At 36.5% G+C, this 144,179-nt stretch overlaps 7 protein-coding genes and 1 long non-coding RNA gene across 9 annotated transcripts in view; 4 read left to right on the top strand and 4 right to left on the bottom strand.

Annotated features, from left to right (window-relative positions):
- Window positions 1-33,977: 33,977 nt before the first annotated feature.
- Window positions 33,978-84,738, bottom strand: LOC105201749. The gene is made up of 3 exons (XR_003268806.2): window positions 84,594-84,738; window positions 75,018-75,058; window positions 33,978-36,258 (listed from the first exon to the last, which is right to left on the bottom strand). It is a non-coding gene; the product is annotated as an uncharacterized LOC105201749 (long non-coding RNA).
- LOC105201748 lies at window positions 42,268-45,794 on the bottom strand. Its single transcript, XM_011169919.3, is given in 3 exon segments — window positions 42,268-44,022; window positions 44,024-44,451; window positions 45,202-45,794. Coding segments are annotated over 2 exon segments (1,356 nt in total). The 5' UTR covers window positions 44,429-44,451; window positions 45,202-45,794; the 3' UTR covers window positions 42,268-43,071.
- Window positions 84,739-85,146: 408 nt separating the features above from the next.
- Window positions 85,147-89,483, top strand: LOC105201746 (reticulocalbin-2). Its single transcript, XM_011169916.3, has 5 exons — window positions 85,147-85,279; window positions 86,139-86,398; window positions 86,794-86,941; window positions 87,015-87,470; window positions 88,364-89,483. The coding sequence occupies exons 2-5, from the start codon at window positions 86,182-86,184 to the stop codon at window positions 88,533-88,535; spliced, it is 993 nt and encodes a 330-aa protein (XP_011168218.1). The 5' UTR covers window positions 85,147-85,279; window positions 86,139-86,181; the 3' UTR covers window positions 88,536-89,483.
- Window positions 89,484-92,359: 2,876 nt separating this feature from the next.
- LOC120359283 lies at window positions 92,360-96,225 on the top strand. Its single transcript, XM_039456251.1, has 2 exons — window positions 92,360-95,185; window positions 95,303-96,225. The coding sequence occupies exons 1-2, from the start codon at window positions 94,914-94,916 to the stop codon at window positions 95,748-95,750; spliced, it is 720 nt and encodes a 239-aa protein (XP_039312185.1). The 5' UTR covers window positions 92,360-94,913; the 3' UTR covers window positions 95,751-96,225.
- Window positions 96,226-110,091: 13,866 nt separating this feature from the next.
- LOC120359102 lies at window positions 110,092-110,974 on the bottom strand. Its single transcript, XM_039455421.1, has 2 exons — window positions 110,962-110,974; window positions 110,092-110,915 (listed from the first exon to the last, which is right to left on the bottom strand). The coding sequence occupies exons 1-2, from the start codon at window positions 110,972-110,974 to the stop codon at window positions 110,092-110,094; spliced, it is 837 nt and encodes a 278-aa protein (XP_039311355.1).
- Window positions 110,975-138,194: 27,220 nt separating this feature from the next.
- On the top strand, window positions 138,195-140,888 carry LOC105196940 (DNA-directed RNA polymerase II subunit RPB3). 2 transcript variants are annotated; one of them, XM_039456274.1, is made up of 5 exons: window positions 138,195-138,465; window positions 138,544-138,676; window positions 138,835-139,042; window positions 139,984-140,190; window positions 140,625-140,888. In XM_039456274.1, exons 1-5 carry the CDS (start codon window positions 138,380-138,382, stop codon window positions 140,807-140,809), a joined length of 819 nt encoding a protein of 272 aa, XP_039312208.1. In that variant the 5' UTR covers window positions 138,195-138,379; the 3' UTR covers window positions 140,810-140,888. The 2 variants fall into 2 exon arrangements, with proteins under 2 accessions (XP_039312208.1, XP_011161410.1); XM_011163108.3 differs by having other exon boundaries at window positions 138,197-138,465; window positions 138,532-138,676.
- Window positions 140,889-140,989: 101 nt separating this feature from the next.
- Window positions 140,990-142,870, top strand: LOC105196939 (MRG/MORF4L-binding protein). The gene is made up of 4 exons (XM_011163107.3): window positions 140,990-141,367; window positions 141,736-141,857; window positions 142,061-142,421; window positions 142,516-142,870. Exons 1-4 carry the CDS (start codon window positions 141,265-141,267, stop codon window positions 142,668-142,670), a joined length of 741 nt encoding a protein of 246 aa, XP_011161409.1. The 5' UTR covers window positions 140,990-141,264; the 3' UTR covers window positions 142,671-142,870.
- A 656-nt stretch (window positions 142,871-143,526) lies between these two features.
- The window catches only part of LOC105196938 (40S ribosomal protein S28), a 744-nt gene continuing 91 nt past the window's right edge, over window positions 143,527-144,179 (bottom strand). The window contains exon 1 of the mRNA XM_011163106.3: window positions 143,527-144,179. This exon is cut by the window's right edge and continues 91 nt beyond it. Within this exon, the coding sequence (XP_011161408.1) occupies window positions 143,999-144,179 (181 nt within the window). The 3' untranslated portion in view covers window positions 143,527-143,998.

The following is a 144,179-nucleotide window of genomic DNA, read 5'->3' as shown; positions in this document are numbered from 1 at the left end:
GGTCTAGGTATAGCGCGGCTAGAATGGGCAACGTGAACAAGAGGGAGGAAGGAGCGATCGTGCCGCCGAATCGGCCAGAAGAGGACGAAGATAGATCGAGTGGGGAAAGAGAGTGTGAGGGAAGCGAAGGCGTGAGAGCACGATGGGTCCCATAATGCCACGATGTTCGATGTGGGAACCATAACCCCGCTCGAACGGCGATTAGTCCTGGGCCACCGCGTTGTTTACTCTGGACAGGTCCTGCCTGCCACCTAGTTTACGTTATTATATATGTCCGTCCGAAACGGGCCCGTGCGCGGCCACCGACCGCCGGCGTGGATTTTAGCCCACCGCCGTAAGGCCCTTTTAAATCGCATTCTCGGGGGGTCTAATGATTTCGCGGAGATCTCGTGTGGACCTGGTTGACTGAGATGTATATGGATGTACGTGTGTGTGTGTGTGTGTGTGTGTGTGTGTGTGTGTGTGTGTGTGTGTGTTTTTCTATAAGACCTATTCGTGTCCTATCCATCGCGCATCGAACAGCTCTATTACAACACATTGTCATTTTTCGAAGTACACGGAAAAAGTTGATTGGGTGATTCAGCTAAACTATAGCTTGCTGCGCGAGTTCTACATCTCTGTAACTAAAGAGATTTGACGGTTTAACAAAGAAATTGTCTCTGAAAACAATGCATGAATTGTTAGAGCAATTAGTTCTTTGCTACAATGAAAATTGCTAACGTAGCAAGATTTCTTCATTACAGCAGCAAAAGTGTGCATCTAGCTAGTAGGAGTGACACTTGTAAACATTTTATTCCGTATATTCGATTGATTGTCACAGAAGGTTGTCTCGCTGTATTAACAAATTTCCTGTGCTATTTAAAAAATTATGATTAATTATAATAACTAACTTTATTCAACTGTAAAACTTTGCTACTTTAACATGGAGAACTAGCTGTCTGTACATTACGGCTATGGATCTGCTGAATCAGTAAAGTTCTTAATTGTTTTAATAAATCTTTCTTTCTGTGTAAAGATATGTGTGATTAATGAAAAAATGTTTAGGGCTATATAATCATTTATACTGTTAAATATTAAAGAATCGTTAAATCGCCGAGTTAAATAACATTTTGTTATTTTTGTATAATTTCCATATATATTGAAATTTGTTATTTTAACATAAAATGTGTAATTAAAGAAACAATTTTATGTAAGTAATTAATCCATTTTTGTGATTAAATTGCTTAATTTCAAAATAAATAGCGCCTATAATGTATGCGTTAGTAAATAATACATTAAATTTGATGTTTTTTAGTTAAATTATTTAACTTTATTGTTTTAGTTAAATTAACGACGTATTGAATGAATAAGAGCAATGGCTGTCTATAGAAATGATTAAAAATGATAACTCAAATTGGGTATAAATCGATACTACGAATGTTTAACTATGTATCATATAATACACACGGGAAAAGTTTCAAGAGCGCAATATCTAAATAAATGTAGATTTTACTTTTATGTAACAAAAAAACAAGTATATTAAAACGTAGCGTACTTATTTCTCTCCACATAATTTTCGAACAAGTTTATTATAAATATTTATGTAAAAGGGAGGAAGTACATCTCTTTAGTGATAACGTGAAGCGTAGCAAGCAAGCGGACAGCCGAGCTTGCTAGATTAAGGCTTGAATTATCATATTATAAATTATTCTTACAACGCAAGATGTTATCGCGTTCCCTTCTGTAGGGAAACTTTAGAAGCACAGTTTCGAGTTGTCTAATCTCTGTCGCGTAAAAAACGTCAGAGTATGTATCTTTAATGCGAAATACGACAGTATACATAAGTCTTGTCAAATATCGTGATGTAATTTTCCATGAAAAAAAAAAGGGGGAAATGTTCAAAGAAACGCAAGTGAATATGTAGGAAAAACTTCAAGAAGCGACTCGCAGCCACGTAACCTCGATATGCCACGGCATAGCGAGTAAACGAACGTTCGTAAAATCGTGTAATGCAAGGAAAATGTCGGATGAGAAGAAATTTGTTCTTTCGGAGTCGTAAGCGTTCCCGTTAGCGAAGTACGGAAACGCAATTCTCTCCGTACCCCGTCGTCTGATTGGAGTTTGAATAATAAATCGATAAATGAACGCCGACCTTCCACCACCTTTAAAGCTACGAGCCAACGCGCGCCCGGTAGACACTCTCTTTTGCGACGTTCAATCGTCTTTTCGATTTTATCGCGCGCCACAGTCGTGTCGAAATTCGTGTCAACTTTTCCCGATATCAAAATTCCCGATTGAAAAGCTTGTTTCCAAAAGAGACTAAATCAATTTCTTATCTTGAAAAATGGACAAAATTATATCTGTTAATACGTAATCCAGGTCAGACAACAGTGAAGAATAGTCGCGGTATTCATGGCATTAGTCATGGCATTAGTTTAGTGAACACGTCGATATTTCAATCTGCGATAATGTTGCGACCGATTTATATAAAATGCAAGCGAGCAAGTTCATACGTAAAGGTTTCCTTTGGTTAAATGATGAGATGATTATTCTGGTTTCTTCTTAAATTAGTGACGTCAGGTTTCGTTTCGGTAAAATTTAACTGAAAAGTGGAGACCGGCACATATGTATGCATGTTGTATATATATGTATATATGTATGCGTGCGCGATCTTTTTTTTCGGTCCTCTGCGTTTTTCCCATTACAGCTGCGGCACTGTATTATTCTACCTCCTATCTTCTCTGGCTTACTTTATATGCATTATTCTTTGTAAATACGTATCCTTCCATTGTGCCATGCATTTAAAAAGATTTCCTAGGCGGCGGCGAATCTTATCGCTCGACGGTTCGCATATGACTTTCATCTCATGATGACGATCTTGTGGACCTTGATATCGCACTGTCGGTCGGCTGAATATATTTTATAAAATATACATGGAACGTCCAATATAATTTATACTATGTCGATGCTATAAATGTTTGATAGATTGCAATTTTTATATATTGATTTGTATTAGAACAGTAATTTTGATAAAGTTATAAAAATCATTAATACGTGATCTCCGTACATTTATAATATATATTTAAAAATTAACAATAATATTTTTCTTATGATATAAGCTTTATAATACAACAAGGAAGAATTGCTAAATGCGTGACCATTTTAAGTTACTTTTTATTATATTTTCTATTTAATCCTAATTCATATGCAAATAAACGTTTTAAAATTGGATGATTACATTATTATCAGCTACAAAAATCAACATCAGTTGTATCCGATTTCTTACACTGTTGTCAACACGTAGAAAACAAGATGTAATTTGTTAAATTGTTTATATTATATATATTTCTCACTTCATATTTTATCTTCATTAAATACTGCTTACATTAAGTAAATATAAAAATATAAAAGATATAAAATATTGATAAGAGTTACACTTTAAGTTGTCTATACGCATTCAGCAAAATTCTCCTCTACGTCTTACTAATGGGTTCACGATTAGTCATGGCAAAATCTGTAGAGCTTATCTTTCTCCAATTAAGAATGGCTAAAGCTTTTTTATATGATTCTCTCTCACAATATTATCTTAAATTTTTTGAAACGCCGCGCTTTAAGAAAGATAAGCAAACTCTCGAAGAGGAGAAGAAAGAAAGAAAGAAAGAAAGAGAGTAGAAGCAGGAGTGTGTGTCGTTCAAGAATGCAGAATTCGTAGGGAAGACGATGGTCCGCGCGACAACACCTTCCGACCTCCTCCGTGAGTTCGGAAGCTTTGGATCGACGCATACACATGCAAGGTGGCTTCAAGTAGGTCTTGAATTTCTCACGTCCCTGCGGGAACGAGCCGGCAGCATTTGATCGTAGTGTGCACGAGCGATGTTTGCCCAAATAATTCCCGAATTAGTGGGGATGTTTGAGCAAGAGTGAGAGCCTCACGAGAGCGTGAACGTCACCGTTAAGCGATTCCGAGCGGAATGCCCGTTCTCCCAGGAAAATCTTCCGAAGATGCAACGCGCGAGATGTACGAGATGCATTTTTATTGTGTTATTCAAATATATTATTAATATTTTGCTAAAAAAGTAATTTCGATTTGCTTTTGTTTTCTCACTTTTGATTCATGCGATTATCGTTTCTAACGATTCAACCCGAACAACAAAAATATAATTATTTGAAACGCGTAGTGAAATGAATACATTTGTTATTGCTACTATAAAATTTTATTCAAACAAATTCAAATTTGGTTATTATAATATTTGATTGGTTTTTGATAACACACCTTTTTATTAATACAAGCATACGTTACAAATTCAATTAATAAAATGGTTCAACTAGAAAAAATTGGTTTTATTCAACCAAATGAGTCTTCCAGTGTGGATGCTAGCAAAAAATATTCAATTTTGAACACTAGTCTGTTTCCGGCCTCGATTTCATTCGTACCATTCAGTGCAGTTTAATTAACCAACAGTCTATCATCTGTCATATTCGTAAATGACTAAATGTGAAACGTTCGACTAGCGACTTTTTTTCGAAGAAACCGAAGGAACGAACAAAAAAATTAGTGCAACTTACGGACGATATTGATGCCAATTCTCTCGGGTGGAGAATCGAAAACAAGAGGACACAGACTCCTCTCCTCTCCTCCTTCCTCCGGTAATATCGTCGGCGCGGTAAACTCGATAAGAACACTACCGTAAAAAGTTACGGTAGCTTTATTTTATTACGAAAAGAACCGGTGCAAAATCCGAGCGGATACGTTCGGGGATGGATCGATTTATATGGGGTGATTCGAGAACCGCAATACCTGAAAAACGTATCTAGGGAATAAAAGTAAAGAGAAAAGTCTCGATAAATTTAGATTCCAACGTCCGCTGTGTAAAAAAAGTAGAGCGTGTTAATAATAAAACATAGAATCAATTTTCAGAAAAACAAACCTGGCAGAAAGACATTTGTTTTAACACAACTCATTTAATTAAATTTATTAGAAAAACTAGATTGTTTTTAGGAATAATCATCAATTTAAGTGTCTTCACACGTTCATTAAATCCTAAATATATTTTATCAGAAAGGACGCGAAAAAAGTTAATAACACATGCTATTTAAAGAATAACAAGTTAGATGTTTTTTAATCCTGTTTTTAATCCTGTTTTATCAGGGCACATTTTAGAACTTTGATATCAAAAATTTAGTTTTAATTCAAGTAGAATACGTACGTATCTTAAATAGTCATGATAATAATATTTATCTAATAATTTGATATTTAGTACTTATAAATAACAGGAGACAGGTGACTTATTTTAATGCAAAATTTTATATTTATAATATTGAAATATATTCCAACGCTTTACGTATTTTTATTTTAACCTTTACAGATACATTTTAATCTTTCTCAGATATACCGTAACTCGTTCCCGAAAATAATTTCTTTCCGTGCGTCATCTTGTATAAGATTCATTCGCTATGTTGCGATTCGACTCAGCACCGCCAATCGTGCGACCTCGCACCTCTTGCTGGTGGCTCTTACTGTCTTTGGGAGCATCAATCTTACTGAAGCGAATGCACTGTCTTCGGTCGCGTGAAAAGTGCTCCTCGTCGCCATATCACCCGCTGAAAAAGCTTCGACACTGAGAACGGATTTTGTGCCTTAAAAGCTTAAAACACCGACGGAATGAGAACAGTCAGTTTGACAGACGAGAGAATGAGTTCATGCCGAATTATTATGTAAGAGATATCTCCGTACGTGTGCACAAAGCTCTCTTTGATGTTTTAATTTTATATACCTGATTTCATATTAATTGACTCAATTTAACGAGTGAATAGCATACAGTCAAATTTCTCTAGCATCTAAAATCCATTTAATCAAGATGTTCGTCTTTTGGTCTGATGAGTAAACCTTTCTTTATATGTTTGTTGAATTTATTAAAACTCGGTATACTTCTAGGATAGTAAAATATAATAGACACATATTTTTTTTAACAACAATCAAACATGTTTGAGAGGTGAAATTAATTTTCAAAAATCGGCTGAATTTTTGGCTGTAAAAACATGAGATTTTGTACAAGCAGAGTTTGCGAAATCTTGTGCATTTAGGAAATTATACTAACATGTACTTTATTCAAAAATTCAAAAAACGAAAATTCAGCCAATTTTATCTCAACACATACACACGTTCGATTGCAGAAAAGAATATTTATTATAATATTTTTCGTGTTTTTGACTATTCTACGGGTTTATTGAGTTTAAATATAAAATTGGCGCGTAACATAAAGATAGGTTTACTTATGAGACACATGCTGACAATTATGCGCAACACGTTGATAAGACAAAGACTTTCTTTACGCCGAATTTCGTTAACGACCAAAAGATGATTGTCGCGAAATCATCGTCCACGAAGCATCTTTTTTCGGCCCCGATTGATCACGTTCTACTCAAGGCTATCGCTATACGTTTCCCGGAAATTTTGTAGGAGGTAGAGCTCGAAAGATCTCAGACAAAGGCCTGCGATCTGACGCCTTCTAAGGTGTACCGCGGTATGCATGCGTGCCAGAAACGGAGACACGAAGCCACCTGGACGCCGCGCCGATGAGGCCACCACGGCATCGGTCACGAGAAAGAACTTCCTACCTTTTAGGGATTTAGAAATATGTGCTCGCCAGCTGTCAAATCTCATCGCATAATTTTTTTCCCATGATCTTTGTGCACATTCGATCTCTGTCGATTGTCATTTTCAATGACTACGAGACTTAAGAAAAATATGAATATTCCGTAGACTAACGGTTTTTACTAAATTCCTTGTAGAAAAATGAATTTTATTAGAATCAGTATGAATCAAATTCAAAAAGTAGTAGCATATTTAGAGTTTACGGGATTTTAAGCAGAAGGCACACATAATTTGAATTGCTCTTTTCTATTCTTACGACATTATTTTTTACTCTACTGCGGAAAAATTTTACATTATAGTGATAATAATAAATACACTATTAAAAATATAATTAAGATATTCTGTAGAATTTTTTTTACTTCAATAGTTGTGATTATCGAATCTAAAATACTCTTGTTCAGAACCTTATCAGTAAATCCGAAACAGAAACTTTTGGTGATTGAATTATTTCAACAAGAGTTTGAAACGAAGATTATGGAACAGGAGAACATCGTCAAGAAGAGGAGAGAGAAAAGGAGAAGAGAGAGAGAGAGAAAGAGAGAGAAGCGGTTTTTCAAGTAATATACCATAAACAGCCGAAGACAAGGCTGACTCTAAATGGCCGCGGACGGGAATCGCAATGCCACGTGTACGCTCATGCTCATAAGTCCCGACATAGTCCGCGCCAGGCTATCTTTTCGACGAATCATCCTTTTTTACGTCTCTACGCCGCTGAAACTAGCTGCACTCTTCGCGGCGAACGAGCAGATGCCACGCGAGAAAGGAGACAGTAAAATGAACATGTACACGTATATCGCGGCCTTCATCGTACGTTAAACGAATGCACATTTACGAGAAAAATTCGGACACGACGCGACTGAACGCGAGGTCACGCAATCCCGTGTCATGATCTATTCATCGTCAATGACGATCTCTGACGATCGTGAAATTCGAAAGATTCACGAAAAAAATGAAACGTAAAAGTAATTTTTAATTGCAGAGACGAATTATCGCTAATATTGCCGTCTTCAATAGTGATATAATGAATTTTACATTACGAAGAATGTATTACAGTATTAAATGAAAATTTTAATAATTAATCAAGACTGATTGATTAAAAAGAAAATATATGTTTTAATCTCCAACTGAAAAAGTCACAGTTATTAAAAGTTGATTTCCCAGAAATCATAATTAATCCTTTGGTCGTACAAGTCTGGTAATAGAATTGCGCTGATTGTGCGCGAGTTTTGATGCGATAGCGTAAATATACACGAGTGATAACTCAATACTCAAATATGGAAATACAGAAACGTAGTAGATAGGGAACGTAGTAATATTTGTGTACTAAAGCGCAAATTTCACGTTTGGAGCAATTAAACCAATAAAATATAGCCTACAGCGCGGAGAGTGCGACGTTAGATTGTGTAAATTTACTTCTTCCATGGACGAAAGTTACAAGGTACGAGTGGTGTTGTTTAAATCGCGCGCGCACGTTGGGAAAGAATTATTTTTAAACGTGACGCTACATTGACATTGCTTCGAAATAAAGTATCGATATCTACAATGGAACAACTTTCAATTTAAAAAAAGCAATTTCACAAATCCATTGATTTGTTGACCAATGAAAGTATTATCTTGATTCATGCAAATTATGAAAGATTGGAACTATTTCTCTTCATCTATTAATAACGTTTGAGATAATTTTTTTCACGTAAAAATAATGTTGACATTTAAAACGGTCGTAACGTGACATCGGATGGAAAGTTGGCCTCATTACTTAACACACATTCGAGAAATAGAATTCGCAATTGATTTTTTCAAATATAAATATGTAAAAGATGTAAACGGGCAATGTGCACGTGAGCGTCGAGCGATCGCCACGGCCTTCCTGCATATTTGATCATCCGGAAATGCTTCGTTACGCTAATGCCATCAATATCGGCATTTAGTGCGGAACGTGAAACTGCCATTGCGACGGAGCTGAAATTGCACGTCATCGATTACGCAGCATAACTATTGGATAATTATTAAACGCGCTGTGTATTATTTATTGAAAACAGCCGTCGGAATATAGGCGCGCATTCAATGTCGCTTCGCTCTTCCGCCGATTTCGGAACGCGACTGAGACGCGTTCATATGTGGAGACGTATACACGGGAGGCTCTATCTCTGAAGACGTATCGCGTTCCGCTTTGAAGGGATGTAATCAGGTCCAACACGTCCGGAAGTGCAGTGCCGACGCAAGCTCGTAAGGAACACCTTTGTATCTGAGATACGCAAACCGGATGCACAACCGCCTCTTCCGTGTTCTTCCCGCCGCGCCGTTTGCCCAGCTGTACTACGCGAGACGCGGAAATCACGTTAAGAACAAACAACCAATCCATAAATAATTAAACGCAAAATAAAAATTGACCATTTAAAGCACATTTTTTTATGCTTATAAACATTTGTAAACTGACCAAAATTTTCTTTGGCAATTAATTTGAATATTTACATTAAATTAAAACTGGTGTTTCTCAAATAAAAATTAATAAAACACAATATAATAATGGAACACTATAAAAAGATCCCATGTGCGTTTCCATATGAATGCTCTGTACACAGTTTAACGGTAATTGAATATCGAGTATTTTTACACATAATTGTTATACAACCAACCATGGAGTATAAACTACAGCATTTGAACATATCCCTTTAATTATATAGAAATATAAAATATATACGGTATCAATAAAAATTCTATTATAATAGCACTTTCTAAATTTTTTGAAGCGATGCAAATACGTAAGTTATTACATAATTACACATATAATTATTAGCAACTATATGATAAATGAAATTATATATTTAAGATAAAGCAAGTCATCAAAAATAGCGTAAAGTATAAATAAATCTTTTCTACGAAATCCTCTTTTTTAAAAGTTTTTATACAAGTGTATATAAAATTTATATATTTTATATACACTTGTATAACAGTATTTTTATTATTATATGAATTTATTTTTTATTAATTCAAATCACAATTTTTTTATAGAAAAATTATTAAACCATAATGAAATAATCTCGATGAACAGTGTCTATATTTTAGAAAAATTATAAACGATACTTTTCTAAATAATAAAATATCGAGAAACATCCCGTGATAGACGCATCAACAATAGACAATAAATGTAAAAAAAAAAAATCATTTGAGTAATGCGATTTTTTTGAACACGTAAAAACCAACCTTGGTGCACTATGAGCCACCTTCATCTCTAACCCTTTCAACCTTCTTGCCACAATATCTCACACGGATATTGAATGGTCCGGTGATTCGTGTTGATAGGCAATTTGCCAATTTCCACTTCATTCCACCTCCAACTTCGTTCCAGATTGTAGCAGCATGTGGTCTCTCCGATTCCTTTTCTCACTTCCTCGAGTCGAGTACACTTTTCATTTAGATCCGCAAACGTTCCATTCATACTCACGTGGAGCTTCTTACGATTGAAAGCATACACGAGACAACAATGCTTCATACAAAATATTTCATCATTATCATTGTCTCCCATTAATTTTTATAGTTTCACTTTTTTGTAAATATTACAAATAGAATAATTCATTAATTTTTAAAATAAATTAGTCAGCTTACAAGGTTTAATACGAATGAAAATAAATCGTCAAGAAATATGCTTTAATTTCCTATTTTCTCTTTTAAATTCTACATAGATCATTTAACAAATTATATTTTTCTGTCAAAAAAAACACGTTTTGCATCAAGCAAAATTATTTCACTTTTTCAATCATGAAGATGAATATTACGCACCACTATAATTTACACACACGTTGCAGTCATTCGCTCAAGTATTTATCTTCCTTTTGTAATTGATAATAAGTTAAAAATTAAGCAGAAAAGTATTCATTACTAACAATACTTTTATAATTGATGATTGTTAAATTTTTATCTCATTCTCATTCAAAATCCTTTCATATGATATACGTATAATTCGTGTCACGATTCAAAATCGAATTGCTCATATTTTATAATTCCATATATCGTGTATCTGTACATATAAAATTCATTTAAATGATAGGTTAGTTGGTGAATATTGGCGAATATTTGTAATAAGCGCACTGTATGAAAATACCTTTAGTCGAAAATTGTGTCAACTACGCGATAAGCCGTGCTTGTTATCTGTTACTATACTATACGCGTCGATCGCGCGGCTTTTGCTCCATATCCATTTAAAATATCTGATATTCACCGCGTTACCAAATTTTGCCTGAGTGGTCACTGCGCCGTTGTAATTTGCGGATTAAAGTCAGTAGTCTCTAATTATCGTATTAGCCCGATCGCCCTTGATTAATTTGTTTAATCATCGATTCATGCCTTCACTTTGCCCTATTATACCTTGACGAATTAGGGAATCCGACAAATTCATTGAGATTGATGATATTTTGGTTTCTAGCATATCTGTTTAATACTGCAGTATTACGAGATCTTTTTTTTCGGGATTAATTAATATCGGCGTGTGGAAAGCACAGTTTATTTTCAGCCTCATCAAACGCGATCATAATTTCGCGCGATGAAAATATTATTGCACGTGCTGTGATGTTTATTTTAAATTCATGAAAGCTCCGTTATCAAAGTAAATGGATTGCAACATTTTACAGCGAAATTATTTTTACAATATTTTATCGTAACACATTTCAAAAGTTATGTACTTTCTATTAAAAACACTGAATATAATACGTAAATATCTAATTTTAACGTAAAATTTATCAGTTTTCTTAAATAAAATAAAGAATATTTTAATAAATTGTATTGTAAACATATAACATTTTGTGCGTGTAATGTAAAACAATTTCTTGCTCCTTGCTAAATATTTTCAATGTATAATATTAAAGTCCAACTGTTAACAAAAGGGATGACATGCTGACATCTACTGGAGTCACGAAGGCAACCAACCCTTCAAAATATCAATCAGCATGAAAGGAAAAAGTTGGTATACAATGACATGTGATTTAATTTCTTTTATAAAAAATAACAAATTAATTTTTCTCGATTAAATTAACTTCTTTGAAAAATTAAATTAAGTCTTTTGTATTTAACTCTTCGATTGTGGGCAGTCTTATTATTAGAGAATCTCTTTCACGTAACTAACTGCGGATAAGGTAGAAATTCTGTGCGAGAAATTTCTGCATCAACATCCTCTCTGCAATTGTATTGATCCAACTGTAGTTCGGTTACTGATGCTCGGTGTGTGCCCTACGGTCGAATATTTCTTCTAAAAATTTGTGTCTGTATCCGATAAGGAATAACAAAACTTTCCAGCAAGCTTTATCATCGACAACTGATGTAAACTTGTATAATAATTAACATTTTGGTACCTGTCTCGTGATAAAATGATAATGATCTCACATTCCCTTATCTTTCGTAATATCCTCCCTTTCAACAATAATCGATATTATTATTCGCCAAACAATTTCGCGGAGTTTCCTTGAAAACAACGAATACCAAGGCCCTCATCAGGCAATCAGGCAATCATTCCCGCGTAAGAAAGGAATCGACGGCGGGGGATGAAAATACGGCGAGAGTGAAGGGCGGTCTCTACGGCGTGACACACGATTTCGTGCGCCGCGGAAACGCGTTATTCAAATTTTATATTCGATTATGCAAATTAATATGAGACGCATAAAACTGTCTCTGGAATTCGTCGGACGGCGAGGAAAGAGAAGAGTGGGTGGGGAAGGGGGGGCATTCGGGGGAAACGATTTTTATGTTTCTTCGGAAACAAAAGTCTGCCGGCGCCAATCTATCTCTTTCTCTCTTTGGTCTCATCCCTCGAATCCTCTCCGTTTCCTTGCCGTTCTTTGGCTCGCTGATGCCGTAACTTCTGGCGATATGCCCCTATTTCACAAAGGGATGGGAGTATGCAAAAGGGGGTAACGTCGGTTCTGTTCGACACGTCGTGCATATGTCTTCCGGAAACGGGAAATATTGCGTCGGGAATGTCGCAAGGCGTGTTTCCAACTTTGCGACTTTCATTGTGCTGCTAAGTATTCTTCTCTCTCTCTCTCTCTCTCTCTCTCTTTTTCTCTCTCGCTCTCGTTCCTAGTTACAGAATGACAGCTGGCACAAGCACATAATTATTCCTAATCTGTCGTAAGCACGAATTTAGACAGAATTTTAAATATAATAATTTAATAGAAATTTAAATAGTGTCTTTAAGGATGGGTAATATCCCCAAAACAAAATTATCAATAATATAAAAATTTCATAGAATATTCTAGTATTACGCTTGAGCATCTGTGTAAAATTTCAGCACAATATTCACTTATTGATTTAAAAGTTATTTAATTTTTTGTTTGCTTTTGATTCTTAAGATCGCGTTTTGCAGTACTTATTTGCAAATTTGATGGAGAAGTAGCATTATCAATTAAATCAAAATGTTCACATACACTAATAAAACTCTGATAAATATTTGTGCAAAAATTTATTTAGATCCACTTACTCGTTTAAAAGTTACTTATTTAAAAGTACGGCAAAATATAGTAAGTTTTGCTGCAAAAATTATTATAAATCAAAATTTCTTCTTTGCGGCTAGTTTCAGGGCCAAAATTCGGGCATTCACAACCAAAGTTTTTGTTGTGGATTAGGAAAAAAAGAATAAACTTAAAAAAGCTTTCCGTTTTTAAATTTTGATAACTTTTAGCTCGTATTGTATAGCCAAAATAATTTAATTGGCCATAGTTATGCAAGAAACGTCCAATCACATGAAGTACGTTTCAAGAAAAATGTAAATAAAAATTATTTTTTATTAATTTTAGACACATATTAGGTTTGGATCTTTTTTGTTTAATGTAGAAAAACGTACGGACTATCTTCACTGATTACAATAATTAAAATATAATTTTGTGAGTTGGACGTTTCTTGCATAATTATGGCACTTGCAACACACACACACGACGGCGCATCCTATTTCTATTAAATCGATATTAAAACAGAGGTTGTGATAAATAATAAAACTCACATCTCATTTCACTTTTTCGAAAGAGGAACGTATTCTAAATTCGTTAAAGAATTCGTAGCAAAAGCGCGTTATCGCGAAGACGTTTACTGCACCCGATGTTCCGCCGAATTTTCCGCGACCGAAAGTATTGAGGATATCTTGACGTTTTGCACGTCGCCGATGGATTTCGACGGCGTCAGGATATCCAATTTCAACAACGCCGGCTAGAATAAAGCGTGATATCGCCCCGCACGAACGTGATGGATGCATTTAGATTGCGCTCGGTAAATCGAGTTCAACGTAGACGCTACCGCGGCGTTCTGCGGTGAGAGAACGAGAGAGAGCGACAGAGGGAGAGGGAGAAAGAGAGAGAATGGAGGGATTTTAACGAAATCGTGGTGATGCCATGCAAATGGCCCGGTAACAGCTTCCGCGCCTGTATTCTCCGCGCGACGGACACGCCGACTGTGTTGTGCACGGCGCGGCTTAACTCAATTCCATACATATTTTAACACCGGCAAAACCGTAAGAAAATTGCGTGATATGCATAAACGACTTCGCAAACTCGGTTACAAAACGGGGATTGCGCGCCCGTGTCACGCGCGCGCGACCCCTCTATGCAAAATCATTTCGAGCGGAGTTGTTACCGGAAGCCTTTTCCCGTTTTGCCCCGTAATAGCCGATGAATACCCACGTTTCTTTCTGTTTCAGCGATCTATTGCCAACATAAATAGGAGGAATCCACTGTGATAACTTTGAACGCAGCGGCAATCCAAAATTGAAGAAATTTAATGGAGTTTAAATGTGGTTTTTATTAATTTAGAATGGGGAAGAGAAATCTTATTATGCCTCTTAGTATCAATATTATTAAATTGCTCGTCAATTTAATTTGTGATATTACGTATCCCGACTTTATGTAATGACTGTGTTTTAAGCTCGACGAATATGCATCGCGCAGTTTATGTAGGGTGGAGATTGTAAAAAATTTATACAAAACTATTAGACGCCGCTGCAGATCAGTATAGGTTTTCTCATCTTTATACGATATTTCATTCAGAATGCTTAGCTAAGCCTGACTTTCCTTAAAAGCTAGATGTAAGGAAAAGTTGCCAAAATCGCATCATTATTTAAAAATTTATTCGCTACACTTGTGCAGTTTGAGATTATTTGAGAACTGTATAGTAATTCCATTCTTTCCCAATTGAGAGACGTTAGGCACAAAAAGAATTTTATTATTTATATTCAGAGAAAAATTGTAAGATGATTGTTAAAGCTTCTTGATTGTTTATTAATATTTATAATTTTGTGATAATCACAATACTATTATAATTAGATTAATATGGTTAAAGTTTTTCTTTTACTCTAGATTAGATAAACAAATTCTTACGAAATGCTATAGTCCCCTAAATCGCACCACACATCCCTTAGATCGCGATTTTGGCTGCTGTGATATAAGTGATTGTTCTTTTACAGCGGATAAAAAATGGTCAAAAAAGGATACAGAAAGTGGTATCCTGTGTATCGAGCTTTCAAAGAGTTTCAAAACAGTAAAATAAGATTTGATAAAATAGAAACAAAAAAACGGTATTTCTGTAAAAAAAAAATTTTACGACATTATCGGAGTGAAGCTTGAATAAGACAAGCTAGTGTAGACTCCGTGTACGATAGAAAACCACCGCGATTTTGGCAACATGTGGTGCAAATTAGGGGAGACGCATTTCCTAATTCGCATTATTCGAAAGCTTATCAAAATACCTTAATTTAAAAAATTATAATAATGCAAAAAATTATTTTAAAAATTACATAAGAAAGGACAAATATCATGTTCTATTATATTGAAAAGAACTTCAAAATATTTTTTATAATTTCTGAATTATAAATCTATATGAAAAATGGTATGATTTCTCTATATATTTATTTCTCTCTTATATAGATTACCATTTCACAATTGTGAATATCTTAAATTACAATCGTAAATTACTAGTTTATTATTACACAAACTTTTTAATGCTACACGTAAAGAATAATTTTGCTAAAGTACTTAAAAATTTAGTTACATACAAATTCGAAAATAATTATGTTGGACCGTCAAAATAATTATGATAGATGTTCAAGCGTGGATTAGCAATGCTCCGAAAAGTTTTAACACTCCAGCCACCAGTTTGACCAGAATAATTATTTAATGGCCTAACAACATTATTTTCAGATCTACATTCGGCTAAATTTCAGATACTTCAGCAAAGCCGTTCTTTTCCGTGTACGCTAGTCCGTGTTACCGAGCGCTCTGATAATATGACGAGGCTCGCAGTACTAAAATAAATTCCCGCTCATGCCACGCTACAATAAAATTCGTATATGCACGCTTTGCATTGTTATGTGTCACGCGTGTACATGTGCGCACCGAGAATGAAAGAACGTTGAGCTCGATAACGATCCGACCTACGACCGTCCAGCTCCAGTCGCATCCGGAGGATGAATCGGCCTGGCGCGGCACAGAAGAGCAACGTGCCGCGGCCACATTAAATTATCTATCGCGCAATTATTCATTTATGCTTATTCGCCTTGATACACCCGCGGATCTTGAATTATTACCGGCTTAACCGGACTTTTAATTCTAACGTATTACCATACTTATCGTAGCGTACGAGCGATTCGCGTCTCGCCGAGCCGCGCCAGGCCGATCCAACCGTTTCTATGATATGTTTTTCGCTAAAATCTCTATAAAAAATAAAAAATTTTTTAACGTAATAATGTCAAAAAGAAACATTGTTTCTTGATGTAGAGAAGCAAAGCTTCTTGTCAGTTATATATGCGCGACTAGATTATTTTATTTTTGTTTGACATTTAATATCGATTTGTAATGAGATCCATAAAAAAATTTTTTTTTATTAATAATAACTTTGTTACAAAATATTGTTAGAGAAAGAAAGTATAAGAATTTAACAAATGGTGCTAACGAATTACAGTACGATATTATATATAAATACATCATATGTATATAAATCAATTCAATAGCACTCGAAAAAAAATCACTGAAAAAATTTGTTATAAATTTTTACCGTTAAAATATGAAAATTTCAACAAATTGCGTGAAATTTAAAAAATATCATCCCTTCGAAAATCGTAATTCCAAGAAGGATCCAGTCTACGCCGGGAACTCAGCAAGGAGAAGTTGGGTCCCTCTTGTGCACAGCATCCACGGTGGTTGGTTGCAAGGAAGGCATATTTAGTACATAAATCAAAGCCCGAGTGGCCCTTGCTGGAGGCTAGGAGTTTATATGCTAATATAAGGTGGAGCACACTGTACGCCGGTCGCCATCTTGACCGCAATGTAACGTCTTGGAAATTTACAGCGCAAAATGTTCCGAAATTATCAATACGGCTATTTATTTATTTCTCAAAACCAAAAAAAATACTTTTTAAATATTTTGGAATATCGATTTTATTTTTTAAATCTCTATATGCGCAATTTTTAACAAAAGAACGAAAGCATTCTTTACTTAAAACGCAGTTCGATAAAGACTTCATATCGAGTTTTATAAAAAAAAAAACACTTTATATAAAGAAATACATAATACGTAAAAATAATAAAGGGTTATATACGATACGAAGAGAGATTGAACGGTCAATCCGTTTGGATGAGAAGAGAATACATGGAATTTTTTTCAAATTGCGAACATTCGAACTACCTCCGCGTCGCGGTCATAAAAATGAAAAACGGTTCCTCGAGTCCGGCGTGTTTTGTATGCTAACGCAAAATTGAGCACGCTGTACGGACTCCGCCATCTTGACTGCGATAGCGTCTTGTCGACTCCGGGGGCAAGAGGTGGCAGAAATATTCTCCGTGCCCGAGATTACCAATATGCCTGCGACACGGCGAGTCCATTCTTTCTCGGTGAACGAACAGAGTTACCGTCTAGATATTTCCGAAACTTGGCGCACAGACATGATGCTGAGAGATACATCACCTTTGTGTACCAAAAAGTTTTGATGTCGAAATTGTCAACGGAGAACTACATGTGTCTTTATTTTTTACAAATCTATCAAGTAGAAAAAAATAATCGTTCTTCTTATAGTCGTTCGTTTGGGAAAATATGCTTGCTCACACAGAGAGAAAAAGATTTCTTCAGTTTTAGTATTCGTTAGGTTTAGTATTTATTTGATTGAAAGTTGCTAAAGTTGTTTTATTGAAACAACATATGCTTCTACGAAACATTACTTGTGTGAATAAAAGTTTTATTATTTAATTCAAAAAACTTTTATTATTTGGCGAAAGCAACTCTATTAAACTCTTGGTCATACTTATTGATTCAAACATTGGTTTGTTTGGCTCATTTCAAATAAATTTGTTTGCATACAATAAAATTTATTAAATTTAAAGAAATCGTTTTTTCTCCGTGTATGTACAAATAGGGTGCTTGACGGATTTCCGATTTTTTGTGATTTCATGCAATTTCAATGTGATTTTAAAGTGATTTCGATTTTTTATAAATTCGAAATAATTTTTCAACGATTTCGTGTGATTTCAAGTGATTTTACGTTTAACTACGTGATTTCAATTTGATTTCTGATTTTAAATTAATTTCAGTTATGAGTGCTTGACTGCTTTCGTGAATGAGTAACTCCTTGCGCGTTACAAAATCAGTAATTCATTTTAAATATCTCCGTTCCTCTATCCAAATTTCGTTGGTTACTTTACAGAATTTGCAACGCTCTAAAAGAGTCCGATCTATACAATTATAAAATCGAGCGATTGCTGGTCCATTGATATCGATAACGTCGCAAAGCACGCAATCTCGCGTTGTAAAGCGAGCGAGAGGCGGCGCTATTCCAGGCTCAACCCTAAAACTCGGAGATCCAGACGTGCTTTTTCTTCGGCAACCTTTAATAGGCGGCGTTATGGCAAACATTTAATTAAACTTGTAACGCGTCGCTCCACCCCACCCCCTTGTTGCCCCTTGCTCGCGGCTAAAGGGCTCTTTCTCCGTTGTTATGCGCGGGGCGTAGAGAAATCCGACCCCCCCGTGTCACAGCGTCGTAAAGGCGATTGCCCGTTTGCTGCGCCGTGTTTCGTAATGCGGGCATCTTCGTGTTCGTGTTACGACCCGTCGTTTTCTTATCTCGACCCGGACGAACGTGTCATCTGCTCTCCGGCTCTTTCCGCTCCCGCCAATGCCTTTGTCCGACCGCTGCCTTCCGGTAAGCAACGAAAGGCTTGGAACATTTCCTTGTGCGACCGCCCAACCCACAAAATTTTTGCCAATATTAAAATTGCAATTGATCCCTGCAAAATGTTTTAGTGTCTATTAGACAAAAGACGAGACTAATCTCGCTCGCAATCAATTAAAAGTTCTGAATTGAGCATTTACGATCTTATCAGCTTATCGGCTCATTTAATTCTTCTTTTGTCTCCGACAAAATGAGTTTATTAGGTGCTTCGTAGAATTCAAATTATAATTATTTTCTAAAATTACAGTGTAGCTGTATTTAATTAATTAATTTACACATTTAATAATTTAATTGTTAATTATACAAATAGAAATAGTATTTCCGCACACGCGTAATGTTTTTGCATAATCCAGGTTTCCCGCAGAACAAAAATAATATACCCATTCAAGAAATCTGCTGTTCAGATAAAAACAAAAGAAAAACATTTCTTTTTAACAATAAGATATACAAGTGGGGTAACTCGAAAGGTACTTTCTTCCATGCAAAAGCTTTAATCTCGTAAGGATTTCCGGTTAGGCGGCGACAAGTATATTTAGCTTCCGCTTGCACACCGCCCGAGGAAAAAATTCTTTAGCCGCTTAAATATAAACGACGTCGACGGGAAGACCGACGGGTTTGCTATTTCCATTTTTCATCAGGATCCCTGTAATACGGGGGTAGAGGTGCCACGGCGGCCGCAGGGCGGGGAGGAAGGCGGAAAGGGAAGGCGGAAAGAGGGCGGCTTTGGAAAGGGCGGGAACGGGTGTTGTATAAAACCGCTCGCGACATTACCTCCAATATTCGCAAAACGGATTCTCCGGCAGCCGCCTCATCCAGAGCGCACCCGCCTGTCCCCCTCCGACCCCCCTCCCCCCAAACTCCCGCAACCTCCACGGTCCGCCGTGGTAATGAGGTGGTTTCAATTCTGGCCTCGGGGCGCACCACCCCGACCGACGGTGTAGGTGCACCAGCTATTGCCATGTAAATGTCCAAGCGAGAGGGAACGATTGCGCGAGATTGATAGGAGGGGAGGATGGGGAGAAAGAGAGGAGCGAGAAGGGGCAGATGAGACTTCCACGATCCATCCACGAGTCATCGCACCTGCACGAATCTCCCGAGAATCTTTCCGAGGTAGCGGAAGATAACTGCGGAAAGTGATAGCAAATGCGCAACAGTGTGATGAGCGTATATAGTTTGTCGCACTGCCGTAAGAAGAAACCAACCTAAATACGCTGTTTCAGCGACACTCGTTCCAAAATATTTGAAAGCGCTTCTTTCTTCCTAATAACCAGGCCACTCGAAAGTTACTCAGTCCTTAAGATTATACTTTTATTTTCATAGAATTTTGTTGTTGAATTTAATAATTATAGTCAACATCAAATATTATAAAATGTATAAAATGTAAAGTAACAACATTTTCTAAAATTTTCTTCCGTTAAAATTAAATTCAATGTCAATAAGAAAAACATACTACATATATGTGCGTGTGAATTATCGCATAGGTACGCACACAAATATGTATACTTAAAAAATTTCTCTTTCTTTAATGTGTCGTTTAAATAATCGAACATAGAATTGCCAATCAAGTAACTGAGAATAATTTACATTTATATTATCTTTATTTATATTGAAAATAAAAATCTAAATATTGATAGTTGACGTAGTCCTATCGTATAATTTATACCGAGCCAGCAATGAGGCTAATGACCTATTACAATAGTCGTTAATCAGGGATCACGGACGACACGCAATGCCCGTGATTCCATGTAGCGGCAACAAATATCAGCAATCTCAATTTTTGATCCAAACACCCCGCCTCGCACCCTCCCCCTCCCTCCTCTTTCCCCTCCCGATCGTCGAACGCCAGCATAAAGCAGCCCGCCTCGCGCTTTATTGTCACGGGCCAATAGAAAACCGTATCACATAATCTTCGAACACTTTCAAACTTTTCACCCTGTTATCGTCGCCGTACCGTCGTCTCCCGGAACTTCCACAAAGAAAGTTTGCCGTTAAGCAGTACGTTGTCGCAGCGGAGAGAGGTGGGAGTGGGAAATAGAGGAATCGGTAGGAGTAGGTACTGAAACGAGCGACTCGCCTCGAAAGAAATAAAGTACTCGACGTCACCAGTCGCGGAGTTGCGAGTACTCAAGGTTTCGTACTGCGGCGACTGCGGGGAGGGTGAGAGAAGGATGGTGGACGACCGTCCTTTAAAAATATATCGCGAAGGCGCCGCGGCTCGTAATTTAAACTAGCGCAGTTTCGGTAACTAGTTTCTCCCCCTTTCGGGGAAGCAGACCAGAGAGAACGACGAGATCGGTCGAGTGTAGGAGGAGGAAGAGATGGTTACTGCAGGGGAGGTAGAAATAGGTGCCGCTATAACCGATGGTTATAAAGCGATTCACGGTAAACCGACGAATGAGTTTATTGCGCTCATTGACCGCCCAACCCTCGACGTGTCAAGCAGAAGCGTGGGCGAGTTAAAACCGAGCTGGATGCGATTCGCGGTGACTTGGAACCGTTTGGTTACACCATTACACCGACGAATATGGAACTACCATCGACGGTAGTTACTCGATTCGCGATTGCCTTGCCAGAGTCGGGGCTTTAAATCTTTTAATTCTGAATAGAAAATATCATTGCAAATTTGAACACATTGTAATAGCTTCGTTAACTTATTAGTATTTTTCCTGTATATTTACAAATCTGCAATATAATGTATTAATTAAAATAATTTCCAAATCCTGAATTATAAGAGTTTCTAAAAAAATACGGATTTCAATATGTTAAAAAATAAGAATATTATTTCTATTTTTATTATATTTATATAGATTTTTTACGTAGAGGATTTGAACAGAAATATCGCGACAGAGTAATAAGAAGCATGTAATTTTTTTAAATAAAAATTTTGAAAGAAGAACAAGGAAAGAGAAATTATTTACATACTTATATCTAAAAATATAGTTAAACTAAGAAGATAGTAACTCTGAAGAATTTATGAACTATTTATTAATATAAGAGGTAATTCGTAGTAAATTATTACGTTACATGTTCATAAAGCGACATTGGTCATCGAATTCTCACTTGGAGGACACTCGCTCGCGTCACCATCGAAGGACCTTTTAGCGATTGAAGCCATGTATCTGTCTGAGTTATCACGCTGTAGTTCTAGACGGTTCTCCAAGTAATTGAAACAAAACTTTCCGCCTTCGTACTAGGTGCCGATAGCGCGACTACGTCGTGAGGAGCAAAGAAAAGGCAACGACGGCAAGTGTGTCCGACGGAAGTTGGCGACGCGACCTGATCCAGGACACTTTTATTATCCTGGCTCCCGTAATCTTCGATCCCGAATCGGCCGGCCGTTCGTGGCCGATCGTTCCCCATTACCGCGCGCGAATCGCCCGATAATTGAATAACCCGTTATCACGGCCTTCTACGTGATTGCATCGAGCGCGCGGCGGCGAATCGCTCGCATTTATCTGCCTCGGCAAGAACTTCGCGATCGAAGAGCAACGGCGAAGTGCCGTCCGAAAACCGCCGCTTTTTAGCCAATCTCTGGCGTGTAGTTTGAGTATTCGACTTAATCGAGCCTGAGTTACGGCCGATCTCACAGTTGGCATTATACGCCGTGTCGCAGATAAGAGTAACCGACCAAATACTTTGGCAATTCGAGGATTTATTTCCGCTAGTCGAATTAACGCGTTGCGATTGGACGTGATAGATGCTCTAAGGAAGCTTCGTACTTTTATGTTCGACATGAAGGTGCATGATTTATATCATTAGAAATTTGGATATATTAGGATTAGTCCTGACAAAAAAAAATTACTAAAATGTTAATTTACTCGATGATTATTTCTTCAAGAAATGTGTTCATAGTTAAAGGAAATAAATGACACTCGTATTAATACACGAAGCAGATCTTTTTCCCGCGGAAATGACAAACCTGTACCTTAACTTGATTTTCTAAATTGAAGTGAAAATACCTTTAAGGAAAATAAAAATTTATTTAATTTTAAGAAACAACGTTGGCTTGTTTAAAATAAACTTTTTTAAAATAAATAAATTATTTGTTTAATTTAAACAACTAATTTTTTAATTGAAAGGAAGTACTGATAAAAATATAAGAAATAATTATCCTTTGTTTTATTTTGTTTGAGAAATAATTTAGTTTCTCTGGTTTTAAAACTATATTTCTTTTATTTAAAAAAAGATTTGCATTGCAAACAACCAAACTGCACAACCAGAATAATCAAAAAAATCTTCAAATCAAAGAAACTTTTCTTTAACCCTTAAACACATATTGAAAATTCCCCTAGATTTTCGATCGCTTACTATGTAAACACGGATTGAGAAAAAAGATTTGGGCTAAGTGGAAAAAAAGTTTGAAGTCTCCTCTACGAACTGCTACAATTGACTAACTTCATTGCTTAACCTAACCTAACCTAAAATAAAATGGCACAAAAGTAAAGTTTTTTCGGGAAGGTCTCCCAGACCCATTTATGTGTTTAAGGGTTAACTGTATAGCAATGCATAAATTTCTTTATCTCAAACAATTATTTTTTGACTCAAAGAAAATTTCTTCTGGATCTAGACTTACAATTAGTAAGAACACTGCGTATACTCATATTTACACATCTCATGTAGCCCTGTATTCACATTTTTTTAAATAATAGTACAGTAAACAGTTTGATAACAGTTAGAAACAAGATGCGATTTAACTTATGAATAAAAAGAAAAATGAAAAAAGAAATGATAAGAATAAGAACAAAGCAAGTATGTATGTATATTTTAAATAGATAAAAACTTGTTTTTTACATGAAAAGAATGATTTTGTTAAAGTGTCTAAAAATTTAGCTGGATAAAGTTGTGAAAATAATTTGTTATTAGACTAAAAAAATTATGTAAGATATTTTACATAATGTTTTAGACATTTTTACAAAATCATTTCCGTTTAAATAACAAGCTTTTATCTATGTAAAACACATTTGCCTTGTTCTCTGATGCTAAAACTAATTGTTAAAATGTCAAAATATCCTTAGCATTGCTAATCGCGCTTGAACGTTTTTCATAAATATTTCAAGAGCGCAAAGTTATTTTCAAATCTGTATTTAGTTAAATTTTTAAATTTTTCTGCAAAATTATTTTTTTCCGTGCACTTGTATTTCTTGATAAGAAACAGCGGATTATTTTGCAAACGTTTTTTGAGCAAAAAAAGAATAGACACAAATAAGCTTCCCTCCGTTTATGAATCTGTCATCGCAAAGTGCGTTTTCTCCGTTGAGTAGCGACGTTCCATATTTTCGCCACGAACGCTGCGAGGGACGACGGCGGATCCATAAGTATTTTCTCAGATTGAAAAGCTTTCGGTATGAAATATGGGTCAGAGATATGGGCGCGCAACCCTTCCTCGCTTTAATGGAATTAGTATTTAATACTCGAGGGGCCGGTGGACGCGAGAGGGTATTCTCTAAAAACTAAGTGGGTCTGTCCGGGTTGGGTCGACGGCGGCGCGGGCACGATCTCGTTTATCGGTATTGCCTTGCAGAAAATTTACTACTCGCTACAACCTTCGAATTACAAGCCGTGCCGGAAAAATAACAGCCGAAGAAAAAAATTACCGGCTACTGCGGCGGCCGTACCATCACGGCGACAAATCTTTGCTTCCACCGGCAAGTCAGAAGAGAGAAATTGACGGCGGGATATCGAAAACAAGCTCCCCGAAGAGTTACGATTTAACTATTTGCTGTTGCGTGTCGTCTGTTTATACAATCACGTGCCGAACGATTTATTACGATGTTACTCGAAATTAAATCAAAACAAAGGCTATTAATCCATATATTTCCTTAATTACGATTACGATGAGTTTCCATGTAACAAAAATGTAACACTGGTATGTCATGTCTTTTCTTATCATTTAAGCATTAAAATTCTTTTTGAAATGTATCAGACAATTTTTTCCGCAAAAATTAATTATATCAAAATTCTGATAAATAGAATGCTAATGTTACAGATACGAATTCTTCACAGTATGACCGCAATGATTCCAAACAATGATGATACCGGACACGCTCGCGTGTCAGGAATATCTGAGCCGACCGCTAACGACAGCCCTGAGAATCGAGCACAAAGTCCATCGTGCCCCGTGCGCGACGAGTATTGTGCTCACGACCCCCTGAGACAACGGGGTTCGCACCCTATTGCCTCCGACACGGACGTCTCAATTAAATGTATACGAGGCAAGTGGGGTTGATAGAGCGTTCGGTCATAAATATGAATTATCCGCGGTAAACGCTCCCTCGAGGGTAGACGAGAATCGGAAGGAGACGGAAAGACGGCTGTGATTTTATTCGAAGACGTCACTGGCTATCGAGCCATCGACAGATTTCGGTACTTAATAACGCGGAACACGTGGAGCCCCCGAAACAGTGAATAAAAAATATTAACACATTTAGCTTAATTAACATGATATTAATGAGATGAATTATTAAAATGTACGATTATAAAAGTGATATATTTTCCCATAGAATTACGAAATCTAATAACACAATTTATTATAGCGCGAGTTATCAAATTAACGCATCGTTACTAAATTTAATAATGCAAGTTATTAAATATATGATCGCGGATTTACCGAATTTAATAAAGCGAGTTGTTGTAACACGGAGTTATTAAATTTATTAATGCGGCATTAACCGCTTTTCAATTGCAGTTGCTATTTGACATTATAAAATTTTAGTATTTTATTTCGAATTAGATGAAGTACAATGAATAATTGTTCATGAATTTTAGACTGTAGGCATTTTCTAATTAATAAAATAATAGTATTTATATTATATTTTATATTTTATGAAATATATTTATTACATTTTATATTTTATGAAAAATTCTTTTTCTAGATCCAGTGTGCTAAACACGTAACTAAACATATCTTGAAAACATATTTCTTCAAATTTAATATGTTTCTTTAATTAGTAAATTCGCATTTTATGCAAAGAGAATTTGATGTATTGGATGATTGCAAATTTTTATATGTTATTGTACGATTCGCAATGATGATAATGTAAATACTAGAATAACATTTGATGATTCAAATAGAAAAATTTGTATCATCACTATGCTCATTTATCTAAATATACCTAAAAATTTAACTAGATACTAACAGATCTGAAAAGTTTTGTTAGCTCAACAAAATAATTATATGAGACCCTCAGCATTATGACAAATGCAAAAAGTTTTGTCATTCTAGTAACCAGTTGGAGCTATATAATTATTTTGAGAGTCCAATAAAATTATTTTCAGATCCGTATGTAACTAAATTTTTCGATACTTCAGTAAAATTTTCTTTGCGATGACGAATTGAAATATTAGTTAAATAGTTCGGAATATGAATATGAGCATCGCACGTGGAATACAATCGATTCTACGGCGGTTTGATTCAATCACTCTAATAGAAAAGTAATGTCAACCCTCTTCGTCTCCTGGATTGTAATATGCCTTACGGCTCGCAGGGGTGTTTATGAAGTATGGCGATGCGTTTTAGCAGATTGGTGACGATAGCAACGGCCAATCGTAATAACGTGGACCGAGCGAATCTTTTCGAATAAGAAAGAAGGTCTCATTTCGAGAAAATCTGCGCAATAATTCTCTGTGAGTCATGCGAAGATTTATTAGTACCGGCAACACGATAATGCATAGAACAATAATTGTTATTGGTGCACTTAATTACAATATTAGTAATTAGATATATTCGAAATAGATATAAGGATTATCTTTTACAGGTTTGTAACATGAAAATTATTTTTAATAACAATTAAAATTAAATTTAATAACAATTTCAATTTCTGATTAATTCCCATAAAGAGACCTTCAACATTTTTAATTAACTTTTAACCAATTTGGGAGAATTGCTTCGCGAGTGACGAGGCGAAGACGAATAAGAACTTAACTCGTGCGCTCGCGAAATCCGTAATTCACCAAATTTTCGACGTCGCGTAAAATCTCCGGTGCGGAGCGTTCCGACGTTCCGAAGGGCGGGAAGGAAGGGAAGGGAGCGACGGGAAGTGTCGAGGAGGGGCAGAAGGACGCGAGTAAATTCGTAGGTTCGAGGCGGCGGGCTCTCTACCCTTGCGCTGAGATTAGCATAAATATGGCGTCTTAGAGCGGGGCAGTTTGTCATCGTTAGCAAAGCACACGCTTCCTGGGACTCGCCCAGTCACACTCCTGTGAATCGTCGAGCTGGTATGTATTCCCCGCGGGACACCGCAGGCGGGAGTCCCGCAGGAAGGAAACCGCCGATGTAGGTTGGTAGATACACGAAGCCGAGGGCACCGAGAAAACCACCCCGGGATCCTCCCTTCCTCGAGTCATGAGACAGGTACTTCGGTACACAAACTTCTCGAACGCAGATTCCTCTGCGGATGTCGCGCTGAATGGATACCGTGATTTAATTGCAATGAGTTTCCTCGATGAAATTAATCGCTTTTTATGACTTATTAGTCACAGTTTTTTTTTAAATAATTTTATAGAATGACTGGAATTGAGATATGATCGCCGTGACACGATTCATCATTTGTCGTGTCCGATATTATTAATTACTGAATGAGAGATAATGAATGAAATAATCTTAATATAAAATGCTCTGGATATTAGTTTCTGCTGCACATTATTTTTCCGCCGTATATATCTTTTATTGTTGTGGATTAATATAAACATAAATTTTATAAAAATATTGTAAACATGTATGAGTATCCATAGTCATTTTCTATCATAATTACTTTGTAATTAAACATAAAATATACATATTATACATTATGTATAATCTCGTTAATTAAATTTATAATGTAATTAAAATAATAATCTGACGGAAAATGAATATGGATATTCATATGGGCTTGCAATATTCCCCATTTTCATAATGATTTATATTTATTTAAAGGAGAAGACTATCCGAAGCATTGATAAAGCTAAAATGGTACTTGTGCTTAAAGCACAAGACTCCTTTAGTCTAAATTGTAATTGACTTGTTAGCTTTGATTGCGATTTTCCACTTGCAAGGAAAGCTCCCAAACTTGGAAATTTAAAAAATTATGAAATTTTGGCATTATATCGAAGATATCCTGACATGTAATAAACAATTTTTTATGTTACCCGAATTCTCTGAAGGAATAAAGTCAATCTCTGAAGATTACCTTATTTTTTGTTTTTATTTTATTATTATTCATCAATAAAAGAAGATAGAACAAAATTTTGAAGAAAACTTATTTTTTTTAATAAGCTTTATCGATTAGGAAATTTATCAATTGTTTAAAAGTTATAATAATTTATTGAAAAAAATATCAAAATATTGAGAATATATTGTTCCTGTTTCTGTTTATATATTTTGTGTAATTTTCTTTTAAGTTTCCTAATTGATAAATTTTATTAAAAAAGAAATAAATTTTCTTTCTAAATTTTCCAGCTCTTTTTGTTCATAAATAAAATAAAAATAAAACATAAGCTAATCTTCAGAGGTTGAATTTACCTCTTCAGAGCAGTAAAAAGAATTGTTTACTACACGTCAGGATATACCATATTTTATATACTGTTAAAGTTTCATGATTTTTTGAATTTCCGAGTTGGGGGCCTTTTCTTATTAGTATTGATCAAATATATATGTATATATATACATAATAATATTTATTTGAATTATAAAAGATAAGAAAGATAGTTTTCTACATGTATTTTATTATAACATATAGATCTATGTATTTATAATCTTATTTGAAGTAGGATTTGTATAAACATTTTAGTAACCTTTATCTTTGAAAACACTAATAATAATGCGTAAGAGAACATTATAAATCTCTATAAATAAAAATATATTATCTTTCTGTGTGCGTGTGTGTGTGTGTGCACCGCGAGTCTTATATAGTAAATCAAAGCATATATAATCGAGAAAACATTAATGACGTAAATTCGCATTTGATATCTCAATAGCGCCTGATCGTTTAAATTTAATCATTGTAATGAAGCCTTGGCGATTGCATTTTGAGGGAAAAATTACCCTTGTCTCTCGCGGTAAACAAAGAAACGGGCCTACTTATACCGGCATTTGCACGACACGATCCGAATGCGACAGGAACCGTGCGTCTACCTCCGCGCGCGGCTTCTTGTCGTGCCACGAGCATGTTTTGCCGCTCGCCCATTCTGCCCCATCCCGGGCGGGAACCACTTTTGCCCCCCCCCTCCTCCCTCCCTCAACCCCCGACGGTCCTCTCGCCGTCGCGCTTTCGGAGAATATGGATCGGCCCTGACAATATTGCCGTCGGAACCACCCCGCGTCTCCACGGGCATGATATACGCGGCCGCATTTCATATATTCCATTGTTTCCAAGTTTTCGGATCCATTTGTAAGATTAAATTTGTAATGCGGGAACACTCCTCCCTCCCTCTCGCTCCGCGCGTCACCCGCCGCCGCCCTCGCACCCCGTCGTCGCCACCTTTTGCTGCGCGCACGAGAGTCGACGCATATGGCCGACCGGTCAATTTCCTCGCTTGCTGAAACACGGAAACCGGATGTAGTGAGAAGATTCTCGCCTGATACTCGCGAAAACTCGGTTTTTTTCTCCCGGAGAACGCTAGAATCTCTTCTAAGATAGATGAGTCGAATTTGAATCATGCAATCATTAAAAAAAATTAGTCAAAGTCGGAAAATTTTTAATTCAATTTTTCAGAGAAGATCAGTTCTATTAATAATAATAATAACAATTTTCTTCACAACGTGTATATATTTGTTTTATTAAAAATACGCATACGTCCCGCTATTTTAAATCGTTTTCAAATCGAAATTTATTTGAAATCGAAATTCGTGGAAAAAAACACGACAGAGAAAGGGAGCTGAATCTATTTTTTTTTCTCAGCGAAATTGAAACGTTATCGTTTTCCCAGAAAGAGAAAGAACGTAGAAATTCATGAGCGGTAATACTCATTTCCCTCAGTGGTTTCCATGGCTCGTGATCGAAGACACGATGATCACGTACGCGTACACGCGCATGTGTATACGCGCGCGCAACGTATGGCACATAAGCTGTTTGCGTTAACCGGCCACTTTCAGATTGGATAGCGCGCTTTTTGGCATATGGATTTGTCGCGGACTGACCCGCGGTTTCCATCCCCTAATGGGAAATTCATGTCTATGATTGCCCGCCGCGGAGTAGCCGCCACCGAGATTACTCCGCGACTTTTGGTCTCCCGTGTAAATAGAGACGAATCGTCGCGTCGTCGCGATTACGTGAGCTTGAATGAAATCGCCCTGATTAAAGCTCACTCTATTTTACGCTTGTTATCGGTTTGTATGTGAATCGATTCTAAATGAAATATAGAAATTGCGTAATAGAGTAACTTCGGTATATGTGCCGCATCGATCGAAAACTTAATTAATCAAGTATTATTTATTACGTTTAAAAAACTTAATTGTACCAATAAGAACTTCGTACTGTCTACTGCTATAAAAAGATTAGAATTGCAAAATATTTATTTTTGTATATTTGTGTGGAAAAAAATCTTTAAAAATCTTTTGCCGTATATCAAAAATGATGGTATTTATGAGTGAGACAATCAAATTGGACAAAGAATACAAGAGCTAAGCACTCGTATTTTCGTGGACTCCATCCTTTACTGTCTCTCTACACTTGTATCATGAAATAATAAATCTTTTACACTCCCTACAGAGAGAAAGAGAGAAAGAGAAAGAGAGTAATCATTTTACGTAAATCGTGATATATTGTTGCGCCACTTACAACATTGACGGCTTGATTCAACTAACAATGGTTTTGTTAACATTAAGAGTACAAAATAAAACTAAAATTGCAACTAATATAACATATAATAGAGTGGTTGGAAACAAGTTACCTCCACTCCATTTGTCCTTTCTAACTTTTGCAGCTTAAATCCTCGCGCGGCGTAAATACTAGAGTTATCCTAGTTTGTGAATTCCACAAAACTAATTTAAAAAATTATTTACAATAAATAGAAAAATTATATTGTAAATAAATCGTATAACTAATATATCAATTTCATCGTATAACTAATATATCAATTTCACGAAAAAAAAATTTCGGAGAATATTTCAGGTAGATTCGAATTCCGCATTATATAAATTAATTTTGATAGATTCATGTGTTTGAAATACGCATTATTTGATAAATCTTTAAGAATATAAAAATTAATCTAAAATGCATGTGGATAATAAGCATGCAATTCTATTATAATGAATATTTAACTTAAAAAATAATTTGTACGAGACAATTTTCCGCATCTCAAGTAATTCCTTTATTATAAATCAGATGTGAATATTAATTTCGCGTGGTATTATATAACATGTATAAACTATAAAGGTGATCATATTCTTTTTAAGAGAATCTAAACCTGTGAAATATAATAATTAATATCATTAAACTAAATTATGTATCGAGAGATAATTATATTTTTTACGTACTAATTTGACACATCTGTATTTCAGATATTGCAAATATCTCGAATGTCAAAAATTTTCCCTTTGAAAAAATCCGCGAGCACCCTTCAGTCGGATGACTCTTCCTCACTTTGACATAACACCAGTGTAGAAACGAGCGGAACATGTTCCCGGCGACGATGCTCGTATGAGCGGACACCTAGCGCACGTTCTGCCGTACGCGCGCGACCGGCAGAATCTCTCTCTTTCTCTTTCTCCGTCTCTCTCATCGACAATTGTCCACCACGAGAGCGCTGGAAACTTTCATAAATTTCGTCACAGAGCGAGCAAATGGCTTCCGGTCCAGCGGTCGGACATTGTCGATAACAGGCACGTCGCCAGGGGGCGAATTCAATATCGCATTCGCACTGTCGAACCCTCCCCCCTCGCTTCCTCCGCCTCCAGTGGCACCGTCGGTACCCTCCGCAGCCACCTCTGTGTGCCCGGGTGCCCCTCTGTCACCCCCGCCGACACACACCCCCCTCCGGCATTGTCCCTCGCATTGTCCCAAAAGTTTTCGGCGAGCCGGCATAGCGGCTGAGCCGCGTGAATTACCATATGAATTAAAGTAATGTGATATACGATCACGGGGCACGTCCAGCGCGGCTACATTTGAAGAAGACACTTGCGGATCCAAGAAACGCGAAAAGCGGAAAAGGCGCCGGTGAGGCGGAATCGCGAGTCACGAAAGCCTGGAGCTTTCAAGAATCGTCGCCGGGAATAAAATTCTACTTCCGGTTAAAGAAGAATGCGGATTTCTAAACATTAAAGATATATCTCCTATATACCTAGAGAAAAATTATGTTTAAATTGATGAAATTATTTCTTTAATTGGGTTTTTTTTAAGTAAAATATCTTTATGGAAAATAAGAATTTATTTGGTGTCAAGAAATGACGTTATTAGCCATTTTTAAAGTAAATAAAACATCTGTGTAAATTATTTTAATTTAAATTTTTAATTCAAATAAAGTACTGACAGAAATGTAAGAAATAATTTAGTTGGTTTGATTTTAAAAATATATTTCTTTCACTTAAAAAAGATTTTTGTTGCTATCCAAATTTTTCTTTAACCAAATAACAGTGCACAAATTTCTTTGATTCAAACAAATTTTTTTTTTACTCGAAGAAACTTTTCTTGGGAAGAATCAATCAAAGTTTTTGACGCGAGTATGAAACTCGCTCAATTTCTCCACATACAGTTTTTTAATCATAGGAACAAATAATCAACAAATAATCATATCTTTTTAAATCGTAACATTTAACTACAACATTGACAGAAAGCTCAAATTAGTTGATACAATTGATGGTTGTACACGTTAACTTACAAATTCATATTTGTGAGATTCATTTTAGATTCAGAATCATTAAAATAAAGTTTCGAGTATAAGAGATACATCCTATATTTTATTTTGCTGTCGACAGGCATTCTTATGTTCGATAATCCCTCAAAAAAATTCAAGGGATCGTCAATTTTACATTCATTGACTAGCTTGAATGAGTCCGCTGACGATCAGCGATCCGTCCGACATCCTTCAGACAGTTTTTGGGCTTTTGTATTGTGTGGGTATTCGCCAGCGTGCGCCAGCGCGGGACGCAAATTTGTCGCGGCAGAAAATCTGCCGAAGACAAATCGCTCGCAGCCCTGGGGAGACGCTGCACGTGCCGCGCTCCTCGATACCGCGATAGCGTCTCCCCGTTTTAAAAACGGACGCCCGTGATCTCCCCTCGATGTCTCGCTGCCGCCTCGCCGCCCGCCCGACCTCATTTCGGGCGATTTGGGGCCAGTTTGAAGCCGCTCACAATGGACCGACCATCGCGGGCATTACCGCGGCCGGCTGGCTATCGGCTCGACGGCGCGCGCGTAGCACGCGACTCCGCTTTCTGGCCGGTGCGATATCTCGATCGCAATAAATTCACATTAAACTATCTGCTCCGCTATGGTTCCGGCCGCAGCTTTAATACATCCCGTCCCCGCCCGCGACCCCGCCGTGGTCCCCCGTGCCCTCTCGTGCAAAACCACCCCCGCCGCTTCGAACGACGGATGGTCCGGCCAGCTTCGTTGTCGGCGCCGATTTTAATTTTCTGATTTTACGATCTTCTCCGTGTCACTGTTGCACTTTCTCTTTTTCAATCGCACTTTTTCATCAATTCTCAATTACAAAGAGATGCTACAATAACGGACTTGCAAAGTATTAAATAACTCTATCTTTCAGTTAAATGAAGATTTAATTTTTATTGATTAGATATTGTATGCTTTTCATCGAATAAATATACTACTTTCGATATATTATTTTCGATAATTTTAACCCTTAACAATCATACTTCAGTAAAGTATCGGATACATGGGGTTCAAATAACCCCAAAACTGACTTTTTTGAACGATTGTTGCGCTCAAACTCATTGTTTCAAGTTAAAAAAAATTACTGAACATTTTTCAAATAGTGTAAAATATGAATTAATTTCATATGTTAAATTTTAAATAAACATAGCAAACATAGCAAAAAATTATTAAACTAAAAGAAACATAAAGAATGACTTTTTATCAAAAAATCACAATTTCTTAAATTTTTAATATTTTTTCAAAAAAATTTTAAGGTATATTCTTCAGATATGGCACTTTAAGAAAAAAATTAGTATCATAATGCAAGTTACAAAAAAAGATTTTTGAGGTATAAGGGCAGCACCTAAACTTAAAACTGTCGATACATAAGCGATAGAAGTTCAATATTAAAATAATAACATAGAGAAAATTTAGCTAAAACTTTTATTCGAGTCACACAGATCTCCAGTGACCGTTAAGAATTAATATCGAAAAATAATGTTAATAAATTAGTTGAATGTACGGAGATCATTATAGAACCGACAGTTGTTCTTGTGTATAAAAAACATGTAATTATTCAGAAATTAACATAAACGTTTCGATCCTCGTTCGGATCATCTTCAGCACAATAATTTCTGCACTTTAATTATTTAACAAATTAATATTTTCGATTATTTTACTAAGTAATCTATTATAGAAGAATCGTTATTTATGTGTCTCCGTTTATTTATACCAAATGGGATTATTCCGTTCTGTTTAGAACATGTTCAGATTTCTAGCTACGTAACTAAGAGGCTTGAACCGCATGATCCATTTCTGTACTTTCTTCCTTTCTTTCTTTCTCTATTTTACCGGCGCACTTCATTCTTCCGTTGTGTGTGGCGAGTAGAGGTAATTAATACAAGCGAGCCTCGCTAATCTGGTGTTAGAATCGTGGCGATTACCGCCCCTAACGCAGGTAAATACGAGGTCGCTTAAACTCGACCGCCGGTTAAACTCGCGCGCCGTTCGCTTACAATGGGCGGTATGTGTAAGGCTGCCGCATTAATTTCTAGTAATTATCAGAGGTGTATTTCATCCGGGGTGGGTCGCGGGTCGTGTCCGGGGTCGGCCACTGCGTGTTAACGCCGTTGTTATGCCCCATTATATTGTCCTACCAACACACGCCAACGCACGGAGGGAAAGGCAATTGCGTGTAGAGATGGGCGTCACGGCCCGCGAAAAGGCTCGTCGTACGGTCCGTTTTGAAAAATTAAACGTGTGTCCCTTCCCCCCACACACACTCTCTCTCTCTCTCCCGTTTTCCTCTTCCAGCGACCTTTTTCTCGCACGATGCATTTTTTCCGATTCTACTAAAGACACGGCATGTTGGCGATATTGTACTTTAAATATGTAAACTGTGAGTTGTCGTGGCATTTTCCGGTTTAGATGTAAATTATCCATTACACGTACCTCTCGCGCATGTACAACAAAGAAAAAAAATGCGGTCTTTAAAATGTGATTCTTTGAAACGTTGCAAGAAACTCTTTTAATATTTAATGGAATACGTCAGGGCAACCAGCGATTCTATTGTGCCATTTTTTGCCATCTTTGGTCGCAACGGTAACAATGCGGTCACCCTAAACACTTTTCAGACACCGTGATTCATCGTTGCGTAACGCGCGAAAACACGCGATCAAAACGAGATTTTCAATGGAGAATGGCGTTGCATCACGCCGCGTAACGAATCGCAGTGAAAATTGATAAAATACTATTTAATCCGCCCCCTCCTCCTCCCTTCATCCTCAGTTCTATGTCTCCGCGGAGCAGGAGATAGCATTACTAATTTATTTAAATGGACTTATCTTGCCGAAGCCCCCCGATAGGAATGTAAATTGGAACCCTCCGAATCAAGGGGGTAATGGCACGAGTAAGATAAAGATATTTTATTGCTTTGCGGTCGGACATATTTAAGCAGGGTCGAAAGTCTTTTTTCCATTGTCGAATGATCCGATGGCAGAAAGAGAAAGAGAGAGAGAGAGACGGGGAGAGGAGATGCGGTTCTCTTTATTAACTTTCCGTCGTTAGATCGCGAAAATGGATCTTCGCAGATTAGGAATTCGTGCCACGCCAGCTGCTGATTAAACGCGAATATATACGCTTCGTTATAAAAAGGAAAATGACGCAAAAGTTAAACATGGATCTTCTACGTGTAATGTTGATATCTTTCCAAGATTATGTGATTATGCGATTATACAATTATATCTTTTTATATGATTCCAATAACGTACTAATGTGTATGTATGCACTAATACATGACTGATTCTTCAAAATCCTTTCTCACCTTCATTATACGTAACAGTGAGAATTTAACACATCGAACAGAAAAAGATTGCAACTTGTTTTTTCAAAAAGTCTCGATTAATACAAAAAATTATTTCAAATTAAGATTAAATAAGGAGAACTTAAAAATGGAAAAGGAATACAGTGATTCGTAGAATGCAACTGATTTTCTAAAAATTATTAAAATGAAGGACAAGAGATAATGCAACTCACCAAAAAGAAATTAAAGATTGAAAACATGCGCTTCTTACAGCAATCGTTTGTTTCAACATTTAATGTTTTCAGACGGGAGCTCGCAGTCGCGGAAAATATTCGTGTACCTGTAACATAAAAATAATTTTGTTATTATTTCATAACTAGAATGTATCTCATAGTAGAAAAATTTATCTTTCTGTCATAGTAGTATCATACAACAGTGCCTTATTTGCGCACTTATTCTTAACGCCTGGAAGATCATTCGCGCGACTATTCCTGGCATAATTGTGATGATAAATCTGTGCCATGGGAGCCGCGAAATTCGGGCGGATACGCGTCGACGTCCCGCGACGGCGCAACAAAGAGCGAGCGGCTGCCGAAAAATAACGCGGCAAAAAAAAAACACGCAAACAGGCAAAACAGAATAAAAATAGAGCAGAATAAAATAGAGCATTGTCGCGCTCGGTGGAGGAGCGGTCGGAGCGGCGAAATAGAAAGGACCGGCCGCGCGGGCGCGGGCAATAATTCGAAACAAAATGTCAAGCGAGCCCGCCATTGTCGGGCGCGGTGGTGCGGTAGGCGCCAACTAGCGCCAACGAGAAAATATCGTCGACAGTAAATCAAGGTGCTCCGGCAGAAGAGAGAGCAGGCCCTTTCACCCCTTTCATCCCTCTGCCGCGGACGATCCGCTCCGGGCGGCCGCACGATCGCACCGGAGCTCGCTTCCGTTTTTCATCATACGTACGTCGTAAATAAGCCGAGACAGCTCGCCGCTTCAACGTTTCAAGGTTGCCACCGCGAGCTTCGATCGCCCGTTGCGCTTCGGGAGCAGTCGAGCACTGCGGAAACCCCCGCGACCGGAATCCCAGGTTCCAACCAGCGAACGAAATAATATTCTGTTGGTTGCAGTTAAGATAAGTTAGATAGTAAAATATGTGAGAATATCTATTGTATTCTTAACAATACCAACAAAAGTTATTTTAATTCAATTCATGTATATGGGTTTTATTCAAAACTCGATTGAATTACACATGTAAAAAGTACGGAAAGAAACGTTGTCTGAAAAGGCGTTTTAAATCTTTCTCTTGAATTTTTTGTTTTTTATTATTAAAAAGAAATGCTAAGGAGATGCGGCAGATGCTTCAGATCAGAGGTAGCAATATGAAGATCTCACAGGCGTTATTACCGTGCCGAATATACGTGCGAAGCTCCACGAGCGAATCGCAACATATGCCCTAGAAAAGCGCTAGCCTGCGCGAGTGAAATCGTTTAGCGACGCCTGATTGACATCGAAACGCTGTAACTGACTGCATCGTGAGACCGATGTAAGCTGCGTGTTCGCAGTCAAGTTACATAATCGTACCGGAAGACCGTGACTAAACAGGGGAATCGGGGTGGTCGATGATAAAGGACAGACAAGTACTTAGCTCAAAAAGGGATGCGAGACTACATTAATCGTCGTGCTCGCGCACTCGTTAAAAGTCGCGAAGTCACATCGAAAATATAGCAGTAAATGAAGTCAATCAGAGTACATTACCCAGAGTACATTTTTAATAATGTGCAAATAATGTAATTAATACAATTAGTTATAAATTCCTTATATTTATGTAAGAGTAATACAGTTTTGTCCGGGCGATAACATATACCTAGAGAAAAGTTTTGTCGAAATTGTTTTAAATGAAAGAAACTTGTACACGGTTGTTATACGGTGGATGAAAAGCTTTCTTTGATTTGCAGAAATTTTTTGATTGTTTCTTTTATTAAAATTAAAGAAAGATAAAATAAATATATTTTTAAAAACTTGGACAACTAAGTTATATTTTACATTTTCGTCAGAATTTTATTTGAATTAAATAATTTAAACAAATAATTTACTTTATAAAGGGATAATAACGTTATTGAAATAAAATAAATTTTTATCATTCTCAAAAATATTTTTACTTCAACTTGAAAAAATTAAGTTAAAGAAACAATATTTCATCAATTTAAGTATAACTTTTTTTCTTTGATTCAAACAAATATTTTTTGACTTGAGAAAACTTTTCCTCTGGGTGTAGTAACGTTGTTAAATATATTTATCTTTTTTACTTTTTAATGTAAAAATTATATACATATGTAATTCAATTTAAAAAATTTTATTTTGTAGAGTTGAGTTTGTAGTTCCAAGTTCCAAGTTCGAAAAAGATTTAATTTTATGGACAATATATGACTCATGTCTCCCTTGTGAAGACCCCATGGAATCCCCGAAGAAAACGCGTATCCCGTGATTGAAGGCACAATGGCGGAAGGTGATGTGGACGTCAAGACGCGGCTCGTCTGGCGAGAATCGGTAAACCGAGAACTTAATGTCTCGGAACGGACGCCATATTAGCATATCCGCGTCCAATCGTCGCCCACGTGGCAAGGATGCTGTGGCGAATCGGGCCCGGGCTATGACATTGTCATTATTTCACTGACAGAACAAGCATGCGCGCGATTCTCCACGGGAAGTATCGCTAACAAGGGTGGGAAGAGAGCGGCGGACCGATCGCGAGGGAGGAAGACAGATATAGAGTGCTCGATTTAAATAAAAGTATGGGGCCCCATTCTTATAACGCCTTTGTTTTGTTCATTTGTTGCTGTTTCCTTTCAAATAATTTATAATAATAATATTTTTGTTTACTAATTTATCTTTATTTTTAATATAATAAATATTAAATGTTAAGACAATAAACAATTGTTAAATAAAGTTAAATATTTAAAAACCAAAATTTGCAGATCTATATTTGTTAAGACTGCAAAAATGTAGGTATTTGTTCATAAAAAAAAAATTAAAATTGAAAGAAGAATGGGTCAAAAACAGAGAAAAAGGATAAAAGTAGAGAAAAGAATTTTGCCGCGATATAAAGTACGAAAAAAAGAAAGACGGATGATGAAAAGAAGGGATGATGGGAGTCCTCAGGAGTCCCTTCATCGCTCTGTAAGGGATACAACTATGAGATCCGGGTGCTCCATGTTATTTATCTTTATGGACCTCGGGCAGAGGGTAAGTACACTTACTTCAGGGGTGGTGAAGGGGCGAGCTTAAGCCGGAACGAGGGCGGTAAGAGATTGTTTGTCGTATTGGCCGCGGTTTCGACGAGCTTAACGTTACCCGTTTAGGGGATTTCGCAATGACTTTCTCTCAAGAGAGAGAGACAAAAGCCAGTTGCCACTGTGAAAGAGTTTGCGCGATATCTTTTGCTCGTGAAAACGACACAATTCAATAAATCAATGTGTAAAACTATCTTAACGTAATTTATCAATTAACTATTACAATAATTTTTCCTTGTGATTAGTTTCAAATAATGTATAGAGCGTACATAATTGAGATTATGCATATTTTGTCTTAACGCAATTTTTTTTAACTTAGAAATAATCGTTTTTTTCATCAGTTCCTTTTTGCGTTAACGAGAGTGATTTTTATATTTCAATTAAAAATCATTATTGTTAATTGCTACATATTGAATATTATTGACTGTTCTACGATCATTGCGTATGTAGATTTGCTCCATATCTTTTAAAAAGTAAGGAGAAATAAAAAAAAATAGCTATAGATTTTCGATTAGAAAGAAAACTACTACGACTAAGCCTCATCTTCTCTCTACTGGGGTGTAAAAGTCACTTCTATTCCCGGGTTAAATCAAGCGTGATTAAAAAGTTTAAAGACTGGAAAAATATCTGGTAGAAAAATTGTTTCTGTAATTAAAGATTCTTTAGTATTATAACTCTTATAATTTAGATAAATATGTGAGAGATTGTTTGATGTTTCACGTATTATTTCACTCAAACGTAGAACAAAATAACGATCGATCCGGCACCCGCGAATCGGATGTCAGGGAGAGGTCTCTGAGTGGCCAGAAATTAATCTATTGCCGCGTAATCGGCTTTCGGTGATTTAGCACCGAGAAGACAAGAGGAGGACGGACGATGTCCGTGAAGTAAAGAGCAAGATCAATTCCATATCTGGGAAGTCATTGAGAACTCGTAACATGCTCCGTTAAGAAAATTAATTAACAATTTTTTTATATAAAAAGTATAAAAAAGCTTTGCATATCTATTATGTGATAAGATCTATAAAAAATATAAACAATATAGATAAAGATAAAAATAAAAATATCCTGTAATGTATATAAATTTCAACTAATATCTTATTAGCAATTAACATAAATTTATGAGTATATAGTAAATTAGGGGGACATAAAATATCAGTATGGTTTTAATTGTCACGGATATTCTTTTATTAATTAACAACGAGCTAGATTACATACAGTGCTTATGTACAACGTGATATTTACAACAAAGTAATACAACGTGATATCTGGATAAATCAATTCTTATAAAACGAAACATTATTTCGATATCTCTATAAAGAAGAGAGATTAATAGTTACTATACAGACTTATATATATATTACATTGAATCGTAGAACAGCTTCGTACATACACATTGCGATATCTTAATTTAATATTTTTGACAATTGTAGAATGTAATATCGAATTGTTCGTTACATCTATACGATATTTGGGTTTTTCCTCTTCATCCACTTCAACTTACTCGTAGTTCGTAGTCTCATGATTTATAAACGTATTCTCCTTTGTATTAAAAATTTTTCTACGTGTATTTACACGCTACTGTGATTATTGCTGTACAGAATACTGCATAGGTCGTACTAATGATATATACGCCCCTTACTCCTCTCGAAGTCTCTATGAATAATTCTATTCAAACTTGTATTATACTATCTTGCAATATCACAACTAAAATTAAACGATTAATTCGATCATAAATGACATTTGCTTTTACTCTTTATAAGTACTCGGATTAAAATGTTATTCCTGTACGGATTCAGTTCTTCCAGTGACATCGGGAAATGCGAGGCGATAATTCACGTAATTTTCGGACAATATTAAGCCACTCGGCAACGGCTTAACCCTATGTTAAGCCGCATAACGTCGGCGGGAGCGCGACGGGGGTGGAAACTGATGGTGGGGGCGGCTCTCGACGGTGGTTGGAAACCGGGCTGTATTTAAAACGCGAATGCGCGCAGGCCGATTCGCCGTTTGAAGTTAAATGGAGTGTAAATGGCAGATAACAAACCGGCACTGTTTCCGATTACGGCATTCATTGTTTCCTACCATTATGCGCGCTCCGACGGTTTGTGTGTGACGCGGGTTACGGTTTACGATCTATTTATTACCGCGCCGCCCTCACCTCCGTACACACAGCCGAAATGCGCTTTACACGCCTGCACCGTCCTCCGCAACACGCGTAACCCTTCCACACCCGCGACCGCCCCATCTCCCCCTCGTGTTGCTGCTATCGCCACATTCGCACCCACTACTCGTTTCACCTGTCTGTAAATACGCGGCAAATATTTTACTTTCTACATCGTGGAAATGGAGTCGTTCGAATGGACCGTATGTAATTTGCGAGTGTATCGAAATACGACCGCGATTATTTTATGTCTGACAATTTTAGCACGCTGCTTTTCCCCAAATATGCATGATTTTAGGATATTTTATTGCTACAACTGGTTTCGTGTCCAAAGCTACGTATTTTTACATTGAACTTTTCATTTTAAAAATAATTAAACAATCTTTAATAAATTTTCAAATTTAATAATTAAAGAAAGAGATCAGATACTTGTATTTTCACTCAAGTATAAAAACAAATGTAAAATGTAAGATCTAAACGTTTATAAATATTTTAGAATTTTATTCGCATACCAATAATGTAAATACTAATTATGCAGATTATCGTATATTTTAAATTATATTTTTTAGTGGAAAGTCGAAATTACATCTTAGATCCTTAAATGTCTATTCTGTTTGACATTCCTATTTTCTTCTTAAAGAATGCACAATTATAATTTTTCACATTAAAAAGTGAACATGAAAATTATTTTTGTCACAGACAAAAAATGAGCTGAATGATATTTAGAAATTGATATCTTATGTACGCAAATATTGTTCCTAATTTTTCAATAATTTTTTTATTTCTTAAATATTGTAGATTTTTATATTTCAAATTGATTAATTAACGATTTCTCTTTCATACACTCTCTCTTTCTCTCTCTCTCTCTCTCTCTCTCTCTCTCTCTCTCTCTCTCTCTCTCGCATTCAGCTTTTCTTTACAGATAACTTTTATTTTACTTACTCTTATTTTACTTACTAAAAAATTAAATTTATTTACAAATTGTTCCTACCTAATATTGACTAGACAGGGAATGTCTTCACCGCGCAGTGCATGAATTATACTAGAATATTCGTGTACATGGACCAACATATTCATAGATATTAATTTTTCTATGTAGACATTAAAGTTCCCTTATTACACACGTATACAATGTAAATCCCAGAATAGTAGATCTATACAGAATGTCGTAGATTCAAGGAGCATCCTTTCTTTTTTTTTTAGTTTTTTAAATTCAATTTTAAATCGATTTTTCCTTAGCAAAAACATATATCAATTTTCGAATCATAAATCTGTATATCCATATATCTTACCGTAGATATATCCATATATCTACAATTATAAATAACTTAAAAATTTAATTGGTTGATGTTTTTGTTAAGGAAAAATTGATTTCAAATTAGCAAATTGATACGTAAGTAAAAACTATCCTTGTACATTTGCGTATTGCATATATTCCCGATGAAAAAGATGTGCAAACTTCGTTCAATTACTGAGAACACAATATTAAATTTTTATACTTCCGATAAGTAATAACTGGAATCTTCTTGTTGCAAGAAGCGATGTTTCGATTTGTTTCTCAATCTAACAAGAAGTAATGATAAATGGACAACATTTTTATTTTTATCACAAACCCTATAACCCCTACTTCTCGTTACGCACCAAGTCAATTCTTAGGAATAGCCAGCTCTTAGAATATCGTCTCCGATCGGCAGTTTTCGTCGTCACTTACTGTGAACGGTAGTAGTCCTCCTCTTGATTTCGACCTGGTCAACGATTCCATCGCTCTCCTTATCTTGATGAGCAGTCATGTGTCTAGTGAGGTGATGCCTCTCGCGGAAACTCTCGTCGCAGACAGGACACCTGAGCTTTTCCTCCCTCCTCCTCCTCGCCGCTTCGCCCACACTCTCGCTCTTGTGATGAGAGCGCATGTGATAGACCAAGTCGGAAGTCATACGGAACGACAGGTTGCACTTGGCGCAGACGTTCTGCGCCGGTAAAGTCAGAGCTGCGAGCGACGGTGGCAGGAGGCCGGCCACTCCGGCGGCCGTAGCCAGGAATCTCGGCCTGGCGAGAGCGTCCGCCATCGGTGGGAACACGGAGATAGGGTTATAGGGAAGATTGGGATAGACCGGTGGAAGATCCGGTCGGAAAGTGGGTACCTTCGGACTGGGCACTTTGGGCGGGTGAGCGATTTGCGGGATCTTCAGGTTCTCCAGCAGCCCCGTCTGACCGGTCTCCGCTCCCATAGTCAGAAAGGGGTACGCCATTTTGGTGGGAAACGGCGCATACTTGTAGCTCGTCGCACCGGGCAACGACACCACCGGCGGACTGACGCTGCTTTGATAACTCGCGCGATCATCCGGCGATATCGACGACCTCGGCGACGCTTGGCCGTCGTCATTGAAACCATTCCGCTGTCCGACCAAATTTACCTTCGTAAAGGCACTACGGGATTCACCGTGACGATCGGTTACGCAAGAGATACCAGTTTCGTAAACCTTTGCGCAGGCCAAGACCGAAGATTCGGTCGATTCCGGGCAGGTTAACATAGATTGATGATGGCTAACGAAGGTAGGTGGGCTCGGGGTTTTCTGAAGCCGACCACTGGTCGGCGCGTATCTTCTTGCATCGGAATCCGGGGAAAGCCCTGGCAAGGTTGGCGTCAAGCGTCAAAGTTCTAGGCGATACGTACGGTGGACTCAACGAGTTTTCAGTGCATTGCAACAATCTTCTTCTCTCCGAACTGCCGGAATCGTTGTCGTAGTGCTTGATAGTAAGATTTTGCGGCAACCGATCAATGTCCAGAACGTTGTCGACGGAGATGTCGTCTCGCAGACGGTCCTTTCGGCCGGTTACCAATCGTAATTTTTCGTTCTGACGACGCGCCAGGTTCTCATCGGGTGCCACGAGAAAAGCGACGTCGAAGGAGCGCTTGCTAGCTCGTTGAAGGGGATACGAAGCGTCGGGCGTGACGTCGCTGATGGTAGCGGGGCACGCCGACGTCAGTGCCGTCGTGGCCGGCGTCGAGGTCGCGGGGGTGGCACGGTCGATGCCACCCGTGCGATCTTCCATTGTCATCCTGCTCGCTCCGGATGATCAACCTACGACAATGACGGCGAGTGGACAGTGAGTGTTAACGTCGCATCGACACGAAGTGATCGATTGACCAAAATTCGATACACTCTGCCCAGATGTCCTACATTTGAAAGGCATAAATCGGAGCAAAGCAAGATTGGTCATCGAGATAGTTGAAAAAATTTAAGGCACGATATTTTTTTCTTATTTACACGTACCAAAATAAGATTCTCACATTATACGTAACGAAATAAGTTTTTAAAAAATATTACGATTATCATTATAAAAATTAAAGCGGTAATAATAAAAATATAATACTTAAAAAATTAACTGAAAAATGCCATAATTAAATTTTATTTAAAAAAAAATGTTGATTTTTACTACACGTCGCACAAATTCACATACAGCTTACATTGTAATTTGTAATTTGTATACAAAAGACAACTAGACTCTATAAAATCGTATAAAATCGTATATGACCGAAAAAATATCATTTTTGTTATTGATGTAGTACAACTTACTTCTATAACGTCTCTATTTAATAATTATATTGTATTGCAATTTGATAAAAAAGTTGATTTTCATTAATATATAAGCAGTAATATAATATTGCAAGGTATCATCCCAAGTAACAAAAAAATTCAAGAAAGATTTCTAAAAAGAATCCAAGATTCACTTTCAACATTAGAATGCTTCTAACAACTTTTATGACTTATTTTGGACATTTGTATCCCGTTGTATATAATCACACGAGTGATAGAACAGTATCTACTTACCAGATTATGATGGCAATGGTTTTCTTCTAAGTACACGCGGTCTATGAGCTACACTGGTCGAACCACGTTTCCCATACCTCAGGATGGATCTTCTTCGATCTTCCCTAAGACATCAGGCTACACTTTTTCTCACAAGGCTCTCTTGCCAAAACCGATTCTCGCAAGCACGCGAGTCCGAAATAAGCCACAAAGAACAGAACTAACACCCCCTAACGGACCCACCGATCTGGTGTACAGTCCGGGGCGCACTAAAGTGGCGAACACTCGGAGTCGTATCGGTGGTTCGCGTTAAAATGAGGGTGCTGTTCGCGCATCCCCCGTATTTAGGGGTAGCCGTCGCGTAGGGTAGCGCGAGCGTGGCAGGTGGAGGCGCGACGAGGGTGGCACTGGCCAATGGCAGTGTCTGCAGCGTTATACGGGGGTGGAGCGTAGCAACGGGGTGAACATATTCGCTCGTCGGGACGCGTCTGCTAGCACCGTCCAGACCACGCCTACATATTTCAGGTTCGACACATGTGCCCGGGATCGTCGTCGTCGTCGTCGTCGTCGCCGTCGTCGTCGTCGCCGTCGTCGTCGTCGTCGTCGTGGGCTCTTGCCACCCCCTTCCTCTTCGCCTTACCCTCTCCGCGTTGCGCAACGCGTACCGCAGAATCCCGCTCTGCCAGGGTAGTGAAGATGACGGCGGGGGAGAGGATACGACCGGGGACTGTAATTCAGCCTGACAAACGATCTTGAATATTTTTAACGCCCGCGCCCCGATCTCTGCTCCTTTTTTATGGCCGACTCGCGGCTATATTGGACGTTCGGCAGACGATCCAGGTCTACCGACGAAGGTACGGTAAAGAAAGTCGTTTCAAAAACGCGAATATGAAATATGTAAAGAGCTTAATAAGACGAAAGATTGAAACTTCAAAAATTGTTTCAAGTGAGCTTTGTCAATTAAATACCAAGACGTAACTTTGTACACACTTACATATTGTATCACTTTTGATGCAATTTTACTATTTTCTTTCGCAATTATAATTATAATGTATTTTTGATTCTATAAATCTTGATTTTTGGCTTATTTATAATTATTTTAAGATGCTCTCGCGTTTGCGCATTTCGAGTGCACAATAATCGAATGACGAACCGTTGGGAATTATCTAATTATTTTGTGAGATTACGTACGTAAACCTCGAAATAAGTCAAGATGGGTGGCATCGTAGTTTCACGCCGGAAAAATAACTTCCGATACAAGTGGGTGCAGCGGGCAAAAACTCGCCACGGAGCCAATAGGCGATCAATCATAAGCCGGTGATCTATTTTACCGGGCATGTGAGAGCCGTCGATTTCTTACGCGACTCCCGAGATCCCGGCAAATCCTAAGGGAAACGCCGCGAGGTTAAAGGACATTAACTTCTTGATTGAGTCGGCAAAAAGTTGTAATGACTTTTCGATTGGCGCTATCTCGCGCTCGGCGAAGACTCGCAAACGAGTATTTGCGAAAGAGAACATCTCAGTTTCTTGTATCTTATACACACAGTGTCTTAAAAACAAAGAACCTTTTTCCTTTGCCCACAGATACTACAAATCGGACTAAGAAAAGTGACTGTTGTCTCAGAATCGAGGAATATTTTGAAAAAAAAAAAAGAATTAACGTTAAAGATGAAAAGAATTTGGCAACGTATAATGGCAAAATGTTTGTTTTAAATAAAATTTTATTACATTTTGTTACGTGAAACGCAAAAGGATAAATTCTAATTAAAAATTATTTAACTAAAATGCTTTTCTTAAATTAAAATTCTTTAGATCTCAAATTTATCACAGGATGCTTTTTTAGATATCTCTGGAAAAAATTATTGGTGCAACGTTATCATACAACAAATTATAGTATTGCATTAAAATTTATTTCCATGGCATTAAAAAAAACAAAATGGAAGATTCAATCTTGAGAGACAATCTCGGTGATTTAATAAGCTCGATTGTATCGGCAATGGCTCTCTCTTTGGGTCGATTCATGCGCGGAATAAATTAAACGATCCGCCTCACGTGCAGCAGATAGTGTAGCATGCGATACAACCGAGTCTAATCTTAATGCAGAGTCGTAAAGTCGAAAGAGTCATTACGACGACGTTACGTGTGACACGCGTCGCACGGCAGGGCGGCTACGAAACGCTTCTGTATCTTGGCGCAGCCATTCCTGGATTATGAACCATATTTATTGCCGATCATACAGTACCATTCCCCGCGAACTCGGAGAAACATCAATATACCGATCTCTAATTCCGTTTTACGCCCCTCCGTCTTGCTTCGCGTAAAACAGTATTCTCTCACGGAGAATACTGTTATAATACATTCTCCTTCTTTCTTTTCTTCGTCGTTCACAGTGATATACTGTACAAAGTGACGAAAAAGTAAACGAGATATCATATTTGTAATTTTTTCGTTTGTACTTTAAATTAAATTTCAATAATTTGCGAATGGTTTCTTGCTCAGAAGCGTGCATGTATATTATAACAAATAATATATGTGTGCAAGGGATTAATATATCTAACAAGGGAAAGCTTCCAAGTCTCTCTCTCTCTCTCTCTCTAAATTTAATGAAACTTGACAGTAGAAGAGATAAAAAAATTTGATACGTATATTTTTATTGGCACCCAAATGTATTTAAGGGATGAAATCGGCCATAGAAAACTGGCAAAATTTTTGGCTATAAAAAACAAAATTTTTATACTACTGGATAGCTTGTGCAATTCTATACATTAACAAAATAACGCTATCGTGCTTCGTTATATATTGTCAATAAAAAAACGTATTGATTAATTTTACCCTTCTACAAACTCACCAAGTTTTTTTTTTTAATTGGAGAGAGATTTCAATTGAGAATCTTTCGTTATATATAAAAATATTTTTAAAAAATAATATATTACAGATTTCTTCTTCGCGCTACATTTGTTTCCCCTATCAATTTTGTCTTTCCCTTCGATTATTCTCACTGAACTGTAGCGCGTAAACTGAAGATTTGTCTCGCCTGATATGCATTCTAAATCTTCAAGTAGAAAAATACGTCGCGCGTGAGAATCGCACTTTGCCACCATCTGTCCATATTATTTTGCAAATCGGCCAGAAAGAGCAAGTTTCGTGCCGCCTAATTCGACCAAGTTAAACGCACGAGCGGGCGAGAAGCCGGTGGCGCTCGACACGTGGCGGACACGCGTGAGCTGTTAGCACCGAGCGTGGGTTCGACGAAGGGCACTTTAACATTCGACAGTATCTGTTACGTGGATCCACGAAAGGGACACCTTACATGATGCGTGTACTTCGGCTCGATTGACTCCTACACGGGAATTAATACGTCATCGAGTGAACATGATTACATATATCATGTAGATATATGTTGCAAGAATATTGTATTTTTGCTCTCTTTTTTTGGTGAAAAAAAATCCGAAAAAAAAAATTCTTAGAAATCTTCAATATTACCAATTAATTGGTATCAAATATGACTTTTATTAACTTTCTGTATATATTTTTGTTCATTGTATTCATTTATATCTAAAACTCATAGGAAAAATTCTGAAAACATTTTTAATTGCATCGTTGGATATAATATTCATATAATATGAGCTCGTTAGCATAGTAAAAACATACTCCGTAATTATTTATTTAAGCTTACTTTTTGATGTTTTTTTGTGCCATGCTTTGTGCTTCGCGAAAGGGAGTAATGTCATCCGCTTTTCGCATCGCTGACGCGGCTGCACGGAGCGAGTGCACGCGAGTTTTTGTCGGGGTCGCACGGTGATAAATATGCAGCCGATGCAGTTGATGAGAAAAGGTCGTTTATCAATCATCCATTAACGCAGCCCCGCCGAAAACCTGCTCGCTCCTGAGCCATATTTCACAGAATCATCGCGATTCCCGTCCGGCCGCTTTGGCCGCACGTTCGGTTTTCCATTAAAATTCACTATCCATGTTGCTCAAAAGCAAGCAACGCGTAAAAGCAAAAAATTTAAATCACTGAAAAGTCATTCAATCAATATAATAACAAAATATTGATGGATTCATTATAACAACAATTTTCTTTCTTTACAAAAGTATAGCAACAAACACACAATCATATCCTAAAAAATATAGTTTTACATTTTGAAACATCAAATATCTAAAAAACACATAAAAATTTCAAGACTCAGAAATTTAAGTTGTATTAAAATTACAAGATTTTACGAAACATATTTTTCATATGTATTTAATCCAGCAAACACAAAGTTACAATTATATAAATGTTAGTTGTAATTTTCTACTCAACAATGTAACATAGAAAACACATTCGTTATAGAGTAGGTAAAACGGATCTAAACTTCTTACTTTTCTTCCGTTTTTTTATATAAGATTGATGAGTTCGGACTATATTAGTGCATACATTAATAACAGAAAAGGACTTTTAAATCTGTAAGAGAATCTGTAAAAAAATCTGTAATTAGAAAAATAGTGCGCTGGAACAAATAGTGTTCCGTCAGTAAAATAGGACGGCTTTAGGATCCCTCTAATACTAATCATTTTGCTCTCTTTTGCAGAATTATAAAGCGACGTATACGAGGAATGAGAAAATACGGTGAGGGATGAGGAAAGGTTAGTACTTCTTCAGGAATTCTTGAAACAGGGTGGTCTCGGCCTGACAAATTGAATGTGCGATAAATTCAGAGGATTGTTGAAATAACTTGGCGTGATGTACATACTTACGGCAGGCGCGAGGAGCGAAATTCCCGAGATGAGAGTGCGGGAGATTTAGATTTTACGGACGTTTAGGCAATTCCTTAACTTATAGTCGGGACCATGCATACGAAATGAATCGACTGCTGTTTAAACGCTCTCGTAATTTCGCTCCGCCGAAACTCTTTCGAAACGAAGCTTCCGTTAGAGCAAATTGAACGGAGATTATCGATAATCTGTATGGACATCCGTTCTGAACAAAAATGCTTCTTTGTATTCTCTAACGATTTAACAATTCTAGATGTTCTATTGAACAACAGTTAACTGATTTAATTCCGCTCTATAGATAAATTGCATTCGCGCGATGGTGCCCTTTTGGCAATGACGCTACAACCCTGCCTATATATACATATATGTCACATCAAAATTATCAACGTACGCCATTCTTCCTCCGCTCGCGCCCCCTTATTCTCCCTATCTATCCGTCTATCTGTTCTACGAGAGAAGTTTGTCCCGCATTGTTGATATCGTCCCAACGATACCGAGTCGCGTTCTCTCTTTCTCTCTCTCTCTCTCTCTCTCTCTCCCTCTCCCTCTCCCTCTCCTTCTCCCATCCTCCGCGATGGCTCCGGGGAATTTAATTCTATTCGGAGCACCGCCTAAGATGCCACCTTCGGCTCTTATCTCTGTGCACACGGTGGGTTGCGCGTGGCGGTTGCTTATGTGTTACGTGAATACCTTACCTAAATGCCGCCGCGGGAGAGACGTCCCCTGCGTACCCATTTCATGAACCAGCCACCCCTCTCGCGAGGCGGGGGTGGGAGAGGGAGGGTGAGGGGGCTGACGGTACCGCAGCATCGCGCGAGGGAGTCGACCGAGGAAAATTAATGCGACTTCCAGCCGGGCGCTATCGGACGCCGCTATCTCGCGCCTCGACCACGCGCCGTAAACGTGAGTCGCCTAGGCGAGAAGTTCCCGAATTTAAGCGACTGAGTCGCGCCGAAAGTGCGCCGTGCGATTGTGGCTTTGCGCGAACGGAGAGCAACGCGCGTTAAGAACACCGTGATATCTCGAAGCGTCTTTCTCGGCGAACAGTTGCGTCTGTTCTCCGAGAAATAGTTCTATGCTGCGGTGGAATCTAGTTGCTGCTTCCATTTCGCTATAACTGGAGGCGTTAGACGGTGACTAGTTTTATATTTGCACTGAAAAAAAGTATCTTGTACACTGAAAAACAAATTATTAATTTATTAAATTTTAATAAATATTTGTTTGATTGTTTGCAATGAAATATCTACTTACGGTACATAAAAATGTGATAATTAAATTAAATAAATATTTATTTACATTTAGTAAATATTTCATTAATACTATTCGAATAAATATTTATTAAAATTTAGTAATTTTTTTCTCAGTGAAATAATAATTTAACTTAGATGATAGCTACTAAGTTCTGGTGAAATAGTTTCAATTAAATATTCAGTTGATATAACCAAATTTTTAATAACATTTAATAAGCGTTTAGTAACTGTTTAATAACCGATTGGCTATTATTATACATATTTGGTTACTATTAACGTAATCACTAAATATTACTAAATATTTGATTATATTAATCAAACATTTAATTGAAATCATTTCACCAAAGCTACAATAAATTATTATTACTAATCTTTTTTTCAGAACGATAAGAAACTTGTCTCTTGAATGTTAATGTCATACAACCAATATTTATAATTTATAAGCAATATTTCTTTGCGCGATTGGAAATCAGTACGAATTAATTTTTATGAGACTATCCTAATGTCTTGGAGCATAATGTGTCCTGCCGAGAACTGCATCTGTTGTCAAAGAACTACGTCTACCGTTGCTAAGACCGAGGGTATATAATGGAACGAAGAAATTAACGGGAAGGTACTAAGCTGCTCGTTTATCATAACGATGACTCGGTAGACGGAAGCGCCATGTGCTCTTAAAAGCATTCTGTTAACGCCGGTTTAATTCGTATTGATGATCCCAGAGAAAAGAAAAAGATGGGCCGACATGTATCGACGCGAAGTCGTTATTTATAAACATTACAATTGCAAATAAAGCTCATGGTATTTCTGCGAATCTTCATTTCCTATAACTAATTAGTAGATCTATCGTGATTAACGAGTAAATATAATGATCCTCTTATCACTAATTACATTTTAATTATATGTATACGTAGTAAAATTACATTATTCATTTTTTATCTCTCTGCAATGATTAATTAATAAATAAAAATGGACGTATATCTTTACATTACGTTAATCTTGAACTATGAATAATTATAAGACGTAGGGAATAAGAGTGAGCGAAAATAAAGAGAGAGAACGAAGAAAGTTCATTAATAACGAATTCCCGCAAACAGGAAATCCGATTCTTTCTTAATTAACGTCAGCGTGGGTCAGAGTTCGCACGGAGAGAACGTGGCAATCACTCGTTGACAGTTTTACGAGTATATTTGCCAAAATCTTGCCCCGCTGTCGGGGGTCGATCGGTCCGTCGTCGGTCGGTTGATTCTCCCCCTCAGCGACGGCAGGAGTCGCTCGCAGATACGGTGGATGGCGTAGGGAAGGTGGATGGCAGGAGGAGGGAGTTATTAGAATGGTCCGGAAAAGATGGCGCGGAGTCGCTCCGTATTTTTATACTGTATGGCCGCTGCTTTGCATAATCCCGCACTTAGCTCGCTCGTCCCGAGATGCCGGCTCGCGCTATGCAGATCTCTCCTCCGCGCTGAAAACCCGAACCTACCGAGCGTTTCGCCGTTCCGACGAATGATGGACGACGCCGAGAGACCCGCCGGGGGATCCACTGCGGCTCCTTTCCTCAGCGGACGACGCGTTCCAGTCGGAACGACGAGCGAATCGCGCAATGATCTTTTTTTACTACAACGCGACGAAACGGATGTGCGTAATACGTACGCAGAACAGTTTGTAATATTAAATATTAGAGTTGATCGAAAATTGTATTTATTTATTATGTCTCTCACGTAAAAATTTAATTCATAAACTTGTTAATTTTATCGAAATTCCAATGTATCGAACATTAAGCGAAGATTTATATGTATGAAAGAATACTTGACGAAATTGGAAATGGATATCGATGAAAGTTTGTCCAGAAAATTGTACAATTGTATAACTCAACTACTGATAAGTCAACCCGATTATTTAAGCGGTATTGCAACTTTTCTCGACATCAGACTTCGCATTAAAGATTATTCTTACGGAGAGAATAAACGAAAAAAAAATTTTCCATCAACTCCAAAGTGGTTTAAGGCACTTATTTATGCCACGCGAAACGGATGGACGGAGATACATCATGGGACTTCCTGAACCAATGTCGCGAAACATTTGTCACGGCGTTCCACTTGCTCCAAGGATCAAGTGGAGCTCTCCGGCTGCTTGCACGAGCGGAGATGTCTCATTTGCACCGAGAAATCGCGTCTTTCCCTTACTGCCGCCCAGTCTCCCTATATCGCGTTGCCCCCGCGTAAGAGAAAGAGAAAGATCAACCGAGAAAGAGGAGCAGAGAACGCGCGACGTCATCAATCTTAGCGCGAAAAGACCCAGGACAAGTGAGGCGTCGTTCCGGATCTCACAGATGCGACCTTGATTCTCTTCCGACATTCCCTAGAGGTACCGACGTAGATTAAGTCTGATCTCGCGAGTAATTTGTCCGAGTCTCTCAATTCTCGGCCGGTCCTCGACATGTTGAACGCCTTGAAAGCAGGCGAACACCTGTGGTCTCCCGTATTCAAGGGAAATCATGAGCCACGATTTACGTTCCAGGGTGTTCCGATTTAAGTACGTTCAAGAATCTTTATTCTAAACTCTACAGTTCATATCATAATATTTTCGGCAGTGATTGATTAAAAAATTTATAATTTTCATTTGCACTTTGAATAATACTGACGAAACGACGGAAGATTTTCAATACTTACAATTAGCAAAGTAATATTATGTATAATTATACAACAAAATAACTCTTTCTGCTTAATAGATTCGATAAATTTTTAAAGTTTTCAGTAAAATCTATTTACATTAATGCTTAAGAAATGAGAATTTAAATTGAACATTTTTAAATATTCTTTTATAAAATGAATTGCAAGTTGCATACTGAAAAAAAGAGTTTGATAGCAATAATCCAGCTTAGATAACAGTTATCAATCTTTGATGAAATAGTTTCAATTAAATATTTAGTTAATATGATTAAAAATTTTGTAACATTTAGTAATCGTTTAATAACCATTTAGTAAACGATTAGTGACTATTATGTTCATTTACTATTAATATAATTAATAAATATTAATAAATACTATATTTTTGGTTATATTATTCAAATATTTATTTGAAATTATCAAAATTTAATTATTATTAACAAAATCTTTTTATCAGTGTACACATTTGTTTTAAATTAGATACAATAGAAATTTAAACACATACAATAGAAAAAATTCGCAAACGTCTGCATGATTTAATTTTAAGAAATAACACAATTTTTAACTCACAATCAGATTGCAAATTCTTTTTAAAGGAAAAATCTTACAAAACGTGAAATTACGAAAAATCCAAAAATAAGCAATATTAATTAGTTGATAAAACCTTAGAATTTCACGCTGTAAAATGCGAAATACTATTTAAATTTTGATACTTTGCAAAATTTGATTTAACATTATCGTGGATATTCACCCATCCACCTTTCTTGTTAGATCCGAGGGGCATTTTAGTTATAAAAAATAATCGATATATCGCAAAACTACTGTATAATCGCGGCGGTGAATAAATCTTGTGCGCGAGCGAACGTACGGTAATGGCGAATTTTCAGAGATTGCTCGCGACCGAACGCATGCATGATCGGCTGCCGGCACATATGCTCGTTCGTACATACATATGTATGTATCTCGACAGGATGCGTGAAGAACATCACATACGTCACTCGGTTTTCCTGCGACGGTCAGGTCATACATATTCCGCGACCGAGATCGGATCGAACACTCACACCCTCCTGACACTTCGATTGGTGTCGGATTTTATCTGCGTACGGCACTCTCTCAAAGTTCATTGTCAAAAACAAATGAACGATATCAAGTTTGATTAAAACTTGTTATTAATAAGCATTAATAATAACTATTTCCAACAAAACTTTTTTTAGCAATTCTTCAGCTAGGGTTAGCCGTTTAAATAATAATTATCCTTATTATTACAGCCGCGTAAAAAATAATTTACGTTACTTGTACAATGTAAATTTCCAATTTAGACATAATTTAAAAATTTACGACATTGCTTTCAACATTTGCATTGTAAAAGAAAGTCTCAAAATTGCTTTTTTAAAGGTGTTAAATCAGATATTGTATATTATAATTACTACTAGTTTTCTTTCGGGCTTCAAATTTCACATTATTTTAAACATTAAATTTCACGTATTTTTTTAACACAGTTTTATGTATCAAATTGTGGTGACGAAATAGCCGTCCGTAGATCGTAAATTCGTAGAGCATATTTCGCGAATGCATTTACCGAGCCCGAGCATATGTACGAGATATCGGATTTCGCTATCTCTTGATCCACCGATTGTCCATCGCCCCTAACAGCCCTGTCAGAAACGATCACGTTTGATCTTCGGGAGTCACCCTTGTCAACCTGACGTGTCCCTTTTCGATTTTGTATCAATGTAACAGGTCTGTTGCTTTTACGCGCAAGTATTAAAACGTAAACTCCAATGTCCAAAGAGGCAAATAAATTCACCTCTTTGGAAAAGAATCATTTACATCTAAATTTTTTTTTAATGAATTAAATTCCAATCCCTCATGAAGATTGATTTTCGATGTTCGCTCCGTAAAGAAAAATTTTGCAAAATTTAATAAGTAGCCCTCGAACGTCGCATTCCGTTAGAAGATTTTTACCGAGAATCCATTTAGCGGTTTATCGTCTGCGGGGACGAGGACGGCCACCAGTTGGTAGCTGCTTAGTTTCCGAAGGTTTACGCGCAGCATCCCGGAGGCAGCGAGTGAGACGACGCTCGGTCACGGTGGATGCGCCAGGCTCTCCGGGAGATGCCGGGGTATAAAACCTCTGGCCCGTTGCGACGGTCGCGTTACGAAAGGTACGGCGCGGCGGGCCGGAGGGGCTCGGGCAGGGTTGAAATCCAAAGCATACCTTAGTTGTCCGCTCGTAAAGCAACCCCGTATGCCTGGGAGTGCGTGCCGGAGCTATCTCTTTCTCCGTTACGTTCCGTCTCGGCGATGCCGGATCTCTCTCCGTCTCCTTCCCACTCTCTTTACGTCTGCGTCTACGCGGAGTGTTTGTTAAACGAGGAGGAATATGCATGAGGTAGGAGAAGAGAGCCGGCGGCGGAGTTATGCTACGGTGATCTTAACGGTGGACGCGACCTTAAATATGTATATGCGCCGCGCTGGAAACGCGATAATCAGTGACTGTCCAGAAACAGGAGCCAGCAACGACTCGTATGTCTTGGATATCACACTAGAACGACTGCCATCCAGGACACCGCGAAGCTTTGTTCGAAGAACAAAAAAATATTTACTCTAGATTTCTCGATGACTGGCAGATTTTACACAGCTGGCCATTTGCGAAAATAATTATACGAACATCCTTTATAGCTAAAATACTGAATTATTCCGACCCTTAGAACAATCGGTTAAATCTATTGGATCATCTCCTAATCCCTCTCTGGCAAATCGCATAAAGATTAACTCGCATACGGATTTATCGTAATCTCAAAGCGATTTTCCAACGATATTCGAGATAAAAGGGGTCCGCGTCCTACAGGTGAAACGGACAGATCATGGTATCTCGATCGTGGATCACGCGTTTCTGCCACATGGGGATGTGTGTGGCACTAGATACCGCCTGCCAAAGAACTCCACAGCATATTCTCGTAAACATGCATCACGGGCGTACACGAGTATGCATATACGTAGGACATATGGTGGTTAGCACGGTGCTTGGGCCCCCATGAAGCGAGGAGGGCCTCGCTGAGACTTCTGGGGGCTTTCACCCCCTCGCAGTTACCGTGGCCACCTCTCCCTCCCCTCCCCTCCCTTCCGCTCGAGAGTCCTCATGAGTTTTCAATGAGATTAGCGGCCCATCTGTGCCGAGACCGACCCCATCGTCATCATCGACCATGGACAAAGCTAGTCAACCTGCTCACTGCTCGTACGTTCTCCACGGGGTTCGCTACCGTTCTCTCCCCGTATGCCGACTATTCTGTGTATACACCGTACCGTACATACATGCACTTGCCGCATAAACTCATCTCCGTGCTTTTGGTGGCCGGCACGCATCTCCACGTTGCGTGACGATTATAGAAAATACCAGGTTTTTAGCCACCCAGCATCATATGGTCGCATTTAAAGTCGTCATTGACGTCTCAGTTTGAATGTCTTTTAACATTCATACATCGGAGAACTCTTTATTACAGTGGATATTTGAAAAGTAAAGGTGCTTTACCAAATTTTAAATTTGAAGTATCGATTTTTTCACTTTGCAGTGACATATATATACATATATAGTAAAGAAATGTTCTAAGGTCGTACTTCTTTTTATCTATGAGTGTTTAATTTTTAATCGACTTTTCCAGAGATTTTATTAAACATTTTTTTGCACATCATATTTCTTTACAATCTTTCAGCATCTTCGATTTTAAATATCTTTGAAATTAATCTTTACAGTAAAATCGTATTGTAGAAAAGTCCATTTAAAACTAAATGAAAAATGTATTACTCCATCGTTGAATATGTAGTTGTGAAATATTGTTCGAAAACGCTTTAATTTTTATTTGCGGCGGAAATATAGCTAGAATGCATTCCGAATATAGTGGCGAGCATTGAGTAAAGCCGCAAAGCAGGCCGATTAAGGAGCGAAATGGTATCGATCCCGCGTAAGGGGGTACACCGGGGGCTTCGGATCTGGGTCCATAGTAGCCCATATGGAGCCTGCCCAGCGCATATGTTACGACAACGCCGCTAACGACCTGCCTTGGGCCTTCGTAATGCTAAACTGCGGTTCGATCCGCACCCCATGAAACTAAGTAACCATTCGATTGTCATTGGTAAATAGGTAATCATGGCAGCATCGGCCAGAGTCTCCTTAGGACGCGCGGGTTTTTGCTTTCTGGACGATCTCGAATCACAGAATATCCCCAATTTAATCAACATTCTATTTCAGCAATACTTCTGTATCCGTGAAGCAGATACGATCAGACTTTTATCTCTAAATTTTGCAAAAATCCTGAACTTTGCATACTTTTGAGATGAGTTAAAGAAGCACGAACAAATGTTTGAAAATTTTGAATAAACTTACTCTAATTTCTAACTTACAGAGCGCGTTTTGCACAATTATATCAATATAAAAAAGGAAAAAGTATAGAAGTATATAAAAATCAATATTTCCTTTCCTTAACGCTCTCAAATACGAACGTCCACTTCTTTTACACCCATCATATCTATAAATTTTATTTGTTTATATTCTTGATTTCTTTCGTCTTTAACATTCCATATTATAAAGTAATTGTGAAACTACTAACGTGTTAAAACATTCGATGTTTGACATTGGAAGAAAGTAACCGAAGGGAGAGCCTAAACACTTTGGCCAAGCAAAACCCCGTGACAATCCTACCAGCCACCCCCCTCCGGCTTTTTTGCCAACCTGCAAGGCTAAACGAGTTATGTATTATGCCAGGGGATAGCCAAGTGGGGTGGACTACTCAATACCAGGTTGTATGTCCTGGTTGTGCCATCTGGCGCGCTATTATACGAGTATTTTAATTTAATTAACTCAGCTCGTGCATCGATCGATCGATATTATCGGCGCTCGCGCGCGGATTAAGCTTGTACGTGGTCGGTCGACGATTTCGAATCTGCCGTTTAATTAGGATTTCGGGCGTCGGTGCGAGCAACAGATTTTATGGAAACGAACCGCGTTCCTGGTCCGCCGAATCACGCTGTGCCACAATCGACCGTTTATTTCAATACTTTTCACTGCTGGGCAAACGTCACGCATTCGGGAAATCCCTTTCCCATGTGGCAATTATTTAATATCAAATAACAAATTTTAAACCGGTTCACGGCGCTTAATAAAATAAAGACCAACTTGAATATTACACATTTCGATGAAATATATAGAAAGCTTGGATTTTTCTATTAATTTCGCAATGTGGTAAAAAATTTTCGTTTCAATTAAGAACGCAATAGATAAATTGTTGGATTTTACTAAAATATGAGATATATTTTTCCGCAATATTAACAGTAATACATCGTAAAGCAATGATATTGTTTTTTGTGCAAAATATCAAGGAAGAAGATTGCGCTGCCCGTTGACATCGAGCTTATGAGACTACGATCGCAAGTATCGAGTCGCTGGACAATCGATACTCCACCTTGGCGTATTTACGGCATATTTGCGGCAGCGCGAACATGGCTCTTTGTCATAGGCGAGTGATTTTCGGATCGGCGGCAGCGTGGCCCCGAGAGCTCGAAAGAGCCGGTGCGCCATTGTACTTCTCTCGGCGGGGTCATTGTAAGCGACTGTACCCTCATCTCCACGCTGCACTTCCCCTGCTCGTGCATCTGTCCTCAATCAGCGGCCTACGAAAATGGGATATACACGTCCTCGTCGGCGTGAAACTATTGACCTACCCCCGCGTACGAGGGAGCATTCCAGTCGTCGCGTCGCCGCGAGAGTGATAAATAAAGATCAACGAGTGACGAGGCAACGTTTAGTGATTTATCAGTTTTCAATATTTTTCATTGAAAGAACGAAGGAAAAAAAATAGAGGATATTTTTATGAACACGATAAGTTTTTACAAATGTCATTTTTTTGTTATCTCATGTATTTAAAAATTATCCAAATCTCTTTTACATTTATTTCAATATAATATTAAAAATTATATATTAACGACTAGAAATGAGTCGCATCAAATTAGTTTGAATAGAAAAATTATTGGAAACGTAAAGAAAATGTGCGGTGGCTCATAGTGATCCTTGCGGGGCCAAAAGTATTCCCGCCGGTAGATATTAAAGACTAGGGGCAAACCAGAACGACATAGTACTCGCGAAAGAATGGAACGCACTTAACTCGGGCCTGCTTAAACAGTTGTTTGATCGGCATTATGTATTAGCAGAGAGGAAAGCAGGAGAGAGCATGTGGCTGATGCCATCGCTTATTAGCGACGCGATGTCGGGAGTTGCGCGTCATCGAGTATCACTCACGTTGAATTTTTCACTTGACCAAGGCAAGAGTTCAACTAAAGCGCGAAGAACTTTTTCTAAATCTAAAACTCCTAAAATTTCTCTAATGTAAAAATTCTTTTTATCGAGTAAAAATCAAAAACATAAAAATTGAATATAAAAAAAAATTTGTATCTGCAAGATGCAGCAGATAGCGATAGATGCTGACTTTTCTGGCGGAAGCTAAGAAACTCACCGTCGACAAACCCATTCCAAAGCGATCGCTATTGTCGAGCATCCGCGCCGCGCGCGCGACAGCCAGGTATAATATTCCGGATATTAAATCGCTTTTAAATCGGCTTAGCGTTAACTAGTGGCACTTTAAGCTGCCCGTTGAAATGATTATCAGGGCTTCCCACTCCGTCGAGAGAGAACCGGCTAGCTGTTATCGCCCGTTGATTAATTGTTATGCAATATGACGTCACACACGCCTACCCGACCTACCCGGATTAGAATCCCGCGGTGGAGCATCACACGGTGGTGAACGCCAGCCCCGCGGCCCGCCTACGCATGTCTCCCTCGGTACAGCGCACGTTGCAGCATCCCTCTTGCTCTAAATCTCGCCGAATCTGTACATGTGTATGTGTGCCTGCGTGTGTAGCGCCGCACAGGCGGTTACAACACGGAGGGAGCGGCGCGAAGTTTCCGGCTAATCCTACGAATTTGAGCCAGCCGAACATAGGACGGTGATGAATATTGATACCGCCGACTCGACGGACCACCTATACACAGATTTCGTGTGCAAGCGAGCGACCTATCCGCCTTGGCATTTCTCGATTTTCACTTACGCCCGAAGAAAGTCAAAAAATGCAAAACGCTTTCTTTCTCTTTCTCTCTTTCTCGGTTTCTTAGTTCTTAAGCGCAAGTTACTTCTCTCATTTGCTTATAAGAAACTGGATCAAATCTTACCGTTCCTAACCGAAAAAAAACAGTCAATTTTTGCTGAGAAAATATCGTTGCTACCGCATGCGTAAAAATGCATGACATACCGCGGATGATAAGAAAAAGATTACAGAGATTCTCATTCATCTAAGAAAAGCTTCTTTTAAAGCGCGCAATATATAATTTTGCGAGATAAATTACCAGATACATATATCGGTTTACGTCTGGTTTGTCAGAGATTCGCAATTTGTAGAAATTAATGTACAAAATATACGAGAAACTACGTTGATTAAAGGAAACTGATAAATAATTGCAAAGGGCTAAGTAAACAAAATGAAAGATAACCTTCTTAGCAAAAGTTAATTGGTTTTTTTTTTTGCAATCGCGACCAACGAGACTCGGCCCAGTTTTTGTACAAGCGAATGAGAGAAGTAACTTTAAGCGATTAAGTATCTCTAGCTTTGCGACACGTCGCAATTTGCTTTGAAAAGCCAAAAGCTGACGGCTCGTGGCTCGATGCTCCCCGGTAACCTTGCACCATTATTTCCCTAAATAAAAGAAACCATAAATCGTGGGTGCACAAGCCCGTGGAGGAACCACGCCACGGCTCCATTATATCTTTCACGATGAACGGTGCCCTTCTTCGTCGGCCATTATGCCACGGAGATAGTAAGGAAGCAGCCACCCCTTTATCTCGGTAGACTCCGCGGTGAGAGTAATGCGCGGAAATCAAGGGTTAATTCCTCGGCGTCGTAAAGCATTTTATCTGCCTCCAGTAGTGTCGCCGGAACGAGAAATATTCAAATATGGCGATAGACGGTAGAACACACCGATTGAGTGCTAAAGAAATCTGCATCGCGCAGTTCTCTGCAGTTTATTCTTACGTATTTGTATATCGGCGATTATAAAACTTAATAATTTTATAAAAGCTTCTAATAACGCGTAAAAACCGATACCTACTTTAATTAATTATTGTATGCCCATGTAATTACTGAAAAAAATTGGTTGAATTAATCTAAAATATGTATAAAACAACCAGACTGCAAATTCCCAAAATTAAGTTTGAAAACAAAAGATAATGAGAGATGTATCTTGACAGTATAGTTTTTAATAACTCTACAAAAATTAAATGCAAATTTGGTGAAATATGAACAATCTACATTTTTTGTTAAAGTAAACAAATTGGATTATTTGCACTCTGATTGAGATAACCAGACAAATTTGATGGCATTTACTCTAATTCTGATCACATTGAAAAAAAATCTGGTTGCATTTAATTTTTGTAGAGTTATTAAAAACTATACTGTCAAGATACATCTCTCATTATCTTTTGTTTTCAAACTTAATTTTGGGAATTTGCAGTAGAAATCATTTTATTAAAAACGTTGGTGAAAGATCTTATAATGTTGCGTTTGTTATTCTATTGTGTGTGATTTCCTCCTTACAAAAAAATAGAATGCTGCCTCATTCTATGATGGCAGCACACTGAGAGAAATATTTGGTGAAATAGACAAAATGTTTAATTAAATAATGATCAAATAAATTTTATAATTATTAAATATATAGTTATTTTGACCAAACAATCTGTAGCCTTAATCAAACAATTGTTTTTATACAACCAAATGGTTCGTTAAATATAAGTTTTTGGTACTATAATAACTACAAAATTTATTTGATCACTATTTAACTAAACGCTTGGTTAATATTTCTCTCGGTGTGCCACGAACTGCTATATACCAAAAATTGTGTAAATCCAACCAGAAATCGTTAACCAAATTTTTACAGTTATCATATTTAAATGTTCTAGTTGCATACTAAAATATTTGATTGTAATAATTAGAAAATCTATTTATTTTTAACAGAATATGCTTAACCAAACATATCTTGTCAATTCAACCATGACTGTTTATTCCGTGTAAAAAGAATTAGAAAAAAAGGTCGCGTACGCTACAGTTGTAATATAAATTATATCGACATGTTGTTACGCATGACGCTACTGTCTGGGAAAGAAACAAAAGTTCATATAACGAGCGATCCATCGATCGCGAGAGAAAGATTTGCCTGCGAGAACACGTACGCTACAATGTGCGCGTGTGTGTGAATACGGACATACCACGCGAAGACCTTTCGGACCTCTAACACCTGATCCCTACTAAAGATCCTATCGGGAAAATTGGATTCGGTGTCAGGGTGACCGCTGAAACGTATAAGCAGCTCGTAAAATACTTTTTAGCGCACGAGCGCCTCCGCGTCGGGGGATTAAGCTTTATGGTTAGATAAGGATCCTGGATTCGCTTCCGTGCTTCTCGCGCCCGCCGGGCTTTCTATCCCTCGAAAAATAATAACCGCGACAACGATCTCTCGAGCAGTCCAAACGAATATTTCGCGGATCAGAGTCCGTCCCCTCCCCGGCCTTTTTTCCTGGCATGAGAGCATGAAATGTTCTCCGCAATATTCCGAGCTATGCTCGACGCGTCTCTCCCGAAAGTTAATGCGAATTGATCGCACGAAGTTGGAACGCGACGACCTGAAAAGCGCGATTTGGTCGAGCAAGTGTCGAATTTGACTCTTTAATCTTATAATCCCTCGTCTGCGTTCAATTCCGATATCAATATAGGATTCTAAAAAAATTCGACAAATAATTTTGCCCGCACAGAATCACGAAGACTAATTACACGAAGGATATTTTGCATATAATATGCAATTTTCAATAATAAAAATTAATTATGATCTAATTAAAAGTAATATAAAGCAGTAACTAATTTTGCACAACTGTCGTTCTTTAAGATTCTAATTTTATCAATAAATCTGTAATAAGTATTTTTTATCCTTGAAGTCATTACAATGTCCCATTCGATCAATGGTTTCTATAACCGCTCGACCTTTTATCGGCTGGAGAAGGACTAGATTGCCACATTTAGCGCTTCTTTGTAACGCCGTCGCGAGGTCGCTATCCTCAATATTTTCTCACGGAGTGAAATATCGTCCCGAAAGTCATTCTTCTCCTGGTAATGGAGCCAATTCGGGTCAGCGAATTGCCTTATTGACGGGCAGGCTGGACGGCCGGAGGGACTTTCAGTGTCTCAGATGGAACGCAAAATCGAGTTATGGAGAACGCCATCCTCGATGTCGTCGTTGCAATAAGCGACGTAGGCGATGTATCCAGGCGATATATGGCTATTACATCTCCTAAGTAGTTTGCGATCTAGTAGATCGATTCACCGATCCGATATTATTTCTCTCGGTCACCTTGCATTTAAATATAATCGTAGAAATTAAAATGACACAGTGCTGTCCCCAATAAAATAATTATATTTGTAAACGTTAGAAACAAAACTTTTTTTCCTCATAAAAAACGTTCAATCTCTTCTATTAAGTACAAAATATTTTATATAATATTAAACAATTTCTATATATAAAATTTATAAAAATTATTTATTTTAGCCTTAAGATTCGTAAAAAAATATTTTATTTTGTTCTTTCAAACTTAAATAGCGAATTTAACTTCATGTATATACACTAGTGCCGACATTAGTAGCGAGTCATGTATGCTTTCTGAACTATTTGGTTGTAGCTCACAAGGAATCGACAATAAGAGGGCGAGAAAAATGAAATTGAGAAGCCGGTCGAGCACGTTGGCCGATAAAATGCTACCGGGACGACACTCGGGTCTCTCGATGACATAAAAAAGTGCCCTCGGGGGTAGTGACAAGGGGAAAAGGGGGTTGGCGCGGAATAAGGCACGACGACGTTTATTCGGTCGGACAGGAGCCGAGTGACCGAGTCAAGTAGAACGTACAGCTTGGTCACAGTCCGTTTGATCTAATAAAATGGAGCAAGACCCAGCTATCCTTCTGCAATTTTCCCGACACCATGCGATTTCGCAAGGACGTCGTCCGATTTCGTCGAAATTCATATGTACTTCTTCTTCTAACACATGTACGATAACATTGCGTGTATTAATCCGTTCTATTATATTAGCACATCTTTTTTCCACATGTAAAGATTAGTGAAATATAATAGAAAAAATTGTCTCCCTGTTCTATCTTGTTTAATAATAAATTGTTTAAATAAAAATATCAATAAAAATATCAAGGAACAAATCAATTGTTTCTACTTAAAAAAAAATTCTTAATATTATTATACATATCTTTATACACAGAGAAAAGTTTCTTTGAATAAAAAAAATTGTTTAAATAAAAAATATTTGTGCATTGCTATACGGTTAAAGAAAAAATTCTTCAATTTGAAGAAAATTTTATATTATTTCTTTTATTAAAATTAAGAAAATAGGTTGTGCAACGTAAATTTTTTTATCAATGAAAATGAATAACCAAACAACTAAATTATTTCTTACATTTCTGTCACTACTTTCTTTGAATTTGTTTAAATTAAACAAATAATTTATTTTAAAAAAGTCTAATAAAATCATTTTTTGAGCTCAGATAAATTTTTATTTTTCTCAAAGGTATTTTCACTTCAACTCAATAAACCAAGTTAAAGAAACGATTTCATCCATTTAAAGTTATCTTTTCTCTGTAAGTACAATCTAAAGTTAAAAGTGTTATTAAATAAAATTTTAATTAAAAAATATATTATAAATGTGTATACACCTTTAAAAATTGTTAAAAATTAGTTTACGAAAGGCTTCTTATTTAATAAATAAAAACTGAGAGAGGTGATAAAAAATTAAAAGAGAAAATAGCTTTGCGATTATTGTAAGTTGATTCTTTAATAAAAATTTATAAGTATAACATTTTCAAGTAAATTTAAGTTTTACGATAATTACAATAATTCGTATCATCAAAATCGTAATATCAAAAAACGGTATCAATTGACTCAACTTAAGACGTTTTAATTTCATAAAGTAAATGCTACACTTCATTTATAGTTGAAACAGCGCTTTTGCAATGCCGGAAGCTCGACACGACGCACAAGATCGTCTCTTGTCGCGCTGCAACGATTTTTTTTTCCTCCTCGTCAGCGTGCTGTCCGATATAATCCGCGCTTGATCAGATTAAACGTTGCACAGGGAGAGGGAGGAAGGGAGTGAGAGAGCGAAAGAGAGAGCGAGGGAGACAGCGGTAGAGGCGGAGGCAGTCACGAGGGTGTGGCGGTTTGCTAGAAACCACCGCGCCGCAACCATCGCCATCGCCACGACCACCGTGTCGCCGGATGAAAGAGGCTCAAACTCACCACGCCGTAAAATAACATTGTCCCGCGATACGGAGCAACGAGGAGATGAGGGGGTGGCGGTGGCGGTGGCGAAAAGGGACGGACCGGGCGATGGAGAGAGCGCGCGGCGAGTAGCTTCTTTATTTTCTTCGCCGAAGTCCCGGCGTACTTACGTTAAGTACCGCGGAAGCGTAGCGGTCCGCAATCGCGGGCGGGCGACCTGGCTGCGAAACGGCGTGCGCGAGGTGCGGCCTCTTCGCGAAAAACGGTGGGCGAAAATAAAAAGCAGTTAATTTTATATTTTTCCAGCTCATTTACGCTCCGCGCACGTCTAACTGTCTCGATTACATTCGCGATTCTGTCAAGATGGCTAAAGTCGCTTTTATTTCAAAATGCTTAATATTATTATCTTCTTACAGCGTCTATAAACGCTGTAATATTATTTAATATTAAATAATATTCTTGAAATATTAATAAAAAATATGTTTATACCTGATAATATTATATGAATATTATATGAAAAAAGTAAATAATATTATTTATTTCAATATTTTAAATTATTGAGAATATTATGATTTTTAAATGTAATATTTACAAAGTTTATGAATATTTTTTATACTTAATTTTTATTAATTTTTTACCACAATATTCATAGAACATTTTTATAATATTCCACGGATATTCGAGTAATATACCACGAATATTATGTAATAGCGGATATGTAACATAAAAAATATTAAATATTATTCTCGGAATATTGTGTGCTTATAGGGTATATTCAATTTCTCTTGTGATGCTTTAGAATTTTGTTCGATGTTGTTACAACTTCCAAGAAACCAACGATTTGAGAGAATTTATAATAATTAAATTTATTCTGCATCTATAATTTTTGATTATGATAGACAACGCACAACTCTACCGACTGCATTGAATTTCTCCACATCTGTATACACGTGGAAAATAGAAACCTTCACGAGCGAAGAGGATTCGGCAAAGGAAAAGTTCGACTACGCTATTGCGGCGTGGTGGTGGAGGGCAGCGGGATGTAGTGGAGCGAAACACGGGATGGAAAGGGGGATGAGGTGGATGGAGGCGAGGGGGATGACGCAGGATGTAGTAACAGGGTGTCGGGGGGAGTTGGAGATTACGGCGGGACAAGCAATATTAAGCGGCCAGGAACAAAAAGACGATCCACCACGCCGGATTACCCGCGATGCACCGCGTTGTCCCGTGAAATTGATACGCGAGATGCTTTTTAACGGGAATAACGGTGAGAGCGCCGTCGCCGCGGATCTCGCGCGGACCTGCCGCGGAAATATTCGACGCGATTTAGATAACCCGCCGGCGCGACGCGCCGTGCACAAAAGGAACGATTTGTACCGACCACGACGACGAGGCGGGCAACTAATGAGGAAAGTCTGAAAATAATTAGATCGTTCGTCACCGAAGCCGAAAGCCGTTTTTTGCGCTCCTATCGCAAACGCGATCACGAATTACCACCGCGATTTCATTGTAGAATCAGCGTCGAAATGATTGAGACATTTTTTTTAGATAACATCTATGTGCGTTTATTCTCATAGTGTAAAATAATAACAGTAGTGAGAAATATGTTAAATGCATGATGTACTAGTCCATTAAATAAAAATACAAGTACATTAATATTTCAGCAAATATCTGCGTGATAAACATAATAATAATAATTACTACATTGAAAGAAAAAAGATCTCAAAACAAAAAATTTTAATTTACACAAAAAAATTATTTACTCGATGGGTCCTAATATTTATTATTTACTTGCAGTTAAGTTAAAAATTTCTCAACTGAAATAGAATAAATAAATAATTTGAATCAGGTAATTTTTTTTACAGTTCTAGAAAATATTTACTGTGTGCTAGACTATTTTTATATCAAGACAATTAGAATTTTTAATTTAAGAAAACAATTTAATCAAATTTAGTAATATTAGCTTATTTATAAAATCACTATTTAAATGCGAAGAATGTAAAAATATGAAATTATAAATTTTAGGTGATATGTCGTAAAAGTAAATATTTACGTAAAAGTAAATATTTTTATATTTTTTAAATAGAACAAATACTTGCATACCCCAAAAATGCAAAATAAATAGTTTTAAAAAAATGTACAATATTTTTTTCATTTAAAAAAATTTTATCTCAGTGTATTAAAGGATAAGAAAAAAATACTAAGAAAAATATTTCTTATATACTACGCATTGTGCATCGTGTCCAGCCTTCATAGGCATTCCCGTGAGAAAATGGTTGTTTCGAGGCAAAGTTTGTTACGGGCCAATAGAATGAGACCGCTGGGGCGGTAATACATAATGTTTTACAACATATCTCTTCTACCTGCTCTCTAGTCGGCACACGTAGCGAGGTTTATCTAAATATTGCCATAGGAAAAAAGAAGCGACTCTACCTGGGGAGTCGCCCTATCGGCCGCGTGGGAAACATTATTCTGCAGAAGCGGGCGCGAGGTGCGATCTCTAGCATGGCGCGAACCGATTGGGCCCCGAGTAAAATTTTAATCTTTTAAAACGCGCCAAGATTTGCGCGCCTGCATAGCGCGCGTCCCATGATTCAATGGCTGCAAGCCCGATTTACATTCTTAAGCCCTGGCGTTAAAGCTGCGATTCATGTCTTTTGTGCAACAGTAATTGCATTCAATAAGAATCTATAAAAACTGCACTGCGCGATTGCAGAAAGAATGAAAATATTATTTTAGAAGGGATAATGCATGAAATTCTTATTTGGTCATACAAAATACATAGATCACTTTAATTAATTATTGATGGAATTGTAATCACATCCAAAATGTTGTATAAGACTAACAAATTTTATATGCATTTTTTTTCAACGCGATATTATCGCTCTTTTCAGTCATCTTAATTAACGAGAAAAAATTTATCCTTGCAGTAACATTAAATATCGATTTGATTTCAATTTAACAGTGTTGCTGTCTACAGGCTAATAATTATAATATCGTATAAAAATATTATAGGTGTGAAAAATATCTGTAGTATTCAATTTCAATAAAAGATTTAATAAGAAACAAAGCATTAGTTCCAATTTAACAGTGATAGTATCTGAAGGATCATAATTATGTCTCATTTTCTAAAATAATATAAAAATATTATAGATTTGAAAAATATGTGCAGCATTTCAATAAAAGATTTAATACAGAACAAAGCATTGGTTCCAATTTAACGGTGATAGTATCTCGAAGATAATAATTATAATACTTCTTTTTATAACATCGTATAAAAATATTATAGACGTAAAAAATACCTGTAGCATTTAATTTCAATGAAACATTTAAAAGGAGCAAAGCATTGCGAACAGTGTTGGCGAGAGCACAGGTGTAAGCACTCATGAAAGCTCGAAGTGAAGCTTCTTTGTTCAGCCGCGCGAGGAGAGCGGGGGACGCGTATCCTATTTTTATCGAGAGTCGCATATATTTTCATATCCGAACGAACGGCACGGGAATATTGTAATTTGCATCGGAGACGGCGGAAAGAACTAAGTCGTGGACTGTATAGAGGAGACGCGGGGAACGGGAGACACCGGTGGAATCGGCGGGGTATGCAAATGCGAATACACGGTGCGTTCCAAATCTTTAGATCTGGACGAATAACTCGGAAGTGCCGAACCAACCCTCTTTACTTTCCCATATCGCCGCCAAAAATATACGGAAGATCCAGTCCAAGAAATTTCGTTATACTCGTAACTTGCTTTTTCGTAACGAGGTGCCTTATTACGAGCGTTGACAGCATTACAGATGTAACATGATAATTTAAAATATTCACTGGTAGTCATACAATTGATTATCACATTTGTAACATTAATTTTTTTTCATATTTAGCATTTAGATTCCTTTTATAATAATAGAAATGTACATTTCTGTACCTTTATCAATTATTACACCCAGAGAAAAATTATGTTTAAATTGATGAAATCGTTCTTTATCTTGGTTTTTTTTTAAGTTGAAGTGAAAATACTTTTGTGGAAAAGAAAAATTTATTTCATTTCAAGAAATGACGTTATCAGTTTTTTTAAAAGTAAATAAATTATTTATTTAATTTAAACAAAAAAATTATTTAATTTAAAGAAAGTGCTAACAGAAATGTAAGAAATAATTCACTTGTTCTAGTTTTAAAATATTTCTTTTATTTAAAAAAAGATTTACGTTGCACGAACAAACTATTTCTTTAAATCTAATAAAAGGAACAATTAAACGATTTCTTCAAATCAAAGAAACTTTTCTTTAACCATTCCGCAATGCACAAATTTTTTTGAGTTAAATAAATATTTTTTTACTCATAGAAATCTTTCTCTGGGTATATGTTTAATGTGTTTCACACACGTTTACTTGACTGTTGTCTCAGTTCGAAAGAATAAATATAGTAACACTGTAAGTACATAAGACGGGGTGGAAATGTCAGGCGGCGGGTGCAGAAAACATTTCTCGAGAGCGGGCGACTGTCGCGACGCATCAACCGCGGCGCGAGTCTGAAAACCATTATCGGCCTCCTTCCGCCCTGCGCATCGCCGCGGAAAGGACCGCGAAGGATTTATGCCCCCCCGCGTTTCGTAACGATCGGCCACGTCGCTACGTTGTTGCAGATCGCGCGGTCGTTGCGGAGAGAGACGTCACGGTGCATCGCGCGCGCGTTCCGCGTTGTCGCGACTCGCGCGAGAAGAATCGGCAAATCCAATAAAGGGTGAATAATGCCGGGCGTTACCGAAGTGCGAATCCGTAGGTTTGTCCGATGATGCCTTTGGCTGGGGATGGCCGATCGCGTATTTATCGAAGCGAAAGAAGAAGAATGGGGTTGAGAGAACAGAATGTATAGTAAGATAGGCTCGAGAGAAAGAGGGAGGTAAACGAAAGATGTGGAAGAGAGAAAGCGAGAGAAGAGGAATAGTGGCGGATTATTCATTACGCGCGATGTATACACATTTAGAGAGTTTCATGTATGAAGGGATTTTAAAATGAGTTATTATAATTTCCGGAGAATTTCCAAATAAATTAAATTTTCTCCCTTGCAATATGTGATATTCAGTTCTAATAATAATAATATATTATAATGTTATTAATTATAATATTAATAAGATAATAACAAATATAATTTCTCTGATATAAAGTTTCCATTTTTCGGAAAATAAAGAGAGTTTATTAATGTTATTTATTTTCGTAACGTTATTAATTTTTAAATATTCATTCTGAAACTTTAGTTTTTGAATAATTATTTTTATATCTTGAATTTATTACTTAAAAAAAATTTTTTTTAATTAAAGCAGTTTAGAAATGTCACAATCTATACTTTGTTTTAAGGCAAATTTTTTTGCACAAAAAAAATTAATATCAAATCAACAATCTTTGTTTCATATATGTATAAGCGAGAACATAAAATTTTCTTGGAAGAATTTATAATCTTAAACAGACATAATTTGCTTACATAAAGAGAAAAATTTTTTCTTTGTCTAAACAAATTATGTCTGTTTAAAATTATAAATTCTTCCAAGAAGATTTTATATTCTTGCTTATTTATGAAATAAAGATTGTTGATTTGATAGCAAATTTTTTTCTGTAAAAGGACAGACAAAATGGCGTGTGGAGGTCATATTAATGTTTAGAATTGCAGAATGTTTTGATACATTGTTGGAGAAGAGAACGCATAAATAATGAACTGTTCTTCGTCATTAGATTCGCAATAGAGAAGAGAGAGAGAAAGAGAGAGGGGAAACGCGAAATTTGTAATAGAGAGAAACGGCCAACGGATATATGTGGCTGCCTTCCGTAACGCCGACGGATTTTACTAATAATCGATATAACCCAAACTAGCCGTGGAATATTATAATTGATTTATCGCACCAACGCGATACACACGTCGGATTTATCAGCCCATGGTCCCGTCCCGTCGCCGTTCCGCCGAGCCGTTCCGCGACGCACCGCGGAACCGATCGAACGGAACGGCGATCGACGATAGACCGCTTCCGGTCGACTCGGCGTTGCCTGCGGGTGCATTCATTTGACACGGCTCGTTCGGATATGCAACGTGCTCAGCAACCGCGTTAAGTGTCGTTTCATTTAACGTGTTCATTTAGCCGTCGTGTGCGCGTTTCGAATAAATGCGTCGGTGAATGATTAGCTTTGAGAGACACGCGCGGACGTTGAAATTTGAAAAAGCAATTACTCCTGAAGTACATTGTTTATCAAGTCGACATTTATGAGAAAAGCAAGTAGATTTTTATGAGGATTTGTTCCTTAATAATGTATTATAGTTTGAGTAGCTTTTTTTCTTCGTCATACACTTTCTTCTAGTTTGTTTTAGAAAAAGCTTTCAAAGCTATCTGTATACAGTACTTTTCAAAATTCTAGGTGAAACTGTACATATCGTCCATTTGCTAGAACATTATTATAACTCGAATACAAGATTTTTCTAAAAAATAAATTTGAATATTTTGAATCATTAAAATCATGCAAATATTATTTTTAAATACGATTTTGGTAATATTTGATTGTAGTGGAATTAAAGGATCATGAACTCTTTATTCAGCCTACTGAATTCTCATTTATAATAGAAATAAACTCTTAAAACCCTCTTTGACTTATGACACTCTTGATGCAAAATTTTCTTTTTTCATTTCTCTTTTCAATTACGTAATTCTACCAGTAGTAACTTCAAAGACCGTTCTTTTCTTGCACACAACTACAAAATACCAATTTTTAATTACGTCATTGTTCTAGCAAATGAACGATATGTGAAATCAGAGAAACACACAATACAAGTGAATTCCTCGCGAAATCGATTAACGATAAACATTTTTTCTCGATAAGAAAACGATGAACTCGGCATTTGGAAGCTTAAACTCTCGATGCAGGCGGCTGACGATTGGCAGCGAAAGGAAATTATTCTTTCGGCCGTACGATCGCCATCCGCCACCACGCGGCACTCCGTCGGGCAAGGGTTGATAATAAATTCAAATTTAGGGGTGCGCGCAATCTGTGATTCAGCGCCATTAAGCACAGGATCTCTCTAAAGGACACCACCCCGTATTTCCTCCTAACTTGGCACATCCGTGAGAGTGCCCCGGCTCTTTAAACTCGCTAAGAGGTAAAAGGTCACTTTGGTAATCGAAGAATCGCTTTACTTTTAAAATCTACAAAGATTCAACGACATAATTTCTTGCGATTTCAGCACGCGGAACTGAAATCTTGCAAAATTTTGCGACTAAATTATAATCCTAAAATTATAAGCTCAATTAAAATGAAAATAAGATGCCAATAATGAGCCAGATAATGCATGGAAAATATATTTTTTACAGGAATATCACGTAAACGTTTCGATTTTGATCATCTTCAGTATGATACATAATTTAATTAATATAATAAAGAATATATTTTTGTACACGTGAACTGTCCAGTGTCTAGCTCATTAATGGTATCTCACATTGATTTTGCGGTTAAGTACGTGAAAATAAAGGAAATACTAATGTCAAAATTAACTTTTCCGTAGCCTTACTTAACTTAAGAACACATAGGTGTCTTTTCCGGATTTTTTTTTTAATCATATTTCGTTTGAAAATTTGTACATTCCAAATCATGTGAAGGAGTGCGGCGGGTAGTCGTAAAACACGCGAAATAAAATCTATCTAAGTACCCCAGAAACAGAATGCCGAACGAGGACACTTTATGGGTAATCGAATCAAGTTTTTAACTGTCTAGATGTTCCTCCTTTCCGGGACATAAAATTTCTGTGGATATTCACGTATCGATTGCCTCGAGGACGGAAGCGGAGCGCGAGAGCCGCGTTGATGGCCAACGATTAACGTGCTCGTCTATCGCGATCGGTGATGCGTTTCGCGATCGCAAAATCGCCAGTAACAAGCATTAAAGTCGTTCCTTCGATTGCCCGAGAAATGAACGATTTCGAGGTTCACGTTCGCATTTATTTCACGAGACGAACCGCGACGGTTATCGATCGCCACCGTCAATAACGAATGTGGAATAGGGACGAGAAAAAGAAGGTTTCTAGGAGGCTTTGATTTATATCGCGTCGATATTTTCCGCAGGTCTCAGTGTTTCTTAATTCGAGGTTTCTCCGCGTGCTCGCCGCGGGGGTAATTCGATTTCCTGGCGAATCGGTTGGAAGTAAATCAGGGTACAGTCGCCGGCAAAATTCACTGGGAGACACCGTCGTAATTTTCGCGAGATGCATAATACCGATTGTCTCGCGATATTACTATAACGCGCTTTTCGCTTTAAACCCATGTTTACCCCACAGTACCGTCCCGTATTCTTAAATATTTTCATCCATAAATATTTATTGTTAATTAATTTGAAGCTCTACATAGATGTGACGTTAAATATTTTTTAACAATTTTGGAAGATATTATGTAAGATGGTACATCTTTATTGAAATAATTGCTTGTACTATTATTATAATATATACTTCTTAATTATTATTTCAGTGCCAAGATCTTGCTATATAAGTTTATAAGTCTATTTCATCTTTAATTATATTAAAGATTAAATTAAATATATTCAAAACTTGTATTCTTATAGAATCTCAATATATAATTGTATTATAATTCTGTTTTAATTTTAGTAAATTAAAGTTGTTGTGTTACAAAAACACAGAAATGATTTCAATATTTATTTGTGATAGTAAAAATGTACAAACTGATATAGCGCATATTTTGCAATTCATAATACAGTATAGTGTATTTTTTGTAATTTATTATTCCAATTTAAGGTAAGTGTTAATTTTTAACTCACCAACACGACGCGCAGCAGTGGAATCATAACGCCGCGTTGACCTGCAATACACAAATATGAAATCTAGATTAGCGCTCGAACGACATAATTAACATTAAAAAACTAAAAATTCTTTATGCGTCACGAAAGTATGCTATTCTTGGAAAAGTAGATATTAACTGAATGATTAGTAATTTCCATGAAAAAATTTTCTTCGAAGAGTTTCTTCAAAGAAACAGAAGAGATAATTAAACAACGTGAGTAATCGATGTAGATATCTCCAGTGACTAAACATATTTCAGGATTTTCAAACACGAGAACAACGAAATATTGAAATATTTAAATATTTAGCTGGGTACGGATTAAAAATAATTTTATTGGACCATCAAAATAATTATGATAGATATTTAAGCATGATGAGTAATGCTGCAAAAAATTCTGACATTTTAGCAATTTAGTTTGAGAATCCAACATAATTATTTTGATGACCTAACAAAATTATTTTCAGATTTGTGTCCAAATAAATTTTTAGATATTTTAACAAAACCGTTTTTCCCGTGAATAGAAACTTATTATTATTATTATTATTATTATTATTAACTTTGAACTCAATAACATGCGAATAACAAATACTTTAACGTTTGCATAACAAATTTTAGTGCTTGCCACTCGCGTTCCTTGAATAAATTATTTTTAACGTGATGCCGTTAGCTACAAATTAGGGTCATGGTATATTTCGATGTTATAATGTCTGAAAATGATTTTGGTACCATAAATCATACAAGCAACAGATTACTTTCTGATTGTTTACTTTTTATATATTTGCTGAGAAATTCTTCGCTGTTGTGTATATACGTATTTATTGCACGATTAACGAAATCGAAACTAGCATATTTTATGAACAGCAAATTTGCAATAAATCCTGATGTTATTTTTGTGTTTAACTTTATTATTATACATATACATATAGTCCCGCTAACTTAATCTTCTTTTAGCGGAATATTATTTAATAAATAAAAAAAAACTATCAGAGCAACAAATTTTTTTCCTTGGCAACTTTTTAGTAACAAATAAAAAAAATAATTTTGATTCTGCTCACTTCGTTCCGCTAACTTATATATAAGACGTATTAAAATTTATAATACTGTAATGCATTTGTATGTAAATTGACGTTACTCATATAATTTTAAATATAATAACATTTTGTTCAATTAAAAAATAATGAATTTGCTCATAATTGTAAGTAAGTAAAAAGTTAAAAAAATTAAAGTAAAGACAAACATTTTGAAACCTTCGGCAAGAGTTTATAACTTATGTCTCTTTGTACATATAAAATTTTTAGTACAATATATTCCGTTAATTCCGCATAAAGAGTAATGAATAACGCTATATGAATTGCATTTTGCAAATATGCCCAGCAATGCACATGGAGAGAAAGCGTAATTGGGTCGATCATAAATTACACTGAATCCTGTTAGCAATTATTTCTACTTGGCCGAACATACGCGGATTTTTCCACTGCGGCGCGCAATGAGTCCGAATTTACCTGTAAAGCAATTTTTATTTTACGATTCTATTCAAAATAATATTTTATCTGAAGAAAATAATATTAAAATATTTATTGTAAGCGTCCAAGTTATTTCTAAACTAATAGTTTACCAAAATTGTTTTTTCTTTTATTATGTTCCTAAGTGGATAATTTTTTTATTAACACGTAATAGCAATAACATTCTATTAACACATAATAATAATAATAATGATTTATGTTATACAGAAATAATTTCATAAATCTACACCTCGTTCATTTATCTATTACCAAGTGCTTCTGTGTGTTTTTTTAAATAATTTATACGTTTCTAAATTTCTACATTTTTTATAAGTAAATTTTTAAGTTGCACGGATTTGTAATGGAAAAAATCCCGTTCTACTCTATTTATTTTCGTCTTTTGCGTTGGTATTCCGGCGTTAGGCGGTCGTCGGGAAGCGATTTGAGCAACTTTAACGTCGCTTACTCCGCAGCCCACAACTAGCACGTACGAGCACTCTTGCCGAGTACCCGAGGACTAAGGTGCTCCTTCGCAAATCCGTCTGGCCGTCCAGTAACGGGAAACGGGCTGAATACCAATTTCCAATTTGTCCGGGCATATCGGCCGGACGCTCAAGAGCGTGACACAAATGCCAGATGCAATCAACGGATTGCGAAGGAAGGCGCACTTCAGCGCAATCCCCGTGTTAATCCACCGTCACCGAGTGCAGTTATCCTACCTCCTGAGTTACCCTGCCTCTATTCACCCGATGAGAGGGATGTTTGTGCAGCTTATGATATCCTTATCTTGAGATTCTATGCATAAAGATTTACTGCTACCTTTTGTCTTTTTCAGTGTAACACTTATTATGTTCTTTTCGCATTTCATCGCTAAAGAAAGCTAACAAAAGAGAATAATCGAATAATCAAATAAAAAATATTTTAATAATTTCGAGACACTACATTTATAAATATATAAACATAAACATACTTTTAAATTGTTGTAGTATGTAAAAATGATACGTAAAAACTGTGTGAGAGGTACAAAATATAATAAAGAAAGAGAATATATAATAAACGGAAAAGAACTATATCGAGAAACGACGTCGATCCGACGTTGCAATGCATGCAAGTAGGGTTGACTCGGTTTTCTTTGGAGCGCTCTCGCCGCCTCAATATTGTCGCTATCTCTTGTATACAGTTGCCGCCATATTCCGCGAAAAGACGCCATATTACCGGAAACTTCTACCCCCTTTTATGTTGGCTTGTCGCGGACCGTCTCCTTGAAAACTACCCCCATAAAAGTTGACGACTTAAACCGCGGGGCGTATGCCCCGTCAGGGGGAAGGAAGAAACCGCGAATGCTATGGTTGATACTGTTCGACGTATCCTGGGATATGGATACTTCGCTTCACTGGAGGAAAAAACCAACGAGATATTGAATAATAATTTCAAAAATTCCTAAAGCAAATATAATTTTTATGTCTTTAAATCACGTTAGTAATATTACAATAGTACAATATAAAACTGAAAGATGTGTAATTTTCAATTGTTTTAAAAATCAAAATATTATTTCACTTTATTTTTAAATACTTAATATTAAGTATATAGCTCTTTATAAATTATATCTTTATATTTTATAAATTTCCAACGTTCTTAAAAATATTATTGTTTATATTACTTGAAATTTAATTACTTTTATTTTCTTTAAAATTATTAATATCAACAATTTAAAAACTGTTACATACTATTTTTTGACACTTTTATTGATTAATGTATTAGCTCATAATAATTATTAACATAATTTTAAATGTCACATTTAGATCGTCGTTGATCGAATTAAGAATTAATTTCGCAACTTTCCTTTCTGTTTCAGAAAGCAAATTCAACGAGACGAGGAAGTTACAGTCGTCGCATCGGGAAACTTTTCAACGGGATCGTCGTGAAAGACATTCGATTATGATTCCGTAGGACTTTATCATCGCCGTCCATAAATTCTGGGCTCGCGCAAAAGCAATCTGCGCCGGCGGTGATCCTAATAACCGCGCGGCCATTCGTTCGCCCGGGAGAGTGAGTCGTAATCCTAACTGAAAGACACTCGGTGGAAAAGACGACGGAAAAAGGAACACCCGAAGTGGCCGTAATGAAGTAGATCGAGATAAATATGGAAAGAAGACTTAAAGTAAATGGCGATCTCGGCCGCGGATCCCGTCTCAATATGCTTGAAAGTGTCTCTCGCTGACGTGGCGCTTCGAAATTAAACGCTCGGGCGATTAGTCCGACATGGACATCTATGACGATTGATGACGACGCAAACATTGACTTGTTAGTTTTGTTGCTGCTTCGGGGGAATAGTGATGAAAAGGCTTTCAATACGTTAACAAGAAACAAAATCGTTTCTTACAGCAATGAAGAACTAAGAGATGAACACAAGAATATTAAATGCGATAAAGAATGTACACAAAATAATTTGATTCAATCATGATTACGATGACCATGTTATAAAGGACAGTCCTTTATTTCAAATAGCTGTCCTTTAAATTTTTTAAACTCTATTTCGTCTTTTATTTTAACAATATTAAGGGAAAATCATTTTTAATTTTTTTCTAATGTCTAACGTCATACCCAAGTAAGGTGTGGAGAAGCAAGGTAAAACATTTCGGACAATGGCGACCGTTTTAATGGTTGAATCAATCAAAGGCGACCCATTTTGCAGACACTCACTTTAATTATATTTACTACTTACTGCGTATGTTGCATTAAAATCGCAAAAGTTGATATAAACAAAACCAGAATATGGAATATACAATTTTTTCCGTAAAACAACGACGCTAATATTTTGGTATAAATGTTTTGACAGCAGATGCAGGCGACAGACCATTGCTTTTCTTGCAAAATGGGTCGCGCACTGATTGACTTAAAAATTGAAAGAGTGTGCATCGTCGGGAATATTTCACCTTGCTTCTTATGCCATGATAATAAGCAAATTTTTATGCAAATAATTGACAAATTTAGTTTAATACAATTTGCCTTTTGTTAATTATGTTTTTTTAAATTAAAATTATTTAGATTAGATCCGTTTTCATTTTTTATTTTGAACCTACTTTAGATTTAAATTAAGGGTTCCAACACAATTTCAATTTAATATTAAAGAAAATTTCGTAATGCGCAGACTCCTGGCAGTCACAAACTGATTTAGAAACATATAGCAATAAAACCCTAAAATTTTCAGTTTGTTTTTTATTTTTTTTTAATAAAAAAAATGTGTTATCGTAATTATAACTTTTATTTTTAATCATAATCTTTATCGTTTGCGCTAATTTTGAGTTTCACATGAAATATGAGCGTTTTTAACCAAACGAACGTCGCTTCTCAAAGCATTTAGGCTTTTGCGGCTAATATGACCGATGTATGTATGAGGCCGCAGCAGGCAAGGGGCAGGGGTGCATAAATATGTGCGTATGCGTCACCGCGCGCATAAGTGCTGATGAGGGGATTTGTAAATGATCTTAGCGCTCCGCGTCAATCACTTATGCTGTTCGACACGCACGAGCACGATCGCGTACAGAAAAAACTGGAAGGTTTCGACTTTCAACGAAGTTTTGTTAACCGATCATGCATGTAATGCAATTTTTCTACTTATTCTGTGTGTGCATACTCCCGTTTCAATGCCAGTTAAAATGCAGACTTATGAAGTTATATTTTCTAGAAAAAATTTAGTTATATAGAGAAGAACATCTGTGCGCTGCAAACAAATTTTTCGCAAATGTACCATATTTGATTATTTGAAAAATAGTAAGAAAAAATATAGAAGAAAGTCACCAATACTGACACCTCATTGTCTTTTCATATAATATTTCTTAAACAAAAGTTAAAAATAAAACTTTAAAAACAAAAGTGAAAGTGCTTTCTATCAGATCTTAACAGTTTTTGTATTGTAAATACTATTTGGTATTTTGTCATAATTAATGTTTTTGCAACATAATATCCAAAACTAATATTCTAGACAATAATGGCAGAATTCAGACACGGCCCCGTGGTAGAGAAGTTAACTATAAAATAAATTAATAAAGTAATAAAATATATTTCTATGTATTAAACAAGAAAGTTTATAAAATTAAAAAATTGCTGTCCTTTCACTTTATACAATTTTTGGCACCTTATTAATGTGTACATAGATCTATCGCGTCCGACGTCATTTTTTCTATTTTAAGTATTTAAAAAATATGAAAAATTCACGAAACATCTGTCAACATTGTAGTTAAAAATTTCATAATTATTATCTTAGTCTTACAGAGAAGTCGTCCGTTTTACGCTGCACAGTGATTTTATGTCTCAAATCGCATTACGAAGATAATATGAAAGAGAAAAATATAAACAAAATAGCTTTAGGAAGCTACAACATGTAAAATGATATAATATTATCAATAATATATTCACTATTGTTTTAACTATGCAATTTGCAAGAGAAAATCGTGCAAATCTTCTAATTCTTCAAGAATTCGTTTTTATCAGATTTAATATAGTAAAAAGTCATGAACGTATAAACTATAGATATTTTTCTTTAATTATCTGAACAAATCATATTTTTATCAATATTAATACAATGCAATATTTCATTTTTGAGAAATACGGTAAATGTCACTTTAAGAGGGGTGAATCAGTTAGCGACTTTCCTCTATACATTTTGACAGAATTTAATTTTAATGTAATTTAATATAAGTAATTGTAACTTTTAATTTAATTACAATACCATGAGATTAATTTCAGTTTTCCAGAGATCGAGTTGCTGTTGTTTTCGATTAGTATTTATCGCAGTGACATCCGTTATTCCGCCGATAAGATATTTTGATTGAGAAAAAAAAGGATCACCAAACGCAATGCGGTGATCTAGGAGGATCTTACAAGGAGAAGTATATCCGTCCGATGATATATGTATACCGGGGGCGCGTTACGCGGTAAGGTAAAGTTCTCTCAAGACGCCGGAAAGCGCGCGCAAAAAGAATCTTTCGGAAGACGTTGCGGCTGCGGCGAGAAGGGGCGAAATTACGTCAAAAGTCTCGAGAATTTATCGGAGCACTTTTTAAACTCCGCCTTCGCGCGATTAGCATATTATTTCTATGGAAGCCGAGAGCGAACAGAAAGCGCGCGCGAGAGAGAGAGAGAGAGAGAGAAAGAAAGAAATGAAGTAACGCGCTCGCGACTCTCTTCTATATCGTTCTAGAAAGAGGGGGGTGGGTGTGGGGAGCATATCAAATATGTTGATAAATGATCCCTTTGAGCGATGAATAGGCGGCGTCGGGTTCGTACGTATCCTTTTTCGTCTCGGCAGCGGCCAACATTTGAATGTCAGAAGGAACGCCGCAACGCGCCCGTTCGCACTGGCGTTTCCTCGATATCTCTCTCGCCCCGCCGAGAACTATCGCGTACAAGCGCATCCCCCGTCTCATCGCAAGAACGCTCGGGCGGAATGAAACGCGAGAAATTACGCAAATAGATATTCGCGATGCGAAACTGATCGAATTTTATTACGGGTCGTCGAGATCGCCCCTCTGTTAACTGCGTATTTGTGTTATTCCATGAAATATCATATCCCAACCCCTAACCTAACTTACAGTTATGTACATGTAAATGTTAATTATATTTCCCACTCAACAATGTAACTGTTATATAACAGTTACATTGTTGAGTGGGAAATATTTATATAACTGTAATTTGGTTAGTTGTAATTTCCCAAATAACAATGTAACTATTATATAAAGAATATGTTATATAACAATTCTTGATTAGGAAATTATAATTAACATTTATATATCTGTAACATGGTGTTTACTAGAATCTAATGGCTTTTGGAGCGAACTTATAGTAACGCGAGAAAGAATTTTTCCAAGATAAAATCCAAGATAAAATTCTTCCGAAACATCATATCCTTTCGAGAAGACAACACTGAATTTCTTTGAACCTAGGTCTTTGCGAAACCCCAAAAAAGACCGGAAGCCCGTTCGCACGTTGGGCACGTTGATGCAAAACAGCCGTATTTCCGTCCCGCCAATCAGTTCTGACCACTCGCCCTTTGATAATCTACATACGATTGGCCGATGAACACAAAAGATAGCGACAATTCCAGAGTTTTTGGCACGGGATATATATCACAATGTAAAATATCGTATATCAATGTGTTATGCTCCGCGAAATTAAATGCATATTTCAATAATCATAACCGTTAACAGATTTCGCGCGATATTCGAGCTCCCGCGTGTCGTTAAATGCGAGGGTGAGATTAATATTCCCAGAATTTAATTAACATAATAAAAGGAATATTGCGGAAATGCGATGAAAATAATGTAAATGCGCGTAACCAAGGCTGTGCAAGATTCGACGCGAAATTAATTCGAATTACTCTACAAACACAATACATAGTTATGCAAGTATGCATGTGATCGTATAATTTTATTTATATTAATTTTTTATCACGTATACACATTCAAAAAAGATTTGTTGAAAAAGTAAAACTAACTTATTTCGATACGTTCAACTAAACATTAGGTTGATTCAACAATTATTTAGTTACACAAAAGAATAAAAATTTTAATGAGATTGACATGTAGGAATTATAATTCATACATGTCAATCTCATTATAATTTTTTAATAAAGAATTAACTAAATTAACTCAATATTTAGTTGAAGTATTAAAATAAATATTTTAATATTTTAACAAGATTTTGTTTCATTATACATATTGTGTGGAATGTCTCATGTTAAAATGTATGCAGAATTATATATCATATGTAAAATATATAAAATTTGTAGAATGTTTACAGCATTATATTTTAATGGCAGATATTTTATACTTATAAATAATTTAGATCGTTCAGATAAAAAACAAAAAATATAAAACTTTATCGCAATTCCCTTAAATAATTTCCTCAGCATTAACAAATCTGTTAAATAATTTCCTCAGCATTAACAAATGTGTTAAAACAAAATTCACTTGAAAAGAAATAACTGAAAGACATCATTTTATCATCTTCTTTCAACTTCAATTCTTCCGAAGCCATTAACTTTCAATTGTTAATTATTTAAAAATAATGAACGTCCCGACATTTTTTTTTATAAAACATGAATTTTTAATCAGCCAAAGAATTTATAAAAAAAAGTAATGCAATTTCATAATTTGTACATATGATATATATATATATATATATATATATATATATATATATATATATATATATACATATATTTAAAATTGATGTATTTTTGAAACTACTTTACATATGTATTAAGAGTCTTTCTTCAAGATTCTTTTACTAAACCATCTTTGCAAAAATTAATTTATTTTATTTTAAATAATAATTTGTTAATATACTTGATTTTTCCATTGGTAAAATAAAAATATATAATAGTAAAAGAATAATATTAAAAATCAAGGATTAATTGTATTTAAAATGCATATTTAAAATAATATAAGTTATTTAGTATTTATTATTTTAAATAACTTGTTTTAACATTTTTTATTTCCTATTTTAAATGTATATATAAAAGGGAGAAATTATTTAATTCTGCATAAGTATTTTAAACAAAGATCAGTTATACTTAAAATAACATTATATAAAATAAGTATTGAAAATAAAGTAAAATAGTTATTTAGTATTTATTATTTTAAATAACTTCTTATGATCTGTCCTGTTGAAAATAAGTCGTATACCGTGTACCGATGAATTATCGACAGTCGATAAAAAGCTTCTTATCGATGCTCAGTTAACGTTTTTTTTTACGTAAAAATAATAAGTTATCTACACTTCATAACATTTATCAACAGTGCTCATTACCGAAATAATTCGCGTGCATTTGAATCGACGCAGATTGTAATTCTTGTAAATTCGAATTTCCTCACAATTGCGAGGAATATTACAAACAAGAATTTTCATCTATTAGATTCGAGTTGCCTGATAGATTCATTACAAACGACATTGCTTTTAATTTATAGACATATTAATTGACCATCGCGAGTATTGTAACATTCGACGTCGTTACGTCCTAATTGAGCGCGTAGGGATCACGCACTCACCTGATCACTCCCACAATGAGCGACAATCATGAAAAGAGCGTGTCCGTGTCCATCCACGACGAAGGTCCTCAACTAGATCACCCTGGAATCGTTCTAACTCATGGCGCCTTAAATAAAGGAACTTTTGACTTTTGCGCGCTCAAGAGGATCGGCTGGTTCGCCGCACGCGGTGATTAAAAATAGACGCGACGATACATGACGTCGATAGCCGGCCCGACTATTTTCGAACGGCGGCCGCTCGGCGTGAACCCCATCCCCCCCGGATGACGGGATCGTGACTTCGCACACGCGTCGCGACTGAGGAAGAAGTCCGGCGCGAGATCGCTTCCTTTTCGCTGCCGACACGCGACACGGAACCTCGTCCCTCGAGGTGATACGCGACACGAGTTCGATTAACGTGAAGACTGATCCACGCGTATGAACGTTTACGTACGATTCAAAGAAACACTTGTCGATGAAGACTTGGCGTCTCCGCGCCGATACGCGCCAAAATTTTCTACGTGACTCCGCGATTCTCTCAAATTAATACGCAACGCCAAAACACAAACACGTAGTACTAACAACCCAAAACTGGGAAAAGTCAACAACATCAGAGCAATCGGAACGACTTTGCGCGATAAGGAACATATTCAAGACGCACTCGAGAGTCGACCAATCGTCGCGCAGGCGTGGCGCCTAATTCAAAGGTACTATGTATAAGCGTTACACGAAAATATTTTCATAAAAGAGCATTTAAATAATATAACTGAAATAACTAAAATTTATAGTTATTATGAAATAGTTAGCTATCACTTTTTTATCTATATGTTCTCAATTTATATCAAATAAATGAAACCTAAATCTAGTATACAGGAGGGAAACTAAGAAAACTCAGGAAAGAACTCTGGAAAGAATGAAAAAAAACTCGGAAAAAAGCGTTTTCCTCTTTCTAAAATTATACCACTTATATGTATTGACAGTATCTATCAAAAAAAAGGTATTTATTTTAGGAGAAATTGAATTTTTTGAAGATATTTATTATGAATTCCTTATTTCTTGTCTTCATAAGACAAGATTAAAAATAATACAACATACATGTATATTTTCTATATAGTTATATATATTTATATAGAAAATATGTGTAAACTATATACATTTTATAATTATATATAATTTATATGTACATTTTACACGTAATTAAATATAATTATATATACAATTTTTCTTAGATATTAATTTTTTAATTTTCTTATTTAACTTTTAACTTTTTAATTATAGTTACAAATCCCAACCATGTAAATACTCTTATGTACATTTCCTATAATAACGTCACTTCAGAAACGATCCTTAGCATACTCTATAAGGTAACCATGAAAATTTTCCTCGTGCGATCGGCGTGTCATGCGTAATGGAAAGTAATCGATAATATCCGCCGTGATAGCCACCTAACACCTAAGCCGCTGTGAACATCAGTCGACCGGCAAAGCGCCGCGCGGCGCATGTTGAAGTTTCGTTCAGACACGACGTGACGAGGTTATGCGTTCACGTTACCCCTAAACGTTGCAGCACGTTTATTTTCAATCGTCCCGCCGCTTTCGGAAGACGCGCAATGGCCGTCCGAGCGTACGCACCTCTGCTCCTCGTCGCCGCTCTTGCCACATCGCTACCGGCCTCGAGCGATACCGCCTCCGCGCACATCCACACGCATCAGCACAACAAAGTCGACAGCCATGAGAGGATGGAGGACGGTGCTTTCAGCCCCCGCGATGCCGACCACTACGCGGAGGGCGAGCATCATCAGGAGTTTGACCATGAAGCCATCCTAGGTACGAATGAGATGTACGACTGGACGTATTGAATCTTCAAGATCAACTGTTGGAGCTCTTGTGACATTCTTGTGAATTTTTTATATTAGTGCTCCAATTTTGTGTTTATGGATAATAATTGAAGATTTGTATTGCTTTGCCTTGTTGAAACTTGAAAGCTTCTTTGAAAAACTATTAAGTTGGCAAGAAAGTCATATTTTGTTTTCTAGGTAAACAAAACTTTTTGCTTTGTATGTAAAATGTCTTTTATTTACATAGAAGAAGAATGACATGACTCTCTTGCCAACCTAATTATTTGTTATCAAAGAAAAAGATAAGAGTGTTTACTATTATCTACTATACTCTTGCCTATTTCAAATATTTGTCATCTTGAATATTTTTTTTCTCATGTGAAGGAAGTGTAAAGGAAGCAGAGGAATTTGACAAACTTCCAATAGAAGAATCAAAAAGGAGATTAGGAATTTTACTGACCAAGATGGATCTGAATAATGACAAGTATATAGAGAGGAACGAACTGAAAGCCTGGATCTTGCGTTCATTTAGGTAGTATATTGTTAATGTTGTGTTCATCTATTTAATTATTGAAAGATTTTGGTTAATTAAATTTTGTAAACAGCATGCTGTCTGCAGAAGAATCTGAGGATCGCTTGGACGACGCTGATACGAATGAAGATGGTAAAGTGAGTTGGGATGAAATCCTACAAGACACTTATGGCAGTGATCCCGAAGATCTGGCGCTTGACGATAAGCTGATCGAAGATGACAGGCAGACATTTGATGCTGCCGATTTAAATAAAGATGGTTATTTAGACACAGAGGAGTTCAAAGCTTATACACATCCTGAAGAGACACCTAGAATGTTTCCACTCTTGTTGAAGCAAGCTTTAATGGACAAAGATGTAGATGGAGATGGATACATCAATTTCCAAGAGTTTATTGGCGACAGAGCAAAATCAAAGGATAAGGAATGGTTGCTAACCGAAAAAGATAAATTTGATTATGAACATGACAAAGATGGAGACGGTAAACTCAATGCGGATGAAATTCTTTCTTGGCTTGTTCCAAGTAATGAGTGAGTATAACATGTAGAGTATTATAAAATTTTATTACACTTTAATTTGTATTGATATAGTGTCAAAATTTCACTATTTTAAATAATCTCAAATAATTAGAGATCTAATTTATAACGATAGTTTTCTACATATTTGCACATTTATATTTTTATTGTATACAATATTATAATATACTGGGAACAAAATAATGTGAACATTTAGAGAATACACTTTTATTAAGAAAAGATTAATCTACCATTTGTCTTTAATTCAGATTCTATCTTTGTTGAGATAAAGTTATATAATGTTAGAATAGTTATCAATAAAATGATGTACTATTCTTTTAGCAGAACTTATTTTAATTGATTACATAAAAACATATTAAAAAGAAAAAAATTTTTTTGCACACTGTTTTTTAAAATTACTCTCTGTTCTTCAAAACTTTAACATTTTTTTGGCTAGTGGATTGCCTGGCTTAAATAGTATCAAGTTATTGTGAGCAGTTTTATAGGGTGGAGTAAAAACAAATTTTTTCTTTTAATATCTCATGCATCCCCCAACAATTCTTAAAAGATATTCTTCTAGAAGAATAATATAAAATTGCACTGATAATTGAGCATTGTATGGTCTTATTTCAAAAATAAAATCTGTATTAAGCATTGAGGTTGAGAGAAATCAATCACTTATTAATAAAGTGATGTATAAGTATTGTATCTTTTACATATTCACATTACTTATTTTGTCTATCTCTTGTTATATGATATATTCTAATATATTATAACACAATTTTATATTCAAGAGTGTGCAATATAAATTTTACCGAATTTTGCAATAATTCATAAAAACATTCAAGAAATTCGTTATATTGCGAATTTTATTTTGCTGATTATTATTTATAATAATCTTATTTCAGGGAAATAGCGAATGATGAAGTGGATCATCTCTTTGCTCGTTCAGATGATGATCATGATAATAGATTATCTTATGATGAAATCTTGGATCATCATGATGCTTTCGTGGGTAGTGAAGCGACGGACTATGGTGATCATTTGCAAGAGATTGATCGTTTCAACGATGAGCTCTAAGAATCAGCAATCAACAATCAGTTAAACTGATAACATTGTATTATCTTTCATAATACTCATCGGAAATACGTATTATTGAAAATATTTTTAATACACTGCTCAAGACATAATAATAAGACCATTCTTTTAAAGAATTCTATATATGAATTTAAATGTCAAATATTAAAAAAATTAAAATACTATATTTATATAAGCACGTTATTGGACATTAAAAAAATATGAATATATAATAACAATGAGAAAAAAGTTCAAAATCTCTATAATAGATTTACTAGATCAAAAATTCATTTAAGAAAATGTTTCATTAATTGTTTTGAGCAGTATATTTATTAATATTTTTTTGCATCCTCTTCTTTTAGCTCTTAAGTGTTTGTTTTGATCTATTTATGCAGTCATTAGAATAAATTTGTATTAATAACAAGTTACACATACTGGACTAATGAAATTTACACATCTTATACATTTATGACGATTCGTAGTATAACGCTATACGAGCCGTCTTCCATTTTTTACCAAACACGAGTGCCATAATAGAGAATATGAAAAAGGAAAATATATTAAAGCAAGAAAAAGTTTCATATTTCTTATTGCAATTGCATACATAGTGTGTCATTAAATTTGAATTCCATCAATATCATGCTGTATATATATAATGTAATATACACAAACGTACACAATATTATGCATATAAAATTATGTGTATATACAGTGTGTTGAAAAAAATGTTACATATGGTGAAAAAATATATTCACTAAATATTTTCAAAATATGCAACACTTTTCAATTCTGTATGTATGTGTCGTAAAGCACAATTTTTTCTTGATTTCATGACAAATTAAGATAGATTTTGTGCTAGATGACATGAAACGAGCATGTGCAATCAATAAAATACATCAAACTTCGACAAATATGCACATTCATTTGTAATAAAATATTTTAACAATTCCACATTCACTTTATTTTTTAAAAATTTCTTTCAAGTATACTCCGTGCAAGAAATACCTTTCAAGTCTGATACTATTTTCGAGTTTGTTTTAAATATTTGTAGTTTATTTGTACAAACAATTATAATTTAACTTCTAAACTAATTTTCATAGGACTAAGCAATACACACACATTTAATAAAAATATGTGGTATTCCTTAATATTTCAATTTTGTTTAACGCATTCTCGTAAAAAACGAACTGTACATTAAACGAATTGTTACAATTAATTCGTGATTTCGATTTTTTCATACCTATCAAAATATTTTATAAGATTTTATTTTTTCGTGAGTTATCGCGTGAAGTTTCCGCCAAATAATAATGATTTCAATCATCGACATATAATGGCTACTAGTCATTAGTGTTTACTACGTTTTTTATAAAAGCAGAATTTCAGATTTGCAGGTAGCAGCAATTTTTACAAGAGTATATTTTTTAACTTTTAATATCAAACATACGTACTACTTATACATTAATGTTTTAACTTTAATTTAACTTGAAGACTTTGAATTTGGCTTTCAAACAATTAAATTTCATATGTGGTGAATATCGTAATGTATATACACGAATTCGACATATAAAGTATAAAATTCTGTTATGGCTGCGTTCTATTTGGACGTTCACGCTCTGTAAGCTTCATCGAATAAATTCTATTTTTTTTCGCATGTAACGAGCGATAAAGATAGAATAAAGCATACAGCGTGAGCGTCTAAACGGAACGCAGCCAATGTAATGAGAGTCGTGAGATGGTTCTAAATTCTAACTCATTGGCATTACGAACATAAAACGAAACCACTCTTGTGATTCCACTCTTGTCATCTTTCATAATAGACGTTGCATAATACTTACTAGCAACAAGTTTTTGATGTTTTATCGTTTCAACTCATGGAACGACGTAAGAAGACAAAGGTTTCAGATCATCAATTTTGATTGAAATGCTCAAACTGCACAGTTACAAATTCAGCATATTTTAAAAATTAAATAACAAGTAAATAAAGAAGACGACAATAAGTTAATGTAAATACAAGTTATGTTGTCCTAAATTGCTATCGTTCTTTCGTTTTCAATATCTAAATTTTGTAAAATTGAGTTACTTTAGTACTTTGAATCTGACGGAATTTTCCGAACATTTTAAACAGTATGTAATGAACTTTTACGTATCGTTTAATTTAATTATAATAATTAAATAAATTATAATAAGAAATACAAATAATTAAATGACAAATGTAGTATAATGTAGTTATAATAACCAAAGTCCGGAACTCGATGTTGTTTTCCTCCACTCCGAGCGGTAGAACTTGCATAAGGAAATGGATCAATCAATTTCCTTTTGCATATGATTATGCAGCTATACAAGAATATGTGTGCGAGACCGCTTTGCTTCTCGCGATGCGCGGCATTCGGAGTGGAGCAAAACGCTCCCGAGATCCGGAATCTGATTATTATAACTCAGATAGCACATTGCCGTCTTTGTTGTTGTTTTAATACCAAAATGACACCAAAGACGGCAATGTGCTATCTGGAAAAGTAGGAGTAATGGTGGTTTTAAACTCATTGATCTGAGGGAGGGTGCGGGAAAGGGAGGAAATTTTTTAAGTTGCGCGGGGAGAACTAACCGGAGATGAAGTCACTCGGGTGAACCTAACCGAGGTGCGGGAGAAGCAGGAGAACCTAATCTGAGATGATGTCACGTGGATAAACCTGACCGGAATAGCGGGGGGGAGGGGGATCCCATGCATGTTTACATAAACATTCCATAATGGCATTATGATATAGTTTACCATTATTTAAAATTTACAAAATTCAATGCAAGTTTTTTAAAATAATAACGAAATGTAGAAGTTATTTTTGGTAAATCAGATTTTATGATTTTGTTTTGAATATTAACGTTTTTTAAAAAAAATCTATCATCTTATTTTTTTTTACTACTTGCTTTTACAATTTAAATTTTATTTCAGAAGCGAGATGTCAATACATATTGAAATCTTTTGTCCTTTAATACTGTGGTATTGTGACAACATTTACAAACAGAAAGTTCAAACTATATTTGGAATTATTCACCTCTGTCGTCTGACGGTAATATTATCATATGAAAAATTATTACAAGAACTTTGAAGAATTTATTTGAAATGTTTCTAAATTTCGTTTCTAGTACCTGAATTTCGTATAATAAAGTTACTTCAGTAACTTAAATCCAATGGAATTTTCCGAACATTTCTAATAGTGTAGTATGTAATGAACTTTTACATATTGTTTAAATTAATTATAATAATAAAATAAATTATAATAATTAAATGACGAATGCAACATAAGGATAGTTACTATCTTGTGTCTTATAATAGATCAGTATTGAATTCACTTGGAAAACGGGTACATATAATTTGATCAAATTATTTTGAAAAGACGCAGAGATCAATACGAAAACAAGCTAAAATGGAAAACCCTGATGCATTGTATTGGAATATTAAGCTGCCTACCGAAGTTCTAAGAATTATTTTTAATAATTTAAATGCCAAAGATTTAGCGAACGTCGCGATGGTTTGCAGGTATGTACAGTGTGTTTACTTTAATGATTCATGCGATTTAATCTTAATTATTTATTAAATCAAGCATAACGGGTTATCATTTTTGTATTATGAGTTTGTAAAAATAAATATCTTAAATTTGATTTACAAGTAATCTCTATGTGATGTATCTTTAAAATGAAAATAATAATAATAAAATACTTCATACCATGATGCGAATAAAAAATATAACATTTTATACAGTAAAGAGAAATTGCAATATTGCGAAAACTGTGATGTATTACTGCAATAATGTAGTATTGTTAAATATCCGCCTTTAAAAAGATTGCAACGTAGCATTATTATAGCAATATTATAATATGTTGTGTTTCTAAGATTATTATGTTAACAATAAGTTTGAAATTTGGACCGACGAAAATGTTAATTATAAATATAAAACGGTCTACATCAGTTACACGGGATTTGAATGGTGAATAATAATTTTTATAATTATAATAATAATCTCCGGCTTATACGAATTGCGAGTCGCATTTTTATCAAATTTTAAATACAATTATTGCACGGTGCCGGAATAAATAATATTATTAAATTGACGAGAAATTTAATAGTTTCAATGCTGAGAAGTATCTAGAATCTCCCTCCTTCCCAAAAAAATAAAGAATTTGTTATTATATTAACACATTTTGGCATATTTAACTTTAAGAAATATCATACATATGTTCCTACATTTATTTTTCATGAAAACCGAAAATTTTACTGTTAAAATATATGTGATTTACTTTCATATTCAAATTGTATTTTGGGAGGTTTGTATTCTTCCAAGAAATTATTGCATTAAAACATGAGTGAACAATTTTGAAGGTTGCACCATTTATTTTGTTCTTATCTCTTTTTATCTTTATGAAAAATAAAACCTTACTACGTCCATCGAGTAGCAGTAATATACGCATTGACTTTTAACATTACAAAAGGGATATAAATAAACGATTGGTAACCAGTGCATATTATGGTATAATGAAGAAAAATAAGAAAAAAACGTAACCAAAAGTTAAATTGTTAAAGGAACTAAATAGAATTTTTTAAACATATACTATAATTTTTATCTCAAACATTTTTTTCTACGTTTATATTTTTCGAGCTATTTTGCCGGATCGGAATTTTTTATACACCCCGTACATACATAGCGATTTTTTATAGTTATTTTTGGGTTTTATAACTCAAAATACGTAAAAATATATAAACTTTTTTATATAGATTTTATATAGATTTATTTTGAATAACAATTTCCAAAAGCTCAATTTTTCATATCCTTTTTTCAATATAAAATTATTCTTTTCAGGTCATGGTTAGAGGCTGCAAACGAAGAGAAATGGGCAAGAGGTCCTTGTTGCTTTAACTTCACTAATAATGTAACACTTCGTGAGTTTTCAAGTTTTATTAAAAATATAAAAATTAAGCCATCAATATACATCTGTTTTAGTTCTGATATTAAAGATTTATATAAAAAAAGTATGTGTCTTAAACTTCATTTATATTCACATTGATAAATACAGGCATAAATTTAGGAATTTTTTTTATATACATAAATATGAATTATATTATACCTAATTGGCATGTAGAAATATGTAATAAATAATACATGAACATATAGTACATATTTTAAATAATAAAATAAATAAAGGATTTATTAATAGTTGCATGTAAACGTTCCATTTTAGTTTATAAAGGAAAGACGGAGGTCATGCGGTACCTGTGAAATATGTGTAGTGAGATACCTTGATATCTCGTATAATTTGCGATGAATTCGGAAAGTAACCATTAAAATTATTTCATTACAATTTGTTTAATTATTGTAGCATGGTTAGTGATCACTAATGTTTACTACGCTTTTATAAAATCTAAATTTTAGTTTTATAGGTAGCAGCAATTTTAACAGATGTATACACTCTAATTTTAAGTGTGTTATAGATATTAATTTTTTAACTTTATAATCTAGCTTGAAGGACTTAAATGTTTAGTTTCAAAGAATGTAATTGAATTAAATGTGTGCCATAATGTATCAATTCGAAAATTTGCATATAAAATTATATCACTTAATAAAAGTGAGATGGTCATAAGTCATTTGCATTACAAGGTAAAATTTCTCTTGCGACTTTATAATATCATAGTGTACGTTGCATAATGTGCTTACTAACAGCAAAGAAATTATTTAAAAAGTTTATTTTTTAAACCAAGAAGATATAATAAAATATCTTTTTCTTCCTCTCTGCAGTAAATTGTAAATTACGTTTTCTCTACATACCCGATGAACTTTTAAGTGCACAATAGAGGAATTTTATTAGATTTTAGAAATAAAAATTAAAACTTTAGAATCAGTTTTTTTAATAAATAATAAAAGTAACGTATAATGAATACAAACAAAGAATATAAGTAGATTATACAAGATTCAATATAACTTACTATTTATTTACAGTGACTTTATTGAGAAAACTGATTCTAAAATTTTAATTCCTATTCCTAATATTTAATTGTGTGCAGGGTCTTACGGTGATTAAATTATGCCTAACAAACTGATGTTGATAAAAATTGTGTTGCGCTAATATTTATTACTGATTGTGAGTTACTTTAAAGAAACAAAATAGTAAACCACTACCCCCTTTCTCCCTTTAACAAATTACTTTTTGAATATTTTAATACTATTTTAAAAACTAATGTACTATTTATTTTTCCATATAAATTATAAAATAATATAGCATTTTTTAAATTTATCCTTTACTTCTTTTTAAGATGATGTTGCGGCTGTGCTACCTAAACATTGTGAGGCTATAACATTATACAATTATTATAATTTCTTGTATTTTAAGAAAAAGATGGTACATTTCACTTTACCTTTTCAAGGATGTATATTTTTACCCGAAATCCCGTATGTGAAAATAAAATTATTTAAATTGCCTGACATATTGTATGATCGTATCATACAGGAAACAGCTGAATATCAAGACATAATTTCTACAATTAATAATCATGAAGCCTCTATGCTAAATCACGAAACGTCTACATGCCTCATGTTATTTAGTATGAGTAGTTGTTATAATACAGGTCGTAATATAGGAAAATATTGGGCTACAGCTATACAAGAAAGGTAATTTACATTTATTATAAGTAATAAGTTTAAGTAATAAAATCTTTTATTATTTAGATATATCCAACTATTTCAAAAGTTTTTAATATATAATTGTTTCTCTTCGCATATGTGCAGCCAGGAAAATAAAATTGTTTCTGTATTGGGTGGTGTATGTCTGGCTATCTATTCAAAACTTACACGTATTGACAATTCATATGAAAAAAAATACCCATGGTATTTCCGTCGGAGAGTTGAAAATTCACCATGTGTCGCTGTCCTGATTACTGGTCTTATACAGACATACTCCATAGTTTTAGAGAAAGAATGCAATACAGAGGAGCAGATCGAGGCAAAATTACAGTTATTTAAGAACGAAGTAAAGTTAAGGAGACATTCTATAGGATTTATGTTTGAGAGCACAAGTTCTATTCCAGCATTTTATCTATTTGATGAAAAAGCTATGTTGAAATTAAAAATATTCCGAAGATTATTTCCTACAATATTCTTAGCAGGCTGCGTGGCGAATAATGGCATATTTGGGAAAACTTCTATTGTTCATACGATGAATGAAGAAAGTGAGTAACTTTTCTTTTCTTTTTTTTTAACGAGATTATTGTCTCGATAAGTTGATATACTGTTTTTTTTGTCTTAGAAAACAGTGAAGAGGAACATATAAGTAAGAATTCTGAATCTTGGTATAAAATAATCTCTACTGTGTTTTTAATACTTACATATGAGTGATGTTTTGAAAGAAGAAACGCATAAGAGAGAGAGAGAGAGAGAGAGAGAGAGAGAGAGAGAGAGAGAGAGAGAGATTACTAGTGTTACAAATATGTACATTTTATCACTCGTGTGTAGCTTTTAGATCTTTTATCATTACATTCTTTTTTTGATGTGATGTAACAACACCGTAATGTGATGTAACAACAACTTATATCCTTGCATTATTTGTTCCAACACTGTAGAACGTATGAATTAATCCTTTATAAATTTTTTAATTTAATCTTTGTTGATTTGTCATCACTCAAACCAGATTTTAAATATATGAACAGTTTAAAGAATATGATGTGAGATGTTTTGTCTATTATAATAAAAAGTATAATGTATGACTAACCCAGACAGCACAGTGACGTTTTAAAAACTTAAAACGTACATTTTGGACGTTTTAGACATATTAAAAACATCTAATTTAAATCCATGGATATTTTAAAAACATTTGAAAAACGTGTTACCATTATGGACTTCGTAAAAAGTCCACTTTAGGACGCAATGGACTAAAATTGGACTAAATTAATACATTAAACAAATTTTAGACTGCAATCCAGACAAAATAATTTTTATATGTTATATTTTTTGTCGCTGAAAACAATTCCATAAATAAAATTACTCTATCACGTCACATTCTCCAGAACATTTTGTCTTACAAAAAAAAATTTATATATAAATATTTATTTTAATATTGTAAAAATTTGTTTTTTATCCAAGTTGTAACCTCGCCGAACGTTTTGCTGGACCACTGCGATTGCTACGAACTGATGCCTAGTGATAATCTGCAAATATTTTGTGTTAACGTATGTATATCAAGTCAATATAAGTTATTGAAAAGATAAAACATAATTAAAGCATGTTATTTATATAAACAACTTGGATGGGTGACCATTTGAAAATTTCCAGAAAAATTCTTGGGAAAGATTCTCGATTTTTTGAACTTTAAAAAACATTTTAATTTTATTTAACGTTAAAAATCGGATTTTTACAATTCCAAAATTAATATCTTTTTCGTAAGGGTTTGGGAACTTGTCTGACTTATGTCATAGACGTCCGACCGTTGTTTTGTATTACAAAAAGGATGACCAATGTCCAATAATGCACGTCTGATGGACATCCATTGGACGTCCATGTGCAATCTAGGCTCGACGCTTGCCGTTTGCTGCGTGCAGTTTGAACTAAGCTCTAAAACCCGATGGAGAACACATTTCACGCAAAACATTTCGTAACAAAAATAAAAACCCTTTGTACGATTTTTAAAAAATTGTCAAATCAGCAAAAGCAACACATTGAAAAAAGACTTAGAAAATTTTTTGAATAAAATGGTCATTTTTTAAATGCCCAAATGTAAACATACTTTGCACGTTGCATAACATGCGTTTTTTAAATATTCGTATTAAGTCCATGGACGTTTGGCCCAAATCTGGACGTCCAATGAATGTCCTGTGCTGTCTCTGGAATTGCAATTGATTGATAGGCTTTCTAGATTATGATTTTTAAATTTCTTAAATATGACAGATTGGCATTATTTTAGAATAAGTTTCGTAAGCAATATAATGTGCAATCTAACGTGCAATATATGTATATAGATCTTTGATAAATCTCGATTCTTTAAACGATGATTTAGTATTGAATCGATTCTCGAATCTGTGATCTGTATCGATTCAAATAATCGATGCTTTTGAAAAAATTGCTCAATCCTACCCTCGGCACTGTGTGCTTTTGGGCGCATTTGGCCGCTTGCGATGCGATCTAGTCCCCTGCAAACACAGGCAGCCAGACCGAACGAACCGTCTCGTCCGGCCAGAGAGCACGTGGGCTCGCATACTCGTGCAAAAAGAAATTTTCCTAGTTTATAGGCGCAATTCTACGTCGATCACAATTAAGATTTACCTATCTGTGTGTGAGCAAATAAAATAATTGAGATAAGACAAAGTGTCTCAACTACGTTCTTGCGACGCCTTATTACAATTCCGTAAGATACACGTGAAGAGTTTTAACCCGCGTTTTCTACAGATAATTAACACTAAGAGGTACGTTTAAACAGTTTTTGATACTTTTACTTTTTTTGCCTGGCGTAAATCTTTGTTTGAAAAGTCATCTCTCAAGAATTTCAAAACATTTTTGTCGTAATAAAAGTTTTTTATAATAACAAAATATAGAAATTATTTTCCAAAAATAAAATTTTATTATGTTGTTTTGAATATTAACATTAAAAAAAAAATTTACCTTCTTATTTCTGTTATTATTTGCTTTTGCAATTTAAATTTTATTTCAAAATTGAGACGTCGTGTTTCGAGAAATATTAAAATCTTTTATCTCTTGACTGTGATACTGATATTTATAAATATAAAATTTAAACAATATTTGGAATTATTTGCCTCTGTGTATCATCTGACGTAATTTCATGTAAAAGTTCTGTCATTACTTAAAAACTTTGAAAAATTTAGTCAGTATTGAATCCACTTGGACAACGGGTATCTATAATCTAATTAAATTGCTTCGAAAAGACAGAGTACGGAAACAAGCTAAAATGGAAAACCACGATCTGTTATATTGGAATTACAAGCTACCTATCGAAGTTCTAAGAATTATCTTTGATAATTTAAATGGCAGAGATCTATCGAAAGCCGCGATGGTTTGCAGGTATGTAAAATGTGTTTATTTTAATGATTCACACGACTTAATTATTTATTAAATCAAGCATGACAATTATTGTTTTTGTGTTATGGTGTTGTGTTGTATTTAAATAAAAATAAATGTACCATTGTCAAATATCCGCGTTTTAAAATATTTCAATGTAACATTAGATTATATGTTTTTGTTAAATTTCAGATTATATCTATAATTTTAGTAAGAAATGGTATATCAACTTGACGTTGATTTGACAACGATTCGACTTTAAAATCATCAAATCGACGTTAATTTGTTTATTTTTTTCTCATTGGGTATATTTATAATGAGTTTAAATTTTATACCAACGAAAATATCTATATAAAAATGTAAATGTTTGTTTGTTCAATATCCGAATGTTCTTCAACGAAAGCTTTGAAATTTTGATACAACGTTGCATTCAAATACGTGCGTGTTTTTATATAAAAATTGTATACCTACAAAAAATACCGTGCTTTCTCTTTCCTTAGTTTTTCATTTAACCAGAATGAACTACAGCAACGCGTGGCGGGGCACAGCTAGTTACATATAAATATAAAATGATCTATAAACAATCTATAAACGATCTATAAACGATTTAGTTACATACAAATATAAAACGATCTATAAACGGTTGTAGCGGATTGTAATGTTAATAATAATTTTTACAATCTACGGCTTATGAGAATTGTGCGTCGCATTTTTATCGTACTTTAAACACAGTTATTGCATAATACAAAAATAAGTAATATTATTAAATTGACAAGTAATTTAATAGTTTCGATGCTCTGAAGCATTTGTACAATCTCCCCTTCCCGAAAAAATGTAGACAATTTTCTATATAAATATAGAAAATTAACATTTTGGAAAATTTAGCTATAAGAAATATCATATGTCCCTGAATTCAGTTTTACATAAAAAACCAAAAATTTTATTGTTAAAATATATCTTATTTATTTTCATATTTGAACTCTATTTGGAGGGGGAGGTGGGGAACTGTTTGCATTTGACCAAGAAATTATTTCATTAAAATATATGAGTGAAAAATTAAACAAAAACAGCACCTTTTAATATAGCTTTTTTTAATTAGAAGAAATCAAACACCATTGCGTCCATTGAATAGTAGTGATGCGTACTGCTCGCATGTGAAACAGAGGACACTATTTTTTTTAATATTTTTGAAATTTTGTTAAAGTAATATTGCAAAAAAAATCTTTGCAATACGCAATTTTACAGCGCAATGTTGCTGCTAGCTTCCGTGCTGTATAGGACTGCTGTACGCAATAAAAGAAAATAAAATTAAAACTTTTGGAAACTGTTATTCAAATGGATAAATAGTTTATATATAAATAATATTTTTACGTATTTTAAATTTTAAAATCTAAAAATAGTCGTTAAAATTATGCCTTATAACATATATAACACAGCCGCACAAAAAAATATGTTCGAGAGATTAGACCCATGTATCCCTATGTGTTTTGAAGCTTTGAAACCGAATATGACCTCAGAATTGCGCCATCAAATCAGTATTTTTTTTACCCTTAAAAAATTGCCAAACATTCCTTAAAATTACACACTATTCAGCTCGGTATAAAAAATCCTGATCTGATGGTGCAATTCTGAAGTTATATTCGGTTTTAAAGCTTCAAAATACATAGCGATACATGGGTCTAATCTCTCGGACATAACACTTTTTTTATGTGGCTATGTAATTATATATGAAAAATATTGTACCGGGATAATAAAGGAAAATAAGGAAAAAACGCAACCAAAAGTTAAATTAATAAAAGAATGAAATAGAAATTTTTAAACATTTCTACTGTTACCTTAAAAATTTTTTTCTACAATTATATTTCTTGAGATATTTTGCCGAAACTTTTTGCATACCTTGTACATATGTTATGTATTTTGAAATACATAACATATGTACAAGGTACAAGCTGACCCAAGATTGATTATAAATACGCAAAAAAGCACAGAAGTAAATAAAAGAAAATTAATCCATAAATTTTAACTATTCTAAGTTTTTTTTAATTTTCTTTCATTTTTCATATTTTCACATTGATATAAATTTAATTTTTATGGTTATTTTTGGATTTTATAACTCAAAATACGTAAAAATCTAAAAATGTATAAGATTTATTCGTTTAAATAAGAATTTCTATAAGCTCAATTTTATATCCTTTTTCAATGTAAAATTATTCTTTTCAGATCTTGGTTAGAAGCTGCAATTGAAGAGAAACGGGCAAGAACAAATCCTTGTTGCATTAAAATTTATAACAACTCAATAAACAAATTGAATGAGTTTTTAAATTCTGTTAAAAATATAAAAATTAAACCATTAATGTGCATCTGGTTTACTTCTTCTCTTAGGGATTTATATGAAAGAGGTATGTGTCTTAAATTTTATTTATATTCACATTGACAATTACTAGCATAAATTTAAGGATTTTTGAATAAAAATAAATACTAATCATATTGTATATTTCATTGACATGTAAAAACATGTAGTGAATAATAGATGAACATGTAGTACAAGTAATCAAATAAATATTTTATTAATAATTTCATGTAAACATTTCATTCCAGTTTATAAAGCAAAAACACATTGTGAGATACATATGAGATATGCGTATACTGAGATATCTTAAAATCAAATCACGTCGAAAAGGAATTCTGAAAGTAACCATTAAAATTACTTCATAGTTTATTTAGACATTGTAAAATGTTTAGTAGTTATAAGTGTTCATCGCATTTTTATGAAAGTTGAATTTCAGATAGCTGCGATTTTTATAGGTGTATACACTCTAGCTATGTAATTGTAAATGTTAAAAGTATTAATTTTTTAACTCGGTTTGGTTTAAAAAATTTGAATGTGACTTTAAATAATGTAACTAAATTTAATGTGTGCTAAAATGTGTGTATTAATTCGAAAATTTGCATATAAATTTATATCGCCTAATGAAAGTGAGATGGTTGTAAATCATTTGCATTACGAGCGTAAACGCGCTTTTGCGATATTATAACCTTATGATAGACTACATAATGCTCACTAAGAGCAAAGTAATTATTTTAAAAGATTGTTTTTTAAATCACAAGTATTATAATAAAAAGTCTTTTAAATAAAATATGTTTTATAAAATTTTGTTTTGTGGCACTTATTAGTATATACGATTTACGAAAAATCATTAATTTATGATTTTTTTATAATTAAAAGTGTCTTTTATGATGTTAGTTGTTAGTATTCCTTTGCTATCTTACAAATGCATCTTTTTCTCCCTCTTCAATAAATTGTAAATTACTCTTGTTCAACATACCTGATGAACGTTTATCTATACAGTAGAATTTTATCTATACGGCTAACAAACTGATAATGATAAAAATTGTTTGGCTTTAATATATATTTACTGAGTTATTTACAATAAAAAGCAAAATTGTATTTTACCACCTTTTTTCTTCTTTTAACAAATTACTTTCTGAATATTTTACTTTATTATTATTTTTGAAACAAAATTTAAAAAATTTTTAATTCATTTTTCCATTTAAATTATAAAATAATTTTTTTAACTAATCTTTTTACTTCTCTTTCAGAACGTTTTGTGACTGTGCTACCTAGACGTTGTAAAGTTATAGCGTTATACAATTATAAGTATCTCAATGTTAAATGTCGTCAAGTATGTCTATTTTTACCTGAAATCCCGTATGTAAAAATAGAAAGATTTGACTTGTCTAATGTAGTGCACAACAATATCATACACGAAACAACTGAATATCGGAAAATAATTTCTACAATTAATAATCACGAAGCGTCTATGCCAAATCACGACTGTCACGAGATATCTACATGTCTCATGTTATTCTGTAATCATCATGCTGATGCAAAAGATTGGGCTTCAGCTATATGTGAAAGGTGCAGTTTATATTTAGTAATAATAATAATACATATCTAAATTTATTATATAGGTACATTCAATTATTACAAAAATTTCTAATACGTAAATTGTTTCTTTTTGCAGCCAAAAAAATAAAAACTTTACTGTATTTAGTGGTTGGTATAATATTATAAGACTTGTACATAATAACAATTGGACATGTGATATACCATATAATTTCTATCGAAGTATTGAACATTCATCTTGTATCGCTGTCCTGATCACTGGTCTTATGCAGACATACTCCATAATTTTGGAGAAAGACTGCAAAACAGAGGAGCAGATCGAGGCAAGATTACAGTTATTCAAGCACGAAATAAAGTTAAAGAGATATTCTATAGGAATTATGTTTGCTTACTTTATTGATGAAAAAAATGGATTGCAATTAAAAATATTTGAAAAATTATTTCCCAAAGTACTTTTAACAGATAGCGTGGCATACGATGGCATATTTAGAAAAACTACTTTCATTGATGAGGTAAACGAAGAAAGTGAGTAACTTTTTCTTTTTTTTTTAGCAAGAATATTGTCAATCAATTAATTAACATACGCGAGAGCAGAAGATCTGTACGGGAGTCACAGCGATTCTTGGTGCCATTTAATAATTTTTAATAATTTTTACAATTTCCAACTGCCATGTGCACCGCATTTTTTCGGACTTGAAACACACGCAGTCATGAAGCCAGAATAATAATATTAATGATTAATATTATTATTCCGGCTTTATGACTGTGTTTCAAGTCTGACAAAATGTGGCGCTCAGTTCGAGTTAGAAATTGTAAGCATCAAAAATTATTTGTCGACATTAAGAACCGCTGTGACTAACATATACGCTTTCTATTCTCGCGTTTTAATTTCGTCAGTCCGATATAATATATTATTGTTTAAATTAATATACACTTTTCATTTTTCTTTTCTTAGGAAACAGTAAAGAGGAAGAATTTAGATTTTGTTATTGCTTGGAAACTGTATTTTTAATTTTTACTTATGACTGATGTTTTGAAAGAAGAAACGCATGAGAGAGAGAGAAAGAAAGAGAGAAAGAGGGGGAGAGAGGGGGAGAGACAGAGAGAGAGAGAGAGAGAGAGAGAGAGAGAGAGAGAGAGAGAGAGATTGCTAGTGTTACAAATATGTACATTTTATCACTCGTGCGTTGTTTTAGATCTTTTATTATTATCACATTCCTTTGTCTTCTTAATGAGTTGTAACAATAACTTATATCCTTGCATTATTTATTTCAACACTGTAGAATGTATTTTACTGCGTTTTGTAATTGGACAGAAATGGCGAGCCGTTTTGTTCCTGTACGGGGATAACTTTACGCGTCGCGACCGCGATTTATAACTTCAGTTAAAATAAGCATAATTAAGACAGACCCCGAGCGCGTGTTACTTGCAATATCGACAGTATGTATTATTACCTGTTAAATGATTCGCGATGCTGCTGACAACATTTCGGTCCGCCCGCACTCGCCGCGTTCCACAAGTGAAAAGAGCGAGAAGCGGCTTCGTCTCCGCGCGGTTAACTTCACGCGGCAAGATCGATACAATACGTATATCGACTTTAACTTTGCGTTCATTTTTTGCATTACGATGCAAATTATTATTATGTAATTATTATGTATTGGAAGTAATTAAAATCTAAGACATGTCTAAGATTTTAATTACTTTTAAATAACAATCAAAAAATGTAAATAAATTAAAATCAGAGTTAAATTATCTCCCTTCACGACAGCGATAGATATCGATTCGATTATTCATTTCTCGCTTATCTATTTGCAATGTCAGAGAGGAACCTGAGAGCGGCCACGGCGGCCTTTTTTTTATAACGCTTCGAAACTCCCGTACACTAGTGACGCACATCTATTCTGGTCAGAGTGGGAACTCCGTGTCACATCCATTTTGCAACCCGCCGTTAAAAACAGTGTGGATGTTAGCACGGACAACAACCCACATCCATCTCTCGAGAAATGGATGTAGGTTGTTGTCCGTGCTAACATCCATTTTGCTGCAAATAAAATCTGACGCGTATCGCGTATGTTGCATCCAGAACAGGGGTCGAGAATGTGCACAAATGATTAATTACGTCTACTTTCGCGTAATTTTTTATTTATTATAGAAATGAATTATGAATTATTTACATTAACATTGATATTAATACATATCAATACGTTTATGCCCATATTTTGCACAATCATATTTTTACTTAAAAAAGATGTTTAATAGTAACAGAGAGAATTTGGTTCTTTAATAAAGAAACATTCATTTTACGCAGTACTTAAAAAATAATTGTAATTAACATCGCATCATATGATGAAGAAGAAATAAATGTCTTTCCACGAATAAATAAACCATCTTTTTATTTTTACATAATTCTTTATTATTTAAATGTCTTCAAATTATGCTTTTGAAAAAATTAGCTTTTTTAATTTTTTTAAATCTTGACGCAACTCTTTCTCTCTCTCTCTCACTCTTTCTCTCTTTCTCTTTTAACGTGATTGTCCTTTAATTGTTTAGGCCTTCAGTTAGAGAGAGAAAGCATCGCGGTGATAGACATGGAGCAAGCGGCGATGTTATCTCTATGCATACCCTCCTCTTCACTCCCCTCTCGACCCTTAACGTTTTTCGTGCTACGTTTAGGCCGTAAAATTCAGAAAGAGGATTTCGGACGATTTCTGCGCAGGGACGTAGAGAGACTAGAAAGCGCCCACTCTTTTTTTATTATGTTACAATGGCATATACATGCATACGCATGATTTACAAATGACAATACGCGCGATTAATATGGCACAATTAATAATAATAATAATAATAATAATGTAATAAAAATCAATGAAATATATGGATACTTGAGTATTATTTTTATTCTCTAACTTACAAACGTGAAGATTATTGATCTGATTTTAATACAACCTTTCAACAGTTTTTACGAAATATCACGTAAAGATTAATCAAAACTTTACAAAAAAAAATTAATAAAGAATTATATAATAATATACGATATAAGGTATTAAAGTGTTAATCAGTATAGTAACGGATTTTAATCAAATTCTTCTCGATATTAATCGATGGCAATTGTGGAAATGATGGAAATGGGATGGCAATGGAATGGAAATATTGGAATGAATGCAATCCATAATCGGACGACGAATTTGTGTACCTTTGTTATGTTGAGGCTGAACGACACCTTTAATTTTGATTCGTTTAGCCAAACGTGAAAAAACATTTCGCGAGTGAGGAGTCCGATCAGGATAACGTTCCCGCCACAATCTTTCCGCTGCAATGAATGTACCTCGACACTCACCTAAAATTAGCAGCATATCATATGCTTCTTCATTGGAATAGGACATGGCTAAATAAACCTAAACTAATAAAGAGGGTCGGATTTTTGTTGCGCGATTGATACTGATATGACGGTTATTGAAGACGTAGGTGACAAGTTTGAGAGAGTTATTGTCACTCGTGTTGAGTTGAGTCACAATAGCGTTGTGGTGAATACATCTCTACTACATCCTATGCAAATAACAATATGTATAAAATCACGAGTTAGACATCGTTACGCAGAAAGCCGCGCTCGTTATTGCTCGTGTGCTACCGTTAAAGTAATAATGTAATTACATAATATTATGACATACATATGTATGTGACTATCTACGGTCGCGACAGCTAACTTTCACGATTTTTCATGATCTGTTTTTGTTGGCCCGGCTCGCGTGTTTACTTTCTTTGTGTCGGCTGCACGGCTTTCTGCGTAACGCGTGATTTTATATTGTTATTTACATGGTGTTGGCGGTAATGTAACTTTCAAGCCGCACAACTCGGAAAGTAGTCAACGAAAATAAACTTTCTTGTAGTGTTTTGGAAAGGTCTTGACACCAGCTATTAGATTCTGGAATCAAAAATAGGGTGTTCCATTTAAAAAACTTAATGTGATTTCGATCTGACCTTGGCGACGCCATCCAAGGTCAAACTGATAAGATCATTGAATAGATCTTTTGAAACTCTACAACTTTCGTCTGAACATATTTTTGATTGGTCCTAATCCTGCGAAGAGAAAAGGGGTGTACGGGTGGAAACACCCTGTATATGTATATATAAATGTGCATAATTTAATTGTTAACCTCGAGCTTTGTATCGCGAGTCTGCGGATTTTTTTTGTATTACTAAATTGTGCGCCTTACCAGCTCTAATCTGTAATAAATTACTTTTACATAGAATTAATCCTTTTTTTTTTTTTATACATATTTATCTTTCACATTTTCTTTCAATAAATCAATGACTGATTATAAGGAGTTTAATTAATTTCTCCACCTCACTCATCATCCCTTGCTCTATTAAGCCAAGCACTAGGTCCGATCCCGAGGTAAAGCAATTAAATTTGCTGCCTCAAAACAGGACCGAGGGACGCGGAACACCCTGAGTGTTTGTCATTGGGCCCCCCGCTGTGGACCCATTGACCCATATATTCTGGGTTGTCGACGCGGCCTGCCTGTGCCTCGTGGGCACATTCTCAAGTTGTTACGTCTCTCCTTTCTCCCTCCATGTCTTACCTATCCTACTTCAACTCTGGACGTAACAATATCAGCAATTTGTTCTTTGGACTTAATATATACAGGACTTACAGTATTGTTTATATGTTCATTTATAAATTTACGTTTAATTTCTATATGCTTTTTACCTTTAGTAACCTTCCCTTCTTCTGTATTTTCTAACATGTGAATAGATGCCTTATTATCTATATATATATTAGTAGGTTTCGGTTCATTTTGCAGTTTTAACTCTTCTATAACTCGTCGTATCCAACAAACTTCTTGTATGCCCAATGTTACAGGACGATATTCTGCTTCAGCCGACGATATTGCAGTTATCTTCTGCTTCTGAGTTAACCACATGATAGGACCGCCGTTGTCGACTAGCAATCCACTTGTAGAGCACATATCAGCACCTCCTGAACCCCCGTAGTTTGAATCTGTATACACACGTAACTCCGTGTTTCCGTTGAAGAAAATGCCATAATTATCCGTTCCTCGTAGGTATCTGAATATGCGTTCAATTATTTTCCAATGACTGACCCTTGGCTTATTGATTTGACGATTTACATAGTTGACCGCGTAGCTTATGTCTGGTCGAGATATGGTACTGAGATATAACAGACATCCCACTGCTTCACGAAAAGGTTTGTTAGACAGTACTTGATCATTTGTTACTTCGTTTGTCATCATTCCTGGTTCCATTGGAGTACTGGCTTCATTTGCTTCATTGAAGCCAAACTTTTCTAAAATTTTGTCAGTGTATCCTGGTTGGTTGACAAATATGCCATACTGTAGGAAATTTATTTTCATACCGACATATTTCAATTTTCCATATTTTGGATTTTTGGACGTGACTTCAAAATTTGCAGATAGATTAATCAAGAGTTGATCCAAATCCTGGTGATTTTTACTTACGATGAGTCCGTCGTCAACAAACAGTGCTATTATTACAGTTCTCTTTGCGTTGTAGAACAAACAAGGATCATCATCCGTCGCTTCAAAATTTAATGTTTTCAAGTAACTTGTAAATTTTACATTCCAAGATTTAGGTGCTTGCTTCAGACCGTATAAACTCTTCAATAACTTGCAAACTCTTCCAGATCCGTCATCATAGCCTTGAGGTTGTGACATAAATATGTCCTCAGTAAGATCTCCATTCAAGAAGGCAGTTTTAATGTCAAAAGTCCTTACATGTTTGTATTCTTTTACTGCGAAACTCAATAATAATCTGATGCTGGCATGTCGAACCACTGGGGAGAAGGTTTCAAAATAATCAGTGCCTTGCTGTTGATCATATCCACGTGCGACCAGGCGAGCTTTCATTTTTCCATCATCCTTAATTCGAAATACTCAACGATTACTTAGTGCTTTGCGACCTTCTAGCAGTTCAGTCAGTGACCATATATGTGTTTTGTCCAATGAGTGCATTTCATCGTCCATTGCATGTTTCCACTTTGGATTGTTTAAAGCATCCTCGACCGATATCTCTTCCACGTCTCCGATTAATGCCATTAGATTTGAAGCACATGGATCATACCTGTTGGGTGGCTTCAGAAGTTTTCTGTCTCGTAGTCCTCGCTGTAGTACATCTTGAGATTGAATTTCACCTTCATCGAAAATTTGTGATTCTTCGTCCACTTCATCAACTCTGGCAAAGCTTTCTTCATCGCTTGACTCTGTATCATGATTCTCCTCTTGTCGATTGACATGCTCCTCTTTTTCAGAATTTTTGATGTGTTTTTCTTCTTTCAGGCCTTTTGGTTTTCTATTAAGAAAGATTTCCGTCGAGTTTAGGTTTTGATTCAATTTTTCATCAAAAATAACATCGCAAGATATTTCTATTTTTCTTTTATCTGAAACATATATACGATAACCTGTTTCTTCAAGATCATAACCGACAAAGATGCCTTTCTGACTTTTCTTATCCAACTTCTTACGATCCTTATTTGGTATGAGTATGTAGCATTTACAACTAAATGGCTTCATAGACTTGATACTCACATGACGTCCAAACCAAAGTTCAGCTGGACTTTTACCTTTGACCGAGCTGGTACCTGTACGATTTATGGTAAACACGGAATAATTCATAGCTTCAGCTCAAAGTTGCTTGCTAAGATTTCCAGTATGTAGTTCGGCACGAGCAGCTTCCATTATAGTTCTCATTTCTCTTTCAATACGTCCATTTTGTTCTGGAGTGTACTTTGCAGAACGTTCATGAAATATTCCAAGTTCTTCAAGTATCTTTCGACTTTCAGTATTTTTAATTTCTTTTCCATTTTCTGACTTTAAAGTTTTAACCTGTCGATCAAATTGATTGTTAACCAACTTTAGAAAAATATTGAGCTTTTCAATTGCTTCTGACTTATTTTTCAAAAAATATATGGTTCGATAATGGCTATAGTCGTCCTTAAACAAAAGAAAGTATTTGGCTCCTCCTAATGAAAATTCGTTCATTTCTCCTAAATCTACGTGTATGACATCCAGACATTCTGTAGCTGTATTCGGATTCGTTTTGTGTGTAGTGCGACAATGCTTGCCGTAAGCACATCCTTCACATACGTAACCATTCCAGTCGTCGATATATTTTATGTCGTTTCTTTTCAGTATGTCTCTGACATAAGTGACATTTTGGTGTGCAAGTCGTTTGTGCCAATCTTTTATTGATATAGCTGTCAAACATTGATCTTTATTGTTCCTTACTCTCATTCGAAATAATCCTTTCGTTCTGTCTGCTATTAGTACTGGATTGTTATTTTCAAGGATAATTGACTGACTTGCATTTGCTTGTTGAGTGTATCCTTTATCCAATGCAGTTGTTAACGAGAAAAGGTTGAATGTTAACTCTGGTACATACAAGACTTGCTGAAGTACTATGGGATACCATTCCTTACCATTATAAGCTGTCATGTGTACATCGCCCATTATATGATTTTAGTTTCGTTGAATCGCCTAACATTATCGTTGCAGAATTTTATATCGTTGTGAGATTTGACATCCAACTTAGATTTCCAGTCATGTGATGTGTTGCTCCACTATCTTGATCATGATTTATGATCATCTGATATTTGTTCTATTTCCGTTGCGGACAAGGCAATTAATATGAAAGCTTTTACATCTTCCTTTTGCAATTTAGGACACTCTTTTATAAAATGGCCAACTTCCTGACAATTATTACATTTATAGTTTCTTTTACAATAATCCAAATACTCTTGACACGGCTTTCCATGACACTGACTTTTCTGATGTCCAACTTTGCCACATTTAAAACATTTATTGTTGTAATTGCTTAATGACTGATTCTGATTTCCTTTCCATTGTGATAAATTTTTCTTGTGATGCGTTTTATTATAGAGCTTGTTATTTTTGCCTTTAGAAATTAATGCACTTTCTACTGAATTGCCGTCTCTCAATTTTATACGTTGTTCTTCTTGTTGAAGTCGCGCCATTAATTTTGAAATTGTTTTATCAGTTGATACTGTCGAATCCCAGGCAGAATGGAAGTGAATAAACCTTTCTGGTAGACTATTCAAAATTCGAGAGATAATCCAATCATCTTTTATTTTTGCACCAATAGCACCCAGCTCTTGCGCTAACCCATCTATGGCAAGACAGTTGTCGATTGCAGTTTTATTATAATCGTATTTATAAGCGAAGAATTGCATGTGTAGTTCATCTTTGGTCGATTGAGACCTTTTACCATACAGCGTTTCCAGACGTTCGAGCATTTCCGAAGCAGTTTTGCATACACATATTTTCAATGCTATACTTTCAACAACGTTTATGCCTATGATCGTTTGTGCTTCTAAGACTTTCCTACACCATTCAACACACGAAGCATCGTTTTCAGAAGGCTTGACTGTAACACCTGTGGCTATATTATAGAGTGATTTCGTTCTTAGTATAAGATTTACTTTGAAGCGCCATGATGTATAATTACTTAGACCTGTATTATCAGACTTTCCGACTAGCTTGTCCAAGTTCAATTTTGCTTAAACCATGATTAGCTTTCAATACTAATACTTGTTTTATTCTTGTCTATATAACCTCACTTTACTGACTCTTACTTGCTTTACTCGGTTTTTTTGGGGGGGATACGTTACTATTTCCGCTATTTTTGCACCTGGGCCCATAACCTGTCGTTATTGTAAGATACAATTGATGTGCAGGGAACTGTGCAAAAATCAGGGAATCGGACCAATTGAGATAGAAATGCAACTTGAACTTTTATCAAAATTATACTCAATGTACACTCAATGGGCTAGCGCCTGCAACAAGAATACAAGTAATTCATTTCTCGCAAAATAAACTAAATATATTGCAACTTAGTAATTAAAAGAATATTACATGCTATGCACTTGCACGTATAAAATTTTGATTTATCACACTTACGATTAGACAAAAAAGATGAAGAACGACCGTACACACAGTGCATAGAGATACAACAGTACGCCAGATAGTCTCACGAACTAACAAAGCACTACTTATCATCGCCATTTACAAACACTTAAACCCAACAGATCCATTATGATAAAAGTTAGAACTCTTCGGTGGGCTATCAGAACAGAGATATTAGAGAAAGTCGCAAAAATAGTTTTACTAAAAAATTTCGTACTTTGAGTGATATAACTCTTTCGTTTATCACTTTAGCGATTCGATACATCATGATAAAAGTTAGAATTCTTCTGGGGGCTATGAGAACACAGAAATATTGGAGAATATGGCAAAAAAAATTTTACGCAAAACTTCGAACTTTGACTGATATAAGTCTTTCGTTATTCACTTTAGCGATTCGATCAATCGTGATAAAAGTTAGAACTCTTCTGGGGGCTATCAGAACACAGAAATATTGGAGAATATGGCAAAAAAACTTTACTCGAAAATTTCGAACTTTGACTGATATAAGTCTTTCGTTTTTCACTTTAGCGATTCGATCCATCATGATAAAAGTTAGAACTCTTCTGGGGCTATCAGAACACATAGATATTGGAGAAATTGTCAAAAAAAAGTTTATTCAAATATATCGAACTTTGACTGATATAACACTTTCGTTTTTCACTTTAGCGATTCAATCCATTATCACAAAAGCTAGAACTCTTTGGGGGGCTATCAGAACACAGAAATAATGGAGAAATTCGCAAAAAAAATTTTACTCAAAAATTTCGAACTTTGACTGATATAAGTCTTTCGTTTTTCACTTTAGCGATTCGATTCATCATGATAATAGTTAGAACTCTTCTGGGGGCTATCAGAAAACAGAAATATTGGAGAAATTGGGAAAAAAAATTTTACTCTAAAATTTCGAACTTTGACTGATATAAGTCTTTCGTTTTTCACTTTAGCGATTCGATCCATCATGATAAAAGTTAGAAATCTTCTAGGGGCTATCAGAACACAGAAATATTGGAGAAATTCGCAAAAAAAATTTTACTCAAAAATTTCGAACTCTGACTGATATAAGTCTTTCGTGTTTCACTTTAGCGATTCGATCCATCATCATAAAAGTTAGAATTCTTCTGGGGGCTGTCAGAACACAGAGATATTGGAGAAATTCGAAAAAAAATTGTTCTCAAAAATTTTGGTCTGATATAAGTCTTTCGTTTTTCACTTTAGCGATTCGATACATCATGAAAAGAGTTAGAATACTTCTGGGGGCTATCAGAACACAGAGATATTGGAGAAAATCGCAAAAAAATTTTACTCAAACATTTCCAATTTTGACTGATATAACTCTTTGGTTTTTCACTTTAGCGATTCAATCCAACATGACAAAAGTTAGAAGTTTTCTGGGAGCTATCAGAACATACAGATATTGGTGAAATTCGCAAAAAAAATTTTTCTCAATAATTTCGATCTCATATAAGCCTTTCGTTTTTCACTTTAGCGATTCGATCCATCATCACAAAAGTTAGAATTCTTCTGGGGGCTATAAGGACACAGAAATATTGGAGAAATTCGCAAAAAAAATTTTTCTCAATAATTTCGATCTCATATAAGCCTTTCGTTTTTCACTTTAGCGATTCGATCCATCATCACAAAAGTTAGAATTCTTCTGGGGGCTATAAGGACACAGAAATATTGGAGAAATTCGCAAAAAAAATTTTTCTCATAAATTTTGGTCTGATATAAGTCTTTCGTTTTTCACTTTAGCGATTCGATCCATCATGATAAAAGTTAGAATTTTTCTGGGGGCTATCAGAACACAGAGATATTGGAAAAATTCGCAAAAAAAGTTTTACTCAAATATTTCGAACTTTGACTGATATAACTCTTTCGTTTTTCACTTTAGCGATTCGATCCATCATGATAAAAGTTAGAATACCTCTGGGGGGCTATCAGAACACAGAAATATTGGAGAAATTCAAAAAAAAATTTCATTCAATAATTTCGAACTCTGACTGATATAACTCTTTCGTTTTTCACGTTAGCGATTCGATCCATCATGATGAAAGTTAGAACTCTTCTGGTGGCTATCAGAACACAGAAATATTGGAGAAATTCGCAAAAAAATTTTTCTCAAAAATTTTGGTCTGATATAAGTCTTTCGTTTTTCACTTTAGCGATTCGATCCATCATGATAAAAGTTAGAACTCTTCTGGGGGCTAACAGAACACAGAAATATTACAGAAATTCGCGAAAAAAATTTTTCTCAAAAATTTTGGTCTGATATAAGTCTTTCGTTTTTCTCAAAAATTTTGGTCTGATATAAGTCTTTCGTTTTTCACTTTAGCGATTCGATCCATCATGATAAAAGTTAGAACTCTTCTGGTGGTTATCAGAACACAGAAATATTGGAGAAATTCGCAAAAATAATTTTACTCAAAAATTTTGGTCTGATATAAGTCTTTCGTTTTTCACTTTAGCGATTCGATCCATCATGATAAAAGTTAGAACTCTTCTGGGGGCTATCAGAACACAGAGATATTGGAGAAATTCGCAAAAAAGTTTTACTCAAAAATTTCGAACTTTGACTGATATAAGTCTTTCGTTTTTCACTTTAGCGATTCGATCCATCATGATAAAAGTTAGAACTTTTCGGCTGGCTATCAGAACGCAGAGATATTGGAGAAATTAGCAAAAAAAATTTTACTCACAAATTTCGAACTTTGACTGATATAAGGCTTTCGTTTTTCACTTTAGCGATTCGATCCATCATGATAAAATTAGAACTCTTCTGGGGGCTAACAGAACACAGAAATATTACAGAAATTCGCGAAAAAAATTTTTCTCAAATATTTTGGTCTGATATAAGTCTTTCGTTTTTCTCAAAAATTTTGGTCTGATATAAGTCTTTCGTTTTTCACTTTAGCGATTCGATCCATCATGATAAAAGTTAGAACTCTTCTGGGGGCTAACAGAACACAGAAATATTACAGAAATTCGCGAAAAAAATTTTTCTCAAAAATTTTGGTCTGATATAAGTCTTTCGTTTTTCACTTTAGCGATTCGATCCATCATGATAAAAGTTAGAACTCTTCTGTGGGCTAACAGAACACAGAAATATTACAGAAATTCGCGAAAAAAATTTTTCTCAAAAATTTTGGTCTGATTTAAGTCTTTCGTTTTTCACTTTAGCGATTCGATCCATCATGATAAAAGTTAGAACTCTTCTGGGGGCTAACAGAACACAGAAATATTACAGAAATTCGCGAAAAAAATTTTTCTCAAAAATTTTGGTCTGATATAAGTCTTTCGTTTTTCTCAAAAACTTTGGTCTGATATAAGTCTTTCGTTTTTCACTTTAGCGATTCGATCCATCATTGTAAAAGTTAGAACTCTTCTGGGGGCTATCAGAACACAGAGATATTGGAGAAATTCGCAAAAATGTTTTACTCAAAAATTTCGAACTTTGACTGATATAAGTCTTTCGTTTTTCACTTTAGCGATTCGATCCATCATGATAAAAGTTAGAACTCTTCTGGGGGCTAACAGTACACAGAAATATTACAGAAATTCGCGAAAAAAATTTTTCTCAAAAATTTTGGTCTGATATAAGTCTTTCGTTTTTCTAAAAAATTTTGGTCTGATATAAGTCTTTCGTTTTTCACTTTAGCGATTCGATACATCATGATAAAAGTCAGAACTCTTCTGGGGGCTAACAGAACACAGAAATATTACAGAAATTCGCGAAAAAAATTTTTCTCAAAAATTTTGGTCTGATATAAGTCTTTCGTTTTTCTCAAAAATTTTGGTCTGATATAAGTCTTTCGTTTTTCACTTTAGCGATTCGATCCATCATGACAAAAGTTAGAACTCTTCTGGGGGCTATCAGAACACAGAGACATTGGAGAAATTCGCAAAAAAGTTTTACTCAAAAATTTCGAACTTTGACTGATATAAGTCTTTCGTTTTTCACTTTAGCGATTCGATCCATCATGATAAAAGTTAGAACTCTTCTGGGGGCTATCAGAACACAGAGATATTGGAGAAATTCGCAAAAAAGTTTTACTCAAAAATTTCGAACTTTGACTGATATAAGTCTTTCGTTTTTCACTTTAGCGATTCGATCCATCATGATAAAAGATAGAACTCTTCTGGGGGCTATCAGAACACAGAGATATTGGAGAAATTCGCAAAAATAATTTTACTCAAAAATTTCGAACTTTGATGGATATAAGCCTTTCGTTTTTCACTTTAGCGATTCGATCCATCATGATAAAAGCTAGAACTCTTCTGGGGGCTATAAGAACACACAGATATTGGAGAAAATAGCAAAAATAATTTTACCCAATAATGTCGAAGTTTAACTGATATAACTCTTTCGTTTTTCACTTTAGCGATTCGATCCATCATGATAAAAGTTAGAACATTTCTGGCGGCTATCAGAACACAGAAATATTGGAGAAATTCGCAAAAAAAATTTTTCTCTAAAATTTTGGTCTGATATAAGTCTTTCGTTTTTCACTTTAGCGATTCGATCCATCATGATAAAAGTTAGAACTCTTCTGGGGGCTAACAGAACACAGAAATATTACAGAAATTCGCGAAAAAAATTTTTCTCAAATATGTTGGTCTGATATAAGTCTTTCGTTTTTCTCAAAAATTTTGGTCTGATATAAGTCTTTCGTTTTTCACTTTAGCGATTCGATCCATCATGATAAAAGTTAGAACTCTTCTGGGGGCTATCAGAACACAGAGATATTGGAGAAATTCGCAAAAAAGTTTTACTCAAAAATTTCGAACTTTGACTTATATAAGTCTTTCGTTTTTCACTTTAGCGATTCGATCCATCATGATAAAAGTTAGAACTCTTCTGGTGGTTATCAGAACACAGAAATATTGGAGAAATTCGCAAAAATAATTTTACTCAAAAATTTTGGTCTGATATAAGTCTTTCGTTTTTCACTTTAGCGATTCGATCCATCATGATAAAAGTTAGAACTCTTCTGGGGGCTATCAGAACACAGAGATATTGGAGAAATTCGCAAAAAAGTTTTAATCAAAAATTTCGAACTTTGACTGATATAAGTCTTTCGTTTTTCACTTTAGCGATTCGATCCATCATGATAAAAGTTAGAACTCTTCGGCTGGCTATCAGAACGCAGAGATCTTGGAGAAATTAGCAAAAAAAATTTTACTCACAAATTTCGATCTTTGACTGATATAAGGCTTTCGTTTTTCACTTTAGCGAGTCGATCCATCATGATAAAAGTTAGAACTCTTCTGGTGGTTATCAGAACACAGAAATATTGGAGAAATTCGCAAAAAAGTTTTTCTCAAAAATTTTGGTCTGATATAAGACTTTCGTTTTTCTCAAAAATTTTGGTCTGATATAAGTCTTTCGTTTTTCACTTTAGCGATTCGATCCATTATGATAAAAGATAGAACTCTTCTGGGGGCTATCAGAACACAGAGATATTGGAGAAATTCGCAAAAAAGTTTTACTCAAAAATTTCGAACTTTGACTGATATAAGTCTTTCGTTTTTCACTTTAGCGATTCGATCCATCATGATAAAAGTTAGAACTCTTCTGAGGGCTAACAGAACACAGAAATATTACAGAAATTCGCGAAAAAAATTTTTCTCAAAAATTTTGGTCTGATATAAGTCTTTCGTTTTTCTCAAAAATTTTGGTCTGATATAAGTCTTTCGTTTTTCACTTTAGCGATTCGATCCATCATGATAAAAGTTAGAACTCTTCTGGGGGCTATCAGAACACAGAGATATTGGAGAAATTCGCAAAAAAGTTTTACTCAAAAATTTCGAACTTTGACTGATATAAGTCTTTCGTTTTTCACTTTAGCGATTCGATCCATCATGATAAAAGTTAGAACTCTTCTGGTGGTTATCAGAACACAGAAATATTGGAGAAATTCGCAAAAATAATTTTACTCAAAAATTTTGGTCTGATATAAGTCTTTCGTTTTTCACTTTAGCGATTCGATCCATCATGATAAAAGTTAGAACTCTTCTGGGGGCTATCAGAACACAGAGATATTGGAGAAATTCGCAAAAATAATTTTACTCAAAAATTTCGAACTTTGATGGATATAAGTCTTTCGTTTTTCACTTTAGCGATTCGATCCATCATGATAAAAGTTAGAACTCTTCTGGGGGCTAACAGAACACAGAAATATTACAGAAATTCGCGAAAAAAATTTTTCTCAAAAATTTTGGTCTGATATAAGTCTTTCGTTTTTCACTTTAGCGATTCGATCCATCATGATAAAAGTTAGAACTCTTCTGGGGGCTATCACAACACAGAGATATTGGAGAAATTCGCAAAAATAATTTTACTCAAAAATTTCGAACTTTGACTGATAATTCTTTCGTTTTTCACTTTAGCGATTCGATCCATCATGATAAAAGTCAGAACTCTTCTTGGGGCTATCAGAACACAGATATATTGGAGAAATTCGCAAAAATAATTTTACTCAAAAATTTCGAGCTTTGATGCATATAAGTCTTTCGTTTTTCACTTTAGCGATTCGATCCATCATGATAAAAGTTAGAACTCTTCTGGGGGCTATCAGAACACAGAGATATTGGAGAAATTCGCAAAAAAAGTTTTACTCAAAAATTTCGAACTTTGATGGATATAAGTCTATCGTTTTTCACTTTAGCGATTCGATCCATCATGATAAAAGTTAGAACTCTTCTGGTGGTTATCAGAACACAGAAATATTGGAGAAATTCGCAAAAAAAATTTTTCTCAAAAATTTTGGTCTGATATAAGTCTTTCGTTTTTCTCAAAAATTTTGGTCTGATATAAGTCTTTCGTTTTTCACTTTAGCGATTCGATCCATCATGATAAAAGATAGAACTCTTCTGGGGGCTATCAGAACACAGAGATATTGGAGAAATTCGCAAAAATAATTTTACTCAAAAATTTCGAACTTTGATGGATATAAGTCTTTCGTTTTTCACTTTAGCGATTCGATCCATCATGATAAAAGTTAGAACTCTTCTGGGGCTATCAGAACACAGAGATATTGGAGAAATTCGCAAAAAAGTTTTACTCAAAAATTTCGAACTTTGACTGATATAAGTCTTGCGTTTTTCACTTTAGCGATTCGATCCATCATGATAAAAGTTAGAACTCTTCTGGGGGCTAACATAACACAGAAATATTACAGAAATTCGCGAAAAAAATTTTTCTCAAAAATTTTGGTCTGATATAAGTCTTTCGTTTTTCTCAAAAATTTTGGTCTGATATAAGTCTTTCGTTTTTCACTTTAGCGATTCGATCCATCATGATAAAAGTTAGAACTCTTCTGGGGGCTATCAGAACACAGAGATATTGGAGAAATTCGCAAAAATAATTTTACTCAAAAATTTCGAACTTTGATGGATATAAGTCTTTTGTTTTTCACTTTAGCGATTCGATCCATCATGATAAAAGTTAGAACTCTTCTGGGGGCTAACAGAACACAGAAATATTACAGAAATTCGCGAAAAAAATTTTTCTCAAAAATTTTGGTCTGATATAAGTCTTTCGTTTTTCACTTTAGCGATTCGATCCATCATGATAAAAGTTAGAACTCTTCTGTGGGCTAACAGAACACAGAAATATTACAGAAATTCGCGAAAAAAATTTTTCTCAAAAATTTTGGTCTGATATAAGTCTTTCGTTTTTCTCAAAAATTTTGGTCTGATATAAGTCTTTCGTTTTTCACTTTAGCGATTCGATCCATCATGATAAAAGTTAGAACTCTTCTGGGGGCTATCAGAACACAGAGATATTGGAGAAATTCGCAAAAAAGTTTTACTCAAAAATTTCGAACTTTGACTGATATAAGTCTTTCGTTTTTCACTTTAGCGATTCGACCCATCATGATAAAAGTTAGAACTCTTCTGGGGGCTAACAGAACACAGAAATATTACAGAAATTCGCGAAAAAAATTTTTCTCAAAAATTTTGGTCTGATATATGTCTTTCGTTTTTCTCAAAAATTTTGGTCTGATATAAGTCTTTCGTTTTTCACTTTAGCGATTCGATCCATCATGATAAAAGTCAGAACTCTTCTGGGGGCTAACAGAACACAGAAATATTACAGAAATTCGCGAAAAAAATTTTTCTCAACAATTTTGGTCTGATATAAGTCTTTCGTTTTTCTCAAAAATTTTGGTCTGATATAAGTCTTTCGTTTTTCACTTTAGCGATTCGATCCATCATGATAAAAGTTAGAACTCTTCTGGGGGCTATCAGAACACAGAGATATTGGAGAAATTCGCAAAAAAGTTTTACTCAAAAATTTCGAACTTTGACTGATATAAGTCTTTCGTTTTTCACTTTAGCGATTCGATCCATCATGATAAAAGTTAGAACTCTTCTGGTGGTTATCAGAACACAGAAATATTGGAGAAATTCGCAAAAATAATTTTACTCAAAAATTTTGGTCTGATATAAGTCTTTCGTTTTTCACTTTAGCGATTCGATCCATCATGATAAAAGTTAGAACTCTTCTGGGGGCTAACAGAACACAGAAATATTACAGAAATTCGCGAAAAAAATTTTTCTTAAAAATTTTGGTCTGATATAAGTCTTTCGTTTTTCACTTTAGCGATTCGATCCATCATGATAAAAGTTAGAACTCTTCTGGTGGTTATCAGAACACAGAAATATTGGAGAAATTCGCAAAAAAAATTTTTCTCAAAAATTTTGGTCTGATATAAGTCTTTCGTTTTTCTCAAAAATTTTGGTCTGATATAAGTCTTTCGTTTTTCACTTTAGCGATTCGATCCATCATGATAAAAGATAGAACTCTTCTGGGGGCTATCAGAACACAGAGATATTGGAAAAATTCGCAAAAATAATTTTACTCAAAAATTTCGTACTTTGATGGATATAAGTCTTTCGTTTTTCACTTTAGCGATTCGATCCATCATGATAAAAGTTAGAACTCTTCTGGGGGCTATCAGAACACAGAGATATTGGAGAAATTCGCAAAAAAGTTTTACTCAAAAATTTCGAACTTTGACTGATATAAGTCTTTCGTTTTTCACTTTAGCGATTCGATCCATCATGATAAAAGTTAGAACTCTTCTGGGGGCAAACAGAACACAGAAATATTACAGAAATTCGCGAAAAAAATTTTTCTCAAAAATTTTGGTCTGATATAAGTCTTTCGTTTTTCTCAAAAATTTTGGTCTGATATAAGTCTATCGTTTTTCACTTTAGCGATTCGATCCATCATGATAAAAGTCAGAACTCTTCTGGGGGCTAACAGAACACAGAAATATTACAGAAATTCGCGAAAAAAATTTTTCTCAAAAATTTTGGTCTGATATAAGTCTTTCGTTTTTCTCAAAAATTTTGGTCTGATATAAGTCTTTCGTTTTTCACTTTAGCGATTCGATCCATCATGATAAAAGTTAGAACTCTTCTGGGGGCTAACAGAACACAGAAATATTACAGAAATTCGCGAAAAAAATTTTTCTCAAAAATTTTGGTCTGATATAAGTCTTTCGTTTTTCACTTTAGCGATTCGATCCATCATGATAAAAGTTAGAACTTTCGGCTGGCTATCAGAACGCCCCTCTCGATGTGACCCACCTCAACGTGGAACTCCATCCCCGAACGTCTTCGAGGATGGGGGCCAAGAGGTCATGTGAAAGGCATTTGTCTTCAGATCGAAGGCAAATGCCTTGCCCAAGGCGCCTCCCGGCGCGGCGGGCACGAGAAGAAGAGGGGCTGGTAATCCCTGTGTCTGGGGACGGTGTCGTTTTCACGGCTCGCGTCCTGGCACGGGGAGAGCCAGTCCCTCCGGGAAGGACGGGCCGGCGGGTTTGGCGTGGCCAATCCCGTCGGCCTGGGCCGTCTCCGGGCCGCCTGGACGTTTTCCTGGGCAGGGTCGGAGCGGTGGGGGTGTCCCGGCACGTGCATCGTGGGAAACCCTCCCCGATGCACCGGGTCGGGACGGCCCTCGGGCCGCTCGGACTTTTCCGAGGCAGGGCCGAGGGCGCGTGCGGACCGTGTTGAGGGGTTTTCTGTGAAAGGATCCGTCCTGGAACGGAGCTCCTCGACGCTCCAAATCGGACGAGACGGGCCGCTGGGACCCCGGTTACCGGACCCAGCGGGCTGGGCCGTCTCCGGGCCGCCCGGACTTATTCCGGGGCAGGGTCGGAGTGGTGGAGGACGGTCCAGCTCGTTCCTCGTGGGAAACCCTCCTCGAGGTTGCGGGCTGGACTGGCTCCGGGGCCGCTCGGAAGTATTCCGAGGCGGGGCCCGGGGCGGTGTTGGCTGGCCCGACATTCCGCGACGGCGTCCCTTCCGAAGCGGGTGCCGGGCCGGAGTCTTGTCCCCCCAGGGGAGTTGTCACCCCCCTGGGTGGACGTGCTGGTCGCCACGGCGGCTAGGGTGCGGAAGGGGCGTCGCTTCCGTTGCCCGACCCGTCCGTGGGGCCCCCCGGGTGGCGCCAGCCGTGACGGTGCCCCCGCTGTCGGAGGCGGGGGACCCCTGAAAGCCCATACGGGGCGAGCCCTTGATGGCTCCTCCGTATGGGTGTGTAGGGGGCTGGAGGCCCGTGCCCTGGATGTCACATCCCCAGGGCCTGCGCCATAAGCCGACCCCCTCGGAGTACCGGGGGCACCCGTACCGGTCATGTTTCGGCGGGGTGGGAGATACGCCGGTCGGTCCAGCCGTCACGGGGAGTGGGATATTTCTTTAAAATGAATAATAAAAATCAAGAAGAGGCAGGAAGAAGCGGTACGCCCAAGGGTGTCCGCTCAGGTGGCGATCTGGGAGGGACGAGATCCTCGTCCTCTCCCGATTTGAAAACAGGGGACATCTCTCCCGCAGAAGGGAGAGAGGCCTCGAAATATGTGAGAGGACCCTCCACCGGGGCTGGCGGGCTGGAACTTTTCAGCCCGTCCAGCTCTCAGGAGAACCCACCGAGCAAGGAGACAAGAAGGCTCCAGATCACTCTGGAGGACTTCCTGCCGAAAGGTGGGAAGGCACGTCCCACCGGCTCGAGGCCGGGCCTGGCCTGCAGCAAGGGGCCGAAACCCAACAGCTGCGGACCGGATACCACCCGCCTCGAGAAGGTTAGTACTCCCGGGCCATCCGGCCTGAAAACGAAGAAGGCGGCGTCTCTGCCGTCGTCCCTGTCCCTAGTCACGGACCCCATATACATGGACGTTGACACGGATAGGGATTCGACGGGGCGAGGGACAAAGCGGGCCTATGTAAAAAAGAAGCCCGCATATTACATCTCGTCCTCCTCCGAGTCGGACGAAGGTCCGACCAAGAGGGGGCGAGGCAGGCCGGCGAAAGACCCCTCTCATGAGGGGCAATTCACGGCGGAGGCCCTCGCAAAGAAGGCCGATGCAGCAAAGGCGAGGAAGGTGAAAAAGGACCACATGGCCATTAACGATCCGGAAGTCCACCCCTCCTCTGCTCGAGCCGCCAAGGCCCAAGAGAGGGCCCTAGAACGCGCCGAAGAACTGGAGCAACAGCCAATCGCGGCTGTTGCTGCAGTTATGTCGCAGAGCCTTGGGATGCTGGCCAAGTCGGTAGAAAGGTCCACAAACATCCAGGGTCCCATCAAGAGGGACTTATGGAGTGTGTACACGGACCTTACGGCCGGCTTGTCCACTATTGTAACTAGGCAAGCGGAGAGCCCTGAGGCTCGTGCGCAGCGAGACGAGAGCGCGGCACTGGCCAAGGCCAAGGCCAAGTGGGCCTTGGAGAAGAAGCGCCTGGAGGCCGAGATGGGGCAATTGCGAATTCGCATTGCCCTTCTCGAAAAGGGCCTCTCGGCACGAGCCGCCGGCGAGGGCGGAACGGACGTCGAGGTCCAGACGGATCTGGACCTCGACGACGAAGTCCTAGGCGCCCTGACCGGGGGGACCCATATGGACACGGAAACGGCCGTGGAGGGACCCCCTGTCAAGGAAACCCCCGCCAAAGCAGAGACCACCCGGCACAGAAAGTTGCCGGTAGTGGTCTCCACGGAGATTCTAAAGGAACCGTATTTCCGTCCGCCGCTCCGGGGGGTCAGCAAGCAGCTGAACCCCCTGTCGAAAGTGGCGGACCGGGTAGCAGCTCCCGCTTCCCGCTCCTCCTTCCCTGCCCTTCCCCCTCCCGCCAGTTCTCTGGAGACATCCGGATGGGCCAGGGTCGGGGAGGGCGGGAGTAAGGAAAAGAAGAGGGCGAAAGCCCTGACCGAAGACGGCCTTAAGGAGGCTCTATCAAGAGTCCTCCCGGCCGTCCTCATCGAGATGGGGCTTCTCCCCGCCCCCAGGGTGGCAGAGAGGCCCAGGGCACCCCCGACCGCGGGCAAGACTGCCAAGCGGTCCGGGGCCGCCCCCCAGAAAGGAGCGGGCAAAGCCGCCACTGCGGCTGCTAAATCCGCTCCCGCGAAGGAGACCACCTCCCCCTCCATATTGGAGTTATGGACGGAGGTGGTCTCGAAAAAGGTGAAGAGAAGGGCCGCCAAAGCCGCCGGGGAGGCCGCGAAGACGGCCCCCCAGGCGGCGAGGCCGATTAGGGTTCTCCCGATTGCACCGCCAATAAACTCCACCCAACAACCTTCTTCTAAGAAGAAGAAGAAAAGGGGCGGACATGGTGGGGGCCAGGGAGGACCCGGGGGACAAACCCCGAGCGGTGTCAGCTCCCAGGGTCCGGCCAAAGTGACCAAAATTAGGCCGCCGACTACGGCGGCCGTAACGGTCACTTGTGCCGACCCGGGAGCATACGCGCAGGTCCTCAAGACAGCGAGGGAGAGGGTTGATCTCTCCTCCCTCGGAATTGAGGACCTGCGCCCCCGCAGAGCGATCACGGGCGCCCTGATTCTCGAGGTCAGGGGCGTCGATAACGGCGCTAAAGCCGACGCCCTGGCCGAGGGTATCAGGGCAGCCCTTGGCGACAACGATGGCGTTAGGATAGCTCGACCGTGCAAGACGGTCGAGCTACGCCTAAACGGCCTGGACGACTCGGTCACCTCTAATGAGGTGGCCGAGGCCTTGGGAGCCATAGGAGGATGCTCCCCCCACGACATCAAAGTGGGGGAGATCCAAACGGCTCCTAACGGGCTAGGCACCTGCTGGGTACGTATCCCAGCCAAGGCTGGCAAGGCAGCTCTGGCCGCCCCCCGCATCAGGGTGGGCTGGTCGAGCTGCCGGGTGGCGCTACTTCCCCCTCGGGGGCTGCAGTGCCACAAGTGCCTGGCCAAAGGCCACGTCCAGGCCAAGTGCAGCAGCCGGATCGATAGATCCGGCTGCTGCTACAGATGCGGGGGTCTCGGCCACTTGGCCAAGACCTGCACAGCCAAGGCGGGCTGCCCGGTCTGCCGAGACGCGGGCAAGCCCGCCGAGCATAGGATCGGCGCGAAGGGGTGCCTGGCGAATAAGCCGCAACGGGCACCCCTGAACGCCGAGGGCCGGAATGAGGCGGGGTCATCCACAAGTTTAACACCAACCCCGCCCACAGCTCCGGCCCCCATGGTAGTCGAGGAGGAAGCCCCTCTCCCGCAAAGGGAGAGGAGCATGAGAAATGCGTGCGCGGAAACGCGCGCAACAAAGATGGAGGTGGAGGAGCCTCAGGGGACATCCGAAAATGCCCCCTAGGCTCCTCCAGGCCAACCTCAATCACGCCAGGGCTGCGCAAGACATGCTTGCGCAGTGCCTGGCGGAGGGGGGTGGCGGGCTGGCCATCGTCGCCGATCCTTATAGGATCCCCGAGGGCAACCCCAACTGGGTTGGAGATCCCTCGGGGAAGGTGGCGATGGTCAGCCGTCATGTGCCGGGCGCTCGCCGATGATTCCTCTATCGGCTGGCGAGGGCTTCGTCATGGTCGAGTACGGACCCATCGATGTCCTGGGATGCTATCTCCCCCCTAGCCTAACCAGGGGGGAGTACGAGGCGGCCTTAGACGGCATGGAGAGCGACATACTCAGTCGCTCTCCAAGGCCTGTCATCGTGGGGGGAGACCTCAATGCCCACGCTGTGGCCTGGGGCTCCCCCCGCACTAACGCGAGGGGCCGCCTTGCTTTAGAGTTTGCGGCGGGGCTCGGCCTGGTCCTTTTGAACCGGGGCCGGGTCAGCACCTACGTGGGGACCGGGGGAGAGTCCATTGTCGACGTGACATGGGCCTCCCCCGAGGCCCTAAACAGAGTCCAGGGATGGACGGTGGAGACCGGTTCCCTCGGAGAGACGTCTGATCATAGACTTATCTCCATGGAGCTGGTCCCCCCCCCCCACGGAGGTGCGAGAGCAACGCCGCCGCACCCGGGATAGGAATCGATGGGTTCTGAGGAAACTCGACCAGAAGCCTCGAGGTCATTCTCCTCGCCTCCCACTTGCCGGAGCGGAGGAGCTGACCTCGGAGCGAGGAGAGCGGAGCGCCTCTGTGAGATTATGTCGCGTGCCTGCGACGCCATCCATGCCCGCAGCAGACCTAGGCGCCGCGCGACGCCTACTGGTGGTCCGCGGAGCTCGCCGAACTAAGGCGAGCTACCGTGGCCGCCAGGCGGGCGCACACGCGCGCCAAGCGACGGGGCATGGAGGAAGCGTTGGCAAACGCCACGGCGGTCCTCAGGGATGCCAGAAAGGCCCTGAGGACCGCCATAGCTCGGGCCAAGGCCGCGGCCTGGGAGGATATGATCTCCGAGCTGGACCGCGACACATGGGGCAGGCCATACTGTATAGTGATGAAAAGGCTTCGCTCATGGGCGCCTCCAGTCTCGGAGACGCTGGACTCCCAGTTCCTCCAAAGGGTGGTGAACACACTGTTCCTCACCCGGGGGAGGGATATCCCGGAAAAGTCCGGCCCTCCCCCAGGATGGTCGGAGGAACTGGAGGTGTCCAGGCACGAAATGGTCGCGGCCTTCGCCCGAATAAATGGCAAAAAAGCGAAGGCGCCCGGGCCGGATGGCATCTATGCCAAAATCTGGGCCCGGGCATTCTGGGCCCGGGCATCGCCTATCGTAGGGGAGGCACTTCGTGCCACGTACACGAAAGTGCTCCGGGAAGGTACCTTCCCCAGGAGGTGGAAGAGGGCCCGGCTTGTCCTCCTTAAAAAGGAGGGCAAGCCCGCGGAGAGTCCCTCCGCGTACAGGCCCCTCTGTATACTGGATGATGCGGGTAAGATCTTCGAGCGAATAATCGCTAACCGCATCATCCGGCATATGGCCCGGAATGGTCCTGAACTGTCCCCCAAACAATACAGGTTCCGAGAGGCGCGATCGACAATCGACGCGATACGTCAGGTTCGGTCCCTCTCGGAATCCCTAACGGGGGACGGGATGGTGGCGTTGGCGATATCCCTGGATATCGCCAACGCCTTCCTTCAATAGTATCCCGTGGGGCGAGGTGGTGGCGGCGCTGAGCGAGTACTTTTGCCTGCCGCCCTACCTCGTCGCCATCGTTCAGGACTATTTCCGGGATAGGGAGCTGGAGTTCCGCGACAAAGACGGACTCCAGCAGAGGAGGGACGTGTCATGTGGCGTTCCACAGGGGTCCGTGTTGGGCCCCCTGCTATGGAACGCCGCATACGACAAAGTGCTCCGCACGGCCCTCCCCCCGCGCTGCTACGTCGTCGGCTACGCTGACGACACGTTCATAGTGGCGGGGGGGACCTCCTGGGGAGGAGCAGTCGCCAATGGCGACTGGGCAGTGGCCCTGTGTCGTCGGTGCCATAAAAGGCCTGGGCCTGAGGGTGGCCCCGGAGAAGACAGAAGCCATATTCTTTCACGATGGCTCCTCCGAGGTACCGCCCCAGGCCTTCGTCCTGGTGGACAACCCCCGTGTTCAGGTGGGTGCAACCCTGAAGTACCTTGGGTTGCACCTGGACGGTCGCTGGGCCTTCCGTGATCACTTTGACCAGCTGGCCCAGCGTTGCGCAGGAGGTAAACGCCCTCAATGGGTTGATGCCCAACCTCCGGGGTCCGAGGGTGGGTGCTAGACGCGCGTACGCCCTCGCGATCATGTCCGGGGCTCTGTACGGAGCCCCGGTGTGGTCCCGCGAGGCGCAGGCCAGCCGCCGCATCAAGAAGGTGTTGCACGATGTGCAGCGGCGGCTGGCGCGAAGGATAACGCGCGCGTTTCGCACCGCTCCCAACGCGGCAATCATGGCCCTGGCGGGGCTCCCCCCGGCGGAGTACACGGCCGATGCCCTGGCGTGGACCTACGCCAGGGGCAAAAGCCATCCCCATCCGCCTTGAGGGGGGGGTAGTTACCCCCAGGGCCGCCGCGTTGCTACGGGAGAGGGCCCGTCGGCGGGTGATGAGGTCATGGAAGAGGAACCTCATCGACAACCCGCCGACGGCCGGATCTCGGATCTTGGAGGCCGTCCTACCACACCTGGACGAGTGGGTGGGCCGCCCGTTTGGCGGCTTGTCCTACAGGACGACACAGGTGCTCACCGGGCATGGCTGCTTCGGTGAGTACCTGTGCAGGATAAGGAAGGAGCCGACGACACAGTGCCACCACTGTGGCGCCGCCCGGGACTCCGCGCGGCACACGATGGAAGAGTGTCCAGCGTGGGAAGAGCTGCGCGGAGTCCTGAGGGCTGAAGTTGGAAACGACCTCTCCCTGCCGGCCATCATCAGTCAGATGGTTGGCAGGGAGAGCGCTTGGAAGGCGGTCTCCTCCTTCTGCGAGCGAGTCATGCTGCAGAAGGAGGAGGCCGAAAAGGTGAGGGAGCGTCAGCCTGGGGGCCGTATGCCCCCAGGCGACGCGAGGAACAGAAGGGGCGGCGGAGACGGGGGTCACGCTTCGTCTCGGCCCCCGCCCCGTCCACCCCGACCGAGAAGAAGCGGCCCCCGCCCCCGGAGTTCCACCGGGCGGCGGCGGGGCAGAAGAGCCGTGGCGGTCGCCCCCTCCCTCCCCACTATCGTGGAGGAGAGGGACAACGGCGACCGCCACGGGAATGAAGAAAGGGAGCGACCCTCCTCCCCTTCGGCTGCCGGCCCAGTTTTTGGGACGCACAGCCGCGGGAGAAGGGTCCCCCGCGCTAGTGAGCCCGGCGAGGCAGATCTGACCTAACGGTCCGGGGGAGCGATCGCGCGCGCTACTACGCGCCATCGCTCCCCCCTCTAGCGCCTCGCCGGGGTGCTGGTGGGGGAGTGGAAGGAATTTCTTCCTACCTCCTCCCCCCCAACACTGAGAAGGAGAAGCCGCCGCGCCGGACTAGTCCGGCGCGTAGGGGCCCGGGACATCCGGCCGGGGGGCCGGACTCCCGGGCTTTACCCCCGTAAACAACTCAAGGGGAAGAGGCGGGGGAGGGCTGGTGTCCCTCTCCACCGACCTGAGGCCGGCTTGGCCTCACGGCTCTGCCGGGGGACCTATACCAGGGTCCTCCCGGCGTGCTGAGTCGGCCTCGGCCGACCGGTCCGGGGGGCTCCGGAAGCATGCTGCACGCGTTCCCGGAGTCCCCCAGCCAAGGACCAGAGCCGGACACCCGGAGGGGTTTTAGTGGGTATGCCCCTGTCGTCACGTCGACGGCGGGGGAGAGTCCCACATAACCGCCAGGCCTCCCCCGAGGCCTGGGGTATGCGGTAACGCATTTCCCCTCCGTCAACAAAAAAAAAAAAAAAAAAAAGGCTATCAGTACACAGAGATATTGGAAAAATTCGCAAAAAAAGTTTTACTCAAATATTTCGAACTTTGTCTGATATAATTCTTTCGTTTTTCACTTTAGCGATTCGATCCATCATGATAAAAGTTGGAACACTTCTGGGGGCTATCAGAACACACAGATATTGGAAAAATAGCAAAAATAATTTTACTCAATAATTTCGAAGTTTAATTGATATAACTCTTTCGTTTTTCACTTTAGCGATTCGATCCATCATGATAAAAGTTAGAACTCTTCTGGGGGCTATCAGAACACAGAAATATTGGAGAAATTCACAAAAAAATTTTTTCTCAAAAATTTTGGTCTGATATAAGTCTTTCGTTTTTCACTTTAGCGATTCGATCCATCATGATAAAAGTTAGAACTCTTCTGGGGGCTATCAGAACGCAGAGATATTGGAGAAATTAGCAAAAAAAATTTTACTCACAAATTTCGAACTTTGACTGATATAAGGCTTTCGTTTTTCACTTTAGCGATTCGATCCATCATGATAAAAGTTAGAACTCTTCTGGGGGCTAACAGAACACAGAAATATTACAGAAATTCGCGAAAAAAATTTTTCTCAAAAATTTTGGTCTGATATAAGTCTTTCGTTTTTCTCAAAAATTTTGGTCTGATATAAGTCTTTCGTTTTTCACTTTAGCGATTCGATCCATCATGATAAAAGTTAGAACTCTTCTGGGGGCTATCAGAACACAGAGATATTGGAGAAATTCGCAAAAAAAGTTTTACTCAAAAATTTCGAACTTTGACTGATATAAGTCTTTCGTTTTTCACTTTAGCGATTCGATCCATCATGATAAAAGTTAGAACTCTTCTGGGGGCTAACAGAACACAGAAATATTGCAGAAATTCGCAAAAAAATTTTTCTCAAAAATTTTGGTCTGTATAAGTCTTTCGTTTTTCTCAAAAATTTTGGTCTGATATAAATCTTTCGTTTTTCACTTTAGCGATTCGATCCATCATGATAAAAGTTAGAACTCTTCTGGTGGTTATCAGAACACAGAAATATTGGAGAAATTCGCAAAAATAATTTTACTCAAAAATTTAAAACTTTGATGGATATAAGTCTTTCGTTTTTCACTTTAGCGATTCGATCCATCATGATAAAAGTTAGAACTCTTCTGGGGCTATCAGAACACAGAGATATTGGAGAAATTCGCAAAAAAAGTTTTACTCAAAAATTTCGAACTTTGACTGATATAAGTCTTTCGTTTTTCACTTTAGCGATTCGATCCATCATGATAAAAGTTAGAACTCTTCTGGGGGCTAACAGAACACAGAAATATTACAGAAATTCGCGAAAAAAATTTTTCTCAAAAATTTTGGTCTGATATAAGTCTTTCGTTTTTCTCAAAAACTTTGGTCTGATATAAGTCTTTCGTTTTTCACTTTAGCGATTCGATCCATCATGATAAAAGATAGAACTCTTCTGGGGGCTATCAGAACACAGAGATATTGGAGAAATTCGCAAAAATAATTTTACTCAAAAATTTCGAACTTTGATGGATATAAGTCTTTCGTTTTTCACTTTAGCGATTCGATCCATCATGATAAAAGTTAGAACTCTTCTGGGGGCTAACAGAACACAGAAATATTACAGAAATTCGCGAAAAAAATTTTTCTCAAAAATTTTGGTCTGATATAAGTCTTTCGTTTTTCACTTTAGCGATTCGATCCATCATGATAAAAGTTAGAACTCTTCTGTGGGCTAACAGAACACAGAAATATTACAGAAATTCGCGAAAAAAATTTTTCTCAAAAATTTTGGTCTGATATAAGTCTTTCGTTTTTCTCAAAAATTTTGGTCTGATATAAGTCTTTCGTTTTTCTCAAAAATTTTTGTCTGATATAAGTTTTCGTTTTTCACTTTAGCGATTCGATCCATCATGATAAAAGATAGAACTCTTCTGGGGGCTATCAGAACACAGAGATATTGGAGAAATTCGCAAAAATAATTTTACTCAAAAATTTCGAACTTTGATGGATATAAGTCTTTCGTTTTTCACTTTAGCGATTCGATCCATCATGATAAAAGTTAGAACTCTTCTGGGGGCTATCAGAACACAGAGATATTGGAGAAATTCGCAAAAAAGTTTTACTCAAAAATTTCGAACTTTGACTGATATAAGTCTTGCGTTTTTCACTTTAGCGATTCGATCCATCATGATAAAAGTTAGAACTCTTCTGGGGGCTAACAGAACACAGAAATATTACAGAAATTCGCGAAAAAAATTTTTCTCAAAAATTTTGGTCTGATATAAGTCTTTCGTTTTTCTCAAAAATTTTGGTCTGATATAAGTCTTTCGTTTTTCACTTTAGCGATTCGATCCATCATGATAAAAGTTAGAACTCTTCTGGGGGCTATCAGAACACAGAGATATTGGAGAAATTCGCAAAAAAGTTTTACTCAAAAATTTCGAACTTTGACTGATATAAGTCTTTCGTTTTTCACTTTAGCGATTCGATCCATCATGATAAAAGTTAGAACTCTTCTGGCGGCTAACAGAACACAGAAATATTACAGAAATTCGCGAAAAAAATTTTTCTCAAAAATTTTGGTCTGATATAAGTCTTTCGTTTTTCTCAAAAATTTTGGTCTGATATAAGTCTTTCGTTTTTCACTTTAGCGATTCGATCCATCATTGTAAAAGTTAGAACTCTTCTGGGGGCTATCAGAACACAGAGATATTGGAGAAATTCGCAAAAAAGTTTTACTCAAAAATTTCGAACTTTGACTGATATAAGTCTTTCGTTTTTCACTTTAGCGATTCGATCCATCATGATAAAAGTTAGAACTCTTCTGGGGGCTAACAGAACACAGAAATATTACAGAAATTCGCGAAAAAAATTTTTCTCAAAAATTTTGGTCTGATATAAGTCTTTCGTTTTTCTCAAAAATTTTGGTCTGATATAAGTCTTTCGTTTTTCACTTTAGCGATTCGATCCATCATGATAAAAGTTAGAACACTTCTGGGGGCTATCAGAACACACAGATATTGGAAAAATAGCATAAATAATTTTACTCAATAATTTCGAAGTTTAACTGATATAACTCTTTCGTTTTTCACTTTAGCGATTCGATCCATCATGATAAAAGTTAGAACTCTTCTGGTGGCTATCAGAACACAGAAATATTGGAGAAATTCGCAAAAAAAGTTTTACTCAAATATTTCGAACTTTGACTGATATAACTCTTTCGTTTTTCACTTTAGCGATTCGATCCATCATGATAAAAGTTAGAATTTTTCTGGGGGCTATCAGAACACAAAGATATTGGAAAAATTCGCAAAAAAAGTGTTACTCAAATATTTCGAACTTTGACTGATATAACTCTTTCGTTTTTCACTTTAGCGATTCGATCCATCATGATAAAAGTTAGGACACTTCTGTCTGCTATCAGAACACAGAAATATTGGAGAAATTCGCAAAAAAAATTTTTCTCAAAAATTTTGGTCTGATATATGTCTCTCCTTTTTCACTTTAGCGATTCGATCCATCATGATAAAAGTTAGAATACTTCTGGCTGCTATCAGAACACAGAAATATTGGAGAAATTCGCAAAAAAAATTTTTCTCAAAAATATTGGTCTGATATAAGCTTTTCGTTTTTCACTTCATCGATTCGATCCATCATGATAAAAGCTAGAACTCTTCTGGGGGCTATAAGAACACACAGATATTGGAGAAAATAGCAAAAATAATTTTACTCAATAATTTCGAAGTTTGACTGATATAACTCTTTCGTTTTTCACTTTAGCGATTCGATCCATCATGATAAAAGTTAGAACTCTTCTGGGGGCTATCAGAACACAAAGATATTGGAAAAAATAGCAAAAATAATTTTACTCAAATATTTTCAACTTTGACTGATATAACTCTTTCGTTTTTCACTTTAGCGATTCGATCCATCATGATAAAAGTTAGAATTCTTCTGGGGGCTATCAGAACACAGAGATATTGGAAAAATTCGCAAAAAAAGTTTTACTCAAATATTTCGAACTTTGACTGATATAACTCTTTCGTTTTTCATTTTAGCGATTCGATCCATCATGATAAAAGTTAGAACTCTTCTGGTGGCTATCAGAACACAGAAATATTGGAGAAATTCGCAAAAATAATTTTACTCAATAATTTCGAAGTTTGACTGATATAACACTTTCGTTTTACACTTTAGCGATTCGATCTATCATGATAAAAGTTAGAACTCTTCTAGGGGCTATCAGAACACAGAAATATTGGAGAAATTCGCAAAAAAAATTTTTCTCAAAAATTTTGGTCTGATATAAGTCTTTCGTTTTTCACTTTAGTGATTCGATCCATCATTATAAAAGTTAGAATTTTTCTGAGGGCTATCAGTACACAGAGATATTGGAAAAATTCGCAAAAAAAGTTTTACTCAAATATTTCGAACTTTGACTGATATAATTCTTTCGTTTTTCACTTTAGCGATTCGATCCATCATGATAAAAGTTAGAACTCTTCTGGGGGCTATCAGAACACAGAGACATTGGAGAAATTCGCAAAAAAGTTTTACTCAAAAATTTCGAACTTTGACTGATATAAGTCTTTCGTTTTTCACTTTAGCGATTCGATCCATCATGATAAAAGTTAGAACTCTTCTGGTGGTTATCAGAACACAGAAATATTGGAGAAATTCGCAAAAATAATTTTACTCAAAAATTTTGGGCTGATATAAGTCTTTCGTTTTTCACTTTAGCGATTCGATCCATCATGATAAAAGTTAGAACTCTTCTGGGGGCTATCAGAACACAGAGATATTGGAGAAATTCGCAAAAATAATTTTACTCAAAAATTTCGAACTTTGATGGATATAAGTCTTTCGTTTTTCACTTTAGCGATTCGATCCATCATGATAAAAGTTAGAACTCTTCTGGGGGCTAACAGAACACAGAAATATTACAGAAATTCGCGAAAAAAATTTTTCTCAAAAATTTTGGTCTGATATAAGTCTTTCGTTTTTCACTTTAGCGATTCGATCCATCATGATAAAAGTTAGAACTCTTCTGTGGGCTAACAGAACACAGAAATATTACAGAAATTCGCGAAAAAAATTTTTCTCAAAAATTTTGGTCTGATATAAGTCTTTCGTTTTTCACTTTAGCGATTCGATCCATCATGATAAAAGTTAGAACTCTTCTGGTGGTTATCAGAACACAGAAATATTGGAGAAATTCGCAAAAAAAATTTTTCTCAAAAATTTTGGTCTGATATAAGTCTTTCGTTTTTCTCAAAAATTTTGGTCTGATATAAGTCTTTCGTTTTTCACTTTAGCGATTCGATCCATCATGATAAAAGATAGAACTCTTCTGGGGGCTATCAGAACACAGAGATATTGGAGAAATTCGCAAAAATAATTTTACTCAAAAATTTCGAACTTTGACTGATATAAGTCTTTCGTTTTTCACTTTAGCGATTCGATCCATCATGATAAAAGTTAGAACTCTTCTGGGGGCTAACAGAACACAGAAATATTACAGAAATTCGCGAAAAAAATTTTTCTCAAAAATTTTGGTCTGATATAAGTCTTTCGTTTTTCACTTTAGCGATTCGATCCATCATGATAAAAGTTAGAACAAATCTGGGGGCTATCAGAACACACAGATATTGGAAAAAGAGCATAAATAATTTTACTCAATAATTTCGAAGTTTAACTGATATAACTCTTTCGTTTTTCACTTTAGCGATTCGATCCATCATGATAAAAGTTAGAACTCTTCTGGGGGCTATCAGAACACAGAGATATTGGAGAAATTCGCAAAAAAGTTTTACTCAAAAATTTCGAACTTTGACTGATATAAGTCTTTCGTTTTTCACTTTAGAGATTCGATCCATCATGATAAAAGTTAGAACTCTTCTGGTGGTTATCAGAACACAGAGATATTGGAGAAATTCGCAAAAATAATTTTACTCAAAAATTTCGAACTTTGATGGTTATAAGTCTTTCGTTTTTCACTTTAGCGATTCGATCCATCATGATAAAAGTTAGAACTCTTCTGGGGGCTAACAGAACACAGAAATATTACAGAAATTCGCGAAAAAAATTTTTCTCAAAAATTTTGGTCTGATATAAGTCTTTCGTTTTTCTCAAAAATTTTGGTCTGATATAAGTCTTTCGTTTTTCACTTTAGCGATTCGATCCATCATGATAAAAGTTAGAACTCTTCTGGGGGCTATCAGAACACAGAGATATTGGAGAAATTCGCAAAAAAGTTTTACTCAAAAATTTCGAACTTTGACTGATATAAGTCTTTCGTTTTTCACTTTAGCGATTCGATCCATCATGATAAAAGTTAGAACTCTTCGGCTGACTATCAGAACGCAGAGATATTGGAGAAATTAGCAAAAAAAATTTTACTCACAAATTTCGAACTTTGACTGATATAAGGCTTTCGTTTTTCACTTTAGCGATTCGATCCATCATGATAAAATTAGAACTCTTCTGGGGGCTAACAGAACACAGAAATATTACAGAAATTCGCGAAAAAAATTTTTCTCAAAAATTTTGGTCTGATATAAGTCTTTCGTTTTTCTCAAAAATTTTGGTCTGATATAAGTCTTTCGTTTTTCTCAAAAATTTTTGTCTGATATAAGTTTTCGTTTTTCACTTTAGCGATTCGATCCATCATGATAAAAGATAGAACTCTTCTGGGGGCTATCAGAACACAGAAATATTGGAGAAATTCGCAATAAAAAAACACTGTTCTGCTTGGGATATAGATGTCAGAAGTCTGTTTTTTTCCTATTTTTTTGTTAACTTTGCGGAAATTCATCATTTTTTTTCAAGTTTTTTGCAAAAATTGACCAAAATTGGACATTGTCAGAAGTGAATTTTTTCCTAGTTTTTTTTAATTTTGCAGAAATTTAGTGGATTATCTCCTTACCATTAACAGCAATCCCATTATTGTCATCATTGCCATCATTATCACTAATGCCACTATTGCTATCATTCCCACTATTGCCATCATTTCCATCATTGCCATTTCCATTGTCGTCATTGTCACCATAGCATTCATTACATCATATCCATCCCATTGCCATTACATTTCCGTTATTTCCACTATTCCCATCATTGCCAGCAGTCCCATTATTTTCATCATTGCATTCATTTCAATATTGCCATTCCATTGCCATCATTTTCATCATTGCATTTTCTTTGTTACCATTTCCATCATTTCTATTAATGCCATCATTGCAATAATTGTTATAATTGCCGTCATTGTCACTTTTATCATTTTCATTTTTGCCATTCCATTACCATTATTACACCATCATTGCATTTATTCCATTACTGTCATTGTCACAAATACCACCATTTCCGCCACTGCTATCATTATCATCTAATTGATATAATTTCCATCATTGCATTCTTTCCATAATTGCATTCTTTCCATCAATGCCATCCAATGAGATGGCCTATTTTTCATCTTTTCCATCATTGTCATTATTGCCATCGTTGCCATCATTGTCATCCCATTTTCATCATTGCCATTATTATTACGCCATTGCCGCCACTGCCGACATTGCCACCATTTTTATTATTGCCATCATTGCCATTTTTTTGATAACATTTCCATCATTGCATTCATTTCATTATGCAATTCTATTTCCATATTGCCATTCCATTGCCATCATTAACATCGAGGACATTGTCATAATTGCCATTATTTCCACCATTGCCGTCATTGCCGTCAGGCTATATATATTGTCATTGTCATCATTTCCATTATTGCCATTCCATTAACATCATTGCATTCATTCCAATATTTCCATCCCATTGCCATCCCATTTCCATCATTTCCACAATTGCCATCGATTAATATCGAGAAGAATTTTATTAAAATCCGTTACTTTACTGATTAACACTTTAATACCTTATATTGTATATTATTATATAATTCTTTATTAATTTTTTTTTGTAAAGTTTTGATTATTCTTTACGTGATATTTCGTAAAAACTGTTGAAAAGTTGTATTAAAATCAGATCAATAATCTTCACGTTTGTAAGTTAGAGAATAAAAATAATACTCAAGTATCCATATATTTAATTGATTTTTATTACATTATTATTATTATTATTATTATTATTATTAATTTTGTCATATTAATCGCGCGTATTGTCATTTGTAAATCATGCGTATGCATGTATATGCCATTGTAACATAATAAAAAAAGAGTGGGCGCTTTCTAGTCTCTCTACGTCCCTGCGCAGAAATTGTCCGAAATCCTCTTTCTGAATTTTACGGCCTAAACGTAGCACGGAAAACGTTTGTTGTCGAGAGGGGAGTGAAGAGGAGGGTATCCATAGAGATAACATCGCCGCTTGCTTATGTTTATCACCGATGCTTTCTCTCTCTAACTGAAGGCCTAAACAATTAAAGAGCAATCACGTTAAAAGAGAAAGAGAGAAAGAGAGAAAGAGTGAGAGAGAGAGAGTTTCGTCAAGATTTAAAAAAATTAAAAAAACTAATTTTTTCAAAAACACAATTTGAAGACATTTAAATAATAAAGAATTATGTAAAAATAAAAAGATGGTATATTTATTCGTGGAAAGACATTTATTTCTTCTTCATCATATGATGCGATGTTAATTACAATTATTTTTTAAGTATGCGTAAAATGAATGTTTCTTTATTAAAGAACCAAATTCTTTCTGTTACTATTAAACATCTTTTTTAAGTAAAAATATGATTGTGCAAAATATGGGCATAAACGTATTGATATGTATTAATATCAATGTTAATGTAAATAATTCAGACTATAATAAATAAAAAATTACGCTAAAGTAGACGTAATTAATCATTTGTGCACATTCTCGACCCCTGTTCTGGATGCAACATACGCGATACGCGTCAGATTTTATTTGCAGCAAAATGGATGTTAGCACGGACAACAACCTACATCCATTTCTCGAGAGTTGGATGTGGGTTGTTGTCCGTGCTAACATCCACACTGTTTTTAACGGCGGGTTGCAAAATGGATGTGACACGTAGTTCCCATTCTGACCAGAATAGATGTGCGTCACTAGTGTACGGGAGTTTCGAAGCGTTATAGGAAAAAGGCCGCCGTGGCCGCTCTCAGGTTTCTCTCTGGCAATGTCGATAAAGATGTCTGGTGCTAGTGTATATGAAGGAGAGGGGGAAAGCGCTAGTGCGTCAGTGTATAATATAACATAACCTCGATAACCTCTATGGATTTGGACTGTGTTGTATTTGGTTCGTAATTAGTGTAGTATTATATTTTTTCTCGTAAAAAAAAGAAAAAAGGTAATTGCAAAGAATTTTGATTAATTAAAATGCCGTACGCTAATCAACCATCGGTCCATATTTCGGATTTAACCGAGGAAAATGTTAAATTTCAAGTTGAAGATACTGAACTAAGGTAAGACAGGTTAGATTAAATTGAATATGTATCAAAACATGCAATTTTAAATTAACATTACTTCAGCGTTGCAAACAGCATGAGACGTGTTTTTATCGCCGAAACGCCGACTATGGCCATTGATTGGATACAACTAGAAGCTAATTCTACCGTTTTGAGTGATGAATTTTTAGCACACAGAATTGGAATGATACCATTGATCAGTGATGATGTATGTATATTTCTTTATCAAAAATTAAGTCAGTTTTTTTTCAGCAAAAATGTAGAAGTGCAAGTAGATTTTAATGATTAAAAAGAAAAAACTATGCTGCAAATTGTATCAAATGATTTAATGGATACAATACTATATGTAGAAAATGCCTTGTTCAGGTGGTTGACAGAATACAGTACACAAGAGATTGCCAGTGCATGGATTTTTGTCCTGAATGCAGTGTGGAATTCACTTTGGATGTTAAATGCACTGAAGATCAAACCAGACATGTAACTACTGCAGATTTCAAGTCGAGTGATCCTAGAGTATTACCTGTCACATCGAGGCACAGAGAAGATGAAGCAAGCGAATATGGAGAAACGGATGGTTTGTATCTTTTTTATATAATTATCAAAGATGGACGTTTACAACTTAAAATATACATAATCTAGTTACACATATGCAATGTAAATTATAATGCAAATTATAATTGACAAGTCTTAACACTTATAAATAAATCTTAGTGCCTAAATAATGTTTTTTGTATAATTTTACATACAATTCCTAATTTTTTTGAATTGTGCGCCCTTACTTTCGATTTCACATACACACCTCTTAATTGAATGAGAAAAGTAATATCATGGAATTAAATTAAATTTATTTATATACATTTTTAATGTGTGTTCTTATAACATTACTGTTTTTATGATAAATATTAAGTGTGTGGATGAACTAGCTAAGATGCGCGCATGGAATATAGAAAGATCTAGGTTCAAACCTTGACCTAATATTTTTGGAAAAGAATTTTTACTTTTTTCATGATGAAGGAATCTTAGAGTTATTAATATTAAATTGATTGTCGATTTAATTTCATAATATTACTTTTCTGATTTGTTGTGTTGGAAACTGAAAATAATAGTACATAGTTCAAAAGAATTAAAAATTGTATGTAAAATCACACTAGAAACAATTCAGTACTACAATTTAGCTATGACCATTAAAGCTCATCAATTATTTGTGTTTATTGATCATTGAACTTTTATTATGTTTAATATAAATTGTATTTTACATATCATCTATGTAAATAATTATCTATGGATTAAAAGATTTAGGATTTTATCAGAAATAGTGAAAACTATTTTCAGTGTTTTAATATTTAATATTAAATATTTTTATTTTATTAATACTCAGATATATTAATAATCTTGTAACTGAATAATTTTTTTGTATTGTGTGTTATCCAAATTATAATAATAACACAACCCTGTATAATTATAGTTATCATAGGGAAAGTAAAATTTATGATAATTGTATTTGGAATTTTCTAGAGATTTTGATAGTGAAATTGAGAAAAGGACAGGAACTGAAATTAAGAGCATATGCGAAGAAAGGTTTTGGAAAGGAGCATGCAAAATGGAATCCGACTGCTGGTGTAAGTTTTGAATATGATCCTGACAATTCCATGAGACACACTTTGTATCCCAAACCAGACGAGTGGCCCAAATCAGAGTACACTGAATTAGAGGAAGATCAATGTGAGTATAATTTGTAATAAAAGTTTGTAATTTTTTATATTAGGAATTTTTCTAAAATGTATTGTGTATTGTATTTTTTTAAAATTTCAAATTGAGTAATAATACTACTCGCAATATTAACAATGTTTTTAGAGAAAACACTTAGTGAAATAACAATGAGCATTGGTATAAAAAATTTTTTTTTTGTAAATTATTTATTTCAATAAAATTTATACTTATTTTGAATTTAAATAAAACTTTAAATAAAACTATCAAGATGCATTTTTAAACAGATTCTATGAACGCAATATAGTTATGATGACAAGTGAAATTAAGTTCTGTTATGGAATTCTAATATGGCTAAAACAATTTACATCGATATTTTCAATTGGCGAAAATTTGATATTTTATATGCATCACCTCAGTTGTAACTTATTGTAACATATGCATTTTAGATGAAGCCCCGTTTAATTGGGAAGCTAAACCAAACAAGTATTACTTCAACGTGGAGAGCAGTGGGGCCCTAAAACCAGAAAATATTGTTATGATGGGGATTGCAGCATTAAAAAACAAACTATCGAATCTGCAGACACAATTAAGCCATGAAGTACAAAGCGACGCATTGAGCATTCATCATTAGAAGTAGATTTTAGCTTAATCCATGTTTACATATAAAATTAAATGTCTTGTATTTTATAAAATAAAATAAAAAGAACCTACATTGTGTGTTATAAATAATCCAATATATTAATTTTACAAAAAATAAAGGCATTTGCAATTGTTACTGAGCATCTTCGAAACTTCGGATTTGGCAGCTAATCAGAGGGCGCCATGAACGCTGATCTGAAACGCATAGAAGTTTGTTGGCTTTAGTAAAGCTAGTGATCTAAAATCTAAAATGCTCTTGCAGCATTAAATTGTTATGGTTATTCCATGAGATGCGTTTTAACAGTAGAAATAATAAGTTGTTGAAGTGATACACATTAGTTCTTCATCGAGTGTTTTACTCAATTGGTTCAATTAAGCTTGTTCAACCGCACATGTTGTCTAACGACAGTCGAGATTGGACGTGTAATATAATCGGATTTTATTGAAATGGCTGTCAAAGAAAGACAAAGCGAAATCCCGTTTGAGATAGACTGGAACGTAGAAAATGAGATCCAGCTTTTTTTCGCCATGAATGGACATAAGCCAGTTGGTAAGATGCCGAAGCCGGCGATAGGAGGTTATGTTTATCCTGTCTGTTTTAAGGTGATCTCGATCAAACTCCGGTTAATTTGGTCAGCGATTAATTTAAACTTTGATTAACTTAATTAAAAATTAATTTAAACTTTTATTAATTTGATTAGGAATTGAAACAAAATTTCTAACTTTTGTACAGATTTCTTACACAGTATCCATAATTTGATTTTTCTTTTTATATGTTAAATAGCAAAAACTTAATTCCATGTTAATATAATATTAATAATACTATTTAATAATTTAATTACCACTTAAAGTTTAATTGAAGTTAATTATTATTATTATACTTTGTAATTGTCATTTAATGGATTGTTCAATTACAAGGTGTCAATAAGTATTTCCACATGGTATGTATATGGGAAAAGTTTCGAGCTGCCATCCACAAAGATGTTCCGCTAAAAGTAATTTGGGATCATTTGGAGTCAATGTATGACCTGATGGCTTTGGTAAATAATGATGTAAAAAAAATCAAAGAATTTAGTTAAAAATATAGAAAAGTAGTTTCTTTATTGCTTTAATTATACACGATTCTTTTTTTTATTTATAGTTGTCTATTCAACAAATATGTATACTGTTAGGACAAAAATTTCCATGAAATTATTTAACACAATATAATATACTGAATATATTTTGTAAAATTTTTTAATAGGATGACATGGAAGATTTACCTTTTCCTGGTCAAGAGGTAGACTTTTCCTTACCAGAAACAGAATTTACAGGAAAGCCTCGCAAGAAGGAAGATTTGGAGATAAAACAAAAGGATCAGAGGGATAAGTACAAAGAGATTAAGAAAGAAAAGGACATCAAAGAGAGTTTGAAGAAAGATAGCATGTTGCGTGATTTTAAAGGAACCAAAGAAATAGATAAGAAAAAAGAAGAGACGAAGAAATACTCGAAGGAGGTAGATATGAAAAAGGATAGAAAAGAATTTAGAGATGTGAAAGAGACAAGGAAAGAACATAAATCTTCGAAAGGTCGTTCAAAAGGGAAGGAAGATTCAGAAGAGAGCGGTATTTTAATAAATATATTTTGATCACAAATTATTTAATAATCTTCCTTTGGATGATAGCTGCACATACAAATTGTATTTTTATTTCTTTTAAGCATCAAATGGGAAGAAGGAGCGTAAGGATTCCGAATCTAATCGCGAACTCATGAAAAGGATCCCAAAAAGGCCAACCAGACAAAGCGTGGACAGTTCCTCGAAAGCTTCTTCCAGTCCACGCGATACGCCTCCGCCGAAACGGAGAAGAATATAACAGTTATTGTAAATAAGAGAGACACTATTGCATTCATGTCTTACTAAAAAAAACCTCAGTCGCATAATTTATCATATGAAATTATCTTAATATGACACTGTATTCTTTTAACAATGTGAATATATACATAAATATAGACTAAGTTGATTTTATAAAAAGTTTATACTGTGTGATGTAAATATATCATTGTATCTTTTTAATCAGTTTTATAATTTTAAATGTATTTAATAACGATAAAAGTTCATTTCCAACATACAATACCTAATAACTTTCCTCTTCACAAGATATTAAATCTGATCATGTTTAGTTTTTATACACTCTTTTGTATATTTCTTGTTTCGTTATCTCTTAAAAGTATATTAATTTTATTTTAAATATAGAAAGCATTTAGTGATCATGGTACAGATAGTTGAGCATCTACTCTGTGCCAAAGACCTTTGTTCAAATCCCATTGATCAGAATTCCATAGATCTGATTTTATTTGATCAATACTTCCAGAAAACAATGGCAAACCAGAATACTTTGCTATAAGAACCTCTCTAAAAAACTGTTAGAAATTAAACTATAGATGCTATATATCTGTGTAAAATATAAAATGGCAAACAAAAATACATCAAAAGGTCACCACATTCTGACAAAAGTGAAGAATTAAAAAGAAATAGAAAGTGCTTAAAACAATGCAATTAAAATTTTTAATATTTTGATATTAAAGAAAAAAAATCAAAAAGAATTAATAAAATAGATATTAAAAGCAAATATATTATCAATAATGAAAAACGTTCAGTTTACTGTTCTCATTATAGATATCTTACAAGCTATGTTGGATAAGGGAGACGCAATGATAACACCATGAAACTTATGGTTACCAGCAGATTTATTGCAAAAGTCGGAAAGTTGTCAAGTGTCAGGAATGTTTCCAAAATGATCCCAAGCTCTCAGTTTGCAAAAATGTGATCCACATTTGACAGCATCCTCATAAAGCACGTAATAGGAGTGCGCCCAATGCCGACGATCGATGATCCACGTTTCACGATCCACGATCCATGATCCATGATCCATGATCCACGATCCGCAGTTAGTAGCATCCTCTTGAAAAGCAAGGGTACCCAATGCCGACGATCGATGATCCATGATTCACGACTTACGATTCGCAGTGGGCAGCATTCTTCTAGGAATGCACGTGGCAGAGGTGCCTATTGTCGACGGTCGATGATTTACGATCCATGGTGCGAGGGATCCACGTTTGGGAAATGCATAGCTGGTAAAGTGGTCCGATGAGAAGTACTGAATGCTGGCGACCGTTTTTTTTCTTCGGTATTAATAAAACACTATCGAAGCCTTCTCGCCTCACGCTCGGATTCGAGTAAGGTTAGGAGATCACCCTCTCGTACCGGTCCCTTCACGTTCCTGATAATCTGTCGATTTTGTTCGCCCAGGAACTCCACCTTCACCTGGGTACACTGCCCCTGCGAGCCGGTGCGACCCAAGACCTTAATGACGCGCGCCAAA

The sequence above is a fragment of the Solenopsis invicta genome, chromosome 12 (genome assembly GCF_016802725.1).
Source record: "Solenopsis invicta isolate M01_SB chromosome 12, UNIL_Sinv_3.0, whole genome shotgun sequence".
NCBI lineage: Eukaryota > Metazoa > Arthropoda > Insecta > Hymenoptera > Formicidae > Solenopsis > Solenopsis invicta.
Note: the sequence above shows the minus strand (reverse complement) of the source record. Positions and strands in the feature narration are given on the sequence as shown.

What these genes read in the sequence shown, in the direction of transcription:
- LOC120359283 (XM_039456251.1), top strand. Translation starts at nt 94,914, where the DNA reads ATGGTACATTTCACTTTACCTTTTCAAGGATGTATATTTTTACCCGAA. An exon ending in GCTACAGCTATACAAGAAAG is followed by an intron (nt 95,186 to 95,302) that starts GTAATTTACATT and finishes GCATATGTGCAG; the next exon opens with CCAGGAAAATAAAATTGTTT.
- LOC105201746 (XM_011169916.3), top strand. Translation starts at nt 86,182, where the DNA reads ATGGCCGTCCGAGCGTACGCACCTCTGCTCCTCGTCGCCGCTCTTGCC. An exon ending in TGACCATGAAGCCATCCTAG is followed by an intron (nt 86,399 to 86,793) that starts GTACGAATGAGA and finishes TCTCATGTGAAG; the next exon opens with GAAGTGTAAAGGAAGCAGAG. An exon ending in TGGATCTTGCGTTCATTTAG is followed by an intron (nt 86,942 to 87,014) that starts GTAGTATATTGT and finishes TTTTGTAAACAG; the next exon opens with CATGCTGTCTGCAGAAGAAT.
- LOC105196939 (XM_011163107.3), top strand. Translation starts at nt 141,265, where the DNA reads ATGGCTGTCAAAGAAAGACAAAGCGAAATCCCGTTTGAGATAGACTGG. An exon ending in GAATGGACATAAGCCAGTTG is followed by an intron (nt 141,368 to 141,735) that starts GTAAGATGCCGA and finishes TTCAATTACAAG; the next exon opens with GTGTCAATAAGTATTTCCAC. An exon ending in TGTATGACCTGATGGCTTTG is followed by an intron (nt 141,858 to 142,060) that starts GTAAATAATGAT and finishes ATTTTTTAATAG; the next exon opens with GATGACATGGAAGATTTACC.
- LOC105196940 (XM_011163108.3), top strand. Translation starts at nt 138,380, where the DNA reads ATGCCGTACGCTAATCAACCATCGGTCCATATTTCGGATTTAACCGAG. An exon ending in TACCATTGATCAGTGATGAT is followed by an intron (nt 138,677 to 138,834) that starts GTATGTATATTT and finishes TGCCTTGTTCAG; the next exon opens with GTGGTTGACAGAATACAGTA. An exon ending in CGAATATGGAGAAACGGATG is followed by an intron (nt 139,043 to 139,983) that starts GTTTGTATCTTT and finishes GGAATTTTCTAG; the next exon opens with AGATTTTGATAGTGAAATTG.